Consider the following 144,179-nt stretch of genomic DNA (forward strand, 5'->3'; position numbering starts at 1 on the left):
ATTGCAAGTTTCAATGTCTGTGTGGAGGTCCATTGCTGTAGTAATGGGTGCTAATCGCTCTTTCTATCAGAGGTGTTGGCTCGATCCAGACACTACGGCGGGCAGTATTCGTTACTCATGTGTATTCTCTCCCCCACCCGCCTTAAACTAATCAGCTGGGTTGTTATTGCATTGTGCTGGCATTTTGGTGCCCCCAGGCAGTGTCTGTATCTGCTCTGCTGATACATATTGTGATCCGGTGACCATCTTGTGTGTCAAGTTGGCCAACTGATGACTCGGCGGCCATCTTGTGTGTCCATGTGCCTAGTGTCACCCTGCCTCGTGCTATCTTCCTCTTCAATCCCCATTTTGTGGTCAAGGACGCAACTTCGGAGATCTCCTGCAGACCACCCAATTTACGTGTAGAGGTAGGTTATCTCCAGGAACTCCCCCTCCCAAGAGACATCATGGAGTGCCAATTTCATTGTGAGATCTTCTGTGGTGACACTCGCAGCTTGTAAAGTTCTCATCAGTAGTGCCTTACAGCAGAGCTTTAAACACCCGAGGCTCACGTAGAATACCGGCATGAGTGCAATGAGGAGACCTATCCCATGTGCCAAATGGGGTCCCCAAGATTTACCTAGTAACCAATTTAGCCAGCTGTCTGAAATTTTGGGTCCCTTTCAAAAACTGTCCAGCTGGTCTCGGATATTCTTGATGGTTTCTGTAATATTATAAGAGGCATCAATAACATGGGTGATACAACTGTCACCAATAATTGAACAAAGTCCCCCTTGCTGTGCTAATTGATAATCGCTGAGCAACGTGTCTGCTGTGCGTAGAGTCTGAGTTCAGCCAGCTCTGTGTTAATTGTTTCCGGAGCTTTCGAGGTACTGTTGTCTCAGATAGTCTGGCCATATACAAGATCAGTTCGGTTTTTAGCGCTGACGACTCCTGCTGCGCAACATATCCCAGCAGTGACCCTAAAGTGGTGGGGGCCTGCCAGTCAGCACAGAACTCCTGACTGATGGGGCGGGTCACTATCTTTCTCCGAATATGTCCCTCGCTGGGGCATGGTACAGTAAGGGATGCGATCGTCCCTACCGCAAACAGTTTTGGGATATCTGGGATATCTGTTGTGTAAGTCCCATTAAATAGGAAAACAAATTCCATCGCTGCTCGGTAACAGACATTGCCTTGTCCTTCTGTTTATCTGTCCACCATGTCATCCCCGGTCCCCCCTTGCTGGTGAGTATCAAAAGGGTATGTCCATGTGGGCATAGCTGATATGGGTGCCATTGCACTGACCACATATGAACTGTCTGCCCGCGGTCACACTCAAGCATGCCTGCTCACTGTAGGTGCAGGTAAACTGTCCCCAGGTGACTGTACAGTGCTGAGTCTGGACGCATGAGTTGTTTTTGGGAACCTAGACATAAACACACCCCATTCCTACCCTGTGAAACAGAGTGAGTAGTTACCGGGTTTTAAATGGTCTTCCCTTCCCTAGGCTGGGGGGCCCAGCCCCATGGGCCGGTGGTCCTGCCCCGCTGCACACATCTATCCTGGAGTCCCCACTTGTATTTCCCTATCTGCCCTTTACATGGCTCTCCCGAGGTGTCTACAATATACAGGTCGCCAGGGGTCCACACTGGGGTAGCCACAAATAGGCATTCCACTGATTGCGCCAGTGGGGAGCAGACAGGTTCGTCTCTCATTGCAAGCTGAGGTGGGTTTTATACAAGAGGTTATCCTTAAAACCTGGCATGCTCCCAACAGTTGTGACACTTAAATACAATGAAATACAGATAGATACCTACATGTTGCTGTTAAAATAGAGTTAACAGTTAAAGTCTTTGTTCCCAGTTAGGAGGTGCAGTCATGCTTTGTTCTGTTGTGGTTTCAGTACTCTCCCCAGGAGGACTGTCTTGTCCACCTTTGCTGCTTGCACCTGGGGAATGGTCAATGACATTAGTTTGCTCGCAGGAGTCTTTAAGTAGTTTTAGTTGGGTCCAGTACTTCCATGTGCCTTTCCCTTTAAGGTCCAGGCAGGCACAGGGTGCCCCCACTTATTGCTTCCTGCTACTGGGACCTCAGGGAAGATTCTGAGTTCCCCTGCCCTGTTTATCAAGTACAGATTTCCGCCTCCCTTTCAACTGGGCTCTTAATTCTATGACATATCGTCAAATTTTGTCTTTTCGCAGACCCACATCGGTGCCACCTGTGATTGTCATCTCTGGCAATTGCGTTGCTTGCCCGATCATTAATATGGTGTTGGCCTGGTTGCCTGATTCATGGTGGCTGCTAATCTCATTAGTATGGATGGTAGCACTTCAGCCCATGTTCTGCCTGAGGTTTGTATAGCCTTAGCGAAAGCATTTTTGAGCATTCTATTCATTCTCTCTACCATCCCTGACTTCTGAGGGTGATAGGGGATGTGGAATTTTTGTCTAATGCCAAGCAATTGGCATACAGTCTTCATGGCTTTTCCTGTAAAATGTGACCCTTGGTCGGAGTTGATCTGGAGGGGCATCCCCACCTCCCCCCCCCCAACTCGGGATTACCTGCTCTGCTAATATTCTGGCCACAGTGGTTGCAGTGCAGGTTTTGGTTAGAAATGCTTCTACCCATCACGTGAATTGGTCTATAATGACGAGGCTGCACATTTTCCCACGGGAAGGTGGTAATGGCCCCGTAAAATCTATCTGAAGGTGTTCCCAGGGTCTCCTAGGGCTGGACTGGTGTCCCATCCTAACCTTTATGGGTCTCCCTGGGTTATGTTGTACACAAATCATGCATCTGTGGCAGTACTTGGCCACGTCTCTTCCCATTCCCTTCCACCACCACTCTCTCCCTGGGCTTGCTGTCATGGCCTCTCTACCTCTGCATGGGAGAGCACGTGGGATGTGTTCTGTATACACGCTGGTGCTACCACCTTGTCTGCTCACCTCCAGACACTATCCTCCCCTTTGAACACCCCCTGCAGTTTCCATTGTTCTCTCTCTCTTCCTGCAGGGTGTCCACCTGTAGCTATTGAATTTAGATAATTTGCTAATTCAGTAGTGGCTATTGCAGTCTCTTTAATGGCTTCTTGTTCTTGCTTGGTCTGCTGCTTGGTTTCCTTTGAATTATAGCCAATTTGGGCTCTCTTTTGTTGGCTCTTTTTGATGGGCTTTTATTTTTATTACTGCAGCGTCTTTTGGCTGTTCACTGGCAGGCAATAATGCCTGGGTTCTTAATTGGTGCCTGATAGGAGATCCCCTGCAGTGATGAACCCTCTTCTGCCCCATGCCACCATGTAGTCATGGACTTACCAAAGGCATATTGACTGTCCGAATATGTGGGCGGCACGGTGGCACAGTGGTTAGCACTGCTGTCTCACAACCCGGGTTCAATTCCCGACTCAGGCGACTGACTGTCTGGAGTTTGCACATTCTCCCCGTGTCTGCGTGGGTTTCCTCCGGGTGCTCTGGTTTTCTCCACAGTCCAAAGATGTGCGGGTCAGGTGAATTGGCTATGCTAAATTGCCTGTAGTGTTAGGTAAGGGGTAAATGTAGGGGTATGGGTGGGTTGCGCTTCGGCGGGTCGGTGTGGACTTGTTGGGCCGAAGGGCCTGTTTCCACACTGTAAGTAATCTAATCTTATATATATATATATATATATATATATATATACACACACACAGAGTTTTCCTTTTGCTAGATCCTTTTCCTTTTGCTAGATCCAGTGCTTTATTGAGTGCTACCAGTTCTGTTACCTGTGCGGACTGACTTCTGTCAATCCTTCCGAACATAACTGTTTCTAACTTATCATTTACCACAGCCCATCCTGTTCGGGGTGACCCTGCTATGTATTTTCATGACTCATCCATGAAGAGGGCCTCCTGTGCTGTGTCTAGGGGGGTATTCTTTACTTGCCCCCACCCCCATCCTCATCCTCATCTATTTTCCCACAGTTGTGCAGTTCCCCTGCGTATAGAATTCCCTCAGCTGGGTTTTCTCCCGCATCTCTGAGTATTACCACAGGCTGACTTGGGGGTGAAAGAACTGTCTCCCATGTTGCCCTTCTCATATTGGAAATGCCCCTCAGTTTCCGTGTGTTTAGCATTTCTACTAGGGTGTGTTTAGTGTGGAGGATGACATTCCCCATCATTACTATGGGCTTGCTGACCTGAATGGCCCAAGTAGCACAGTCTAAGGCTGCTAAGCACCTGGGCAACCCGGTGACTACTGTCCCTTCTGCAGTGGAGTAGTACCCTACGGGCCTTCTCCTGCTACTGTGGTCTTGGTACCACTGTGGAGTAAAATCCTCCCTCTTTATTATAGTGGATGTAAAAATCCTTGTTGGGATCTGGCAGCCCTAGCCCGGGGGGCAAAATTCATAAAGCCAAAGTACAAAGGGATCTGGGAAAACGAGTCCAAGATTCTCTAAAGGTTGACTCACAGGTTGAGTCCGTGGTTAAGAAAGCAAATGTAATGTTGTCATTTATCTCAAGGGTTGTAGTGTAAAAGCACTGATGTGCTACTAAGACTTTATAAAGCTCTGGTTAGGCCCCATTTCGAATACTGTGTCTAATTTTGAGCCCCACACCTCAGGAAGGACATACTGTCACTGGAGCATGTTCAGCGGAGCTTCACACGGATGATCCCTGGAATGGGAGGCCTAACATACAATGAATGGCTGAGGATCCTGGGATTGTATTCATTAGAGTTTAGAAGGTTGAGGAGAGATCTAATAGAAACTTACAAGATAATCTTAGAAATTGTTGGGAAATTGTTTCCATCAGGTGGGGATACTAGGACTCATGAGCACAGCTTTAGAATTAGAGAGGGTCAATTTAAAACGGAAATGAGGAATTATTTCTTCAGTCAGAGAGTGGTGGGTCTGTGGAATGCATTGTCATGGAGCGCAGTGGAGGCTGGGATGTTGGATGTCTTCAAGGCAGAGATCGATAAATTCTTAATCTCACAAGGAATTAAGGGCAACAAGGAGAGTGCGGGTAAGTGGTGTTGAAATGCCCATCAGCCATGATTGAGTGGTGGAGTGGACTCCATGGGCCAAATGGTCTAACATCCAGTTTATTTCTTATGGTCCTCATGTCTTATGAGCTGAGTTTCAAGCTGACTGTATGCCTCCTCCTATTCTGGCCTCCAGGTTACAGGTTCCAAGTTGGGCTTGCCTCCTTTAGTTAATCTCTGGATCGGTTCAGCCAATTTTGTGAATTCGAGTATAAAGCTCCGACTGTAGTTGAATAGCCCCAAGACCTTTCTGACTCCCCTGACAGTGACAGGTCATGGCATCGGTTGGATTGCCTTCTTGTAGTAATTGGGCATTCCTATGGGTCCCTGGGATATAAGGTGTCCCAGATATAAGACTTATGTTTTGCCAATCTGTGCCTTTGTTGGGCTGACTTTTAACCCTGTGGTTACCAATCCCTGCAATATTAGCCCTAAAGCTTCCTGGTGTCCTAACTCGGACTCTGAGGCAATTTGGATATCGTCTACATATTGGAGGGCAGTGCTAACCTCTGGTAAATCTACTCTCTTAGGATATCGCTCATCACCCTGTTAAAAATAGTGGGGCTGTTGTTGAACCCTTGCGGCAGGTGAGTCCATGTGTACTGTCTGCCCCTTACTGTAAAAGCAAATCTGTTCTGAACACTTTGGCTATGTCTAAAGCAGTAAAAATCTTGTGCTCGGGAGCCAAGCCGTTTAAATTGGTGGAGGGCTCTGCTACAATGGGGTGCAATTTGGGGGTGACCTTATTTAGTCCTGTATAATCAATGGTGAGCCTGTAGCTCCAGTCAGGCTTTATTCCTTGCCATGTCAGGGAATTAGTTATATTTGTGGTTTCTTTCAGGATTCCCTGCCTCACGAGTCCTTGCACTCTCTCGACAGCTGCTTGTTCTGCTTTGGGTTTTATTGGGTATTGCCGGTGGGGCTTAAGCTCTGGTCCGGGAACCCTTATCGGGTCTATGTTAACGTGACCTGTGTCTAACTTTGTTTCTGCCCAGGCTCCGAGGACTAAGGCTCAGATGGCTCCAAATCGCCCCCTCCGTCCCCCAACTTTGCAAGGTTGAAGTCCCGACTGGTGACTGTAGCCACTTTAATAGTTTCAACGTGACTTGTAAGTTTCCCAACCTCAGTCCGACCGTCCTGTCTGGGCCAAATCAATTTCTCTTTTACACAATTGATTAGAACATTATATTCTTTCATGAGACCATTGCCCATTATGGTCCCCTTGTTATTTTGGCATACATGGAATCTCATAGGGATATATATATTGTTTATTTCTATGAAGGTAGTTTCATTTAGGTAAGCTGATGTTTTATCCCATTCTACCCCAATTAAGTGAATCGTTTTTTCTGTGGGGGGTAAGGGTAGGCCTGTGATGGATACAGCGGCTCCTGTGTCCACTAGCATTTCACTATTACTCCCTCCTATTACTATGGGTTCGTAAATTCTCTGCTCTCTCTTACCCTCACCAATGGGAGCAGCTAGTTGACAGCTCTGTTGACCTCAGGACTCCCACGGTTCTGAGATGTTCCTGGTGGTATTTGGTGGTGCCCCATGCTTTTCCCAGCACACTGCTTCTGTATGTCCTGTTCTTTTGCAGTGGCTGCAGTATTTTACATGTTCCCTGGTCTACCTCCTCCTCGTGGGACCCTACATTCTCTAGCAACGTGTCCCTGTCGTCCACAGTAAAAACAGGATCGTTTTACTCTATTCACGCTTCCATTCTGGTCGGCTGCTTTGTCAAGTCTTGCCTTTGCTGCAGGAGCTTCTGCCTCCTGCACCCTGCTAGCCCACTTGACTGGGTCATCATAATCCTGGGACATAATTACTCTCATTTTCAGGATGGCTGGTGAGTGTAAGAGAGCACATCTTTAAAAGCTCGGATGGATGCCTGGTCCCCCCGGATCTGGGCTTGCTTGCCCTGAGCATTCCTGATAGACCCTCAATAATCATTCCCCATACACAGAGGCTTCTTCTCCTTTAAATTGCTTCGGGTTCATGATCCTGCTCCAGTTTGTGGGAGCATTTCTTCTTTAAAGTCGGTGAAGGGGGCATGATGGGCATCTACCTCAGCTGTGAGGGCAATGGCATGTGTGCAGCATCCTCCCCTAAAGTCTCGGGCTACTGTGGCATCAGGTCGGCCAGCTACCTGCCCACACTTACCTGCTGGGCAATCTGCCCAGACCTGTGTATGTTCCTCAGGTGTAGTTGCTGCCCTACCCATACACTATCCAGCTCTCCCCAGAATCTGGTGTTTGCACTCCAGGGCTGTCATTTGCCCAGGGAGACCATAGTCTGCTGCCTCTCCCCTGGGGTGAGGGGTTTATCATTCGCTTTAGCTGCCTCCTCTGGTCGTGGGTGCTAAGTTGTACTCCTGCACAGTTTGTCCAACAGAGGGAGCAGCTGGCTCCTTCTGGACAGTTTTGTAGGAGGGGAGACAGTCTATTTCTCTCTCCTCTCACATTTTTTCTAAGGTGAATTCTATTTATTCTGCCCTTAAGTTCTCTAACTTGCTCCTGGTCCTTTCTCCACCTACTCATGGAGGCGCTCACTTGTTCAATTAGGCTTGCTAATTGGTGAACTAACATTACCCGTATCTTTTTAGTTTTATTCTGAAGCTGCTTATCTATCCACTCTCTCTGTTGTGCTAATGTCTGGGATGCATCCCAACCACTTTTCTTCATTTGCTCTGTCAGCCCTTGTCTATCTGCCTGGTATTTCTCAATAAGGGAACCTGCAGAATCTCCCTTCGAACTCTGATCTGCCGTTTCGCAGATTGTGTACCCCCAGATATCACCAACAGTAAAGAGTTCCTAATTTAGTGGGGACTTCTCTACTCCTGGCCAATAATACTGTCCCAGCACTGTATGATCGTAATAGGCTCCTAGTAAGGTGTGCTCTCTACCAGTAGAACTTCTCTACCCTCCTGGCCACCTCTACTATTCGGTACTTACCAGTGGGATGGGAATGCTGGTTCAATAGGGTGTGCTCTCTACCGTTGGGACTTCTGTACGCTCTCGACCACCTCTACTGAGCCAATCCCTCCCAATAGGCCCAAAAACCGACCTATACCTCCAGGCCACCATCATTATTCCAGCTCTATCGTTCTACTACGGACTGACAGGGTATGACAGTTACTCACAGTATCCGCGCTCTCCACCTTGGTAACGTGCTCCACTGAGGTTTGGCTATTGGTCAGAGTGATTAGCTCCTCTTCCTCACCACAGCAGCACCCAACCTTTAACTTAAACTCTAACTGGACTCTGCATTGTTCACCCCGATAGAGTCCAATGTTACCTGACTATGCCACTTGTGCTTCACAGGTCCAGGTGCCTTTGGCGCCTCAATTCCCACTTCAAATCCCAACCTCTGTGTGGGCGAGCTACCCCGCTTAACAACTGGGCTTTTAAGACAAGCACTGCCTTGTCCTCTGGCTGTTTCAGCACAAGCAGCAGGTTCTTACAACAATTAATACAGCTAAACATTTATTCTCCACAGACTTTAAAAAATTTACCTCAGTACTGTAGCGAGTTAGACATTACAATCGGTATACCTTTTAAACTATGTCTTTGGCCTGGTCTGACTCGTCCTGTTTACAGGCATAAGTTGGTTCTTACCCCAACCCCCAATTGTGGCCTTCGACCAGGGCACCAGTAACAAGCACCCTGCTCGCAGCGCCAGTTGTTGTGGGGAGAAACACCAGTCTCAGAGTCAGAGTCAGGTACAACAACAGAGTTTATTATACAAGGAAATACCGGAGCTCTGGGGAGAGAGAGAGAGAGAACCAACAGCACAGTGATCAGCTGTGGGTCTTCTCTTAACCAGAGCACATGTCAAGAAACTTTTGTACGTCTTGTGATGTAATAGGTCAGTGATGAGGTTCTTGTCTCTGTAACATAATTTGTTTGTTGTAAACATTGCAGAATCATTGATAGTTTTGACACAGTCATTGTCAGTTCCAGCGCAGCCTTTGTTAATTTCAGCATGGTCATTGTCAGTTTCAGCACAGACTTTGTCAGTTTCAATGTCTGTGTGGAAGTCCATTGCTGTAGTAATGGGTGCTAATCACTCTTCCTGAGAAGGACGATTACTGCAGCCATGGCTATTAGCATTTTGTATTGAGTCTATATCAAGCTTTTAACATTTCTATAAGAGGTATTGGCTGGACAATGTTCATTACTCATGTGCATTCTCTCCCCCACCTGCCTTAAACTGATCAACTAGGTTGTGAGTGCATTGTATTGGCATTCTGGTGGCCCCAGGCAGTGCCTGTATCTGCTCTGCTGTCTCTCTCCATATTGTGATCTAGTGGCCATCTTGTGTGACAAGTTGGCCAATTGATGGCTCAGCGACCATCTTGTGTGTCCATGTGCCTAGTCTCACCCTGCCTCATGCCATCTCACTCTTCGCCTGAAACGTCGATTTTCCTGGTCCTTGAATGCAGCCTGACCTGCTGTACTTTTCCAGCACCACTCTAATCTTGACCATCTTCTCAAGGCCATCTAGAGACAGGCAATAAATGTTGACACAGCCAGCAACAGTCACATAGCACAAGACAATAAAAACCCTATTCACCAAAGTCTGTTACAAATCTATTAATGAATCATATAATAGAGGAAGTATCTTGAAAGATGCTTCATTACAAATTGGAACTGAGTGAGAATACAGACCAATAGTATTGAATTAGTTTTTATTAAAGCAAATAGCAATAATGCAATCTCATTTCACGGTTGGTGTGAATGGATTAAATTGAGCTGTGGGAACAGTCTACAAAACAAGTTTGAAATTAAGAATGAGCAAGGAAGATGAAAAGCAATTTGATTAGAAGACAATTAAGGGATTTTCTTTGGTAAAGCATCCCGCGGAAAATAGCTCAAGAACTACTGGAACCGTTCAATATCTTATAGAGTCATATAAGTATACAGCATGGAAACAAACCCATCAGTCCAATTCATCCGCACCAACCATACATCCAAATCTGACCTAATCCCATTTCTCAGCACTTGGCCCATATCCCTCTAAACCCTTCCTATCCATGTATCCATCCAGATGCCTTTTAAATTTCTACCAGCCTCCACCACTTCCTCTGACAGCCCATTCCATACATACACTACCCTCTGTGTGAAAAAGTTATCCCTTAGGTCCTCTTTAGATCCTTCTCCTCTCATCTTAAACCTATGCCCTCAACCTATGGTCTTCCCTACCCTGGGGGAAAATGATCTTGGTTATTCACCATACATATCCGCGCCCCTCATGATTTTATAAACCTCTATGAGGTCACCTGTCAGCCTCCGATGCTCCAGGGAAAATTGCCCTAGCCTATTCAACATGCTGAGGAGTAGAGTTAATCAAGGATGACCAATGTGCAATGGATTAGTCAGAATAATATAATGTGATGTTTGAGACTACTTCTCTATTGTAAAGTGCATTCTCACTGTTACAACACTGCGGTAGCAAATCAAACTAAAATGATCCATCTAATAGATGATTTGCACCACAGTGAAATTACAACATAAAACATGACCCACAAAATTGCCAAATTATTTCTATTCAGATTTTGAAAGTAACATATATGACTCACAACTTGACAGAAATTAACAATTTATTTTTAATGCTGTAACATTATGTGTATTTAACCATTGAGATTGGTTCTTGTTAGTCAGGGGATCAAGGGTTCCAGGGATAAGGGAGGAGAATAGGATTGAGAAACATATCTGCCATAGATTTAGACATTGGATCAGATGCAATGGGACGAATGGCCTAACTCAGTTCTTATACCTGCCAGACTTATGGTCTAAACAATGAGTATTTCTATGATATAACTCCTTTTTTTTAATCAAAACTCTCACTCACATAGATAGACAGTCGCAGTTAAGGGATAAATTGAAAAGAAAACAAAGGGCTGTAATTTACCAAGTCGTTATGAAATTCTTGAATAATTCATTGTATCACAGGCACGTGGGATGTATCTCACTTGAATTCCTAAGGCGATGGTCAGTACAAGCAGCTTCCAGCGAGCTCTAAGGAATATCACATCAGCTTTTAAGGAATATTCACTTTTTTTTTATAAACAGAGATTCCGTTCTTAGAACTTTCAGTAATTCTTTAACTGGATATAAAACTAGAGAGAATAATAGTCAAATGCTACAGTTTCCCAGTCCACAGCTTCTGAACACATCACTTCTACCTAAAAATAGTCCAAACCAGTTGAGTTTAATTGTCTTTATTTTTAAGATTCTCTGTGGTTGGCTGGCCAGCGCCCAGTCTCAAATGTAGCACACCCAGGCGCTGAAGCAACTATAATGTTCTCCGGACAATAATTAGCCTGTGATTATCTTTCCAGGCCAATTCCCGTAAACAAACATCAATTTGTTGCTCTCTCTCTCATTCAAACACAAGCTGTGCTGCTTAATGTTTGATTCTCTTCAGTTCACAGTCCCAAATCTAAAGTGAGAAATAGAACGAGAAACAGTTTGGGTTTCAACACTGGTCACAACACTGTCATATGAATGATCATGGTCTCATAATCAATTGCGCATCAGGAATTGATAAACAATAAACACAGAGTTCTTAAAGGTGAACTCTCCTAAATGCAGTAACATTCACCATAGACACAGCAGCTTGCCACTATCTTTGCTCTTGGTCAGGTCAATGGGATTCTGCTTCACTGTGTGGAAGAATTAAAAAAACACCTGGTAGTCCAATGAGAAGAAGTTTTTGTCTTAAAGTAGTCATAACTTATTCTATAACAGCAACTAAGCACAAGTCATATTGACATGATGGGCATGGTGACTGAAACTATAAGAGAGATCTCAAAGTTAATCCTTAGATCATCAAACCCAAGTCGATATAACATTATCATTTTGAATGGCGATTAATGCACCCTCAGCATTAACCCTTTTTACCACATTTCCCCTGAGCCTTTTTCTCGTTATTAGCATTATTTTATATTTGGGAACATAATTACATTTACTATTATCCCATCTCCTCCAAAGGGTCAACTTCACAAATTCACGTTGATCTGGAAGTTCCACTCTTTTCCCAAAATACATCTCCTCGAATCTGGAAGAACGGTAGGTCTCTAGTTTGAGGAGTGTTGATGCTGATTCTCTTCTTGACAGTGTGAGGTCTATAAGCACCTTTAATCTGGAGCACCATTTCCCTTGTGGATGTCCTTCACTGAGAATATCTTCCTTGCTGGGACAAGTAGAACACTTAACATAGCTAATCAGGCAACATAATCTGCCAGGGAGGATTTACTTCCACCACACACTTTTGTGGTCAGGACTTACATGGCGCTGTTTTGAAAAATGCTACAGTATGGAAATTGGCCAATCGGCCCATTGAGTCTGCAGCGACCCTCGAAAGGATACCTTACCCAGACCCAGCCTCCTACCCTTGTAACTTCATATTCACCATGGCCAATCTACCTAACTTGCACATCCTTAGATGTGAGAGCAAGCCAGAGCAACCGGATGAAACCCACACCAACCCAGGCAGAGCATGCAAGCTCTACACAGACAGTCACCCAAGGCTGGAATCGAACCTGGGTCCCGAGGGCCATGAGGCAGCAGTGCTAATCGCTGAGCTGCTGTGTCACCTCCACAGGGAAGACACCTGAATGATACAAGGCCCTTGCCGTAAACAAGGTGTAGTTTATTACATTACAGCAACTAGGTACAAACTACAGTAACATGACAAACATTAGCCCAGATTTTCTATTAGTCAGCCTGTGATTTCCGTGGTATAGATTGGGCCTGTTCATTAGAAATCAGGGTCAGTGCAGACTCGATGGGCCGAATGGCTGCTTTCCACATTGTAGTAACATCTGAGACCCGCCCAGGAGATGGGCAAATCTCCTGTTGCCAGAAACTACAGAGAATGTCTCTTCAAATAGAAGCCAGAAGATTTGGAAGGTGACAACTCCTTTAAGCTTATTAACTCAGGAGATGTTACTGGGTCATTCCTAAATTAAAACCCTGACTCACTACCAACTTTACCCTTCCAGCTTTACCCTTACCCTTTGTCACCCCTGCCCACCCCTGACAGATGACATCTCACAGACAAACTGACGCCCCTCAGAAGTCACACCCTCCCTGCCAGGATTAACACTCTCCCCTCACTGAGCTTTCAATGTACCCAAATTACTTATCCACAAACTTGGCACCCTACCCACTCAGTCACCAGGCCCCCCACTCGCCTTCCACTCTAACCCTCTTACCCTTCTGCCAATATACTCTTCATTCCATCCCTCTGACCAACTCCCATCTTATGCCCACAGTTACCTTACATAATTACCCTTTCCCAGTTCAAACAAAAAAACCTAAAAACTGCAGATGTCAGAAACCATAAACTAAACCAGAACTTGCTGGAAAAATTCAGTGGGTCTGGCAGCATCAGTGGAGAGAAAGCAGAGTTAATGTTCAGGTCAAGTGAAGCTAAGGGTCACTGAACTCGAAATGTTAACTCTGCTTTCTCTCCAAAGATGCTGCCAGACCCGCTGAGTTTTTCCAGCAACTCCTGAATTTGTTACCCTTTTACAGTAGCTAAGTGGGCAGCACGGTGGCACAGTGGTTAGCACTGCTGCCTCATAGCGCCTGAGACCCGGGTTCAATTCCCGACTCAGGCGACTGACTGTGTGGAGTTTGCACGTTCTCCCCGTGTCTGCGTGGGTTTCCTCCGGGTGCTCCGGTTTCCTCCCACAGTCCAAAGATGTGCGGGTCAGGTGAATTGGCCATGCTAAATTGCCCGTAGTGTTAGGTAAGGGGTAAATGTAGGGGTATGGGTGGGTTGCGCTTCGGCGGGTCGGTGTGGACTTGTTGGGCCGAAGGGCCTGTTTCCACACTGTAAATCTAATCTAAAATAAAAAAAAAGTGGCTGGCTGAACATTTAAACTTCAGAGCACTGGGACAGAATGGTTTTGATGACGATTTTCTCCTCTGCTCGTTCCAATATTTCCTGGACAGATCTGTGCAAAGGCTCCTGTCCAGAAATCTGCAGAGCAAAACAAATCTAAAATGCCTTGGATACTTTTTTAGCCCATGCAGGTTAGGAAATAAGGTTTCCCAATCTGATGGGAATATTTGGACCAATGTTACTGAGATGATGAGGGAGAACGCAGGGGAAGTGTGGTCTTACTCCCTTGAGATCCAAAGTTGCTCTCCTACCATGTGACAACACCATATTGATATTTAATGCATTCCTCAGCATTAACCCTTGCAAATCCTTACACTCTATGACAATTTTCCCTTCAGAAGATTAATAATGGTAGGAGAGCATTCCATTCAAAGAGTGGGAGAATTACCATCAAGAAAATATCCTTTTCATCAAAACATTCTTAACCAGCAGATGGGAATATTCTTCAAATGGAAACATTCCAGCAATAATACGTTATTCTCCATGACTAGAACCTATGTGCTGTACTCCAAATTTCCAAGCTAAATTTGAAGCATAACTCTTGCAATGAAGCTCAGCGCAAATTAAAACATATTTATTATAAATGAATGACCACATTACCAATCTGTTGTCTTTATGCAAATGATTTCCCAGAAATACATCCAGGGACGTTATTTTGATGGAACTGAGAAATATGAAAGGGATGATCACTTTATTGGGATTGTATTATAGACCCCCTAATAGTCAGAGGGAAACTGAGAAACAAATTTGTAAGGAGATCTCAGTTATCTGTAAGAATAATATGATGGTTCTGGGAGGGGATTTTAACTTTCCAAACATAGACTGGGACTACCATAGTGTTGAAGGTTTAGATAGAGAGGAATTTGTTAAGTGTACACAAGAAAATTTTATGAATCAGTATGTGGATGTACCTACTAGAGAAGGTGCAAAACTTGACCTACTCTTGAGAAATAAGGCAGGGCAGGTGACTGAGGTGTCAGTGGGGGAGCACTTTGGGACCAGCAACCATAATTCTATTAGTTTTAAAATAGTGATGGAAAAGAATAGACCAGATCAAAAAGTTGAAATTCTAAATTGGAGGAAGGGTAATTTTATGGGATTAGGCAAGAACTTTCAAAAGCTGATTGGGGGCAGATGTTCACAGGTAAAGGGACGGCTGGAAAATAGGAAGCCTTCAGAAATGAGTCCAGAGACAATATATTCCTGTCAGGGTGAAAGGAAAGGCTGGTAGGTGTAAGGAATGCTGGATGATGAGAGAAATTGAGGGTTTGGTTAAGTATATGTCAGGTATAGACAGGATAGATCAAGTGAATCTTTAGAAGAGTATAAAGGCAGTAGGAGTATACTTAACAGGGAAATCAGGAGGCAAAAAGGGGACATGGGATAGCTTTTGCAAATAGGGTTAAGGAGAATCCAAAGGGTGTTTACAAATAAATTAAGGAGAAAAGGTTAAGTAGGGAGAGTATAGGGCCCCTCAAAGATCAGCACGGTGGCCTTTTTTGGAGTGTCAGGAGATGGGGGAGATACTAAATGAGTATTTTGCATCAGTATTTACTGTGGAGAAGGATATAGAATGTAGGGAAATAGATGGTGACATCTTGAAAAATGTCCATATTACAGAAGAGGAAGTGCTGAATGTGTTGAAATGCATAAACGTGGATAAGTCCCCAGGACATGATTAGGTATACCCTGGAATACTGTGGGAAGCTAAGAAAGTGATTGCTGGGCCCCTTGCTGAGATATGTATATTGTCGATAGTCACAGGTGAGGCTCCGTAAGACTGGAGGTTGGAAAACATGGTGCCACTCTTTAAGAAAGGTAGTAAGGTAGTAAGGTGGTGGGCAAGTTGCTGGAAGGAATCCTGAGGATGTCCATGCATTTGGAAAGGCAAGGATAGATTAGGGATAGTCAACATGGCTTAGTGCATGGGAAATCATGTCTCACAAATTTGTTTGAGGTTTTTGAAGAAGTAACAAAGAGGATTGATGAGGGCAGAGCAGTAGACGTGATCCTTGTAGACTTCAGTAAGGTATTTGAGAAGATTCCCCGTGGGAGACTGGTTAGCAAGGTTAGATCTCAAGAAATACAGGGAGAACTAGCCATTTGGATACAGAACTGGCTCAAAGGTAGAAGAGAGACGGTGGTGGTGGAGGGTTACTTTTCAGACTGGAGGCCTGTGATCAGTGGAGTGCCACAAGGATCAGTACTTTTCATCATTTCTATAAATGATTTGGATGTGAGCATAAGAGGTATAGTAAGTAAGTTTGCAGATGACACCAAAATTGGAGGTGTAGTGGACAGTGAAGAAGGTTACTTCAGATTACAACAGGATCTTGATCAGATTGGCCAATGGGCTGAGGAATGGCAGATGGAGCCCAATTTAGATAAATGTGAGGTGCTGCATTTTGGAAAAGCAAATCTTAGCAGGACCTATACACTTAATGTCAAAATCCAAGCATGTGTTGCTGAACATAGAGACCTTGGAGTGCAGGGTCATAGCTCCTTGAAAGTAGAGGCGCAGGTACATAGGATAGTGAAGGCGGCATTTGGTATGTTTTCCTTTATTGGTCAGAGTATTCAGTACAGTTGGGGATCAAGAGTGTGATGCTGGAAAAGCACAGCAGGTCAGACAGCATCCAAGGAGCAGGTGAATCAAGGTTTTGGGCATTATCCCTTCATTCTGATGAAGGGCTTATGCCCAGAACGTCAATTCACCTGCTCCTCAGATGCTGCCTGACCTGCTGTGCTTTTACATCACCACACCCTTGACTCTGATCTCCAGCATCTGCAGTCCTCACTTTCTCCTATAGGAATTGGGAGGTCATGTTGCGGCTGTACAGGAGATTGGTTAGGCCACTTTTGGAATATTTTGTGCAATTCTGGTTTCCTTCCTATCGGAAAGATGTTGTGAAACTTGAAAGGGTTCCGAAAAGATTTACAAGGATGTTGCCAGGATTGGAGGATTTGAGCTATAGGGAGAGGCTGAACAGGCTGGGGCTGTTTTCCCTGAAGCGTTGGAGGCTGAGGGGTGACGGTATAGAGGTTTACAAAATTATGAGAGGCATGGATAGGGTAAATGGACAAGGTCTTTTCCTTGGGATTGGGGAGTCCAGAACTAGTGGGGAATAGGTTTAGGGTGAAAGGGGAAAGATATATAAGAGACCTAAAGGCAACTTTTTCACTCAGAGTGTGGTATGTGGTATGGAATGAGCTACCAGAGGAAGTGGTGGAGGCTGGTACAATTGCAACATTTAAAAGGCATCTGGATGGGTATATGAATATGAAGGGTTTAGAGGGATATGGGCCGGGTGCAGGCAGGTGGAACTAGATTGGGTTGGGATATCTGGACGACTTGGACCGAAGGATCTGTTTCCGTGCTGTACATCTCTATGGCTCTATGACTATATGACACTGTGCAAGAATCACCATGCAGGGGTGTTCCCTCCCAGTCAGGGAACACTTCAGCGATCAGGGACATTCGGCTTTGGACCTTCGGGTGATTGTCTACAAGGTGGACTTCGGGATACGCAACAACACAGAGTTGCTGAGCAGAGACTGATAGCCAAGTTCGGTACACACAGGAATGGCGTCAATCGGGACCTTGGGTCCATGTCACATTACAGGTAACCCCACTACACTATACTCTATACTCTCCCTCTCTCTCACACACACACACAGTCGCGCACATATATAAGTCTACGTGGTGAATTTGCAGAATTGTGTTTGTAGATACATTCTATTTTATTCAAAAAGCACACAATTTGTGGGCAGTCAGTCCATGTAACATTTTATAAATTCCTACTTTGGAATAGAATTAGTCTGCCTCAAGGTTAGGATACAGACAGACTCTAACCTCACACTTTTCATGCATTGACTGGGCTGAGATGTCACTTTTTTAAATATAAAACCTTAAGTTATCTCGGGACCGTGACTTGAAAGAAGTTCTGGAATTTACATATTAATGAATTGAAACCTGCAACCCATTCTAAAAGATTAAAGACTTAACAATCTAGGTTTGTTCAATACGTCGCATCAGTTGTATGACAGTATGATCCTTCACTATAAATCCTGTGTCCCACGATCCTGTCCCACTAGCTACCTGATGAAGGAGCAGCACTCTGAAAGCTTGTACTTCCAAATAAACCTGTTGGACTCTAACCTGGGTTTTGTGTGATCTTTAACTTTGTCCATCCCAGTCCAACACCAGCACCTCCGCATCATTGATCACAATAAACATCTTGTAAGTGATTGGAAAAACATCTAGAAAATGTGTGCGGAATAATCAAGTTGTTGTCTGAGCCAATAGCATACAAAATTTAAAAAAAACAAAAAAACAGAAGTTGCTGATCAGGAAGGGTCACCTGACCCAAAACGTTAACTTTGATTTCTCTTCACAGACGCTGCCAGGCCTGCTGAGCTTTTCCAGCAACTTCTGTTTTTGTTTCTGATCTACAGCATTGACAGCTCTTTCAGTTTTTAACATAGAAAATTACATTTCTAAATATTTTATACAAAAATTAGGGAAGATCTTTATTAATTGGACTTAAACAGATTCAGGTTATTGAACTAAAAGATCTATTTTCCAATTTAGCATTGCTTTATTCCTTGCCTTAACTACAGTAAACAGAATTACTTAAGAAATTAAATACATAATTCGGAGGCATATCTCCCATTTTCGATATTAGTGGATTTAAAGTTGAATGAAATTCACAGACAATAAAACATGACACCTATGGGGAGTGTTGCTGTAGTTGTGTCCCTATCTCTGAGCCAGGAGAGACATTTACCCGATTGTGTGGAATAACAATTCTGAATATGTTGATTAGGAAATATCTACACTGGCCAGCATTGCTAATATTACTTTAAATCAGTTTTAGCACTTGGAAAGGAATGGCAATGTGAGGTTATCTGAATTAACTCTGCACTAGTTACATAATGACTCACACTGCTCTACCCTTCTATCTTATGTTAGAAAGCCCTTGCCATTCTAACCTGTGGAATTATTTGGCTTCAGGGAAAATCCCACACTCTCTGGAATTGTTTTCTCCATGTGAGGAGTGTTCTTTTGGATGACATTGTAAACGTCTTTTGACTCCAATTTTCACACCTTGAAGGGTATCCAAACCTACACTGTAATCTGGATAGCATTCTCAGATCTACACTGCTCTTACACCAGCTACGCTGTACCTGTACCTCAGCAACTGATGTAACATCAATACACACAGAGATCCTGAAGTTGTAAAATCGCCAACTAGATATCCATATCAAAGAAGTATAAATTTGTAACATCAGAATTACCTTCATCACTGTCAAACAAACAAGCTGAACCCTACAAATGATTCCATCAAAATTGAATCATTGAGTCAGAGAGATGTACAGTATGGAAACAGACCCTTTGTTCTAACTCATTCAGGCCAACCAGCTGTCCTTAATAAATATAGTCTTATTTGCATGTTTTTGGTGCATATCCCTCTAAACCCTTTCTATTTATTATTTTCAATGTTGTAGTTGTACCAGCCTCCGCCAGTTCATCTTGGAGCTCATTCCATACATGCACCACGGTCTGTGTAAAACACTTGTCCCTTAGGTCACTTTTAAATCTTTCCCCTCTCACCTTACACCTATGCTCTTTAGTATTAGATGCTCCCACCCTGGGGAAAAGACCTTGTCGATTTACCCTATTCAGGATGTGGAGATATTGGACTGAGTGGACAAGGTTAAAAGTCCAACAGGTTTATTTGAAAGTACTAGTTTTTGGAGTGCAGCTCCTTCATGCAGTGCTCCGAACGCTTGTACTTTCAAATAAACCTGTTGGACTATAACCTGATGTTGTGTGATTTTTAACTATCCCTTACCCATGTCCCTCATGATTTTATAAACCACTTTGTTAGATAATTTTAATAAAATTACATTTCATTTCTACCTTTTAACTTTTTCAATTCCAATGTTTTCCCTTTCTATTATGTGAGCTGTACATTATTTCATATTGAATTAAATCTTGAAATTCAGGTTTCCACCTTTTGACTTTGTATGTCTCAGTGAAAATTGATCAGTTCTGATAGCATGAAGAGATTTACTGTTGTATTGTCTGCTGACGCTCTATAGGGGGCAGTACACTGACAAGGTTCTCCAAGAACTGTAAGGCCTCATGTTAATCAGGTGCAGATCCTTCATTATTGTCTACAAAGTGCATGTCAAATGTAAGCTCAAAACACCCCAAGAACAAACCCCCAATTCCCCCAATACTTGTTAAAATTTGGCCTACTTGCTTAGTAATTTCATTTCTCTCCATTTTGTTTCTGTTTTTACCATTGGAGATAATGAAATTTGTCATCAAAGACCATACGATCGAGTTCTGATTATTAAGCTTTCATTCACAGGATTTCATCAGCATTGAATGGCTTTATCATTCAATAATGATTAAGGAGATTAAGGTTTGCAGCATTTGTACATCGCATTTTCCTAAATGTGCTACAAAAATAGCTTGATAAATCTGGTGGCAATTATAATGAAAATGCCCCAAAGCATACTTGCTTTCTATCATTGTATAACCCTACGTGACCAAATAGAAATGACATGGGCACATGCCACTTTATTCTGCAGTTCACAAGAGCCCCAGGCAAATGTTCTGGTAATAAGAATGAAGTTATTAACACAGTGAATGTATCTATGCCTAAGGCTGAAACATTACCAAATAAAAATTCCACACCTTACAGCAATCGTTTGACAGTAAACATTGTCCATCCTCAATCTATAATAAAATGCAATTCAGGAACTAAAATAAGTCATTATGTAATTTGATCATTTGGTCATGGGAAGGTAAGCTTGCTTTTGAAAACACTTTATAGCTTGGTTTATTGTTAATGGAAAATTATAGATGTTACTTAGTTTTTGTTATGGAGAAACCTCATTTGAAAACGTGATACTTTGCTTGTGCATTATTTTATGGGCATTATCATCTGTACCCATCCAAAAGTACCTTCCTGAAACAGTTCCTGCTTTTTTAATGTGATTGCAGCTCCTTCTCTGGAGATGGTTTTGAATGCCTGTTAAAACAAAACAAGAACAGTCAACTCAGTAATTCAAGTCCTGTTTGGCTGACCTTCATTAAACCTTTCAGTTAGCACAATGGTTCCACGTTCTGCATTCATCAAACGCCATTTTGAAAGCTCTTATCATTATCTTTTGTGAATAGTGTCCCTACGTTTTACTTGATTACTTCGAATCATCGCCTATAATGTGCTCATGTCGCACAGTCCCTCAGGCAATGGTTTGAACAGCAACACAAGCCTTTCTAGCAAAGCACTTTCTAATCAATGCTATTTAACTCTTTCTTTCCAATTCAGAGTTTCTACCAAAGCAAAATAGAGCCATATAGTCATACAGCATGGAAACAGACCCATCAGTCCAACTTGTCCATGCTAACCAAATCTCCCAAACTAAACTGCTCCCATTTGCCTGTGTTTGTCCCATATTCCTCTAAACCTTGGAGAAAAATCAGAGTTAACATTTCAGGTCGAATGACTCTTCCTCAGAGCCCACTGTCAGACCTGCTGAGCTTCTCTAGCAATTTCTATTTTTCTCTTTGATTTACAGCATTCATGGTGCTTTCAATTTTTATTTAGTATTTCCCTTTAATTCTTTCCTGTTTGTTTACCTGTCCAAATGTCCTTAAATGTTGTAACTGAACCTGCATCTACTGCTTTCTCTTGCAGTTCATTTCGCACACAAACTACTCTTTGTGTAAAAATGTTGTCCCTCATGTCCTTTTAAACCTTTTTTTCCTCACCTTAAAATTATGCCCCTGAGTTTTGAACTCCCCAACTCTACAGAAAAAAAGCCTTTGCTGTTTACTTTATCTATGACCATCATGATTTTATAAATCTCCTTTAGGTCACCCCTTAACCTCTTATGCTACAGTGAAAAAAATCCTCTCCCTATTACTCAAACCTTCCAGTCCCAGTAACATACTGATAATTTTTTTCTGAACCCTCTCCAATTTAATAATATCCTTATTATAGCAGGGCAGCCAGAACTGTACACAGTACTCCAAAAATGGCCTCACCATCACCCTGTACAACCCATGATGTCCCAACTCTTATATTCAAAGATATGAGCCACGAAGGCAAGCATGCCAAATGACTTCTTTACTCTGTCTACCTGTGACGCAACATTCAATAAACTGTGTACCTCAACCCTTAGGTCTCTCTGTTCTACAACACTCCCCAGGGCCATGCTATTAACTATCCTCGCAAGGTTTGTGAAGGTTTGTAGCTCAGATTGAGGTTTAGGGTGTAGGTTTGCTCGCTGAGCTGTAGGTTTGATATCCAGACATTTCATTACCTGGCTAGGTAACATCATCAGTGGCGACCTCCAAGTGAAGCGAAGCTGTTGTCTCCTGCTTTCTATATATATCTTTCTCCTGGATGGGGTTCCTGGGGTTTGTGGTGATGTCATTTCCTGTTCGTTTTCTGAGGGGTTGATAGATGGCATCTAGATCTATGTGCTTGTTTATGGTGTTGTGGTTGAAGTGCCAGGCCTCTAGGAATTCTCTGGCATGTTTTTGCTTAGCCTGTCCCAGGATAGATGTGCTGTCCCAATCGAAATGGTGCTTTTTTTCATCTGTGTGTAGGGCTATGAGGGGGAGGGGGTCGTGTCTTTTTGTGGCTAGCTGGTGTTCATGTATCCTGGTGGCTAACTTTCTTCCTGTTTGTCCTACGTAGTGTTTGTGGCAGTCCTTGCATGGAATTTTATAGATGACGTTGGTTTTGTCCATGGGTTGTACTGGAAGATTCCAGGAAGAAATTGCTGTAAAGAATTTGCAGTCTTAGCAGGTCTTTTGAACAGTAATAAAAAATTGCAAAAACGCAGAAACCCTCTTAAGAAAGAATGAAGAATGACTTTTCTCATTAGCAAGGGGATTAAGGGTTATGAGGAGAAGGCAGGGGAATGGTGTTGAGAAACATATGAGACATGATTGAATGGTGGAGCAGAAACCAGGAGGTAAATGGCTTAATCCTGCTCCTATACCTTATAGAGTCATAGAGATGTACAGCATGGAAACAGACCCTTCTGTCCAAGCTGTCCATGCTGACCAGATATCCCAACCCAATCTAGTCCCACCTGCCAGCACCCGGTCCATATCCCTCCAAACCCTTCCTATTCATATACCCATTCAAATGCCTCTTAAATGTTGCAATTGTACCAGCCTCCATCACATCCTCTGGCAGCTCATTCCAGACACGTGAAAAAGTTGCCCCTTAGGTCTCTTTAAATACCTTTCCCCTCTCACCCTAAATCTATGCCCTCTAGTTCTGGACTCCCTGACCCCAGGGAAAAGACTTTGTCCATTTATCCTGTCCATGCCCCTCATAATTTTGTAAACCTCTATAAGGTCACCTCTCAGTCTCCAACGCTTCAGGGAAAACAGCCCCAACAACATCCTTATAAATCCTTTCTGAACCTTTTCAAGTTTCGCAACATCTTTCCGATAGGAAGGAGACCAGAATTGCACACAATATTCCAACAGTGGCCTAATCAATGTCCTGTATAGCCGTAACATGATCTCCCAACTCCTGTACTCATTACTCTGACCAATAAAGGTACGCATACCAAACGCCGCCTTCACTATCCTATCTACCTGCGACTCCACTTTCAAGGAGCTATGAACCTGCACTCCAAGGTCCCTTTGTTCTGCAACACTCCCTAGGACCTTACCATTAAGTGTATAAGTCCAGCTAAGATTTGCTTTCCCCAAAATGCAGCACCACGCACTTATCTGAATTAAACTCCATCTGCCACTTCTCAGCCCATTGGCCCATCTGGTCCAGATCCTGTTGTAATCTGAGGTAACCCTCTTCGCTGTCCACTACACCTCCAATTTTGGTGTCATCTGCAAACTTACTAACTGCACCTCTTATGCTCGATCCAAATCATTTATGTAAATGACAAAAAGTAGAGGGCCCAGCACCGATCCTTGTGGCACTCCACTGGTCACAGGCCTCCAGTCTGAAAAACAACCCTCCACCACCACCCTTTGTCTTCTACCTTTCAGCCAGTTCTGTATCCAAATGGCTACTTCTCCCTGTATTCCATGAGATCTAACCTTGCTAATCAGTCTCCCATGGGGAACCTTGTCGAACGCCTTACTGAAGTCCATATAGAACACATCTACTGCTCTGACCTCATCAATCTTCTTTGTAACTTCTTCAAAAAACTCAATCAACTGGTTACACAACCAACTGGTATTACTCACATGTGGTAGGAGTGGTAGGCCATTGTTCAAATTAATTCTTAGCCATTGAAAGTTTTGTTTATGCACTTATGCAGATTTTGCTCGTTCGGACAACATTTTGTGTCTATTCCTAACTGCCCAGGAGGAGGTGGTGGTGAGCTTCTTTGGTGAGCTGCTGTTGTCACTGCAGTGTGGGGACACACATCGTGCTGGATAGAAATGAGTGTCAGGATTCTGACTGAGCAACGGTGAATGAACTGGAATACACCTCAAGTCAGAATGGTGAATGTTTCAGAGAAGAACTTGCAGGTAATGGTGTTCCCAAGCATCTGCTGCTCTCATCCTTGTTTGTGATAGAGATTTTGGGTTTGAAAGTTGCTGGATGAGGAACATTGGTGCAGTGTGCAGTGAAGCTTGTTATTGGGATGTAGACTGCTGTTATTGAGTTACCAATGGTGAAGGCAATAAATGTTGAAGGTGGTAGATACAGTGTCAATCAAGTGGGCTGCTTTGGCCTGTTAAGCTTCTTGAGTGTTGTTGGAACTGCACCCATCCAGACAATTGGGGAGTTTCTATCACACTCTTGACTTGTGCCTTGGTGATGGTGGACAGGCACTGGGGAGACAGAAAACAGTTTACTTGCACAGAACTCCCTGACTGGCTCTTGTACGCTCAGAATTATATGGATGATCCAGTTCAGTCTCAGGTCAATGGCAACTCTTAGAATGTTGAAAAGGCTAATTGTTTCCTCAACTCCAACCTAAGCTGAATGCAATGTCTCCGGCCTATGCAGAGGGGCGGGAAAGAAGAACTTTCATTTTGGGCTAACAGTTTAGTAGATAAAACATAGAACAGAATAGCACAGGACCAGGCCCTTCAGCCCATCACGTCCGTGCCAGCCATGATGTCATTCAAAATTAATTCTATCTGCGCAAGATCCATATCCCTCTATACCCTGCCTGTTCATGTATCGGTCTTAAATATTGTCGTTGGATCTGATGGTTACTAAGTCAATGTGTTGAGCTCAATAACACCTTTATTACAATGTAGTTCATTAAGTGGTGCTTCTATCCATTGACATCCCACATGGTCAAGAAAGCACTCAACTTGCAAAAGGAGATGGAGGGGTCTTCTGGCCGCTGTTTGGAGGAGTTATCTTATTCGGCCCCTCAGCTTTTTACTTTGGGAATCACAGGCTTGACCAACATTTAGATTAGATTCTCTATAGTATGGAAACAGGTCATTTGGCCCAACAAGTCCACACTGACCATCCAAAGAGGTACCCACCCAGACCCACTCCCTATATTTACCCCTGACTAATGCACCTAACATTATGGGCAAAATGTCATGGCCAATTCACTTGACCTGCACATTTTTGGACAATGGGAAGAAACCAGAGCACCCAGAGGAAACCTACGCAGACACGGGGAGAATGTGCAAACTCCACACAGAGAGTCGCTCAAGGCTGGAATCAAACCTGAGTGCCTGGCACTGTGAGGCAACATTGCTAACCACTGAGCCACGATGCCACCCGCCCCTAACTGCCTAGATGGCACTTTAGAGTCAACCACATTGCTGTGTGCCTGGAGTCACATGTGGGCCAGACCAGGTGAGGATGGCAGTTTCCTTCCCGAAAGGGCATCAGTGAATCAGATGAGTTTCTTGTTTCGACAATCGACAATGGTGTCATGACCATCGCTAGATTATTAAATCCAGATTTTAAAAAAAAAATTACATTCAAATTCCACTATCTGCCAGAACGAGATTTCAATCTGGGTCCTCAGAACGTTTCCCGGGCCTCTGGATTAATAGTCTAGCGCTAATACCCATCATCCCCCCTAAAGCTAAATCAGTTCATTATAAGCCCCATTCCTGATGAGGAGCTTATGCTCAAAACGTCGTCTCTCCAGCTGCCTGACCGGCTGTCCTTTTCCACCACCGGCACTTTTTAACTCATAATGAGTATCCACTTCCTCTGTCAGGAGAGCTAAAGGACATTAGCTGACAAATATAAGCAGTTTAAAACTCCATGGGGAAATTGTGCTTTAGAACTGACAAAGGAATTTGCAACTGGATAGCATTTCCTCTTGAACAGGCTTGTAATCAAATTGGATGAAGCCAAAATGGTTTACACTGATTCTATACAGAAACGGTCAATGTGCTTCAAGAACAGACGCTAGATAGGTTAGGTAAAGGACGATAGACAGGTATAAACCCCAAATAAAAAGAAATAAAAGCTAATTCAGGAATTTGTAATAAATAGAAGAATAAGACAGATGTGTGAAATGCATTTATTTCAATTGTATTTACATACTCAATTGCACCCAGTTTGTGTTATTCTACCTCCAGTGCTATAGTATTTCAAATCTATCTAAACTATCTTAATTTGCCTTCAGAATTGAATTGTTGGTCAGAATTTGCTGCTGCTGCTATTTGTAGCTGCTGCCCTCCGCTTTGCCTTTCTAGAAGAGATCTGTCAAACCTTTAGCTCCATCCAAACATATTGACATTTTCTTGGCTGAATATCAATTCTTAAGAGTTCTTTCTTATAAACACATAGTTGCAAAATATGGAGTTTTAAGCGCCATAATGATAATTTCCACACTGTAGGGACTCTATTCTATAATCAGTCAAAACATCTTTGAAGAGACCAGAGTGAAGACTGATGTGAATGTTGTCACTGTGAAGTAAGTAATTAGGTTTGTCTACTTAGGAAAAAATGATAAAAAAGAAAGGTGATGTGATGTCAAAATCAGAAGGATAGATAGAGCCAGAAATAGTTTTGCCAAGTGGAAGGATGTGTTAACAATATTAAAACCCAAATGTAATGACAAAAACGCAGGAGATGCTGGATTTTATCCACTTCCTTATATGCCTTGGAAGTTTAAATGACATACAACGACCTGTGGAGACAGGCTGCCTGCCCTTATGCTCACATCAAGTGGTCAACTATGGTCCATCATTTTCGCATAACTTAAAATTCGATGCAAACTCAGGGGTTGTCAGACAAATGGTTTTTTCTAACAAAGTCAGCATTGCAAAACAGGGCTAAATTCCCAGGGATGTGTTACTTCAGCACAAATTGAGCACTGCTATTTCAAGAAGAGATCATGTTGGCTAATGCAGGGGATAAAAGAATAAACTACAAGCTATTCATCTGAAATTAAAGAACATTATTGGACTTGGGTTTGATCCCAACCTTGGTTAACTGTCTGTGTGGAGTTTGCACATTCTCCCTGTGTCTTTGTGGGTTTCTACAAGCTTTTATCATCTCTCTAGCATCAGCAAAACCTTTCAGTTTTCACACAGGCAGCTCATTCAAGTGTCTAGCTGCTTAGGTAGAAGGTCAGGGTATTGGTATTGACTAACAGGACAAAGAGTTGAGTGTGTGGTGCTGGAAAAGCACAACAGGTCAGGCAGCATGCGAGGAGCAGGAAAATCGACGTTTCGGGCAGGAGCCCTTCATCAGGAAACAGGGCAAAGACACCAGCAAAACTCCCCCTTCCCTTTCTACACCCAGTTGAGATTAGATTTGATTAGATTCCCCACAGTATGGAAACAGGCCCTTCGGCCACCAAGTCCACACCACTCCTCTGAAGAGTAACCCACCCAGACCCATTCCCCCACCTTATATTTACCCTTGACAAATGCACCCAACACTATGCACTTAGCTAATGCGCCTAATACAGCATGGCAAATTCACCTGACCTGCACATTTTTGGATTGTGGGAGGAAACCAGAGCACCCAGAGGAAACCCACACAGACACGTGCAAACTCTGTACAGACAGGTCCGAGGCTGGAATCGAACCCGGGTCCCTGGCGATATGAGGCAGCTGTGCAAACCACTGAGCCACCATGCTGCCCCGTGCACAAATGATTGTGATGTTGCCACTCTGGCCTGAAACGATGGCCTCGTTCTGGCAGGGGGAAACCACTGGAGAATAGTGCGTGGGAGAGGGCAGAAGAGAAGGTGAGTGCCCTATTGTGTGTCAGCTAGACACAGCACAGACTCTACCCACTTGGTTTGATTTTTGCTTTGGTTGCATTTGGGTGTCAATTTCTTCCAGTTTCTGTTGTAAGCGACATGCCAAGTCATCCTCTGAATCCATGATGTTTAGGTTCTCGTTATCTTGGCGATCACCTTCATCTTCATCCTCCTCACTGCTGCTGCAGTTGTCCTTGAAGATCTCGCGCAGTTCATCTTTCTCCACTGCTGAGGCACGGCTGGTAAATTGTGTAGTCTGCAATAGGCAAAATGACTGACCATACTCAACCAGCTTGCACTTGCAAAACTTAGAATGCAATGCTGAATTTTAGATGCCATGCCATGATTACATACTTGCCGAATAATTCAGTTGGTGCAAAGAATTATTCCAACTGCTAAGATGATCATTTTGAGTTTGAATGTGGGCCACATATGCTTGTTAGAACTACATCTATTCATACTTAAAAACCTGCCTCTGTTAGGGTACAGAAGTTGCAAGCATTGGACCTTTCATTGAATTAATCAAAGGTAGGGACACCGATTCCCTGGTGTATTCTTCATGGTAATGCCTCGACAAATCAGTCAACTTGCTAACAAATTAGCATCCCTTTTCCATGTGGCACGAATTGGCATTGAAATTTGGCAACCTTGTAGCTGTCACTTGAGAACAACCCAGAATTACAAACTAGCAAGTCCAAGGACAGTTAAGAATTCAGATTCACTTTCAACTTAGAGTGTACCTTTGCTAACTAAGTTCATGCAAATACTTAAACTGAGTACCAATGACCAGGTTAAGTTCTGCCATGGCCACTTAGCTCCTGACCTCATTACAGTCTTGGCTCAAACTAGACAAAGGATCTAAATGCCAGAGGTGTGAGGACAAAGTCACCACCCTGAATACAGTGATGCATTGATGGAATGTGATATCAAGGAGCCCAATCAAAACTACAGTCAATGTGAATGCTCAAACGCAGCAAGGTGTAGACAATATTCAGATAAGTGCTAAGAAATGGCAAATAATGTTTGTGCTGCAGACATGCAAAGCAATGGCTAACTCCATTACCAGCAAATCTAACCATCTAATATTGATACTTAATAGCACTACTATCGCAGATACTTGGTAGCATCAACATGTAATATCTCAAAGATGCATCACAGAAATTATCAAGGCTCCTTAGACAGTCCTTTTCAAAGCATGAGCACTACCATCTTCAATGCTAGGTGAGGCCTTGAGTCTATATCATTTTGACAGCAGCATGGCAGTTATTACTGACCCAAGCCTGACACTCAAGACCATCTCCAACAAGAGCAAATCTAACACTGCCCCTTGACATCACTGAATCCCCTAATGCTGACATGTAGGGAGTTACCATTGACCAGGAACTCAACTGATCTCACCATGTAAATGCAAAGGCTACAAGAGCAGGACAGAAGCAAGGAATAATTCAATGAATAACTCATCTGCTGACTCCAAAATCTACAAGGCACAAATCAGCAGTGTGATGGCATACTGCTCAACTGCCAGGATTGGTGCAGCTCCAACACCACTCATGAAGCATGATAATATCCAGAACAAAGCAGCCTGCACTGCATCGAAACATCCACTCCCTCCACCAAATACACTCAGTAGCAGCAGTGTGTACCACCTACAGGATGTACTGCAGAAATTCACCAAAGGTTATGAGACAGCACCTTCCAAATCCAAAATTACTACCATCTAGAAGTATAAGGGCAGCAGATGCATGGAAATACCACCATCAGCAAGTTCCCTTAAGAGCCACTCACCATCCTGACTTGGAAGCATATTGCCATTTCACCATGTTGCTGGGTCTAAATCTTAGAATTCCCTCCCTAATGGCATTATGGATCTACCTACAGCACGTGGGTCAAGAATGCAGCTTAGTACATCCTTTGACGGGCAACTAGGAACATTAAATGCTGGCTAGCTAGCCATTCCCATGTCCAACAAGACAATAAAAGAAATGGCAAAAACCTGTCAGTCAGCAGGTAGCACAGAACTTGAATACTGCCGAAAAGGGAGACTTACTGGTGAGGATTTTCATCTTGCACTGATCAGGGTAATTCAAGAATGCCAAATTTCAAACAATCGGAACAATTTATAATAAAGAGAAAAGAATTCTGACTGACAAGTCTCAGCTACAGCCTTTGCAACTGTCCGAGTTGGAGCTTTCATTTTTATTGGTGTAAAATAATTGTCAGGACACCTGATAATATCAGACAAAAACTCTTTGAGACAAGTTTATTTGCAATTATTTTGACTAGTATCTCAAAAACAGTGAAAATAACTGAAGATCTCACACAAATCTGTACATGGAAAAAAAAACAAAGAAACAGAAAAAAAAATCAAAATTGTACTTTATTTGCCAAGGAAAACTTAATTAAAATAAAATTCCTTACACCAAAAAAAGTGTGACTCAGTAACTCAAGCTAATATCTGACCCTCAAATAAATGCCATCAAGGCTCTCTCTCCAAGACAAGTTCCACAATCTTAGCTGCATTTGAGATCGAAGACAAACGTTGTAATGTAACGTCAAAAACAACTCTCCCAAACTGTATTATTAACAGCAATAAAAAACTATAAAGCACTGATGACATATGCAAAATAGCCAAGAAGGGAAACTGCTCAAGAGAGATATTGTAAATACATGGTACAACTTTACATTAAAATAATTATATTTGAGGAAAATACTATACAAGAGAGGTTTAGGCTAATTATATAAACTGGAATACAATTTTTCCCCTTTACTATACTTATGTCCAGGCCAAAGCATGTTTCAAACACTGTATCTGCTCTTCAATGCTTGAAGTGAATCTTCTTCAACATCAGATTTCAATAGATGATCAAATAAGTCCTTTACAACTGGAAAAGGGAATCAGACATAGAAGAACAACATTAATCTTATATTTTATGTTGATAATCATTAAGCAATGACAAAGCTTAAGCATTTCAGCAGTTCCACAAGGTATCAAATATTTTACTACTAATGACCTGGTGGCAACTGATAAAATGAGGCTGTAATTAAATTCTTGATCATGTAAAACAAAGCACTCCTACAAAGCTTTCAAATGCAGATAGTTGCCCTGTACCACATTAAAAAAAATTCTCAGATTATTGGCACCACTGGCAAGACCAATATTTACTACCTGTTCCTGCTCATTATGCAGTATGACTAATACTGGAAGATATTCATGACACAGCTCGATTTTACTCAATCAGGTGAGTTTTGCCACAATCATGCTCATTACCAATAATGTCAGTCTTTCAGTTTGAAATGGAATGCAAATTCTAAAACTGCTGCAGTGCGCTTTGATTATGTACTTTCAACAACTAGTAATAAAAGCTCCTGAATTTTTGTACGATTTACAATGGAACAAAAATGAACTTGATACGGAGACAAAAATAAGAGATAGTCGAAGCTGGCAAATGATGCTACAGAATTTCTACAATGCTTTTGATATCTCTATCAACCAATGGCTAATGCTGATCTGCAAAACAGAAATGTCTTCAAATGATGTGCTACATAAAGGCAAAACCCAGAAAATAATCACAGCATAATACAAGACCATGTTGACTAGAATCTTCAGCTTTATTCCCAGTTCTGTTACTAAAATTATTTCTATTGTACAGAAAACAAATGAGTGAAGTTAGGGTAATAAGTACTATCAATCTGAGGTCTGCTATATAGAGCACAGGCTATAGTTTGCTGCTACTTTTCCTCTGTAACAATTAAAGAGTTTTACATGCAGGTACCAATCCTCCATCAACACCCACTTTTTATTTAGACACAACACAGGTGAGGGCACCTGCTTCTTTGCAACATTCGCAAAGTTTTCAAGGAGTCCAATGGTCCCATATATTCCTTCATGACAATGAGGCACTGTGTCTCATTGTAGCTATGCTTCAAATTGCTTGATTATAGTGCATACAAGTTATAATCCAGAGGGTGCCATTTTCAGTTCAAGTGAAGTGGTCTAAATAAAAACAAAACTGCTACCTAGTGGACAAAAGTAATTGGCTCGCCCTAAAGAGTCTTCTCACATTTTCTAAGTGTGTGGAATTGATTTCTGTCCCCTCACATTGAAAGCCTCTTCTGTAATAATGCATTTGAGGGTGATAAAGGTCAGATGGCTATGGGAAAAGCCTAAGACTTGTGACCAAATAATTAAAGAAGATTCCAGGATTAAAAGCACAGAGTTGAAAGAATTATAGTTTAATCCAATCATCATAAAAGAATACAAGTGAATCATAATAAGGACTGTACCTGCTAAATATAGCTTACCTTTTCTTTCTGATTCCGACATAAACATTACCGCCATATCAAACCTTTTCACATTTGCTAAGTTCCTTAGGACATTTAGAATGAGGGACGGCTCCTCGAACCTACATAATCCAATGGAAGAAAAACAAGGTTTTCTCAAGTTGATTTATCATTGTGATTAGTTTCAACTTCGGGAGCATAAAGTTACACTTCATTATTGAAATAATATTCAGCGAATTTAAAAGACGTTCCATGATTACATTAGAATGGTGTTAGGAATCAAAGTTGAGTATTATTTTTGACAGTTGAAAAATTTATTCAGTTCATCACGCCTTCTGGATATTGGAGCATCTCACTTCATTAATATATTGACTTTATGCAGCACTTAATATAAACTTTATTTTCCCTTGCTGAAGAAATAGAGCCCGCAAGGCCAACTACGGTATCTTGTGGAGCAAAGGCTTATATAATGGTTTTATGGCCACAGTATACAGTACCTTTTAAATTTAAAACTAATTTGTTCTCCCAAATTTTCTGAAAGGCCTAAGGATAGTTGCCCGGGTCATGTGGAAATGAAAGGTGTAAAGATTCTATTAAAACATGCACAAAGCCTGGGTAAAACAGTGAAAGAACTGTACATCAGCATGCAATGTGTGTGGTATGTATACATTATTCAGAAAAAAAACTGCAAAAAATTCAAAATTGCACATTTCATCAGAATTTTCTTTTGATAAAACCAAAGAGTGAGTGAGCAAGTAGGGCTGAAGGAGGAGGGTGGTGGATGATAGAGTGAAGGCATTTGGATCTGATTATTTTGATTGATAGGTTCAGTTTGCATTTTGTCTTGTACTCATCAGGACAATTAACAAGAGATACCTCTATTAAGAGATAAACCTTTTATACTGAGTGAGAAGATAGTGTTAATTGATATTATACCAAAACCTCTGTAACATGCTTTCAGTTAATTAACAGAATTTGTGTAAAATAAAGTTGAATTTGAACACAATTTCTGTAGAACAAAACATTTCAGGAACAACTGCGATACCAACTTTATCCAATGCTTTCCACTATATTTCCACACTTCACAACAATTGTTTTTGTTGTTTCTTTAGAATGAAATCGCCAATCTAATGCTACCTTACAGGTGTGTCATGTGAATTTGTGCTCTTTTCAGGATGGGCAAATAAAATGTAATTTTATGTAATTACAATGTAATTTTTAGATTAGATTAGACTTACAGTGTGGAAACAGGCCCTTCGGCCCAACAAGTCCACACCGACCCGCCGAAGCGCAACCCACCCATACCCCTAACCTAACACTACGGGCAATTTAGTTTATAAAGTAAAATCATAATAACACTAGAATAAATCAATAATAATGCTTAAATGCATAACTTAAATAAAGGCAGAGAGGGAGAACACTAAGAATTACACATCAGTTTGCCCAATTTCAGTAACAGGGAAAATAAACATGAGCAAGGAAGACACATTACAGCTGTACAAGGCCTTTGAGAGACCACAATTGGTTTTCTGTGTGCCTTTTTGGTGTCCTTACCCAAAAGATAATAGGCTTGGATCTTCTGATGGCCAGTCAGTTATTATTCTAGTGTAGATAGCAGCTGGGCCTGGGGTCTCCCCATCGTAGCACTCTCCAGAATAACTGCCTGGGAAACTGAATTTTCCACTGAACAATTCTACTGTGCCCCACTCCTTTGAAAATTTCCATTTAAATCAGTGACTTTGGATGGTTTTGATGAAATGGAGTAAAATAGTTACTCAGAAAAATTACGACTATTAAATACATGATCTGTCTATTCAACTGATTCTCACCTACCCCTGACCTTTCAGAGTCCCTGCCAGGAATTTATACTCCCAGTGTGGACCTGCCAACCACCACCCCCAATCAGATAACCCTGCCTCTCCAACCTCAGTTATTGCTCCACCCACCATAAACATTGTATCCTTGTCACTGGCCCTCTATCCTCCACCAATCTGGTTTTGCTTATAATTAGCGCATATTGGACCTTTTCCCCTTTGTACTTTGCTGATAATATTTTCATTGTCATTAAACCACTGACTTGCAATTAGCCGGAGTAAAACCAGGGAGATCTGATCATAAGCATCAAATTAACAGCCAACTGAAATTACAGTTGATCAAGTGAAAGGAATTCCAGTAGCTGGAATTGTACACAGGAACTATCCGAGGATTTATTGTGATGTTCAAGAAAGCAACTACCAACTCAGAGCAATTGGTTATGAGGATTTCTGCAAGTCTTCCCTTTGATGCAGCTGCTGATTTAGCAAGTGGTTATTAACTGTAAACAAAATTTCACATTAAAGCATACAACCATTTAACTACAGAAGTGACGTACATATCATCTTCTAGAATGATGCAATATCTTTTCATAGCACAGTGCAAGAAATCAGCCCCAAATTACGATACTGCGTTATATTAATATACTGCTACATCTCAATCTGACAAAGTTTCATGTTTTGGCAATAAAATCTAATACCAGATTATAAAAATAGGTTCTCAAAAAAAACAATTCTCATTATTGTAGACTAAATGCAATGACTTATTGAAACAGGAAATGTTTGGCTGCACACACCCAACAATGTGTAAGAACAAACTGCAACAGTTTACATTCATGCAGAGACTGTAACACAGAAGTTGTCCCAAGAGATGCTGAAACTAAGCATAACAAATCAAAAACTAGATGCCAAACCCATGAAGGATATATCAGGGTGATTAATAGTTTGGTCAAAGACTGGGATTTTCTTTAAGAAAGGCGGCAACAATACTACATTAAGTGGAAAAGTAGTATTCAGATGTATCGTAGAATATCAGCACTTTTCCAAACAATCCAAGTGCATTTATCAAGCAACATGGTTTCTTAGTTACCACCATTCATAGCATGACAGCCAACTGGTCGGAATGGTAAACTGCAAACTTAAATATTGCTTACCTGATGTATGAATCATGAACGATTCTTAAAATGTGATTTAGAATGTCAGGTTCCAAAGACTTTTGAAACAGTTGTGGATAGAGAGAGGGCTCAATTTGCTATTTGTAGGAGCAATAAAAACAAGGAAAAAAAAATCAGAATATTACTCTGTATCAGAACTAAAACCTTTTACTTTAGCTCTAAAACCAAATCTTCGATCCGAAGTTTAATTTTTAGAACAAAAGTTCAAATCATGCTCACAGAAAGAAATGTTCACCAGTTGAAACCATAAACACTTGGCAATTTGAATGGTCATCAATTTCTCATATGAACAGCTCAGTCCCACAGAGGGGCTCAAGATCTAATCTGTAGTTCTTCGGTTAGAGGTGGAAGTTATGAATCTCTGCTCTCAGTGGATGGCATGACTGCCTAACAGTGCCAGGGACCCAGGTTTGATTCCAGCCTTGCGTGACTGTGTGGGGTTTGCACATTCTCCCTGGGTATGTGCAAGTTTCCGCTGTGTGCTCCAGTTTCCTCCAGAGCCCAAACTTGTGCACGTTAGATGGATTGGCCATAACAAAATTGCCCCATCATGTCCAGGGATGCTCAGATTAACCATGATAAAAATGAACTGCATGGGGTTACAGAGATAGGGTGGGTTGGGATGGGATGCTCTTCAGATGGTTGGCAAATTCTCAATGGGGCAAATGGCTACGCTCTGTTCTATAGGGATTTTACAATTCCATGATTCTGATAGCCATTCAGATAACCACTCCAGAAGGTGTTTACATTGGATATAAAATGAGGTTTGAACTGTGTTCTGCTGTGACCTAACACTTCTTGCCTTCCATAATACCCTGTAATTCACAACTAAGGCTCACATACAAATTTTGTTGTGGGTATGGACAGGTCTGAAACTCAATGTGGAAAAATCCTTCACAGAGATAATAGATTAGTTGGCATACTGCTAATGAGCAATTATTGTCCATGGGAAAATTCCTGCAGTGGTCAATAGGTTGTCAAGAGAAAATTTGTTGAAGGGGAAAAATAAATCCTAATGATCATTCAGGAAACAAGTTCTTCATATTGGAATACAATGTTGAAGTCCTTCAACCCACCCAGCCAAAGCAAAAGTTATTGTTCAAAACAGAAGTTACAATTGCAAAATTAATTCATAACAAAACATTAACTATAATGATTAAGTACACATAATTATCAAATAAACTAAATCATCCTTAACATCTAAACAAAATACTCAGCAGAAGAAGAAATCCAAAAAAGTCAATTGAATTGGATGGTGGGGATGGAGGGAGGTTAAGGAACAGTTAAAAGAAGAGGGTGACTTTTAAAGTCAGGGAGGGAAGTGGTGAGTGACAACATGAATATGTTGAAGGAAAGATCTCCAGACAACTGAGTTCTTGCAGATACAGTGGCAGCCACTGACTTGCAAAGCATGAAACCTGCAAGCCGGCTTGTCAGAGGAGCACAGAATGTGCACAGGAAGCAATAAGAGATTGATGAGATCTGCCAGGGAAAGCCAATGGAGGCATTTGACAGTGAGAACAAACATTTCACAAGTCTGGGGCATTGGGAGCTTCTCAAACTCCATGAAAACAATCTTAGGGTGGCTATGAACACAAACATAATCATTAACTGTTATTATTCCTCAAAGTAACTTGCTTCCCAGAAGTCCTTCATTAAAACTGTCAAGCTCTGAACAGAACTGCAGATTTGCAGTATTCATCAACGTGCTTTGGTGTTGGCTGATCTACATTACCTTAGGAATTATCACACGAATCTAAAAACAGTAATTTCCCCAATAGTGAAATCAATTTAAGACAAGGATATATGAGCATAGGCATATTAAGCAGGTCAGTATTCATTTTTGCTACAAGTGGCAGTGTCACCTGGCAGCCTGATATTTTCACGCAACTCACATGTCATCTGACAGGCACGCCACAAAGCAACCTTTCTAATCTATATACTTCTGTGTTCTCTTTATATTCGCTCACATGGGTGTTGCTGGTTGCCCAGCATTTATCATTGGTCCTTAGTTGCCCCTTGAGTAAGTGGTGGTGAGTTGCCTTCATGAACGTTTTCATGCACAATCACAGTTCATGTGCGACAGGTTGACCCACAATGAAGGAGGGAATTCCAGGATTTTAACCCAGCAACAATCACATCTGATAACACATACTAAAATTCTCTGAATTAGAAAAATATCCTCTTTGAGTGCCAATCCTACCGAGTGAATGCAACTGTTTACTGTTCATTTTCACAAACCTCTTTATAATGTTGATAGCCTTCTGTTAAATGGCCTTAGTCTCTTCCAAAACAAATACTTTTTAAAATAAGACATATGCAGACATTTCTTGAATAATTACTGCAGAATGATTTTCAAGTTAAAATGAATACCACACCAGGGTCAGGTAGGGTGGCACAGTGGCTCAGTGGTTAGCACTGTTGCCTTACAGCACCAGGGTCCCAGGTTCAATTCCAGCCTTGGGTCACTGTCTGTGCAGAGTTTGCACTTTCTTCCCGTGTCTGCGTGGGTTTCCTCTGGGTTCTCCGGTTTCCTCTCATCGTGTTAGGTGCATTAGCCAGATGGAAATGGGTCTGGGTGGGTTGCTGTTCAGAGGGGCGGTGTGGACTTGATAGGCTGAAGGGCCTGTTTCCACATTGTGATTAGATTAGATTCCCTACAATCTAAACACTTCGAGATTTACCTTTATGTATTTATATAACATCTCTGGATAGTTTTTCAGTTTGCGGAGGTCTGCTTCAAGTTGAAAGGAATTGGCAGGAGCTTGAGGGACAATCACAGAATTGGAAAAAAGAGATGCCGCAGCTTTCTTCCTTTCTGCTGATTTCTCTACAGTAGCAGCTGTAACGGATTGCTTGTCTGACATGACATGATGTTCCCTAAAAAAGATACAGTTTTATTGAGCAAAGCTGTTTAAAAGTCAATACAATCCATTAATGTACTGCAGATGCTGGAGGTCTAAAATGAAAACAAGCAATTGTGTTACTCTTAAGCAGGTGGTGAATACCAATATCTAAAAACAGCTCACTTGATTGGAAATCCATTAATCACCCTCATACACTCAGTTCCTTTATCATCATCCCACAGCAGCAGCCCACACCATCTACCTCAAAAACACACCAAAACAAAAACAACACTCTAAGTCACAAAGTATCCTGACTTGAGAATAGATCACTAGTCTTTTACAGTTACTGTTTCAAAATCCTGGAACTCCAATCAAACAGCACTTTGACCACACTGTTACCACACTGACTGCAGTGGTTCAATAACGAAACACACTGTTACCATATAGGACAATTCAGGATTGGCAATAAAAGCTAACTATGCCAAACACTCATATCTAATGATTACAATGAATATAAAATTGTAGTAGCTCTTCGTTGTCATGAAGGACCTCAAGATCACCAATTGTTATTGTAAATGTGAAAATCTAATCAGACTTCTTCAGTAAAGCAAATACCATAAACTTTGAAAGTTTCTGGTAGAACAGGACACTTACTGCCCAAAGCATGCATTGGATATTTTTATGTCATATGGTTCCTACATTTTCTTTGGTGGGGGGAGATATAAGGAGAGATAGGCAGCAAGAAGAAAGAGTACTGCTAATGTGTGCAAAGCTGAATGGGCATGAGAAGGCTTTTGTAGTCAGAAAGTTGAGATTTCTTGTCTGGAACTAGGTTTGTGCATACTGCAATGGAAGGGACCGCCTGGGTGACTTTAGGCTCTTTCAATGATGTGGTAAAGCATACAAGATGTATTCAGAAGCGCAGACGATTCTTTTTATTTATTATATACACTTCACTGAAAGACCATTGCTCAGAATCCATTTTTAAAGAAAAAAAGGATTAATTAATGATTGTTGGAAATGTATGACAAATCAGACTGAATGAATTCTCAAATATAGCTGATGGTGTATCCAAATAAAAAAAGACATTTTTCAGAAAACTTTCATGATATTAATTTCCCATAGGGTAGAACTCTCATGTAGTTGGAAGACTACATTAAATTTTAAATGTTACCAATGGGGCCTCTAAATACAATGTTCAAAAGGCAGCTTCTGATCAAAGAATGCAACCATGTGCTTAACATTTATTTAAAATAGCATTTTAGATTCTGAAACAATTACCCATTACAGAAATTTCAAAAAGGAAACTACTGTGTAATAGACCTGTTGAAATGAATTTAATTAAAACAGCTGAGATAATTTGTGTAAGTAATACCAGTATGTGGTATTTCCAAGGAAGCTTAACACATTATCGACCCTTGCAAATCGAGAAATAATTCAATTTTAAGACCATGAGGCCCTGCAGTAAATCCATCAATAGCGGGAAAAATATTGATAAATCATAATGAAAGGTCATTGATCTAAAATATTAACTATTTTTCCTCCTGCCACCGATACTGCTTCTGAATATCTCCAGCTTTTCCAGTTTTATTTCAGATTGCCAGGATCAGCAATGCTCTGCTTTTAATTTATTAATAGATCTGAGCCACCATTTTCAAAAGAGGCTTTATAATACATTGGATAGTATCCCTGCCTCTAAGCTAGAGCCTCTAAGAAAAAGCAAGGGCAGTGTTATGGACTAGGCCAGACCACTCAAAACATTCTTAAGCAGGCAGCCCAGACCGTAACTTTGCTATTTGTTTCGGTAAGTGTACAGTGAAAATTACCCAGAGTACGTTAGCTAGGTTGACAGCCAGGTTTTAAAACAGACAAAAATTTATTCACAAAATTACGGAATGAAACACAACGAACAGAATATAGAATACCCACAGAGCTCAGTCTATCCAAACTAGGCTTAATTATGCTCTTCCAAAAATATACAACAGTCCCAATAAGCAAACCCTTTAAACACAGTAAAAATGAAACAGAGGCTTACAGGTCGAGATTAAAAGGGCAGGAGGAGAGACAGAAGTTCTACTCTCAAATAACTGATCTCAGCAGCCTTTCCTCCATACACCACTGCTGAACTGAACTAAAAACAAGAATTCAGCTTTCAGGACTGACCACTCCCCTTTCATTATACAGGTTACTTCTAAAACATAAAAGCTTTGGCCTGAAGACCCATTTATTTATGTATAAACAAAAAGGTCTCCCAAAACCCTTTCCATCTCTTTACCACTTCAGCCGATTCAGAGTCTGGGTTGTTATACGACCCCTCTGAGAAAATATCATGGAGACAGTATCCTTGAGAAAAGGGACAGCTTTTTAAAAAAAATATGGACCAACTTTGCGACTCCTCCCCCCTTAAAAAAACCCATCAATATCCAAAGATGGCTTCGTTTTTAAAATCCCTCAAAAACAAAACTGGTTAGTACTCTAAAACACACATATACACCACACTGGCTATACACATGCAAGCATGCATAACCACATTCAAATTCAGGCCATGGTACACCCACTATCAAATGCCTCAGTATTTCATTAGAGACTCGACAACGCATCAACCACCACCTTTTCGTGACCTGCCACATGCACAGTTGTCAAATTGAATGGCTACAACAACAAGCTCCATCGAAACAGTCTGGCATTTTTTACCTTAAATTTCACTACAAATGTCAATGGGTTGTGATCAGTGTATACGATTGTCTCAGATGCATTGCTGGCAATATAAACACTGAAATGTTGTAATGCCAACACCAAGCTCAAAGTCATTTTCTCAACTGTTGAATGTTTCTGTTGATGAATGCTCAACTTCCTGGAAAAGTACCCGATGGGTCTTTCTATCCCCTTGTCCTCCTCCTGCAGGAGAACTGCACCGACACCCACATCACTGACATCAGTAGACACTTTGAAAGGTTTTGCATAATCCATTGTGGTTGATACTGGGGCAGTGATAAAAACAAACAGTCTTCAGGCTGTCAAACACCTTCTGACTGTCCGCTGTCCACTGAAACTTCTTGCTCTTTTTTAACAATTCGGTAAGTGGAGCAGCCACACTGCTAAAATTCGGCACAAACTTTCGGTAAAATCCACTCTATCCCAGGAACTGCAGTACTGTTCTTTTCGTCGATGGTGTGGGAAATTCCCTAATTACTTTCATTTTCACATCCCGTGAGGCCATTTGTCGGTGTCCAATAACATGGCCCAGGAAGGTGACTTGGACTTTGGCAAATTCACTTTTAGCTAGGTTTACCACCAAGATTGCCTTCCGAAATCAATCGATCAAGTCCTATAAATGCTGTAAATATTCCTTCCATGAGTGACTAAAAATCACCAGGTCATCAATATACACAACACAGTTGGGTAATCCAGCAATTACCTTATTAGTCAGTCTCTGAAATGTGGCTGGAGTGCTTTTCATACAAAATGGCATGACTTTAAACTGATATAGTCCATTCAGTGGTACGAAAGCCAAAACTGCCTTTGTGCGTTCTGACAAAGGTACCTGTTAGTAGCCTCTGAGCAATTCCAACTTAGAAATATAAGATGCAGGTCTCACCTTTTTGACATAGTCCTCCAACTGCAGAATTGGATATGCATCAGTCTTTGTAATGGCATTGACTTTGCAATAGTCCAACTGGGTACCATCTGGCTTTGGCACCTTTTTCATGGGTGAGCTCCAGTCACTGTAATATACTTCGATAATGCCATCTTGGAGCATGTGTTCTATTTCCTTTTGAACGTGTGTCAACTTTAGAGGTTTATGTCTATAAAGATGTTACTTAATCGGAACAGCATCTCCTATATCTACATCATGCCTAGTTAAGATTAGTACCTCCCAGTATATTTCTGCAAATCTCCCCATGTGATAGTAATAACTTTTTCAAGTTATTTCGATTTTCTTGTGGAAGGTAACTCAATAAAGTATCTCAATTTTTTGAGAACTTCCTTACTGTCCAATTTAATTTGAGGAATGTCCAACTCAGAATCTTCTGAACTTGGTTCTTCTTTCTGTGTTGTAACCATTAAACACCCTCTCTTCTTCCTATTCTTCCCTAACAAAATAACTTTTGAGCATATTCACATGACACATTCTGTGAGATTTCTTCCTGTCTGGAGTCCTTATCAAGTTGTTCACTTCATTCAATTTCTTTTCGATTTGATAGGGTCCACTTAACCTTGCTTTTAAAGGTTCGCCTATTACTGGAACGAACATCAATACTTTATCCCCAATGGCAAAATTGTGAATTTTTGATTTCTTGCCTGCTTCCTGTTTCATTGTATACTGCGATATTTTTAAATGCTGTCTAGCCAAATGGGTGGTCTCTGAATTCTGATTTATTAATTTCTTCTTAATCAATTTTAACAGTCTTCTTAGATCATGCCCAAAAATTAATTCAAAAGGATTGGTTGATTAATTTGATGCTTCTCTGATTGCAAAAAGTACAAACAGAACTCCCTTATCCCAATCATCTGGATAGTCCTGACCATAAGCCCTCAACATGGTCTTTTGTGTTTGATGCCATTTTTCCAGTGCTCCCTGCGATGGTACGCAGTAGATTTGAATTGCTTTATTCCCAAGCTATCCATAACCTCCTTGAATAGTTTGGATGTGAAATTTGACCCTTGATCTGACTGGATCTCTCTTGGTAGTCTGTATCTTGTAAAAAAATTTGTGTAATTCTTCAACAATCCTTTTAGCTGTGATGTTGCGTAATGGGATTGCCTCTAGAAATCTAGTCGACACTTATTATTGTTAATAAATACTTATTCCCACTTTTTATTTGAGGTAGGGAACTCTTGTGAAAGGTTCCTCAAATGCTGAAATAGGTATTAAAGGTGCAGATTTTATTGTTGCCTGCGGTTTTCCAGTTAGTTGACATGTATGACAAGTTTGTCAAAATTCAACTACATCCTTGTGTAGTCCAGCCCAGTAAAAATGTTTCTGTATTTTCGTTGTGCTTTCCTCATTCCTAAATTACCTCCAAGTAGTAGCTCATGCACCACTTGCAGACCTCCTCTCTATACCCTACTGGCAAAACAATTTGATGAATGTCTGCCCATTTCTTATCTGCTTCAATGTGTGATGATCTCCATTTCCTCATCAAGACATCATTTGTTAAGTAACAACGCAAGGATGCTTTCACTCTCCTTCCATGTATATGCCTTTTGATGCAACTGCTTCAAGTTCTCATCTGTTTGCTGTAACTCAATAAGCTTAGCAGAGTTAAATATACTTGCATTTTTAACATTTGGCTCCTACGCTGTCTCACTTAACATTATCAAAAACTTTTTTTTGATATGGTATTTCAACATCCTGATCTGTGCCTTTCGATCTCTCCTGCTTCAGCTTGTGACTCTGTGTCTTAACAAGATTGCAATCTGGGAAGATTCCTGGATAAACATCGTGTCTTGCCTCAGCTGCCTACATCTCCACTGACTTTTCAACCAGGGTAGGCAGCACGCCTACTGGTGAATCAGCTGTATCATTTGCAAGGACAAATTGTATTCCTGAAACTGAGAGTTTGCCCAGTACTCCTACCACAAATTCTCCACTCATTTCTGGACACTCTTGTCTCACTTTACATAATCGAGCGCTTTTTGTCTAACCACTAATTCCTGTTATTCATACTTTTTCCGGCAATAGTCCTTCAGGAATACATAATTCCTCATCCTTCAGCATCATAGACTGACAGGATCCTGTGTCCCTTAATATTGTAATGTTTTTACCTACCACTCTTGGCCTATGTGAATAAACTTTACCTTTGCAGGTATATTTTGTGAGCAGATCTGCACTTCTTCCTTAATCAACCTCTGATCAACTTGTGCACTCTGATACAGCTTTCTAGCTTCAACTGTGCTTTCTGTTACCATGCCAACAAAACTTCCAGGCTTGTCCTGTTTTCCTACATTTGGCTTTCTCCTAGCCCACCAAAGCTGATTTCATGTGGCCCGTTTTATTATAATGAAAACACAAGAGCTTTTCGTCTTCTTTGCCCCATTGAAGGGTTTCCTTTTTACCCTGTTGTAAGTTCACCTTCCGATCTTCACTGAGATCTACCTTTCTCTTTCCATGTGAGGATTTCGCTTTGCCCCAATTTCTATCCCGCATGGATTGAAATTGATTCTGGAAGCCAAACTGGGTTTGGCTCTTCAGCTTTCTTCAGCTGCTAACCTTGCCGTTTTAACTCTCTGCTTTTCCACATGCGTGTGTGCTGCTTCAGGCAGTAAATTTTTGAATTCCTCCAAAATAATTACCTCTCTAAGGTAATTGCTCTATTTTTAAAGTTTTTATCCATCTATCAAAATTACTTTCTTTGATCCTTTCAAACTCAATGTGGGTTTGACCAGGGTCCCTCCTTAGATTCCTGAAACATTGTCTATAGACGTCTGGCACAAGTTCATATGCCCTTTCAATGACTTTTTTCACATCCTCACTCCCCCAGATATGTCCTCTGATGGTGATGTGAAGACCTCACCAGCCCTACCTACAAACTTTGTTTGGATCAACAAAACCCACATGGTCACTGGCCACTGTATTTGTGAATCCACTTTTTCAAATGAGATGAAAAAGGCTTCCACATCCTTCTCATCAAATCTCAGCAATGCTTGAACATACTTAAATAGTTTCTCATCAGGCGTTCGCCCACCATGGGTTTGCTTATCCCCATTCTCTTTCTCATTAGACTTGCCTTCAGCCTTCATCGCCACACTTTTAAGCTGGCTTTCCTCTCTAAGTGTCAGTTTTTGAAGTTCAAACTCTCTCTCTCTCTTTTTCTTTCTCTTCTGCTAAAGCCCTTCATTCTTTTTTCTTTCTCTTCTGCCAAGGCCACTTGTTCTTTTTCTTTTTCTTCTGCTTTTAACAGTAACTCAAACTGTTTAAGTTCTGCTGCCCTTTCCTTATCTCAAGCTGCTTCAATTGCAGTTGAATTTTTGCCATCCCTACAGATTCTGATGGTTTTTCCAGCAAGTTTAAATGCTGAGCTATTGCTGTAATTATCTCTCCTTTCTTCACTGAAGGAGGCAGCTCCAACCTCTGCTTGTCTGCTAATTCCCGCAGCCTGGCCTTAACCACCTTTTGTAAAACTACCAATTTCACCTCGTCCACTGCCAGAAACCTTTTGGCGATTGAAAGAGCCATTGCTATCCCAAGCTTTGTCTGCCCAATCAAACCAACAGCTGAAATAAAGACATTAGCACTTACCACTCGCTGTTTAAATCCTGCAAAGAGCCCCCAATCTGCTATGGACTCAGCCAGACCACTCAAAACATTCTGAAGTAGGCAGCCCCAGATCGTAACTTTGCTATTTGTTTTGATAAGTGTACAGTGAAAATTTCCCGCAGTACGTTAGCTAGGTTGACAACCAGGTTTTACAACAGACAAAAATTTATTCACAAAATTATGGAATGAAACACAAAGAACAGAATATAGAATACCCACAGAACTCAATCTATCCAAACTACACTTAATGATACTGTTCTGAAAATATACAACAGTCCTAAAAAACAAACCCCTTAAACACAGAGTAAAAGTGAAACAGAGGCTTACAGGTCAAGATTAAAAGGGCAGAAGGAGAGAGAGAAGTTCTACTCTCAACTGACTGACCTCAGCAGCCTTTCCTCCATACACCACTGCTGAACTGAACTAAAAACAAGAATTCAGGACTGACCACTCCCCTTTCATTACACAGGTTACTTCTAAAACATATAAGCTTTGGCCTGAAGACCCATTTTTTAATGTATAAACAATATAAGACTTCCCAACACCCTTTCCATCTCTGTACCATTCCAGCTGATTTGGAGCCTGGGCTGTTTTATGATCCCTCTGAAAAAAAATCAAGGACACAGTATCCTTGAGAAAAGGAACAGCTTTTTAAAAAAGTATGGACCAGCTTTGTGACAACATACCAAAATAAGTTAGCAATCAATCCGAAAATCCATCCAACACCGTGCCAAGGGCAAAAACTGGAGAGAGCTGGGTCAGTCAGGTGGTGGAAAGAATTTAGCAGCCTCTACATTACTATCCTTTTCAAAATGCAAAGAGAAGACTGGCAAAGGTAGTGCTTCTATTTGGTTATGTTTTAGAGATACTAATAAGCAAACCATTCAGATTACTCAATGCTGCATTTTAAAAAAAAAGAATAATCATCAATGAAAAGAACCTCTACTGAAAATTATATGTACCCCTATTTTAAAGACAAATTATATGCAAATATACACAACAATATTTACATTCATTATGCTCTGAATCCTTATCATCATTTGCTTAAATCTGCATCTTGTAGCACTGTACTAAAATATATTAATACTCATTTGTGAATTTAATTCAAATTTTTAAGGTGAATGTGTTACTTTAAAAGAACAGAAAACTAAAGGAATTCACACTAAAAGTTGCGTTAATACCCTCTATTGGAAAACTGCATTCTATACAAGGAATTTCAAAATCTGTTTCTTTTCCCTCTCACGAGGGGCCACCCTTGCCTGAACACCACTTATTTATTGTTCTTGACAAACATCAGGAAGTCAGCTGAATGATAAACTGGAGACAGAGGGTGATGATTACCTGTTTACTCAATTCTAGTAAGAGCTGAAGACTTCAAAAAGTTATAAACTGTATCAAAGTTTCTTTTTTATAAATGCCAACATACCTCTCTTCAACTTTAAGTATTTTGGCATTGGGTGCTTCAACAGTTGGCACAGAGCAGTCACCAGGTGTGTTTTCCTCCTGAATTCTATTAGTTTCTTCGACTGCTGGTACCATAGTTGGTGTTTTCGCTGCAAGATCAAAAGGGAAACTGACTGCTGCTGCTTCCTTCTTAGTACTAATCATTGTATCTTCAACTTCTTCAATAGCAACTCTTATAAGAGGTTTCTTGAAAAGAACATACACAAAACATATTAAAAGAAGTTAACCTGAACTTGCAATGAAAAGCATTTTTCCTGCAATAATAAGACAGAAGATTACTTCCTCTCTATTGATACAAGATACTCAGGTTTCTGGAAGATATTCCCTTGTTATCTTAATGGTAAAAGGCCTTTAACATTGGAAAAAATCACATAACACTGGTTTAGTTGGAATCACACTAGCTTTCAGAGCGCTGCTCCTCTATCAGGTGGTTCAGAAGGAGCAGCGCTCTGAAAGCTAGTGCTTCCAACTAAACCTATTGGACTCTAACCTGGTGTTGTGTGATTTTTAACTTTGTTACACCCCAGTCCAACACCAGCATCTCCAAATCATGTTTAACATTGGAGTTCTTGTGGTTTAGGGGAAGTGACCTGACCTGTGGGTTAGAAGTTCCAGGTTCCCAGTCTTCTGTGCATCACCAAAAGTCAGACTCAATCACTATCTTTACAATGTAAAGCTGAAGCCTCTTTCAATTTTTAAAAAAATCGAAGTCCAGATTCCTTGGGACTGGATGCTGTGCTCTGCACCCTCCCCAATGCATATACATGTTCATTTTCCAGTTCTCAAATGTATGGTACCAGGTTCAAACACCCTTACTAATGCAGAAAGAAGGAACCTTGTGATATTGTCTACAAGGTAATTCAACTTCACACAACACTCAAGCTGCTTTTTCATGAACTTACAGGAAAATAAACTCTAAAACATATTAGCCTCAGTTTGAGTCATGGTTGATTCACATTTAAAGGCAGCGTGTCATTTCAAATTTCTCTGATGAAACTTGCAATAATCATATATCTTTTTCATTTTCTCCACTTACTCTTCATATTAGATTTTGCTTTCACAAATGCCAATTCCCCTGCAGTGTATCACTCAACAAACAGGAGGCAGGAGACACACATCCTCATCCTCAACAACAGAGCACAGCACAGCATTGCAAAAGACAAGGCTGAAGCATCTGCAACAATCTTAAGCCAGAAGTGCTGAGTGGATGACATATTTTGGCCTCATTCCACCATTACAGATGCTAGTTTTCAGCTAACAAGACTCATTCCTTGTGATATCAAGCACAGGTTGAAGATGCTGAATACGAGGCTCTGATTCTGGTGGTAGAAATGAAGACTTACACCCCAGAACCAGCTGTGAATGTAGGCAAACTGTTCCATGAGTGGGGTCAACACTGGCATCAACCCAGCAACGTAGAAAAGGTAAACAGGTATGTCACATTTTTTTGGACAAGACAAATTCAACCCAGTTAATTACAGTCTATTCTGGATCATCACAGTAAATAGAGGGTTTGTAAACAGAGGGTTTGTCCATAGGTCAGCTCCTCGTAAATAATGTGTTTACTATGGTTCAGTTTGGGTTCCTCAGAGCCACTCAGTCTTATAGCCATACAATCATACAGCACAGAGACAGACCCATTGGTCGAACCAGTTCATGCCAAACATAGTCCCAAACTAAACTAGTCCCACCTGCCTATACAGTCATGGGGTCATCTCCAGATCTTATAACAGCATTGGACCAAACACAGACAAAGTAACTAAATTCCCAAGGTGATGCTAGAGTAGAGTAACGTGAGTAGTTGAGTTAGGCATCAAGGAGTTCTAGCAAAACTGGACTGAATAGGAATTGTGAGGAAAAACCAGCTACTGGTTAGAGTCATACCTAGCACAAAAAAAAGGTAGGGGTGGCTGTTGTAGGTCAACCAACTAAATCTCAGGGCATTACTGCAGCGGTTCCTCAGGCTAGTGCCCAAGGTCCTAATATCTTCAGCAACTTCAATGACCTTCATTCTATCATCCTGTCATGAACATCCACACTTCAGACAAGTGCACATAATCGGCAGCATTCACAACTCCTCAGACACTAGAACAGTCCGTTACATATGCAGCAAGACATGGACAACGTCTAAGCTAGTAAGTGGCAAATAACACTGACACTAGAGGTGGCAGACCAGTGTAAACAAGACGGAATCTAACCATGTGCTCTTAACATTCAATGGTGTCACCATTGCTAAATCTTCCAGCCATATAAACACAATCGCCATCAACAGCTGGTCAGGCTAGGAATTTTCTAACAAGAAACTCACCTACTGGTTCCCCAGTGCCTGTCCACCATTTATAAGGCACAAATCAAGACTGCAATGGATTATTTGAGTGCAGCTCCAATGACATTCATAAATCAACACTATCCAATGTGAAACAACCCACCTTATAGGCACCCCATTCATCACTTTCAATATTCATCACCTTCAACACGGACACACAATGACAGCTGTGTGTTTCATATTCAAAATGCGCTTCAGCAACTCACTCTGGCTCTTTTGACAGCACCTTCCAAACCTGCAGCTTTTACTATTTAGAAGGACAAGGACAGCAGATACATGGCAACACCATTACCTGCAAGTTCACCTCTGAGCCACAGTCTCTCTGACTTGGACCAATATCACTAGTCCATCACAGTCTCTAGCCCAAATCGATGGAACTTCCATCCTAACAGAATTGTGGGTGTCCCAACACCCAAAGGACAACAACAGTCAAGAAGGAAGCTTACCTTCAGCTTCTTCAGCCTGATTAGAATATGCAATAAATTCTGGTCCAGTCAGGGACACCCACATCCCATTAACAATTTAAAAAGAAAACTCAACTATTCCTCAAGAAGGGCCTAGTTAGCAATTATTAGTTGATCACATAATCGGTCAACAATTGGCTAGGACATACATAACCTTGTCCTTGCCAGCTGTTTGGTTACATTTTTCAACAAACAGCAGTATCCTAGATAGTAATCTCAAGTCAAGAGATGACCCTACTCCTCAGCAGTAATGTTGTTCAGATTTGTAAGGTTCAGTTCACCTGCTGCTGCTTGGTGTTTGTAAATGTCAACTGAATTCCTGCATTCACACACAGTAAAGGTTGAAAGCAAATAAAAATCAACTCTTTCCTACCATTCCCAAGTTGTTATGATAGCAGTATTACAACAAAGACAAGAAAATTACAATGTGTAGAACTATCGATATAGCTGTGTGAACACATACAGCAAAGCTGCAGTTTCAAGCAGAGGCACACACTTTTCACATTCATTTCAACAAAAGACCATGTGATATTTGTTCAGATTGCCACCAGCAACACGTCATTGTATCAGCCACCTCTGCTACTATATGACAAGTGGTAAGAGTTGTTTTAAAGACTGCCACCAATCCCTGTTTGTCTGTATTGGGTCGAGGACTGCTTTACAATCAATGGCTGAGCTCCAAACAGAAAAGGTATTACACCTCAGTTAATAAATTGATTTATTGCATGATAGAAAAATAACTTACATCAGGCATAATTACACAACGCATCCGATTTCTATGAATGATAATATGCAACTTAACTGGCTGCACCCAAAGGATAGAAGTAATGCAACTTCTCCATTAACTCGTTTCAGACTATTATTTTATAATAACAAATAAGCTCTGCAGGTTTTCACAGTAAGTGTCTTTCTTTGTTGTAACTTGGGATACAAGATCATTCAACAATAAATTTGGGCTGCTTAAGGTGGCACGATGGCTCAGTGGTTAGCACTGCAGCCTCACAGCACCAGGGACTTGGGTTCGATTCCGGTCTCGGGCGACTGTCTGTGTGGAGTTTGCACATTCTCCCAGTGTCTGAGTGGGTTTCCTCTAGGTGCACCGGCTTCCCCTGACAGTCCAAAGATGCGCAGGTTAGGTGGACTGGCCATGCTAAATTGACTATAGTGTTCAGGGATATGTAGATTAAGTGCATGAGTCAGGGGTAAATGTACAGCAATAGGGCAAGGGAACAGGGCTGGGTGGGATACTTTTCAGAGAGTCGGTGTGGATTTGTTGGGCCAAATGGTCTGTTTCCACACTGTAGGGATTCTATGAAAGGGAAAGCAGATTGCCATTGTTGCGAGAGATCTTTCAAAATTCAAGTTATAGAAGAATATCAATAAAACACGTGACATTAGACCATAAGACACAGGGATGAAAGTAAGGCCATTCGGTCCATTGAGTCCACTCCACCATTCAGTCGTGGCTGACGGGCATTTCAATGTTACTTACCCATACTTTCCTCGTAGCCCTTAATGCCTTGCGAGATTAAGAATTTATCAATCTCTGCCTTGAAGACATTTAACGTCCCGGCCTCCACTGCGCTCTGTGGCAATGAATTCCACAGGCCCACCACTCTCTGACTGAAGAAATGCCTCTTCATTTCCATTCTAAATTGACTCCCTCTAATTCTAAGGCTGTGTCCACGGGTCCTACTATCCCCGCCTGCCGGAAATAAATTTCCAGCATCCATCCTTTCTAAACCATGTATTATCTTGTAAGTTTCTAATAGATATCCCCTCAACCTTCTGAACTCTAATGAATACAATCCCAGGATCCTCAGTCGTTCATCGTATGTTAAGCCTACCATTCCAGAGATCATTTGTGTGAATCTCTGCTGGACACGCTCCAGTGCCATTAAGTCCTTCCTGAGGTGTGGGACCCAAAACTGGATACAGTATTCTAAATGGGGCCTAACCAGAGCTTTATAAAATTTCAGTAGCACATCGCTGCTTTTACATTCCAACCCTCTTGAAATAAATGACAACATTACATTTGCTTTCTTAACTACGGACTCGACCTGCTAGTCAACCTTTAGAGAATTCTAGACTAGCATTCCCAGATCCCTTTGTACTTTGGCTTTAGAAATTTTCTCACCGTTTAGAAAATAGTCCATCCCTGTATTCTTTTTTCCAAAGTGCAAGACTTTGCAATTGCTCACATGTTAACCTTTTAGATATGCCAAGGCATTGATTGAGTTTACCAAGGAACTTTAAAGTATGTAAGCATTTACAGACAAATATCAGGAGTAAAAATGCACAATATTCATTTAACTGTATAAACTCTACAGCAATGAAAATAATTTTGTTTTAACTGTCATATGAAACAGGCCACATAGCAAAGTGAATGTAACTCTCTCAAGCTCTGATAATTCCAGCGGTGGTGATACTGGATAAGTTAGATTCCAGAGTGAAGCCTGCTTTATTTTTCATTTTGTTTACTGTGGAGATCAGTCAGTCAATAAATATATTCATGAGAGGCTGCCAATGTACTTTTAACAAAATAACTAACATTTAGTACACTGAAGACAAAACACAAATGATGTTATACTATACAAAACTATCAAGATGATTTTATTACAGACATTAGAAAGGAAGATTCATCATTTTTACCCCAGCAAAACCCTTAGACATGCAATCCTACCACCAAGCCAAAACATTCGGATCAGGAGCAAATTTGGTAATTGGCTATTTTTGGACAGATATTTGTGAATTAAAACAATACTATTTTCAAGTCATTCTCTCCCCCAGAGTACCTTGAAACAAATTGCTGACTCTGCTCTCTCATGAATTAACATAGGTTCTTTCACATCATGACTTCAACAGTTTTGTAAATGCCTTCCTCTCTGATGCCCCACAACTTCTGCTTGTAGAGATTGCTTCCATCCTCATTCTAATTCTCAGAACTGCTTAGAGACTGCTACTAGCAGCATTTCTGCTCTTAGAAACCTCTCTGCATGAATCGATTTCTGACTCCCACTCTCCCAGTTGCAAAACTAAGTCAGCAAACATCTCTGCAATTATCACCCCAGCCATGTTGCTGGTCATTTAACTAAAATCACACAACTTCTTGATCATGCTGTTTTGAACTTATTGTTCTAAATTACCTTCTGCCTTTTAAAAAAGTCAGACCTTTACAGAACTCTACTTTGCTTCCTCTACCTAATAACACAAGTTCCCAAACAACATTGCAAACTTCCATCACACATTTCACCATGATAGGCACAATTCCGATCTCTCGTCTCTGCGAAACTTCTTAACTACGTAGTAACAGTAGCGCAGACAGTATACCAAATGGGTTCAGAAAAGATTCACAAGGATGTTGCCACGGGTGGAGGATTTGACCTATAGGGAGAGGTTGAATAGGTTAGGGCTATTTTCCCTGGAGCGTCAGAGGTTGAGAGGTGACTTTATAGAGGTTTATAAAATCATGAGAAGCATGGATAGGATAAACAGGCAAAGTATTTTCCCTAGGATGGTGGAGTCCAGTACTAGACGGCATAGGTTTAGGATGAGAGGGGAAAGATATGAAAGAGACCTAAGGGGGAATGTTTTCATGCAGAGGGTGGTATGTGTATGGAATGAGTTGCCAGAGGAAGTGGTGGAGACTAATACAAATGTAACATTTAAAAGGCATCTGAATGGGTATATGAATAGGAAGGATTTGGAAGGATATGGGCCAGGTGCTAGCAGGTGGGACTAGATTGGGTTGGGATATGTTGTCAGCGTGGATGAGTTGGACCAAAGGGTCTGTTTCCATGCTGTACATCTCTATGATTCTATGACTCTATATTTCTTGTTAAACTTATGAAGTGATAAATTCACTGTTGTTGCTCAATTTCCTTTGGGAGCATTGAATCGGCTCGCCCCAGAGGACATGGTCGAGAAATCCCTGGGCTCTATTCAGTGGTGGAACAGCTGTCACACTTGGCTACAATACAAATTGGTCAGTGTTGCTCTGTTCTGGAACTAAATTCTACATTCCAAATGGGAATCTCTAGTCTTGTGATAAATGTGGAATTATCACTTGCAGAAGAGAATCAAGGGTGCAAGATCAGAAGGTGCTGCAATCCAAAAATGTCATTAGGTCACCAGAGAGGTATCTGTTGAACAGATATTGAAAATAATGGAAAGCTAATGGAACACTGGCCTTTAAAACTAGACGGCTGAAGTACAAGGATGTTGTAGTTAGGCAATATCCTGGTTAGACCTCACTTGGACACCGACACTTGCTCACAGCTTAGGAAAGAATAACTGGCCTGAGGGGGGAGTACAATGATTCCTGTACTTCAAGGGTTAAGTTATGAAGACAGATTGTATAAATTAGGCCTGCATTCTCAAGAATTGGGAAGGCTCAGGGATGATCAAAGTTGTCAAGATACTAAATAGAAAAAAGCAGGGTAGATAAACTATTTTCACTGGTTCTAGAATTAGGGGACATAGTTGAGAATTAGGGCCAGTTCATTCAGGAGGGACATTAGGATGCAATGGGTATTTTCACAGGGTAGGAGAGGTTTGGAAATCTCTTCCACAAGCAGCAGTTGAATCAACCTCAGTTTATTCAGAGATTTTTTTTTTTGTTTAGCAAAGGTATTAAATGATATATGCAGTTAAGCCACAATTTCGCTGAACAGTGGAATGGGCTTGAGGGACTGAACTGCCTACTCCCATTTCTATGTTCCTAATTTTGTGCAATGAGTAACCTGGAGGGAGAGTACACTGTTGAAGTAATTACACAAAGAGTGAAACAAACAGTGAGCGTGATCTGGAAACTAAATCTGACGGAACCTTACATTAGAGATTGGAATAAAAGAGATTATTTATGAACTGAATGAGAAAAATGCTTTTATAGAAGAATGTCCATTGGTTAGCTTCTGTTGCAAGTTGGACCAGGAGGGAATTGTTGAGAAAGATTTGGAGTCAATGGTAGTCTAATGAATGCAGAAAGTCCCAAATATTTTACATTCGTAATGTCACATGACAAATATCAATTCTGAAATTAGAAAACTTTTTTAAAGGAAAGACACATTCTGTAAAAATATATCATTAATTGGCATTATGGGGTTTGCAGTGCAATCAGTGTTTCTGACTATGTGTGCAATTCTGTAATACTGCATGCACAATCAGACAAGTACAATGCTATCCACCTACGTATACTTCCCATGAACAAATAATACTAGGAATTTCAATGGTAGACCTTGGGTTAAAGACAAGAATTCAAGTGTACCAAAGTTAGCTGTTGCTGATTTTGGAATAGCAGCGGAGGAAGGAAAACACTCCTTAATTAGCAATCAAAAGAAATTAATTAAATACAAACTATTGTGCATTTTTCTATTGCTAACGTGCATTGCAACATAATTAAAACTATTTATATATCTCAACTCTTTTTCTGCTTGCATAAACAAAACCTAATCTTACATTTCAAGAGCAGAACAAAACTGCTAGGAAAAGGAAGGAAATTAATTTGTGCTTCGAAGGGTTTAAAAATGATGCACTATTTCAATGTTAGCCTTCTATAATTATGAGTAATTTTACTTAGATTTTCTCTGAAAATTGTGTCAGAATGCTTTATACTTCTTACTAACTAAACTAGAAATGAAACATTAAATGCAATTTAAAGGAAGTTGAATAAACACTAAACGCTAGCCCACATACATGCAATATGTGCATATATAAACTATAATTGACTAGTAACAATGAACACTGCTGATAATAAACTTAGATGGTTCAAAACTTACAGTAGATCTCAAATGAGGTGGCTTATCGATTGGTTTGATTATTCGTTGACCTTTGTTGCTTTTTGAAGATGTCTGTTGTGTTGAAACTCCTTGCAAAGCCAATTCCTTCAATATAGAAGGTAAATATTTGAAATTCACCTTACACCTCAGTTTGATTTTTACTACAATCCCAACAATTCTCTCAGCCGTTTTTGGCATTGGTCCACTATTTATCAGATTTATCACATTCAACTTGACAATATGCTAAAATGGATTTAAATTCAAATTTCTGCATTGCTAATCCAGTACTGTTATCATTCGGCTTTCACACAATTCTTAATCTATTACATTTAAATCTTTAGTTTTCTATTGGGAGTTTTGTTTTCCTTAACCTGACTTACACGAGTCTACACAATACCAAAAACCAAAATAATCATGAAAGACAATCAATGAACACCAACCTCTCACAACCTGTCAACTTGGGTGATCCAGGAAAATTAACATAAGTTCACTGAAAAAAGTTAATCTTCTCATGTTCCTAATGAATTTAATGGATCATTATCATCATTTTCATTTGGATGGGTATATGAACAGGAAGGGTTTGGAGGGATATGGGCCAGGTGCTGGCAGGTGGGACTAGATTGGGTTGGGATATCTGGTCAGCATGGACAGATTGGACCGAAGGGTCTGTTTCCATGCTGTACATCTCTATGACTCTTTTTTCACCAATTAACATCTCACATTTATGTAACATTATTAAATATCCTGGAGTACATAAAGTAGAGCATAATAGAACAAAATATGACATTGATCCACATGAGATATTAGGTCGGAGGAATTCTGAAGAGTTTCTATCTGTTCACTGTGTTTAATCTTCTTTCCTCTTTGTCTGTATTAATTTTAATTGAGCATCCTATTTCTAATCTGATGAAACAGTTTTAACTTTATATCACTGTCTGTATATAAGAAGTATGCATTCCCCAGACAACTACCTTAACATACAGTGAAGGAATGGACAAGAGTGATGCTTTTCCTTCAAGTGGTACTTTACATCAGGCCAGTGGGTGCTGTGGACAGAAACAAAACAGCTTTTTCTCCCACTCGGTCCCTGCTGTGGTTTAATGTGTACTGGGCTATAAGTATCTCAAGGCAAGACTTCTGCTCCCATATGAGGAAGTGCCACCTTCAAGAACTGCTGGCCATATTGGGTCCAGATTGTGCCACTGACAAATTGGAGGAATGGTGATCTCACCAAGGGCAGTCTGCAAGCCTTCAGTGATGATGGGCAGGATGGAGAAAGCAACTTAGCAGAATTAATAGGTCGATTTCCAATACATCAGCCTCAGGTGATGAAATAGTGGCAGAAGCAGGGAACGGCTATGAACCAAACACTTCAGGGTCACAATTAGCACAACAGTGGGCAGGTAGTCGGAAACCTTCACTACTGTACGTAAATGTGCAGAGGAGTGGGGTGGCTGGACAGGGTACCAGGAAAGGTGCTCATGACAATTTATAACGCCCCATGTCCCACCCTACCCACAGACTTACTTGGGAATGTAAAATTCTGTTTTACTGAATTCCCAATGTATTCAATAGATTCATATCGCTCATTATTTTACAGTAATAGGTATAGGTTTGCAAACTGCTCTCCTGAAGTGATTTTATTCTCCGATGTAATCTTTATCCAACGATACACCCATACTTACTTTGTTTATTTTTGCAAGTTCAGTTAAAGCTTGTTTGTTTCCTGGTTCCAGCAATAGGACCATTTCAAAATCTACCATGAGGGAAAAGACAATGCAAGAATAAACTGTCAATATTATTGATATACAAAAAATGTAAAGGGCATAAATGTTTTGTTCATTTAATAAGATGCCAACACATGCTAGTAAGGTGTCCCAGTGCAGATATGATGGACTGAATAATCAACGTCTGTGCATAAGTATCTCTCTCCAAGTTATAATAACTCGAGGGCACCACTCTCTAAACTTGGACCAAAGTGAGGAGGACAGGCCTCCAGAAATGACTGCAGCTGATTCAGGGACCGAGCTCATAACAATGGTGTTATCTCGAGCCAACTCAGCTAACTGACTCCCACCCTTCACAAAGAAATACTTCATCAATTATTAATGAACTAAATATTAATGAATAAACTGAAACAAAACTCGCAAAGCAAAATAACAACAAAATGCTACTAACATCTGAGAAAGTGATCAAGAAAAAAATAAGAAAATCATTAGGAACTTGAGATTTAGAGGTGTTAACAGTGAACACAACAGAAGATTATAGTTGCAACCAGGCTGAGAATATTATCATGTTTATAAAATACGGGGCAGACTTTAAGCTAGTTGTATGAAAGGTGCAAAATAATCATCCTCTGAATGACTTATCATGATTTACAATTATAAATTGATGGTCTTAGGTTATTTCATTGAGAGCTCAGACACGTTAAAAGAAGCATATTAACAGCAAAAAAAGTATGACTGCTAACAGATATGCAGGAGGATATTCAGCTCAAAAATATCAGCATTTAAGCTTTGGCAAGATGTACACTGTGCATGTGTCATTCTGTAGACATCAGTCCACGCTTGACAGCTGAGAGAGCAAGGAAGCAGAAAGTCAGTTTCAATTAGTCTCAAAATAATACCAAATGAGAACTGGTGCAGTGTAACAGCATTTACTTCAAAGCATCTATCTTCTTCTGATTATTATCTCCTATCCCCATTGCACCAGCCTTAGATACAACGTAAGATAGGCCCCTTGACAACTTCCTTATCCAAGAAAATAAATAAAGTTACAAACGCCACACACTTTTCTCCAACAAATAAAACAAGATTCTGCCCTGCAAGCTTTTTAGTAATCTCACCTTCTTTTGCTTCCTTCATCTTCCCTAGGCACATTTTAGCAGTTCCCCTTCTTGCAAATGCCTTGGAGTAAGTATTATCCAGTGAGATAGCCCGGCTGCAGTCAGCTTCTGCCTCTGCAAATCTAAAATATTTATAACTGCATCAGAACTGTCATCAACAACTATGTTTTAAAACATACTGCTTTCATTAACTTTACATTAGGGATATGCTGCATTTGCAAAGGCAGGCCATTTCAGTATTTATCAGGTTTTGTTCGCTCTGTGATGTTCTAGGTGCTTACTGCCCTTTTAAGACCTAAACGTAACTTTGTTCATTACTGAAAGGAGGGACAATTAGCCTTCCTCAGAAGTTTAATCATATCATACCAAAGTGTTTATGTGATCTGTGGTTGCTTTGGGGGTGACTGGCAACAAGCAAATGGGAAAGAGACAGTTAACTGTGAGACTGAAATATCCCTGATCTCAAGAAGCTGTTCAGAGAAGGCCTGGTGAAAAGCAGAAAGTAAACTTTGAAAATGGCACAAGGACTTTGTTGGAAAGGAAAGAGCCAAAGGCATGAACAACAGGAAGTGGGATGGGACAGTGTTGCGGTTATAATTTGGCTGAAGCCAACCAAATCATTTAAAGAGATAAGAGAAGGAGTCTCTGAGGATTCCGGTCATCATGGAATCATAAAATCTCTGCAGCACAGAAAGAAGTCATTCGCCCCATTAAGCGTACACTGACCTTCTGAAGCTCATTCCACCCAGACCCAGATCCCCACTCTATCCCCATAACCCGACATTTCCCATGGCTAATCCACCCAACCTACACATCCAGGACACTGCAGACAATTTACAATGGCCAATCCACCTAACCTGCACATCTTTGGATTATGCGAAAACCCAGAACACCTGGTGAAACCCAGGTGGTCACAGGGAGAATGTGCAAACTCCACACAGACAGTTGCCCGAGGGTAGAATCGAACATGGGTCCCTGGCGTTGTGAGGCAGCAGTACTAACCACTGAACCGCCATGCCACTCAATCATGACTGTTGTGAACCTAGCTAAGTAAGGTCTGCAGGGCTGTACTGTTTGGGCGAGGTAAAAACAATGTATTCCTGATGAAGGGCTTTTGCCCGAAACGTCAATTTCGCTGCTCGTTGGATGCTGCCTGAACTGCTGTGCTCTTCCAGCACCACTGATCCTGTACTGTTTGGGCATCAACTGGAGCCATCAGGCTGAGTGGAGGAAAAGGATTCAGCCTCAAAGACAGGCGTTGGCTTTCAGTGGATCTCTCAATCAGGCAAAGTGCCTGCTAAGTAATGCAGACCTCCTCCTGAGTCCTTCCGATCTCCTCTTCTTTTTTCCATGTACTTTCAGTTCTTTACTGCAGACACAGGGGAGTTGGCACACTAGTGGTTCAACCTCAGTCACCAGTTGAAATGCAAAATGGTGACTGAGTGTAGAGAGGCTGTCTTTTCAGATTCTGAAGGCTTTCTGACCCTGTATTCTTCACTGAAAGGCTGCCCATCTGCTCAGAAACCTGTCATGTTGATGACTCCTGACCTACACATGGTTCTGATTGAAAAATCATTCAAAAAGTTGTCTCTGAGCAAAACTGTCCTGAATACATACACATGCTCACAGCAGATGAGTCCTGTAACCAGCCCCCTACAACTGCTGGAACATGACAAAAGTTAAATTACAACACAAATAATTTCAGTAACTAGTTTTAAAACTGCAATATTTCTTTACAGAGTTTTTTTGGCCTAAATAGTATCCTTTTCCCATTTGGTTCATGGTGCAAAAATGAGGAAAAGTACAAAGACGTTGTCCTCACACAAGGTTTTCCTTTGCAAATTCATCAGCTGGGGAGTATCCCATCCATTACTAATTAAATATCAGTGGCTGCAGGAGGAGGCTCTTAAAGAGACATTTACTATCTTCCACAATTTCTCGTCCCAGACCTAGTCAGTGCCAAGACAGGAAGGCAACAAGGTCTCACCTTATAGAACCCATCTGATTAAATGTCTTTCCACTTCCAAAGCCATCTCAGAGGAGGGTATTAAAATCTGCCTTTGGCTTACAATATCAACAATTGTTTTATGATTAAAATCTATCTTGCTTGAAATAATGATTATTATTTGAATTCAAAATCAAAACATGAGCAAGTTGGGCCCATTTGAGGGAGTAGAACTCATTTAAGTTCTAATTTAAACACAGAACATGCTTTCCATTCTGTATCTTCTCCCAGTTAAAAATCACACAACACCAGGTTATAGTTTACCTGACTATACCTGACTAAGCAGCAGTGCTCCAAAAGCTTGTAGTTCCAAATAAGCCTGTTGGACTATAACTTGGTGTTGTGTAATTTTTAACTTTGTCTACTCCAGTCCAACACCTACACCCAAACTATTTTCTCCCAAACTACCAACTCCAATTGCAACTTATACAAAGAAATTAAACTGGCTCAGAGATGTGTGTGCTGATTTATGCATATGCTTAAAACATACTTAAAGAAATATCTATTAATAATCATTCAAGACTTGACTGGAATATAATGTAAAGACCACTTTCTTTTCAGACTACGGACAAAAAGTGAAAAAAAATACTGTTTTAAACTAATAGAACAAGAGAAAGTTTACTGTATTAAAGACAGGTTACTGGAACACATTGTTTTCATGACCTCAGCTACATAAATGCTATTGCTGTTAATAAAATGATACATAATTAAAATTCAGCAATATTGTGCACCTTCAAAAAAACTTACTTCTCAAGCTTAAGGTAAGCCATGGCCCTGTTGGCAGGTAAAAGTGCATTGGTGCCATCTGCTGCCATCCCTCTAGTATAGCATTCAATTGCTTCCAAATACTTTCCTTCTTTAAAGAACTCATTGCCCTGTCAATGAAAGGATTCAAAAACTATAAAACAAAACTGAAAACTACCAAAACTTCAAAGATCAATTTTTACCAATGGGAATGAACAGAATGTACATCAGGCCAAATCAATATCATACAATAGAACATAGAACATTAGAACGCAGTACAGGCCCTTCAGCCCTCGATGTTGTGCCGACCTGTGAAGATAATCTGATGCCCATCTAACCTACACAGTTCCATTATTATCCAAATGTTCGTCCAACGCCTATTCAAATGCCCTTAACATCAGCGAGTCCACTACTGTCACATACAGGCCAATTCACATCCCTACTACTTTGAGTAAAGAAACTACCCATAATATCTGTCCTAAATCTATCACCCCTCAATTTAAAGCTACGTCCCTTCGTGTTAGCCTTCACCATCCGAGAAAAAAGGCTCTCACTGTCCACCCTATCTAACCCTCTGATTATCTTATACGTCTCGATTAAGTCACCTCTCAGCCTTCTTTTCTAACAAAAACAGCCTCAGTTCCCTCAGCCTTTCCTCATAAGATCTTCCTTCCATTCCAGGCAACATCCTAGTAAATCCCCTCTGAACCCTTTCCAAAGCTTCCACATTCTTCCTATAATGCGGTGACCAGAACTGCATGCAACATTCCAGGTCTGTGGCCTTACCAGTGTCTTGTACAGCTGAGGCATGAATTCATGGCTCCAAAACTCAATCCCCCTACCAATAAACGCTAACACACCATATGTCTTCTTACAACCCTATCAACCTGGGTGGTAACTTTCAGGGATTTATGCACTAGTTGACACTTCCTAAGGATGCTATTAATTGTTTTAACTGTCCAGGCTTTGCTACAACTACAATTATAACGCGAGTCATAGTAGATCAAGACTCATTCAAATTTGATAGGGTCCATGCACACATTAAGGGTAGTCTAGTGGAACTAAGTACCATGTAATTTGATGCCTGAAGTTAACATGAACCTTGCTTCAAAGCTAGCTACCTCTGGGAAAGCATCACGAACAGTCCACAGCACTGTCTTCCCCATGACTGAGATCAAATCCAATCTTCTTCTCTTGAGCCTAGAACTGGTCCACAGTGGACATTAGATGAAGCTATAGCCAAGTGTGGTCTAGCTGAAGTGTCATCAACTTGAACATTAACTGTTCTCTCCATAGATGCTCCATGACATGCTAGGTATTTTCAGCATTTTGTTTCATTTCTGAGCTAGGTAGTCCACAACAAAATGCAGCAAAATCCATGCTTCACAAGTTAACATAATTTTTTTTAATCAGTTTCTGACTAACATTTTGAATGTCTTGATTACTTATCACAGACATACCAAGTCTTTCTCAAAAATTGCCTCCTGTTTTGCTTGGGCCTCAGTCAGTTTCTTTTCATCACTGGTATCCATTTGTTCCTCTTTGCTTGACTGATTCTGATCTTTCTGATCTGGTGCAAGAGCCTGACAAGACAAGCAAATACTTCATCAATTTGCATAAAAAGGCTAACTTTAAAAAAACACATGCAAACATTATAAATGCACACTTAACACATGAGGGAAAGAAAGGATGATTCAAGCAAGGACTGAGGGTTGCTAAGTCTATTTAAAGCTACCACAATGAAAGGAAAATAGTTGACACAAACTCATTTGGTCTGTGCGCATGGTTATCACCCATCCATTATTGGAGGTCAATGATTTCAGTTTGCTGACTGCTGGTTTGCGATGTACAGTGATGCCAAAAATGTGGGTTCAATTCCTGCACTGGCTGAGGTTACCATAAAAGACTCTCGTTCTCAACCTCTCCCCTCACCCACAGATTAAACTACTACCAGCCATCTCTCTTTGATGAGAGAGCAGCCCAATGATCCTGCTTCATTACAGCAATTTTGTCTTTTTTCAGTATTTACATATGGATAAGCTAGTAGGGAACTATTTTGGATATTGCAAAAAGTGATTATTGGTGACCTTTACAACTTAAGTTTTTCACTGCAGCTTTGGCGTTACTAGCTTACCAATTACTTTGTCAGAATTTACTTGTATTTCTTAAAGTGGAATCTCAACAACACTACGGGCAACTATTAAAACATTTTGTAAGTTCCAGATATCCTTCAGCGGATATAAGCAGTATCCAGTCAAGAGTGTTGCGTAGGAAAAGCACAACAGGTCAGGCAGCATTCGAGGAGCAGAAAAATCGACGTATCAGGCAAAAGCTCATTAGTCCTTTGGCCCAAAACTTTGATTTTCCTGCTCCTTGGTTGCTGCCTGAGCTGGTGTGCTTTTCCAACAATACACTCTCGATGCTAATCTCCAGCATTACTCACTGTCGCCCATAAACAGTATCCAGAAGAGCCCTAGGTAGAACAGCCCAAATCCTCAATTTTCTGGCTGTGCCAGATGAGTTAATGTCATCCCAGAAAACAGGAGGAGTGCTGCAGAATTACTTCTTAGATATCTTATATTAGGGAGAAAAACATGGAGAATGATATTTGCCCTCCTTCCTAAGCATCATTCAGTTTTCAATTACAAACTGTACATGCAGGTGCCAAGTAATGTTTAGGATTGGAACGAAGTTGAAACTCTTCATGGTAAAATCGTAAGTGTAAAAATGGAAAAAGCAAAGTAATGTGCCTCATAAAAAGAAGGTGGGAGGGTGAGTTGAAAAAAATTTTCAATCAGAAATTTATCGTCCAATTTGCATTTCCAGCTGAAGATGGTTAAAAACGTTTCAGTGTCCCTATTGCCACTGATGTACCAGTATCTTCCAACAATGAAGATGGGGATATTTGTGGAGCTTCCTCCTTCAGCGATTTGTTTAATCATCCATGACTATTCATGACTGGACACAGCAGGACTGCAGAGCTTAGATCCAATTTGATGGCTACGGAATTGCTTTGATTTGTTTATCGCATTCTGCTGAATGGCATGCAAGTAATCCTTCGATTTTAGCTTCGCTGAGTTGGCAATTCACTGTTCGATATGTCTGACCCTGCTCCTAGCATGCGGTCCTGCATGCTTTACTGAATCAATGTTGATCATAGAATCATAAAGCTTGGAAACAGACCCTTCAGTCCAACTAATCCATATTGACCATGTTCCCAAACTAAACTAGTTGCAACTGCCTACACATGGCCCATTTGCCTCCATTTGGATCATGTACTTATCCAAATATCTTTCAAATGTCTTGTAACTGTACCTGCATCCATCACTTTCTCTGGTAGTTTATTCCACACACTAACTACACAGTGAGAAAAAGTTGCCCCTCATGTCCTTTTTAAATCTTTCTCCTCTCATTTTAAAAATATGCCCCCTACTTTTGAACTCCCCCCCCATCTAAGAGAAAAGATCTTTGCAACTCACCTTATCTATGCACCTCATAATTTTATAAACTTCTATAATGGCTCCCATCAAATCCCTGAAATCCAGTGAAAAAAGTCTCATCCTTTCCAGCTTGTTTTTATAACTCAAATGCTTCATTCCAGGCAGCATCCTGGTAAATCTTTTCTGAATCCTCTATAGTTTAATACTACCCTGTACAGGGCAATCAGAACGGCACACAATACTTCACAACAGACCTCATCAGTGTCCTGTACAGCCTCAACATGACTTCTCAACTCCTGTACTCAAAGGTCTGAGCAATGAAGGCAAGCGTGGTAAACACCTTAACCACCCTGGCTACCCGTGACACAAATTTCGAAGAATTATGTACTTGACCCCTTGGTCTCTGTCCTACATCAATACCTAGGGCCCTACCATTAATTGTATAAGTCCTACCCTTGTTTGCTTCACCAAAATGCAATACCTCATACTTATCCAAATTAATCACCATCTGCCTCAGCCCATTGACCTAATTGATCAATATTTATTTGCAATCTTAGATAACCTTCTTCATTGCCACTATACCACTAATTTAGGTGTCATACATAAACTTACTAGGCATGCCTCCTATATTCTCATCCAAATCATTTATATAAATGACAAACAGAAGTGGATCCAGTACCGATCCCTGAGGAATATGCAAGTCATAGACCTCCAATCCAAAGGACAATCCTCCACCACCACTCTCCGTCTCCTACCATCAAGCCAATTTTGTATCCAACTAACAAACTCACCCTGAATTCCATGTGATCTAACGTTACTAATTAATCTATCATGCGGAATCTTATCAAAGGCTTTACTGAAGTCCAAGTAAACAATGCCAATGGCACATCAATCGTTTTGGTTGCTTCCTCAAAAAAATCAATCAAGTTTGTGAGACATGATTTCCCGTGCACAAAACCATGCTGATTATCCCTAAGTCATTCTTTGTCTCTCCGAATGCATCTTCTGGCTTGGTGGTAATTCTGGATTGGAGAACATGCCAAGCCATGAACACAATGGTACTGCTGATGAAGGGCTTATGCTCGAAACGTCGAATTCTCTATTCCTGAGATGCTGCCTAACCTGCTGTGCTTTGACCAGCAACACATTTGCAGCTGTGATCTCCAGCATCTGCAGACCTCATTTTTTACTGCTAATGTCCCACAAAGCCTCTTGGGTCTGAAGTTGCAACATTTGTTCACAATCGAGACTATTCATCTCTGTGGGGGAGTTGCGCAATAAGTGAATGGTCTCAATCTGAAGCAGTACTTCATCTCCACGAGTGGTCATTTCTAACAGTAGTCTCCAATAGATGCATCTGCTGCAGGTACACTGGTAAGAACAAAACTGTATACTTTTTTTCCACTTATTGGTTCGTTCCCCATCTCGCATATGCCCAGTCTAGACACTATGCCCTTTAGGACTCAGCTGGCTTGGTTAACAGTGGTGCTACTGAGCCAAACTTGGTGATGAAGACTGAAGTCTCCCACTTCAAGTATATTCTGTACTTTAGCACCCTCAGTGTGTCTTCCAGGTAGTGTTCAACTTAGTGAACTGATTCTTCTAAAGGGGAGGAAGGGAGTTAGGTGGTAATCAGCAAGCTAACTTATTTATGTTTGACCTGGCTCCACCAGACTTCATGGGGTCCAGAACTAATGTTGAGAATTCCCACAGCAATTCCATCTGAAGTGTTCACTAGTGTGCTGAGACCTCTGATGGGTAGTCCTGTCAATGGATGGTGATGGTGTTGTCTGGAAAATTCTCTGTATGTTACGATTCTATAAACCTGACTACATTAGGCTGTTGCTCGACTAGTTTGTGGAACAGCTCTCCTAATTTTGGCATAAACAACCTAATGTTAGCAAGGAAAACTCTGCAGGATTGACATTTCTGCAGTGATGCATTCAGCCCATTTCTATCACTCAACTAAAATTCCTTTACCTAATTACAGCTTTTCCAACTTTCAAGCTATTACTTATCCATTTCCGGTTGTTCTTTCAAATACTGACACTTACCAACAAGTGGCGATAGACCCAATCCCACAACTAGGAGGACTGAATCACAGCCTGAAAAAACTTAAGAAATCTGGAGAATTAAAAAAGACAGACTTCCAAAAAACAAAATCAGGTGGATCCAACACACCACCCTTCTACGGATTACCCAAAATTTACCTTTAATGAAACAGTCCTGTTGACATCCATGAACATCAACACAGCCAAAGAAACACTGACTATACTATGAGAAGACACATACACTAAACACCACCAACTTCATCAGCAAGGACAACATGGTCAAGCTAATGGACCTATGCATTACCACTCACTTCACTTTCAATAACAAGACCTACAGACAAACCAACTGAACACCCTCGGGATCTCCGATATCAGGGTACTTAGCAGAAGCAGTAATGCAGAGACTCGAACAAGCAGCTCTGCCCAACATCCAACCCAAACTTTGGTTCTGCTATGTAGTTGACACATTTGTCATCACTAAATGAAACAACTTAGAGGAAACCACCAAGACCATTAATAATATCCTTACAGGCATAAAATTCCCAAAAGAGGAGAAAAACCACAACAAACTGCCATTCCTAGACGGCACAGTAGAGCGAACAGTCAATGGGGACCTTCAAACCAGCGTCTTCAAAACAACAGGTACGGATCAAATACTGTACTACAGAAGCGATCACCCCACAAATGAAGCTGCATTAGAACATTATTTCAACAAGCCACCACACACTGCAGCACACAGGAACTTTGAAGAGCAGAGGAGAATAATTTATACAGCATATTCAAAAAGAACGGGTACCCAATGAATACAATTTGCTGAGTTTTTTTTTAGATTAGACTTACAGTGTGGAAACAGGCCCTTCGGCCCAACAAGTCCACACCGACCCGCCGAAGCGCAACCCACCCATACCCCTACATTTACCCCTTACCTAACACTACGGGCAATTTAGCTTGGCCAATTCACCTGACCCGCACATCTTTGGACTGTGGGAGGAAACCGGAGCACCCGGAGGAAACCCACGCAGACACGGGGAGAACGTGCAAACTCCACACAGTCAGTCGCCTGAGTCGGGAATTGAACCCGGGTCTACAGGCGCTGTGAGGCAGCAGTGCTAACCACTGTGCCACCGTGCCGCCTTCTCAGCAACAAACCCAAACAAGCAGTCAAAAAGGCACCCAGAAACCCTATCTACTCTCCCCTACATCTAAGACATCTCAGAAACAACCACCAGACTACTCAGACCTCTTGGCAACATGGTAGCCCACAAACCCACTAACAGACTAAAACAGCAGCTAATGAACTTAAGAATACCCAATATAGACAACAAGCAAAAAGAATGTCATTTACAAAATACCTTGCGAGAACTGTAACAAACACTACATTGGACAAATAGGGAGAAAACTAGCCACCAGAATACATGAACATCAACTAGCCACAAAAAGAAATGACCCACTCACACTAGTATCCTTACATACAGATAAGGAAGGACACCACTTTGACTGGGACAACGCATCCATCCTAGCCAAACAGAGACATACATGAGAATTCCTAAAAGCATGGCATTCCAATCGGAACTCTATCAACAAACACATTGATTTGGATCCCATCTACCACCATCTGAGAAAAAGAACAGGAAATGACCTCAACATAGGAAATGACATCATCAACCCAAGGAAACCTAAACACATAAATAGAAAGTGGACCATAACACCAATGTTTTACCGGAGGCTCACTGATGATGTTATCTAGTATAGTGACGAAACGTCTGAAAATAAACCTTCCAGCTCAACGAGGAAATTTACATCCAGTTCTCTCAAATCCCTACATGTTCAAGCGCAATATCAGAATTTCACTCTATGTTTGAAAAATATCACAAATCCTCATGGGGGCAAAAGATGCATGTTCACAAATGTACCAATTTTCATTTGATAAGTTTAACATTCCTCTGTGTTCAATAGAAAAACATACAACCTTTTTAAGAATTAATTTTTTAAAAAAATGTACATAATAGTAGGCCTTTGAAATGTGGATGGAAAGTCTGAATGAATTAAACTTTTACCTCATTTACTTTTCTGAGTTCATTCTGTGCTTCAAAGTTTTGTGCATCCAGGTTTAGCACCATTTCAAAGTCTGAAGTATTAGAAGTAAACAAATAAACTTACAAGTAGAAAAAGCATGTAAATGTTTAAGGACTGTGCAGCTTTTTAATAAATATGATGAACTGAAAATTAAAATCTGAATGGTGGTTTTAAAGAGGAAGCAAATAATACTTCAGGTCTCATAGAATTAAAGCTTTTCCTGTTCTATTCACTATTTAAGACACTTCCAATGTTTATCAAATTTGTTCAAAATCACAAACCGTCTTTTGCACCCTGAAAGTTTTTCAGTTTCATACGAGCAGCACCTCGTCGAAGGTATGCTTTCAAGAAGGATTTATCCAGCGCAATAGCCAAATTGCAATCTGATTCTGCAACAGCATACCTGTGGAAAGGAAAAGCAGGTACTGTCCACAAGTTGTTTATTAAAAAAAATTTAAAAGCTCATAAAGCAAGTGAGGCCACACAGTCATACTGCTCCCAAATGTCACCACACTGTAATGTACTCAATTCCCTGTGCAGCATGTTGTTAATCAGATGCACAGCATTAAGGGAGGACAATATAGAAGAGTATTTAAAAAGCAAAATAAAAGCATCTTATCACATGTACAAGTAGCCTGTAAGTCAACAATATTGGCAGAGATCTTGAAGCAGGTTAATGGAATGTAATGATGGGGGGGGGTATAAGAAATGGTGAAGAAAAACAAAAACACAAAAAACAAGTAATATGGATAAAATTCAATAATTAGCAAAATGATGAAAGGGGAAATTCAATTAGCTCAAGAGGAAAAAGCTTACTTGTAATGATCTGTTCCAATAATTAAAATTGATTATACACATTTCTGCATTGCTTTTAGCACAGTGCAAATATTGAAGATGTTTCCAGAGCTGAAAATAATACAAAGCAATTATGGAAGTCTGTATTAACTGAAAAGAATGGTTTTAAAACTTGGGAAGATTTTTAAATGAGCAAATCTTTATTTTATCTACTTTTCTGAGTTAATTAGTCTTTGATCCAAAAGGAGAAATAAAAATTAGTAATCGTTTTAAAATATCTGTGGAAGGTGCAATTTTTAAAAATGCTTGAAAATGACTTTGAAGAGTTTTGCATCAATTGTCAAGGGACAATTATATCTCTCCTGAATAATAGGAAATACTGGTCAATATGACCTGGCAACCCTTCACTGGAAACAGTACAAACAGGGAGGAGGATAACATATAAAGAAGTCACATTACCAAGGCACAAAGGAAAATTACAAACCAAGGGACTGGAGAGCGAAGAGACAGATGCAGACTATAAAATCATGAGGGCATGGATAGGATAAACAGACAAAGCCATTTCCTTGGAGTGGGTGAGTCCAGAACTAGAGGGCATAGATTTAGGGTGAGAGGGGAAAGATATAAAAGAGACCTACATGGCAACGTTTTCACACAGAGGCTGGTGCATATATTGAATGTGCTACCAGAGGAAGTGGTGGAGACTGGTACAATTGCAACATTTAAAAGGCATCTGGATGGGTATATGAATAGGAAGGGTTTGGAGGAAAATGGGCCAGGTGCTGCCAGGTGGGCCTAGATTGAATTGGGATATCTGGTTGGCATGGATGAGTTGGATCGAAGGGTCTGTTTCCGTGCTGTATATCGCTATGACTCTAATTGAGAGAGTAAGTAAATCATTCTGAGGAAGAAGCCTGTTTTAAAGGATAGGCTGGGACCTTTTCTTTTAACTGCACCATAGGAGGTTGAGAGGTAACCTTATAAGAAATTTATAAAATCACAAAGGACATAGATAAGCTGAATAACAAAGGTATTTTCCCTAGGTTAGAGGAGTTCAAAACTAGAAGGCATATTTTAAAGGTGAGAGTAGAAAGACTTAAAAGGATCTGATGGTTAAACTTTTTCGCACAGAGGATGGTTCATGTTTGAAATAACTGCCAGAGGGAGTGGTAGATGTGGATACAAATACAACATTTTAAAGACATTTGGACAGGTACATGAATAGGAAAGGTTCAGAGGAATATGGTCCAAATGTAGACAAATGGCACTAGTTTAGTTTGGGAAACTTGATTGGCATAGCCTACTGGGACCAAAAGGTTTGGTTCCATGCTGTGTGGCAGTAAGGGAGGCAGGTGCTCTTTGAGACAATGTGCTAACTGACTAAAAAAGCTTGGAAAGCTAAATAGTTCAGAAATATGAATGAGGTAGATGTTGTTCCCAAACTGTGAACCGGGTGTTATTAATTGGTCATTTAAGCTGGTCAGGAAATCTACACCATCAGGTCTGTCATGACCCAAGAGGCTTAGGGCTTATGCAAGTGTAACTTACTGAGGATAATCGTACCTGTTAAACATAAATGTGCAACTTGTCATCTGATCGGATTCTTGCCCTAACTCACATGAATAAAGGGCAGGATATTGTGGAACTGTGTCGTGCACAGTGCCATATTTGTGCAGGGGGTGATGTAAACATTTGCTGTTGCCCGAAATTGTATCAATTATTTAAAGTGAAATTTACCTTTTCTTTAGAAACTTAATTTTTGTTAATTCTTCTGTAGTTTACTGTGGTTATATATAAACATACAAATGAGAAACAGTCAGTCATTCAACTCCTTGAACCTGTTCTGACATCCAACAAGAACTTGGAATTTCTAACTGCAACCTTAAGTCTGCATTCCAGCTGACCCAACAACTCTTCACCCCATTGCTTAACAAGATTTGGTGGTGCCAGTGTTGGATGGGGTGTACAAAGTTAAAAATCACACAACACCAGGCTATAGTCCAACAGGTTTATTTGGAAGCACTAGTTTTCGGAGCGCGGCTCTTTCATCAGATGGTCCACAATCACCAGTGCTTCCAAATAAACTGTTGGACTATAACCTGGTGTTGTGTGATCTTTAACTCTGCTTAACAAGAAACTACTTGTGCTTTGAAAATATTCAAGGACTCAACTTGCACCATCTTTTCAGGTAGCATTCCAAAGACTCTCAGAGAAAACATTTTGCCACATAAGTTATTTTAAGTGGGCAATCCCTGATTTTTAAAACAACCGAGTTCTAGATTCTCCCATAACAGGAAACATTTTCTCTACACCCAACGTATCAACATCTAATATCTTACATGATTCAATCAAGTAATTTCTTACAATTCTTAACTGCAGCAGATACAAGCCTAACCTATTGTATCATTCCTTGTAAGACAACCACCTCCACTTCATTCCAGGTATTAGCCAAGCAAACTTACATCTTTTCGTAAATAAGATGATCAATACTGTGCACAGTATACCAGATTTAGTGTCACCAGCATCCTGTGCAACTGATACTAGGTTATAATCCAACAGGTTTATTTGAAATCACATGCTTTCAATGTGGTGACCCTCAGGTGAAACCACCACCAGTCTTTTCTCTCTAATGAGAGTGTAGCCCTATGGCAACTTTATCTTACCTTAATGCATTTACTACATCTCTGTCAACTCATTTAACCAATCTTTTCTTTTGTAGTTTTGCATCCTCTTCATAACTTACTTTATCTATCTGTGTCATCAGCAAATTTGGCAATCATGCATTCCATTCACTCAGCCAAGTCACTGACATGAATTATAAACTGTTAAGGCATATCCCTGTGGCACACTAATCATTACATCTTGCAAACCTGAAAAAAACCATTTATGCACACTGTCTGTTTTCTGTTAGATGACTAATCTTCTATCCACATCAATATACCATTCTTTACATCATAAACTTTCATTTTCTGCAATAACCTTTAATGATCGCCTAATAAGATACCTTCTGAAAATCTAAGTACAGAAATTCACTGGTTCCCCTGTATTTTCAGCACATTACCTCTTTAAAGAACTCCAAAGGTTTGGTCAAACATGATTGCCATTTCACAAAAGCATGTTCTCTGTGCCTGATTACCATGACCATATTCAAGTGACCTGCAATAACCTCTTCAATAGTGGCTAGCATTGTCCCTGTAACAAACATTAAGGTAACTATCCTGTAGTTCTGATTAGTGTTGAGGTAAAATCTACTAAAGGTGGAATGTCATTGGTAACTTCACGAGAGGCATCATTAAGCAAATTTGATTATTTTGGTTTAATTTCCCTACAGGGATCCTAACAATTACTTACTTCTAAAGGAGATAAGCAAAAATATGGCAGAATGGATGAGTTTTCAATGTGTATTAAAAGATTAGTGACAAGACTCAGAAAGTGTCTCCTGCCATTAATAACTGACAAAGACAGAAATAAGTGAGGGATAAAAAGACAAAAATGACAATAATGTCAGAGCCAAAACCACACAATTGCATATAGGGATACAGAGGTGAGTACGGTGAGACTATAGCTTTTTTTTAACTAGGTCAGCAACTTGAAATCAAACATATCTAGAGACACACATCAGGTACCTCAATAACGGCAAAAGTAATGGAAGGTGAAATTGTTCCCAGATAGAATGCAGGTTTTGAACAATATAGAATGCTTATGGCAGACAAGGGACAATCAGGAATGACAAACACTGAATAAGTAAAGAAAAAGACCAAGATGGAGATTTCACCCAAGTAAGTCTAGTGCAAGCAGGAAATATTGCAAGATCTTTATGCTTTATTCTAGCAAGGTCTCTCAGAAGGCAAGGATTTCTACACTGGGGTTCAGTTTACACAGACTTAAACAACAAAGAACATGCACACTGGAACGTTTTTTTGACAAAATTTAATTATGTCAGTCTTTATTGAAAAATAACTAAACTCATTTAAGAAAATGTTATTTAAGCTTACAGCAGGTCACTTGAACATTGTTAACGTAATCAGGCAGTGAAGATGTTTATTTCATTGGTTTTTTAACTGTTAAAGAGAAAGCATGTTACTGCAAAGACTCCTGAGGTCTTAATGGAAATTTGTTTATTGTGCAAAGGCTTATGACAAGAGAGAGAAAACATGCAGCCATTAGCTTTAGCAAAATCTAGGATGAGCAAGGTTTAAGAAAGCTCGGTTCAAACTCTGATTAATCAAAGCTGAGAAAGAAGCCTCTTGCAGTGCAGTAATACATAGAAACATAGAATTACATAATGCCCCTATCAGTGTCCCTACTGGTACAGTGGCTCAGTGGTTAGCACTGCTGCCTCACGGGACCTGAGTTCAATTCCGATCTCGAGCGACTATCTGTGTGGAGCTTCCACATTCTCCCCGTGTCTGCTTTGGTTTCTGCTGGGTGCTCTAGTTTCCTCCCACAGTCCAAAGATGTGCAAGTTAGGTGGGTTGGCCACGCTAAATTGCCCATACTGTTCAGGGATGTGTAGCCAGGGAAAGTGTAGGGTTGCAGGGACAGGCTAGGGGAATGGGTCAGGTGTGATGCTCTTCAGAGATTGGTGTGGACTTGTTAGGCCAAATGGCCTGTTTTCACAATGTGTGGATTCTATATATGATTCTAGCCCTGGACCGGGAAGCCTGGGTTCAAGTCCCATTTATTCTGGAGATGTGTAACAACATTTCTGAACAGGGTGATGAGAAAAAATAGTTTCAAAGCAGAGAAGGCTCAGTTGAGAGAGCATTTAGTAAAAAAGTTTCACAGCACTCAGTACAGGCACCGAAAAGAACTAGTTAGGCAAACCTACAGACTGAAAAACGTGGTGCTGGAAAAACACAGCAGGCCAGGCGGCATTCGAGGATCTGGAGAATCGAGAATGAGGCTGGTGTGCCAAGCGGGCTGAGATAAAAGGTAGGGGGGAGGGAATTTGGGGGAGGGGCGATGGAGATGTGATAGGTGGAAGGTGGTGAGGGTGAGGGTGATAGGCCGGAGAGGGGGTGGGGGCAGAGAGGTTGGGAAGAAGATTGCAGGTCAAGAGGGCGGTGCTGAACCAAGGGTTGGGACTGAGATAAGGTGGGGTGGAGGGGAAATGAGGAAGCTGGAGAAATTTCCATTCATTCCATGTAGTTGGAGGGTTCCTAGGCGGAAGATGAGGCGCTCTTCCTCCAGGCATTGTGTGATCAGGGTCTGGCGATGGAGGAGGCCAAGGACCTGCATGTCCTTGGTGGAGTGGGAGGGGGAGTTAAAGTGTTCAGCCACGGGGCAGTTGGGTTGGTTGGTGCAGGTGTCCCAGAGGTGTTCCCTGAAACGTTCTGCAAGTAGGCGGCCTGTCTCCCCAATGTAGAGGAGACCACATCGGGTGCAGCGGATACAGTAAATGATGTGTGTGGAGGTGCAGGTGAATTTGCGACGGATATAGAAGAATCCACTGGGGCCTTGGAGGGAGGTGAGGGGGGAGGTGTGGGCGCAAGTTTTGCACTTCTTGCGGTTGCAGGGGAAGGTGCTGGGAGTGGAGGTTGGGTTGGTGGGATCTAAACCTACAGACTGGACAATGAAGGAGATCTCTCTGGATTTTGATTAACTGTAAAATAATGGTGTTAGAGAGCAGATGGGATTGTGTTTTGGATTCTTTTAAAGAGTTCTATTTTCAAAAGGTTTTATTTTGATTAATAAACTTCTGTTTCATTATTAAAACCAAATTTGCAGCCTAACATATTTATGGTTCAATGAAAGATTGCCACATTAAAATGAGAAAGAAAAATATAATCTATCAAGCTAGATTTCATTCTGGGATCAGACTTGTCCAGTAGTAAGGAAAGCTGGGTTCATAACAATACTTTTATAACTATACTTACTTTTTTAATTTTAAGAAAGTTGATGCACGATTTGTAGGAAAGGCTGGGTTATATGGATCCATAGTCATGGCTCTGGTATAACATTCTATTGCTTCATCATATTGCCCTTGTTTGAAGTAATTATTACCCTGTCATGAACAAAATCAAATAAAACTTATCACCAGACCCCATTTGATCAACTCATGGGAAGATAACAATGATACTATCTCTCCTTTTGAAGTGATGACTAAACTGATCTCTTCACATCCAGGTGCTAACTGCAATTTAGAATCAATGCTTTTTCTTCTGACGCGGCAGAAATTAGTTTAGATTTTTCAAGCATCAAGAAATAGAAAACAGACCACAGTAGAAAAGATTTTGGGCAATTTCAGAGCCATCATAACTTCAAACAAAACGTAGTGCCTGATACTATTATTCAAGAACAATTCTAATATCATATTCCATATCAAAACATGCATTGGGAAATCAGATTCTGTTAAAAATAATCAACACAATCTTTGATATCTTTTAGACAGTGAGTTGGCTCAATAATCTAAAGGGTTTCCAGTTTAGTGGTTTCTGATGATGTGGATGCTTAAAAAATCACTTCCAATAAAACAAGAAAAAAAAGTCAAGAGTTTCTTACTTTCTTTGTCCTCCTTCTCTTCGGGTGACCCGAAATGACAATCATTTAAATCTATAGGAACGCTCAGTGATAACAGGAAAACCTTCAGGAGGGCAATGGTTTAATGGCCCAATAAAATCTGAAGTTCAATCTATTGACAGGGATGCTAACTCAAGAACTTGGTTTTTGTTTAGCTGATAAATTGGTGTCCTTTTTGCAAACAATTGAGATGCCTGAGTAAAAGACAGTGATGCACAGCTGCCACAGAGAGTTGAAGTGCCTTAACTAGCTGGGCAGTGCATCAAAATACATGGTTAAAAATCACACAACACTAGGTTATAGTCCAACAGGTTTAATTTGAAGCACACTAGCTTTTGGAGCGACGCTCATTCATCAGGTGATGAAGAAGCATCGTCCAAAAGCTTGTGTGCTTCCAATTAAATCTGTTGGACTATAACTTAGTGTTGTGTGATTTTTAACTTTGTACACCCCAGTCCAACACCGGCATCTCCAAACAAAATACATGAGCCTCCATCTTACCATATACAGTGAAATGAGTAATTGAAAGATCTAGGGTGCTACTAGAGTTAAAGGAGAGATTACGGGTTAGCCATAAACCAAAGACCTATAAGATGTCAATACACCGTATAGAAATGGCATGTAACAAGAGTTTAAGCTACACGAGGTTATACGTATAATAACGAATATACATGATTGTTGATTCTTGCCCCTCACCTAGCATCAATTCTGATAAAATAGTTTATACTTGAAGAAATTTGCTGTTTTCGAAGCAAAGAGAGTGCAATATCTCAAACAGAATACTTCAGTTAACAGATTGTCACCACCCTTTCAATGTGCAAACTGCACGCTTGCCTTGCAGATCACTAAATTGCAATCCATTTCTTTTGAAATCCATTTCCTGACAGTCTTAATTGATGGTTTGAAACTCCAAATTCGCTTTAAAAGATTTTGTTTACTTTAACTGGTATCACAGATGTTTGGCTTCAGGTGAGAAACAAGGCTCCTTGAATGTCCAAGTTGTTTGAGCATTGAAATCCTGCTGGACATTTCTGGATTATAAAACGTCTATAGTTGAAGACAGAAGTATAATGACTGCTTGTGTTTTGGGACCTCCTAACATGACAGGGCACAAGATAAAACACAAGTACATATTTAGTATTTATTTACAAAACAGTATCTTAATTATCACTTTATCTTTAATGGCCCAATAAAATCTGAAGTTCAATCTATTGACAGCGATGCTAACTCAAGAACTTGGTTTTTGTTTAGCTGATAAATTGGTGTTTTTTTTGCAAACAATTGAGATGCCTGAGTAAAAGACAGTGATGCACAGCTGCCACGGAGAGTTGAAGTGCCTTAACTAGCTGGGCAGATGAAATTATCTTTAGGGAAGGTCACCTCTCCACTCTAATGCATAACAATCCTAGCAGGGAAATTGCAGGGAATAAATTTGGACGAAACAACATTAGTCTTCCCTGTCACATTCAGAAAATCTTACATTGTAAAGTTCTCCAACTCTCAGAACACTGTTTAGCTGTGGCAGATCACCTGCCAGAAATTTGTCAGCAAAACTTTCTCTAACTTTGGCTTAGTATAAGTAACACACTCATCTTGCAAAAGTATGTGGACTCAAACCTTATTCTTCAATTCGCAATCTAGACTGGCACTTTAATATTATGGGGAGGCTTTGGGCATTCAGATGAGATATTAGACCATGCCATGCCTGCCCTCTGAAGTGATATGTAAAACCAATATACGTGTTTAAGAAAAGCAGAATCGTTCTGCTGGATTTCTTTGCCAATATTTAGCCCTCAAACAAACCCAGTACTGTGAATGACAGATTATAACCTTATTGCTGACAGTAGTGCACATGGCCTTTGAGTATAATACAATAGTGATGACACTTCATTGTCCACAATTGTGTAATGAGACCACCCAGTAATGCAAAACGTTATGTATAAATGCAGTTTCCTGTTTATTTCTAACTTATGAATTATTTGCAGAAGCAACTAGCTTATGCCCTATATGTCAATTCTCCTGCTCCTCGAATGCTACCTGACCTGCTGTGCTTTTCCAGAACCACATTCTCGACTCTGACCTCCAGCATCTGCTGTCCTCACTTTCTCCTAAGCTTTGTTAAAATCACTTCCTACTAAGTTTATTAAAGTCTATTTATTACATCACCCATAGTAAATAAAGCATGAGCATTTTATGGGACTTTTTGTTATTGTTCCCTTCCCAAAAGGACTTGATTTGAGTCAAACAGCAAGTGTAGATTATATTCATTTCATTTTAAATTTTAAAAGAGTAAGCTAAATTAATTTATAATCCTAATCGATCAAATTATTCCTAACAAATATTTTACAGAACATAAAGCAGACCTGGAGGAGACAATGGTCTAGTGGTATTATTGCTGGACTGTTAATCTAGAGACACAGATAATATTCTGGGTACCCAGAATCTTGCCATGGCAGATGGTGGAATTTGAACTCAATTTTTAAAAAAATCTGAATGCCAAAAGACTAATGATGACCATTGTCGATTGGCAGAACCATCAATGTACTTTTAGAAAGGAAACTGCCATCCTTACCTGATCTGGCTTACATATAACTCCAGAACCAGAGCAATGTGGTTGACTCTTTAAGGGGCAATAAATGCTGGCCCAGCTAGCAATGTCCTCCTCCCATGAATGAATAAGGAAATGTGTGACATTACAGATGAAATTCATTCGACAAAATCGCATTTGCCCTCATCTGACTGTTGGGAGATCTTTGTTACATACCTTTTCTTTTTCTGAAAGAGCTTTCTCTATGTCTATTTCCTCATCTTCTGTGTCAGGCTCTGGAGAACTGTCATTTTTGTCCAGTTCTTCCAATACTTTTTCCTAACATGAAAGGAGAAATGCAAGATGAATTTAATCAGTATTTACTTCTTACACTTTATTCCAGCTATTTATCTTTTTATTCACAATAACTGAAAACTACAACAATGTTTAAAAACAAAACTCATTACAAATGTCAGTATATTTGACATTTTATATTTTAAATTCCTTGATGTTTAAATACATTTTGTAACATAGTGCTGACAAAATGGGCCAGGACAATTTCAGGTTTTGATCCTTGACACAGGTGGAGCTAGCTCCTGCCAAGAAAGCAGGAGAAGCAGCACTGCTGGGCTCAGCCTTCCAGTGTTGTTGGATATGGAGAATGGGGGAAGATAAAATGAAATCATAAAGTTTGCTTCCTGTCTATGGAACAGTATTTTCAAAAAGGCACCCGCATCGGTGACAGTCAGAGGTTTTTCCTCAATATGATTCACCTATCATTCAGTCCCTGGACTCAGGACAAAGACAATTCCAATTCCAAAGTTCCTGTTCACGAAACATACTGCAGAAGATATAAAGGTGCTCACACGGAGCTCCCACGGACCGTGTCTTGTATCAGGAGTTACAGCATGAATGATAAGTCTAGCTTTAGTCTCAGAAAATGTACAAAAATAATAAGTATTTGCTATCAAAAACAGAAGTTATTTTAAAATTCTGTAAACAAAAGATCCAAACTATAATATTTACAGTCATGGAGTCATAGAGTTGTACAACACAGAAACAGACTCTCCGGTTCAACCCGTCCATGTCGACCAGATATCCCAGCCCAATCTAGTCCCACCTGCCAGCACTCGCCCCATATCCCTCCAAACCCTTCATATTCATATACCCATCCAGATGTCTTTTTAATGTTGCAGTTGTACTAGCCTCCTTCACTTCCTCTGACAGCTCATTCCATATAAGTACCACCCTCTGCGTAAAGACGTTGCCCCTCTCACTCTAAACCTATGCCTTCTAGTTCTGCATTCCTCCACCCAGGGAAGAGAGTTTGTCTATTTATTGTGGTTCTGTTCACCGAGCTGGGAATTTGTGTTGCAGACGTTTCGTCCCGTCTAGGTGACATCCTCAGTGCTTGGGAGCCTCCTGTGAAGCGCTTCTGTGATCTTTCCTCCGGCTTTTACAGTAGTTTGTCTCTGCCGCTTCCGGTTGTCAGTTCCAGCTGTCCGTTTCAGTGGTCGGTATATTGGGTCCAAGTCGATGTGCTTATTGATTGAATCTGTGGGTGAGTGCCATGTCTTCCTGTTTGTCCTATGTAGTGTTTTGTGCAGTCCTTGCATGGGATTTTGTACACTACATTGGTTTTGCTCATGCTGGGTATCGGGTCCTTTGTTCTGGTGAGTTGTTGTCTGAGAGTGGCTGTTGGTTTGTGTGCTGTTATGAGTCCTAGTGGTCGCAGTAGTCTGGCTGTCAGTTTGGAAATGCTCTTGATGTATGGTAGTGTGGCTAGTCCTTTGGGTTGCGGCATGTCCTCATTCCGTTGTCTTTCCCTTAGGCATCTGTTGATGAAATTGCGGGGGTATCCGTTTTTGGCGAATACATTGTATAGGTGTTCTTCTTCCTCTTTTTGCAGTTCTGGTGTACTGCAGTGTGTTGTGGCCCTTTTGAAAAGTGTCTTGTTGCAACTTCTTTTGTGTGTGTTGGGGTGGTTGCTTTCGTAGTTCATTGGACTTGGTCTGTGTGTGTGGCTTTCCAGTATACCTTTGTGGTGAATTCTCCGTTCGGTGTTCTCTGTACCATCACGTCTAGGAATGGGAGCTGGTTGTCCTTTTCTTCCTCTCTCGTGAATCGGATTCCTGTGAGCGTGGCGTTGATGATCTGGTATGTGTTCTCTATTTCTATGCCAAAAAACGGATACCCCCGCAATTTCATCAACAGATGCCTAAGGGAAAGACAACGGAATGAGGACATGCCGCAATCCAAAGGACTAGCCACACTACCATACATCAAGAGCACTTCTGAACTGACAGCCAGACTACTGTGACCACTAGGACTCATAACAGCACACAAACCAACAGCCACTCTCAGACAACTCACCAGGACAAAGGAGCCGATACCCAGCACAAGCAAAACCAACGTAATGTACAAAATCCCATGCAAGGACTGCATAAAACACTACATAGGACAAACAGGAAGACAGCTAACAATCCGCATCCATGAACACCAACTAGCCATGAAACGACACGACCAGCTATCCTTAGTAGCCACACACGCAGATGACAAGCAACATGAGTTAGACTGGGACAACACTATTATAGGACAAGCCAAACAGAGAACAGCCAGGGAATTCCTAGAGGCATGGCACTCATCCATAGATTCAATCAATAAGCAAATCGATCTGGACCCAATATACTGACCACTGCAACGGACAGCTGGAACTGACAACCCGAAGCGGCAGAGACAAACTACTGTAAAAGCCGGAGGAAAGATCACAGAAGCGCTTCACAGGAGGGTCCCAAGCACTGAGGATGTCACCTAGACAGGTACGAAACATCTGCAACACAAATTCCCAGCTCGGCGAACAGAACCACAACAACGAGCACCTGAGCTACAAATCTTCACACAAACTTTGTCTATTTATCTTATCCATGCCCCTCATGATTTTATAAACCTCTATAAGATCACCCCTCAGCCTTCGACGCTCCAGGGAAAACAGCCCCAGTCTGTTCAGCCTCCCCTGGTAGCTCAAATCCTCCAACCCTGGCAACATCCTTGTAAATCTTCTCTGAACCCTTTCAAGCTCCTTAACATCCTTCTGTTTATAATACAATATTTATTCTATAGTTTAAACAAATACAATAAAATGTAATCAGGGTTTTTTGCTCCATAATCTATCCCACTGCACATTAAAGGGGACCGTTTCCATGAAAGACGAATGCAAAACAAATTTCGACACAACATGAAAGAATAAAACTGACAAATGTATACTGAAAACTTACCACATCAAACTTTTCCCAAGACTTATAGTCATAAGATTTTATCCGTGTTGGTTTATTTTCTTTGTTCTTTTTATTGTTCTGAGAAACAGTCTTTTTATTTGTTCTTTTCTTGTAATTCCTATTTCTTACAGGTGGCAAAGTCTGTAAATTTGAAACAGGCAATCAGCCATATTGAACCAAATATACAAACAACTTACTTTTACATCTTTAAATGGATGTATTTCTGTTTTGGTTTTGCATCGATATACAATGACCGTAGTGTCAAAGAAATGTACAGCACAGAAACAGACCTTTCAGTCCAACTCATCCATGCCAATCAGATATCCCAGCCCAATCTACTCCCACCTGCCTGCACCCGGCCCATACCCTTCCAAACGCTTCCTATTCATATACCCGTTTTAAATGTTGCAATTGTACTAGCCTCCACCACTTCCTCTGGCAGCTCATTCCATACATGTTCCACACTCTGCGTGAAAACGTTGCCCCTGAGGTCTTTTTTATATCTTTCCTTTTTCACCCTAAATCTATGCTCTCTAGTTCTGGACTCCCCCAACCCAGGGAAAAGACATTGTCTATTTCTCCTATCCATGCCCTCATGATTTTATAAACCTCTGTAAGGTCACCCCTCAGCCTCCGACGCTCCTGGGAAAACAGCCCTAGCCTGTTCAGCCTCTCCCTATAGTTCAAATCCTTCAACCCTGGCAATATCCTTGTTACTCTTTTCTGAACCTTTTCAAGTTTCATAACATCTTTCCGATAGGAAGACGACCAGAACTGCACGCAATATTCCAACAGTGGCCTAACCAATGTCCTGTACAGCGGCAACATGACCTCCCAGCTTCTATACTCAATACTCTGACCAATAAAGGAAAGCATACCAAACGCCTTCTTCACTATCCTATCTACCTACGACTCCACTTTCAAGGAACTATGAACCTGCACTCCAAGGTCTCTTTGTTCAGCAACACTCCCATTACCATTAAATGTATAAGTCCTGCTAAGATTTGCTTTCCCAAAATACAACACCTCGCATTTATCTGAATTAAACTCCATCTGCCCTTTCTCTGCCCATTGGCCCATCTGATCAAGATCCCATTGTCACCTGAGGTAACCTTCTTCACTGTCCACTACACCTCCAATTTTAGTGTCATCTGCAAACTTACTAACTATACCTCTTATGCTCACATCCAAATTATTTACATAAATGATGAAAAGTAGTGGACCCAACACTGATCCTTGTGGCACTCCACTGGTCACAGGCCTCCAGTCTGAAAAACAACCCTCCACCACCACCCTCTGCCTTCGACCATTGAGTCAGTTCTGTATCCAAATAGCGAGTTCTCCCTGTATTCCATGAGATCTAACTTTGCTTAGCAGTCTCCCAAGGGAAACCTTGTTGAATGCCTGACTGAAGTCCACATAAATCACATCTACCGCTCTGCCCTCATCAATCCTCTGTTACTTCTTCAAAAAACTCAATCAAGTTTGTAAGACATGATTTCCCATGCATAAAGCCATGTTGACTATCCCTAATCAGTCCTTGCCTTTTGAAATACGTATGCATCCTGTTCCTCAGGATTCCCTCTGACAACGTGCCCACCATCAACATCACCATGTCACTCATTGATTCCCAAAGATTTTAAGGAACAAATCATCCTTATAATTATTGACTTATCTGTTAAATACAATTTAGATACCAGTGTGCAAACTAAAATTCATTGGAACCAGACACAGATACTCTCTCTGTGTCTCTCATGAACGGGCATTTCTGGTGGGGGGGATGTGGAGAGGAGAGTGTTCTCAAGCAAGGTTATGTTGATGTAGAGGGGGTTTGATTGAAGGTGACAGTGAAGAGGAGTGTTCCCGTGAAGGAGTTGAAAATGGAGAGAGTGTTGCTGAGAACAGAACAGTTAATGGGATAGGGTGGGTTCCAAGGAATGGGATGGAAGGATACAATCCTGGAGAAAAGGATCAGGGGGTGGAATTGTGGACAGAGAGATCAGGGGGTGGGACCATGGAGAGAGTGATCAAGACTGGGAACAGGAGTGGGATCCTGGAGTGAGGAATCAGGGGATGAGTTCCAGGAGACAGGGATCAAAACAGGGATCGGGGGTGGGATCCTGGAGTGAGGGATCAGGGGGTGGGATCCTGGAGTGAGGGATCAAGGGGTGGGATCCTGGAGACAGGGATTAGGGGGTGGGATCCTGCAGAGAGGAATCAAGGGGTGGGATCCTGGAGACAGGGATTAGGGGGTGGGATCCTGGAGACAGGGATCAGGGGGTGGGATCCTGGAGAGAGGGATCAGGGGGTGGGATCCTGGAGACAGGGATCAGGGGGTGGGATCCTGGAGTGGGGAATCAGGGGGTGGGATCCTGGAGTGAGGAATCAGGGAGTGGGATCCTGGAGACAGGGATCAGGGGGTGGGATCCTGGAGTGAGGAATCAGGGGGTGGGATCCTGGAGACAGGGATCAGGGGGTGGGATCCTGGAGACAGGGATCAGGGGGTGGGATCCTGGAGTGAGGAATCAGGGGGTGGGATCCTGGAGTGAGGAATCAGGGAGTGGGATCCTGGAGACAGGGATCAGGGGGTGGGATCCTGGAGACAGGGATCAGGGGGTGGGATCCTGGAGTGAGGAATCAGGGGGTGGGATCCTGGAGTGAGGAATCAGGGGGTGGGATCCTGGAGGGTGGAGCCGGGCTGTCCGCCCCCCCCCCCCGGTTACCCACCGGGTCCAGGGCCGGGGCCTGGCCGCTCTGCCTCCGGAGCTCGTCATCCTTCTTCTTGATGTCCTTCTCCCAGCCGTCCAGCTCCCTCATGAAATCCTGCAGCTCCTCCGTCTGGTGCCGCACCTGCAGCTGCAGTTCCACCGACTTGTTGGCAGCCGACATGGCGGCGGCGCCTGGAACCTTCTCCCGGCTCCCGGCCCAGCTGCCAGCGCTACCGGATACACTTCACCCAGCGGAAGTTGTGTCCGCCATCTTGGTGAAGGTTGTTGTTGATTTCCCGCCATCTTGGTGAAGGTTGTTGTTGACTTCCCGCCATCTTGGTAAAGGCCAGGCGTTGCAGTTAACAGAAAGTTGTCAAGGAAACCAGCCACCAACACAAAAAAGAAATCGCTGGCTAAATTCTGCAGGTCTGGTGGCATCTGTGGACAGAGAAAACAGAATTAACCTTGCAAATCTAGTCACACTTCAGGGTTACTGGATTTGAAACATTACCTCTTGTTTTCTCTGACAAATGCTACCAGACCTGTTGAGTCTCTCCAGCAAATTATGTGTTTGCTTGTTGAATTAAACATGAAAAAGATTCGAACTGAAACTTTTCTATCCACTTGAGATATTGATAACTGTTTCTGGAAGGATCTACTTAAAGAGTCATATTTAATTGAGAACACTTCTTTTCCATAGGTATCACAAGACCCCATGAACTTCTCCAGTAATACTTGTCTTTATTTCTAATTCTTTACTTGTAGCCTTATCTCTATTGTTAACTATTATGTAACTTATGTTAGCATAGAATTTCTTACGAGATAGCAATGTCACAGAGACTGGTTAGAATCCGGAATGAACTGCCTGAGTTGTGGTGGTGGCATTTTCAATCACGATTGAGGGATACTATTCAATATCTGTAAACAAAAGTGTCAAGCAACAGCAATAAAGCAGTTGTGCCATTAGCGTTCTGAAGGGTCACTGAAACTGAAGCGTTTACTCTGATTTCTCTCCACAAATGCTGAGCGATTGTGTACCTTCAATGAACCAGCGTGACACAATGGGGCAATTTCCATGATTCCTTGATTCTAACAGGCTTAATACACTTAATTGTGTACATCTTTTCATTAATTCCTTTGAGATTGCAGATTTCTTAAATTACTAGGCTGTCACCAATTTACCTAAATGACGATTTAGAGTCATATAGTCATAGAGATGTACAGCACGGAAAGAGATCCTTCAGTCCAACTTGTTCATGCTGACCAGATATCCCAACCCAATCTAGTCCCTCCTGCCAGCATCCGGCCCATATCCCTCCAAAACCTTCCTATTCATGTAACCATCCAGGTGTCTTTTAAATGTTGCAGTTGTACTAGCCTCCACCACTTCCTCTGGCAGCTCATTCAATACACATACCACCCTCTGCATGAAAAAGTTGCCCCTTAGGTCTCTCATACCTTTCCCCACTCACTCTAAACCTATGCCCTCTAGTTCTGGACAACCTCCACTGGGAAAAAAACATTGTCTTTTTATCCTAACTATGCCTCTCATGATTTTATTAACCTCTGTAAGGTCATCCCTCAGTCTCTGGTGCTTCAGGGATAAAAGCCTCAGCCTATTCAACCTCTCCTTATTGCTAAAATCCTCCAACCCTGGCAACAACCTTGTAAATCTTTTCTGAGCCCTTTCAAGTTTCACAACATCTTTCCGATAGGAAGGAGACCAGAATTGCATGCAATATTCCAACAGTGGCCTAACCAATATCCTGTACAGCCGCAACATGACCTCTCAACTGCTGTACTCAATAATTTGACCAATAAAGGAACGCATACTAAACATCTTTTTCACTATCCTATCTAGCTGAGACTCCACTTTCAAGGAGCTATGAACCTGCACTCCAAGGACCTTACCATTAAGTGTATAAGTCCTGCTAAGATTTGCTTTCCCAAAATGCAGCACCTTGCATTTATCTGAATTAAACTCCGTCTGCCACCTCTCGGTCCATTGGCCCATCTGATCCAGATCCCGTTGTAATCTGAGGTAACCTTCTTCACTGTCCACTACACCTCCAATTTTGGTGTCATCTGCAAACTTACTAACTATACGTCTTATGTTCACATCCAAATCATTTATATAAATGATGAAAAGTAGTGAACCCAGCACCAATCCTTGTGGCACTCCACTGGTCACAGGCCTCCAGTCTGAAAAACAACCCTCTACCACAGCCCTCAGTCTTCTCCCTTTGAGCCAGTTCTGTATCCAAATGGCTAGTTCTCCCTTTATTCCATGAGATCTAACCTTGCTTAGCAGTCTCCCATGTGAAACCTTGTCGAATGCCTTACTGAAGTCCATATCGATCACGTCTATCGCTCTGCCTTCATCAATCCTCTTTGTTACTTCTTCAAAAAACTCAATCAGGTTTGTGAGATATGATTTCCCACGCACAAAGTCCAGATTCCCTTCAAGAATTTGCCCACAACCAATGTCAGGCTCACTGGTCTATAGTTCCCTGGCTTGTCCTTACCACCTTTCTTAAACAGTGGCACCACGTTAGCCAACCTTCAGTCTTCTGGTATCTCACCTGTGACTATCCATGATACAAATATCTCAGCAAGAGGCCCAGTAATAACTTCCCTAGCTTCCCACAGAGTTCTAGGGTACACCTGATCAGGTCCTGGGGATTTATCCACTTTCATGTGTTTCAAGACATCCAGCACTTCCTCCTCTGTAATATGGACATTTTTCAAGATGTCACCATCTATTTTCCTACATTTTTTTTCATTTCCTTTTTCACACTAAATACTGATGCAAAATATTCCTTTAGTATCTCTCCCATTTTCTGTGGCTCCACACAAAAGCCGCCTTGCTGATCTTTGAGGGGTCCTATTCTCTCCCTAGTTACCCGTTTGTCCTTAATATAATTGTAAAAACCCTTTGGATTCTCCTTAATTCTATTTGCCAAAGCTATCTCATGTCCCCTTTGTGCCCTCCTGATTTCCCTCTTAAGTATACTTCTACTGCCTTTTTATTCTTCTAAGGTGTCACTCGATCTATCCTGTCTGTACTTGACATATGCTTCCTTCTTCCTCTTAACCAAACCCTCAATTTATTTACTAATCCACCATTCTTTATACCTACGAGCCTTTCCTTTCACCCTAACAGGAATTCACTTTCTCTGGCTTCTCGGTATCTCATTTCTGAAGGCTTCCCATTTTCCAGCTGTCCCTTTACCTGTGAACATCTGCCTCCAATCAGCTCTTGAAAGTTTTTGCCTAATACTGTCAAAATTGGCCTTTCTCTCATTTAGAACTTCAACTTTTAGATCTGATCTATCCTTTCCCATGACTATTCTAAAATTAATAGAATTATGGTTGCTCATCTCAAAGTGCTCCCCCATTGATGTCACCTGCCCTGCTTTAATTCCCAAGAATAGGTCAGGTTTTGCACCTTCTCTAGTAGGTACATCCATATACTGAATCAGAAAACTTTCTTGTACACACTTAACAAATTCCTCTCCACCTGAACTCTTAACACTATGGCAATCCCAGTCTATGTTTGGAAAGTTAAAATCCCCTACCATAACCACCCTATTATTCTTACAGATAACGGAGATCTCCTTACAAATTTGTTTCTCAATTTCCCTCTGACTATTAAGGGGTCTACCATATAATCCCAATAAGTTGACCACCCCTTTCTTATTTCTCAGTTCCACGCAAGCAACTTTCTTTTTCTTTGCATGGCTATCTTGAATGTTAACATTTGTCACATTTCTGAAAGGCACAATTTATCAATCAGCTGAAATGAGTCATTTTATCTTAAAGAATCAATCAAATATCTAAGTCACGCAACTGTGGATATAAAGGATATAAAACTCCTGAAGAAGATGCACAGAACGTGTATTTCCTCCAGTAAGGCAATACTCATAAATTCACCTTTAGGAACATGAGCAATTTCAAATATCGTTATATTTAGCTGAGTGTGAAGTAGATACTCAAGACTTTGAAAGACCCTTAGGGCAAGAATTTTATGCATAGTGTACAAAATTTACATTTTTAAGAATTTGTACCATGCAACTGCTGATTGACAGATAAAGGATCATCAGTTTGTAATGAGTGATATGTTGGAATTGGAAGCAATCAGACTTGTTACAATGTGGAGAGGTGGTAATGGTTTGGTTGTATATCTCTTAAGAAGGCATCAAGAGATCAGTGATGCAGAACTAAGATTTCATTAGATTATCCATAGCTCAACACTGCCACTAGTGGGATATCAGTCTTATTGCATCTGTTCATTGAACGGAGAATGAATGATTAAACACCCAAGAGGCAAATATTGTGGATGCTGGAAACCTGATTTTGTTTTTAGGTATCTCAGATTGGAAATATTCAGCAGGTTAGACATTATTTTTCAAGAAGAACAGTGTTAATATTTCAGCTCTGAGGAATGTCATCAAGCAGAAACGTAGAGCTATCAAGATCTACAGCACAGAAAAAGTCAAAAACAACCAGCTAACTAGTCTAATCCCCTCTTAAAAAATCTAGCCCTTAACCTTGCATGCCCTGGCATCATAAATGCTAACTTCTTCTTGTTTGTTACCAGGGTCTCAGACTCTACCACCCTTACAGGCAGTGAGTTCCTGATTCCCACCACGCTCTGAGGTGAAAATGTTTTTCCTTATATCTCCTCAAAACTTTCTGTCCTTTACTTTCAATGTATGGCCCTAGTTGTTGATCCCTTTGTCAAGGTTAAAAATTTCTTTCTATCTATCTCTCCTACTCTGCTCTATAGCCTCAGTAAGATGAGCTGAATTTCTCCTTTCTGCTGTGGGAAGGTGATGGTCGAGGAGTATGATTGCTGGACTGTTAATCCAGAGACCAAAGTAATATTCTGGGGGGTCAGTGTTTGAATCCGGTCATATCAGACGGTGGAATTTGAAATCGATAAAATAAATTCTGGAATACGGGGGTCTAATGAAGCCATTGTCAATTGTTGGAAAAACTCACCCAATTCACAAATGCCATTTAGGGAAGGAAACTGCTATCCTTACCTGGCCTGATCTACATGTGACTCCTGACCCACAGCAATGGACAGAATAAATAGAGAAAGTCTTTTCCCTGGGAAGTGGGACTCCAGAACTAGACAATATAGGTTTAGGGTGAGAGGGGAAAGATTTGAAAGGAACCTAAAGGGCAATCTTTTCACAAAAAGGGTGGTAGGTGTATGGAATGAATTGCCAGAAGCAATGGTGGAAGCTGGTACAATTACAACATTTAAAATGGATGTGGACGGAAGTATGAATAAGAGGGGCTTAGAGGATATGGATCAAGAGTGTGATGCTGGAAGAGTCCAGCAAGTCAGGCAGCATCCAAGGTAAAGGAGAATCGACATTTCAGGCAGAAGCTTTCATCAGGAATGAGGCTTGTGGGCCGGGTGGGTGCTGAGAGATAAATGGGAGACGTTTGGAGCTGGGTGCAAGGTAGCTGGGAATGTGATAGGTAGCTAGGTTAATTGTGACCACCTGATGAAGGGGCAGCACTCTAAAAGCCAGTGCTTCCAATTAAACCTGTTGGACTATAATCTGGTGTTGTGTGATTTTTAAATTTGTACATCCCAGTCCAACACCGGCATCTCCAAATCATATCTCTACTGGTGGGATATGTCTCCTCACCCCTATCTATATTTTGTGGAGACTATTCTGAAACATCAATTCTCCTGCTCCTTGGATGCTGCCTTTTCCAACATCACATCCTCGACTCTGATCTGCAGCATCTGCAGTCCTCACTTTCCATTTTGAGGGATATTGGCCAAGAGCTGGTAAATGGGATTGGATTAATTTAAGATATTCGGTCAGCATGGTTAAGTTAGACTGAAGGATCGGTTTCCATGTTGTATATCTCTATGACTCTGGGCACTTAAGGGTCATAGAATCATAGAATCCCTACAGTGTGGAAACAGGCCATTTGGCCAAACAAGTTTACACTGACCTTCCGAAGAGTAACCCACTCAGACCCATTCCCTTACTCTATTACTCTACATTTCCCATGACTAATGCACCTAACCAAAACATCCATGGCCACAATGAGCAATTTAGTATAGCCAGTTCACCTAATCTACACATCTATACTTGGAGGAAACCCACACAGACCCGCAGACTCCACACAGACAATTACCCGAGGCAGGAATCAAACCTGGTCATTCCTGGTGCCATGGGGCAACAGTGCTAATTACTGATCCCCTGTGGCACTCTATCTTACTTTATTAGTAATTTTAGTTGAGGTTGATATGTTCACTGAAACAACAGATGAGTTGTCTTCTCAATCATCAGCACACACAAATATACTATACCACAAATGCTGCAGTGAAGACATTTCCTTTTGTCATTAGTCATTCTTCAAATTCGATTTTATTTGGAATACATTGTAATTGAATAAATGTATTTGTAAACTAGTGATCTGTTACTTCTTATAGTCATGTAGTTAGACAATCACTGTTACCTTTTTAGTAAATAAACTACACAAGGATGGGCATTAATTGAGATAATTTAAAAAAAAAGATCCACAGATGCAGTGGTAGCAAGTATGAGTTCTCAAAAAAGCCAAAAAAAACAGATATGAACTGACCAGTCAGGGTGTAAACTGGAAATTGGCTTTCTTGGATAGTATCCTTACCCGGCATGCTCAGCGGGAGATGTCATCCTGAAACCGCTCTATGCAGGGAACGGTAAGTGACGTCACTAGACCACGTGCCAACCCGCGCTTGTCCCGAAATACCACACACGCATGCGCATCAACAAAACGGCTTTTTAGAAAATACATAATATCAAAGTAAATGTATATATATTTTCAAATACACACTTTTGGATCAGAGGGAAGGATAATAACTCAATGAATCGATAATGTGTATGTTTTGTTCCAGAAATACAGATGACCTTTCACCCTTCAGTTCAATGGCGCGAGGTGGGGGAGGCTTGAGAATTGGTCAATAAAAAAAAACTAGTTATCAGGCGATGGGCAACACCGAGCCCGATAGGGACCATCAGCAGGGGCAGGGGCAGGGGCAGGGGCAGGGGCAGGGGCAGGGGCAGGGGGATTATGGTTACGGTCTGTTCCCTGAGCATCAGAGCGGGAAGGCCAGGAAAGGCCTGTTGGCGGAAAGTCTCTTCACCTTCAACCACAAATGTCGCCTGATGCTGCAGGTGACTCTGGACACGAGTGAGTGTGGGGGATGGTGGTGGGGAGAGAGGGGATTGGGTGGTGGGGAGAGAGGGGGATGGGGGGGTGGGGGGAGAGAGGGGGATGGGGGGGTGGGGGGAGAGAGGGGGATGGGGGGGTGGGGGGAGAGAGGGGGATTGGGTGGTGGGGAGAGAGGGGGATGGGGGGGTGGGGGAGAGAGGGGATTGGGTGGTGGGGAGAGAGAGGGGGATGGGGGGGTGGGGGGAGAGAGGGGATTGGGTGGTGGGGAGAGAGAGGGGGATGGGGGGGTGGGGGGAGAGAGGGGATTGGGTGGTGGGGAGAGAGAGGGGGATGGGGGGGTGGGGGGAGAGAGGGGATTGGGTGGTGGGGAGAGAGAGGGGGATGGGGGGGTGGGGGGAGAGAGGGGATTGGGTGGTGGGGAGAGAGAGGGGGATGGGGGGGTGGGGGGAGAGAGGGGATTGGGTGGTGGGGAGAGAGGGGGATGGGGGGGGAGAGAGGGGCGGTGGGATTGGGGAGAGTGTTGGGGTAAAAAATGAGGTCTGCAGATGCTGGAGATCACAGCTGCAAATGTGTTGCTGGTCAAAGCACAGCAGGCCAGGCAGCATCTCAGGAATAGAGAATTCGACGTTTCGAGCATGAGCCCTTCATCAGGAATGAGAGTGGCATGGTGGCACAGTGGTTAGCACTGCTGCCTCACAGCGCCAGAGACCTGGGTTCAATTCCCACCTCAGGTGACTGACTGTGTAACGTTGAGAGTGTTGGGGGTGAGTGTCGGGGGAGAGAGGGGCGGTGGGATTGGGGTGAGTGTCGGGGGAGAGAGGGGCGGTGGGATTGGGGTGAGTGTCGGGGGGAGAGAGGGGCGGTGGGATTGGGGTGAGTGTCGGGGGGAGAGAGGGGCGGTGGGATTGGGGTGAGTGTCGGGGGGAGAGAGGGGCGGTGGGATTGGGGTGAGTGTCGGGGGGAGAGAGGGGCGGTGGGATTGGGGTGAGTGTCGGGGGGAGAGAGGGGCGGTGGGATTGGGGTGAGTGTCGGGGGGAGAGAGGGGCGGTGGGATTGGGGTGAGTGTCGGGGGGAGAGAGGGGCGGTGGGATTGGGGTGAGTGTCGGGGGGAGAGAGGGGCGGTGGGATTGGGGTGAGTGTCGGGGGGAGAGAGGGGCGGTGGGATTGGGGTGAGTGTCGGGGGGAGAGAGGGGCGGTGGGAGGAGGGAATTAACAAATCATACTTTGTCATTTCTGCCACCTCCAAACAAATCTTCCCTTACATCTGTCATAGCCTGCTTAACCTTCCATCACTTGGAGATGGAGAGGACTGCAGATGCTGGAAACTCGAAGTTGATAAAGTGTAGAGGGGGAAAAAAACACAGCCAGTCAAGCAGCATCAGAGGAGCAGGAGAGTTGTTTCATGTCAGAACCTTTCTAAATGAAGGGTCCTGACCTGAAACATTGGCCCTGTATTGACTCTTAACCCTTAATTACCCCTAAGCAACCTACATGCTCCTATTTATGCAGGCATTGCAATAGATTCTCTCACTGTGACACTATAACACATGGGACGTGGGCATCACTGCCTACGCTAGCATTTGTTGCTCATCCCATTTTCCTGGAAGTTGGTGATGATGACCTGCTGCCACGAAGTGTGAATGCACCCACTATTCCCTGAGGAAGGGAGTATCAGGATTTTGACCCAGCAGCAGTAAAGGAATAATAAGATAGTTCCATGTCAAGATGGTGTGAACTTTGGAGAGGAGCTTGCAGGTGGTGGCACTCCCACATATCTTTTACCCCTTGTCCTTCTGAATGGGAGTTGTTGTAGGTTTGGAACATGCTGACTGAGGAGCTGTTGTATCTTATCAATGGTACACAGTTGTATACTATTGCTTCGGTACATGGTGGTGTATACTGAATTTGGTAAATGGAGTGCCTATCAGGTAAAAAATGAGGTCTGCAGATGCTGGAGATCACAGTTGAAAATGCGTTGCTGGTTAAAGCACAGCAGGTCAGGCAGCATCCTATTCCTTGGATGCTGCCTATCAGGTACACTACTTTATCCTAGATGACGCTGAACTTTTATTTTATTCACTCGTGAGATGATTGCGTCACTGTAATTGCCTGTCCTTAGTTGCCATTGAGAAGTTGGTGATTAGATGCAGTTCGCACTGCATCTGTATAGAACTTTAAGCCAGATCAGGAATATTATGCACAGCTCTGGTTGCCCCATCATATCACCAGAAGGCTGTGGAGGCTTTGGAGAGGGTACAAAAATGATTTACTATGATGCTACCTGGTTTGGAGGGTATTGTGAGGAGAGATTGGACAAACTTGATTTGTTTTCACTTGAACTTCGAAATATGAGGAGCGACCCTGATGGAAATTTACAAAATAATGAGAGGTGTGGATAGTCAAAGTCTTTTTCCCAGGGTAGGAATGTCGATTACTAGGGCACATAGGTTTAAGGTAAAAAGAAGAAAGTTTAAAGGAGATGTGAGAGGCAACTTTTTTTAAGAGCAGGTGGTAAGTGTCTGTAATACACTGCTAGAGGAGGTGGTGGAGATGGATACAATAACAGCATTTAAGAAGTGTTTTGACACATATATGAATAGGTAGGGAATAGAGTAATACAGACAGCATAGATGCAAAAGACTTTTAGTTCAGAGTGGCATTATGTGCCAGTGAAGTCTTGGTGTACTGAAAGGCTTGTTCCTGTGCTGTACTGTTCTTCGTGCTGTAAGTAGACTCAGTGCTGTTAAGAAGGGAATTCTGGGACTTTGATCCAGCAACAGTGAAGGAACAGCAATATATTTCCAAATCAGGATGGCAGGTGGCTTGGTGGGGAACTTGCATATGATTGTATTCCTACTTATCTGTTGACTTTATCCTCCTTTTGAAAATGGTCATGAATTTGGAAGGTGCTCTCTGAGGAGCCCTGATGAATTGCTGCAATGCATTTTGTATTCACTGAGCAACTATGGTGGAGGACGTGAATGTTTGTGGATACGGTGAATGTTGTTGGAGCTGCACTTATCCAGACAAGTGTTGATTGTTCCATCATATTCTTGACTTGAGCCTTGTGGACAGTTCTCAGGCTTTGGAAAGCCAGTAAGTGAGTTATTCCCTGCAGTACTCCTCGCCTCTGACCTGCTCTTGCAGCCACTGTATTATACAGTCATAGAATTATAGAGTCATACAACATGAAAACAGAGCATTCGGTCCAATTCATTCATATTGACCTATGTTCCCAAGGTAAGCTAGTCCCATTTGCCTGCTTTTGGCCCATTTCCCTATAAACCTCTCCTGTTCATGTACCTATCCAAATATCTATTAAATAGTGTAACTGTACCTGCATCTAGCACTTACTCTGGCAGTTAATTTCGCATATGAACCACTCTGTGTAAAAAGGTTACTCCTTGAATCCCTTTTATGCCTTTCTCCTCTCAACTTAAAATTGTGCCCTCTAGTTTCAAACTCCCCACACCTAAGGGAAAGACCTTTGCTATTCATGTTATCTGTGAGCCTCAAGATTTCATCAACCTCTGTAAGATTGTGGAGGGGGGGCACGGGGGTTAATGATGGTAACATTATTGAATTATCAAATGTTAGATTGTGTCTTATTAGAAATGTTCATTGTTTGATATTTGTGTGGCCCAAATCTAACTTGTCACTTGTCAGTCCAAGTAAAAAGTGAGGTCTGCTGATGCTGGAGATCACAGCTGAAAATGTGTTGCTGGTTAAAGCACAGCAGGTTAGGCAGCATCCAAGGAACAGGAAATTCGACGTTTCGGGCCAGAGCCCTTCATCAGGAATCCACTTGTCAGTCCAAGCCTAGATATTGTCTAGATCGTTTGCATCTGAACATGGATTGCTTAAGTACTTGAATGTTGTTGGTGCTGTTTACCCTTCTCACCATTGTGGTGAAGCAACAATTTACTTTGACTTATTTCCATTTAGATTACCATCGTTGTTGCAAACATTGCTGTCTTTTGTACATTAGGAAGCACAGTTAGTGTGACTGGCTTTCCGAGCATTTCTATTCTTTGAGAAAAAGTGATCCTGGGTTTCAGATCATCTTTAATTTCTGTCCACTCTATTCTAACCTCTCATGACCTTCTGAATTTTTCCAGTGAAGCTCAACATCAATTCCCACTGAATTTACTAATGCCTCTCTCTTATGTTCATGGTCCCTAGTTTCCTGTTAGCTGTATGTTACCTACTAATCCTAATCCTGATCTAAACCCAATGATTTTTACTTTAACCTGAACTCCAAATCACACATCAGCAGTAGTAGCCTCTTGTCGTTGTACAAGCCCATGTTTTTTAATATCAATCCTACTCTCATCCACGAACTACTGAAACACAGGTCATAATGTTTACTATCAGTCACTTCTATTCATAAAGACAAAGAACTGGGAATGTTGGAGATGTGAAACAAACTAACAACAGAAATTAAGCAGATCTGGCAGCATCTGTGGAAAGAAAACAATTAACCATTTTCAAGTTGAGTGACCCTTCTTCAGAATTTCGGTAGCAGGTTGATTGCATGAGTATTAGTCAACTGTTTTGTTTGAGAATGTTTCAGGGTTTATAATTTGTTGTTAGGTTGTGGGCGGCACGGTGGCACAGTGGTTAGCACTGCTGTCTCACAGCGCCTGAGACCCGGGTTCATTTCCCGACTCAGGCGACTGACTGTGTGGGGTTTGCACGTTCTCCCCGTGTCTGTGTGGGTTTCCTCCGGGTGCTCCGGTTTCCTCCCACAGTCCAAAGATGTGTGGGTCAGGTGAATTGGCCATGCTAAATTGCCCGTAGTGTTAGGTAAGGGGTAAATGTAGGGGTATGGGTGGGTTGCGCTTCGGCGGGTCGGTGTGGACTTGTTGGGCCGAAAGGCCTGTTTCCACACTAAGTAATCTAATCTAATCTAATAATTGTCCTGAACTCAGTTCATAGAATGGGATTGTATCAGCTATGGCTTAAAGACCCTATAATGGTACCTTGGGAGAAATAGAAATGTGCAAGCTACTGAGCAAAAGAAGCTCAAACTAGAATAAATGCTTATAGTTCAGGTCAGGTTAGTGATTATTTGTATATGGTCAATAAGGCAGAGTAGTGAATAGTTAAAAATCACTTGCAATTCTGTTAGCTTCGTAGTTCTAAAACTTGTGTAAGACTATTTTGAAGTTTAGAAATTCACTGCTTTCTTTAAAATTCTGTGCAACTAAATGGATTCCTTAATGTTCTTCCTGAACTACTGGAACAGGGAGAATGGGACATGAACTTAACATCCCAGTATGCTGTTCAAAAGACCTCCACTTGTCCCCTCCAAAGTCTTTGCAGTTTAAACCGCCACATTCTGGCTAAGTCATGCATGAACCAGGGCTGCTTTGAGATGCTTTCAATATTATGCTAGCAGTCAATAGCAAAGTATAGACTGTCTGGATGTTCCTATCCACTCCAAAGAGCTGGAAATAGTTGTGAATCTCTACATACCAACAATTTATTTCCCCTGTACAGTCAATCTTGGTTTGATGGGCTGAGGGGAAGGAGAGTTTTGGCAGTGGAATCTGAATGGATGATTTCTGGCTTTACTGATTTGGTGGTTTTGGCATTGACATACAAAACTTTCCCAAAACATTTACGACTGGACCTACTTGACTTTACTCCTCCATTCACCACAACACTACTGATCCACTCTGTCAGGCCTTGAATTTCCACCTTTAACGCGCTTGTCCTTTTATTCTCTCCAGCAATGGTCATTCCTATAAATTATAACTTCCACCTTCATTTCCTTAAGTCCTGAAGTCTAAGCAATGCAGATTTCAATGTTTACTGACATGAGGTCCTCATGTTTATAGGAGGTGAGGGGGTTGCAGAGAGGGAATTAAGATGGTGTTTGGCTGTTGGGAACAAATCTGCAGACCTCATTTTTTACTGTTGGGAACAAAGGCTAGCAGGCCATTCAATCCTTTGAGATAATAGTTCCATTCATGGCTGATCAACATGTTAGTTGTAGCTTCACCTTGGTTAACCAAAAAAAAATCAATCTTTGCTTTAAATTTTGATCTCCAGCTTCCGCAGTATTTTGGGGGAAATTTCCATTTCCTTTGTATGAGGCAATTTCTGACACCATTTCTAAAAGGCTTATCTCTAATCTTAAGATTATGCTTTCCTGTTCTGGAACAAGCAAATAAAAGTGTCACTCATAAAAGTTGTCCTCAAAATTTAACCTTTTGTGGATTCTCTGTAATTTTGGTCAAACAGAAGTCAGGGTTACCTTTGCATGAAGTAAGAATGATCTATAATTTGTGAACTGTAAATGTTGAAATCTGCATTGCCTAGGCTTGAAGTCTTCTTTCAAATTCATCCTTCGTACTCTAAATGCCATCCAAAGTATATTTGGGCTACCCAATTTTTCTTCGGAGCTCAAACACTTTGCACGGCATTAAGTTGTGTCTGCTATTGTTCTGTTTTGTCCAACTAATTTTGTAGTTTTTTAATATAAAGAATCAGTTACCAGTTTGATCAATTTTGCATAAATATTCTAATTCTGAATTAGTGGTCAGTATGAAATTTGTAATCTGATTTCTGCAGATCCATATGCAAAACTTCTAATAGATGCCATGAAAAGTTCAGGATGGTAAGTTTAATCCTCCCATTTAAACTGTTGTTATTAACTATCCAGCTATTGTATACCTACTTTATCTAAGCGTGTACTGAAATTTGTCTTTTAACCATTTGAATAGACTTTTAAAATTCATTCCTGGGATCGTTGGCTAGACCAGATTTATTGTCCATCCTAATTGCCCAGGGGTTAGTGAGAGCCAGTCACATTAGTGGGCGGCACGGTGGCACAGTGATTAGCACTGCTGCCTCACAGCGCCTGTAGACCCGGGTTCAATTCCCGACTCAGGCGACTGACTGTGTGGAGTTTGCACGTTCTCCCCGTGTCTGCGTGGGTTTCCTCCGGGTGCTCCGGTTTCCTCCCACAGTCCAAAGATGTGCGGGTCAGGTGAATTGGCCAAGCTAAATTGCCCATAGTGTTAGGTGAGGGGTAAATGTAGGGGTATGGGTGGGTTGCGCTTCGGCGGGTCGGTGTGGACTTGTTGGGCCGAAGGGCCTGTTTCCACACTGTAAGTCTAATCTAAATTACTGTGGGGACAGGAGTCACATGTAGGCCAGACCAGTTAAGGATGAAGGTTTCTTTCCTTAAAGGACATTAGTGAACCAGATGAGTTTTGTTTTCAATAATTGGCAGTAGAGTCATGGCCATTTTTAAATCTTAATTCCAGAATTTATTTTTCATTGAGTTCAAATTTCACCATCCTCTATGGTAGAAATTGATCCCTGGGCTAATAGTCTAATGATTATACCAATAGGCCGTCACCTCCCCATACTCACTAATATGTCATAACGGTAAGTATATACTGTGGAGAAGCACAGAATTGTGAAGACAGGGGAGGGCAGGTTAACTTTAAGTTATGGATCACCAATGAACGGTACTGATATTAGATTTGTTATGACAAAAGTGCTCCAATAATAATTTTGAGTTTCTGGATTACACTGGATGATTCCTTAGCCAGTTGGGAGAGAAACTGGTGTAAATTAATTGTTTTAAAGATGTTGAACAATTGCGAACCTTGAGAGGCAGGTATAAACAATGGCAATTTAGAAGAGCATTGGGAGGCCATATTCTCAACAACATATGATTGATACTACCTTAATTCCCCTCTGTGTATATGTTACACTGTAGTCATAGTCCAGTTAAACAGCTGTTAATGACTTTATTATTCAGACTGCACGTGTATACCCACTTTTATTCCTTTTAATTAATGAAAATCCTCTTATAGAGTCATAGAGATGTACAGTATGGAACAATCACTTTGGTCTAACTCGTCCATGACGACCGTATATCCTAAACTGATCTAGTCCTATTTGCAAGCATTTGGCCCATATCCCATTTAAACCCTTTCTATTCATATACCCATCCATATGCCTTTTAAGTGTGGTAATTGTACCAGCCTCTACCACTAAATTTGGCAGCTCGTTGCACACACACACCACCCTCTGCATGAAAAAGGTGCCCATTAGTTCCCTTTTCTTAAAATCTTTCTCCTCTTGCCTTAAACCTTTGGCCTCTAGCTTTGGACTCCCCTACCCTGGGAAAAAGACCTTGGTTATTCACCCAATCCATGTCCGTCAAAATATATCTCTATAAGGTCACCTTTCAGCCTCCGATGCTCCAGGGAAAGTAGCCCGAGCCTATTCAGCCTTTCCCTATAGCTCAAGCCCTCCAATCCCAGCCCCATCTTTGTACATCTTTTCTGAACTCTTTCAAGTTTTAACAACATTTTTCCTATAGCAGGGAGATGAGAATGGAATGCAGTATTTCAGAAGTGGCCTCTGCAATGTCTTATTTGGAAAAGAAAACATAGATTAGATTCCCTACAGTGTGGAAACAGGCCCTTCAGCCCAACAAGTCCACACCGACCCTGCAAAGAATAACTCACCCAGACTCATTTCCCTCTGAATGATGCACCTAACACTATGGGTAATTTAGCATGGCCAATTCACCTGACCTGCACATCTTTGGATTGTGGGAGGAAACCCACGCAGACACGGGGAGAATGTGCAAACTCCACGCAGACAGTTGCCCAAGGCCGGAATCGAACCTGGGACCCTGGTGCTGTGAGGCAACAGTGCTAAGCACTGAGCCAATAATCTAGTAATACAATATAGTATTGACCAGGAGAGTCTGTTTAGATTGTAACTTTGTACAGGAGTTCTTTGAGCTGAAGAAAACCTGCAGAGTATAATAAACAAATACCTCCAGAATGTTGTCATTATTTATCCCCAGGTATACAATGAGTTAAGAGGAACTTTAAATAGTTATTTGAAATAGTCACCCCACACCAGTAACTTTCCTCTGAGTCTGAACTTGCTTAAAATTTTATTCATCTCTAACACTGTCCAGATCTGATGAAAGGCCAGTGAACTGAGTATTGGGTCAGATATAACTCTGCAAATGGATGGATTTGAATAAGTTAAAATCTCTCCCATTAATTCTGTTTCTTCATCTGTGCTGTTGAGATTCTCCAGTATTTCTGATTTTATTTGAAATTTCCAGCATGTACAATATTTTGCTGCTGCTTTTAAAATGCTCATTTAATACATTCTATTAAATGACTATGGCAGAATAAGTAACTAATATTGTGTTTCAGTGCCATTGATAAGGATCGTCATTTTTCCTGTGAAGATTGTGATGGAACAGTCAGTGGAGGTTTTGATGCTGAAATATCACAGGTGGGAAAGTACTTGATATAGTTTAGTCCAACATGGTAAGTGGCCTTTTGGGCCAGCATACTTTAGGTGCATCTTGGAAAGAGCAATCCAATAATGAGTTCACTCCCCCAGGTCTTTGCCCCACATGTTATAAATCAACCCCCTCAAGCATTTATCCAATTCACTTTTGATTGTTACCATTGAATCTGCTTTCACCACCCAGTCAGGCAATGCGTTTAGATCACAACATCATGTGCCAATCAGGTAATTGATAGATCAGCACCAGGCTTTCCCCACAAAGGGTGGCATGGTGGCTCAGCGCCTAGCACTGCTGCCTCAGCGCCATGGACTCGGGTTCAATTCCCACCTTGGGCAACTATCTGTGTGGAGTTTGCATATTCTCCCCGTGTCTGCATAGGTTTCCTCCAGGTGCTCCGGTTACCTCCCACAGTCCGAAAATGTGCAGGTCAGGTGAATTGGCCATGCTAAATTGCCTGTAGTGTTAGGTGCATTAGTCAGGGGTAAAATGTAGGGGAACGGGTCTGGGTGGGTTGCTGCTCAGAGGGTCGGTGTGGACTTTTTGGGCTGAAGGGATTGTTTCCAACTGTAGGGAATCTAATCTAATCACAATCAGAGGCTATGCTGGCAGAATTGAATGATACTACCACATGGGAGGTAGTAGCCGATGCTGGTATAGCAAGTACTAATGTTGCAGGCTAAAGGTGAATGATAGGAGAATTGGGGTTACTAGAGAGACTGTCGGCAGCAAGGGCTGAGGGTTGGTGCTCAGCAGGACCCTCCTTCCCTGGTATCATCTTCCTCCCCTAGATGTGAACTGCCCTTGAATGATGATACTCTTCCCCTCCTGCCAAAGAACCCAGAAGCTGGATTTGTTTGTCATGCTTCCACATGGACAGGCCCCTGCTTGCTGCAGGGTTAATGTCAGTGGTGGCAGGATATGGCCCCTAAGTGGATATGCATTCAATTGTTAAGGATCTCTTTTGGCAGTGGGGCAGGAAGGTTGTCCATTTGTCCATCCACTGCAAGTGTAATCAGGGTGGAGTACCTTATTAAATGTTTCCCTACCACCAAATTCACTGCAGCAGAGGGCATAAGATTCCATCCATAGTTTACTGTGATTGCAGCATAATTAATAAAATCTGGAAATCTATTGATATGCAAACTATTAGAACAGAAATTGAGTTTATGTTAGGTGAGGCAAGAAGTTCAGGATTCACATTGCAGTTGGGTGAAAGTCGATCGGTGGTGAATTTCAGCAAAATAGCCTCCCTCGTCCCCAGAACTGGTTCTTTTCTGTGGACTGAGACTGCATTGTTTTATTAGCACTGCTCTACAATGTTTCCCTTTAACCAACATAATGCTGATGATCACTTACTAAAAACACTTGAAGTTAGGTATTTTTCAGTACATAAGCTTTAATGAACTGGTCAAAGGTTTTGAGAGAAGTTCCTCAGGTACTTTAGCAATGTCAATAATCTGTTTTCTTTAACTTGATTCTGGGTTTAATGGTCTCAAGCATTTAAAACATAGGGTACCAGATCAGTATAACTGTAAGAAAAAGTTTTGTTTTATTTACATAAAATTGCAAAATCAAAGTGGTAATTCACAACACTCTGATTCAAAGAATTTTTAACACTGCCCAAATTTGTTTTCCAAGTTTTTAATATCCTTTAATTTTGAACCTGGTGAGATTTAGTGGACAGAAAATTTGACAAAAACTAATTAGAGTTTGTAGCAAACATACCTCATAGTTATGGGAACTCTCAACTTCATATAGATTGGACAAGTTAGTGACTTATCAGTTCCTGACTGCCTTCAGGATCATAGAATCCCTACATTGTGGGGTGGCATGGTGGCACAGTGGTTAGCACTGCTGCCTCACAGCGCCAGAGACCCGGGTTCAATTCCCGACTCAGGCGACAGACTGTGTGGAGTTTGCACGTTCTCCCCGTGTCTGCGTGGGTTTCCTCTGGGTGCTCCGGTTTCCTCCCACAGTCCAAAGATGTGCGTGTCAGGTGAATTGGCCATGCTAAATTGCCCGTAGTGTTAGGTAAGGCGTAAATGTAGGGGTATGGGTGGGTTGCACTTCGGCGGGTCGGTGTGGACTTGTTTCCACACTGTAAGTAATCTAATCTAATGTGGAAACAGGCCATTTGGCTCAACAGGTCCACAACGACTCCCTGAAGAGCATCCTTTGAAGGGCTTTTCCTTAATTCTACCCACCAAGGCTTTTTAATGCCTCCTCCTTACTCTCCCAAGTCAATTCTTCAATTCCTTCCTGGCTAGCTTAACCCTCTAGAGCATTGTCTGATCCTTCCTTCCTCAACCTTAAGTAAGCTTCCTTCTTCTTCTTGATGAGATATTCCACATCACTTGTCTTCCAAGATTCCTTCACCCTGGCATCCCTTCCTCAGTGGGACAAACCTGTCCAGCACTCATAGCAAGTGCTTCCTAAACAACTTCCACATTTCTGTTCTGCATTTCCCTGAGAATATCTGTTCCCAATTTATGCTTCACAGTTCCTGCCTAAGAGCATTATGATTCCCCTTTCTCCAGTTCAATACTTTATCTTACAATCTGCTCCTATCCCTCTCCATGACTTTGTAAAAGTCAGAATGTTATGATCACTATCACCAAAATGATCTCTGAGAGATCTGACAGCTGACCTGGTTCATTGCTAAGCACCAAATCCAGTATGGCGTCCCCTCTAGTTGGCCTATCTACATACTGGGTCAGGAATCCTTCCTGGTCACATCTGACAAAATCTGCTTCATCCAAAGTATTTGCACTACGGAGGTTCCAATCAATATTAGGGAAGTTATAGTCACTCATGACAACTTCCCCCACCCCCCACACCCCACCCACGTAACTTTCTAAAATCTGCCTCCTAATCTGTTCTGTGTTGCTATTGGGGGTTCTGTAGAAAATTCCCAATAAAAGACTGGTCCTTTTGTGTTTCTGTCTAACCCTCCCCCCACCATCCCCCCCATATTGACTCAGTAGACAGACCCTCTTTGATGACCTTCTTTTCTGCAGCTGTGATACAATCCCTGATTAGCAATGTCACTCCTCCACCTCTTTTACCTCCATCCCTATTCCTTTTGAACATTCGACAACCATTCCTGCTCCTGTGATATCCAAGTCTCCACAATGGCCACAACAATGCAGCTCCAAATACTGATCCAAGCTCTAAGTTCAAAGCCCTTATTTCTGATACTTCTTGCATTAAAATAGACACACTTCAACCCATCACACTGACTGCAACGTTGCCCTATCAACTGTCTATCCTTCCTCACAGATTCTCTGCACACTGTATTTGCCTGTTCAGCAGCTACTCCATCCTCTGATTTGTAGCTTCGATTTGCTTCCTGTTGCCAAACTAGTTGAAGCTCTCTTGAAGAGATCTAGCAATTTAGGATACCTGGTCAGCTTGGACGAGTTGGACCGAGGGTCTGTTTCCACGCTGTTCATCTCTATGACAGTAAATTAATGGCTTTACTTTTTCCTGATCTGATGAACAAGAGCTAAAGGATGTTTGTTACTAGCCAGTTTGTTGAATTGATTATTAAAATGTGTCTGAGAGTACTTGACCATTGTTGTAATAAGTTGATTGCATCTAAAATGGACTTTGTAACTTCTGCCACGTTTTCTTAGCTTTTCCAAACCTTTTCACACTTGGAAGCACAGTAATGTTGTCATGGGTTAGACTTTAAAAGAATGCCATTTAACAACAGACAAGTTTATAACTAATAACAGAGAATATTCACACCTTTTTGCAGTACACCTGTTCACTCTGTATCATATATGTCTTGTCTTTGCATTCAAGATTGTTTTATGCCAGAATAACATCCATCAACAAAAACACATGAATCGGGTTGTTACCCATGAATTAATACACACGTTTGACCACTGCCGTGCACATGTCGATTGGTTCCATAATATCAAACACCTGGCTTGCTCAGAGGTAAGGAATCTCAATGGATTAAAGTTTTAGGTTATGCCAGCTATTATGAATGGTATACTTGCATTTGTCATGGTGCTGAATCCTTACCTGAGTGGCAGGGAGCTGGTCCATTAGTTAGGTGGGATTTCCCCCAAGGAGGTCCGTGGTGGAACTAAACTGCTGTCTGCCCAAAGGCCAGTCTGATTGACAGGCTTGCCCTTCCATTGGGTATGGAGAGGCTTCAGATGGTGATGGTCACTAGGACACCAGAAGAGGAGGATGTTTGTGGAAGGATAGTGGATCATTCGGGGTGTGTAATTAACATTAGGTTAGAGATGGCTGTAAGAGAGGAGGCATAATGGGTAGACTGCCTTGAAGCTGGAATTTTTGGGGACGAAGTAGTCAGTGGGGGAGATCAAAACCTTTTTGGGATTTGGGGGTGTGAATGGGAATGGGGGATTTGGAGGCCGATAGTTGATGGTGGGGTGGTAGGGATACAACAGCAATCGCTGTCCAGCGTGTTGTGGAATCGAAGCCTGCTCTGGTTTATTCAGAGTACACCAACATCTTTGGAAATGTCACCCTCCAATTTTTTTTGTAGCTTTTTTGTAAAACATTATCATAGAATATAATAATTAATGGTGATCACTTCAAGACAAACATTTTCTTCTAATTGACAAACCCATAGTTGAAAGGCTGTTCTCCCTGACCTTATAGAGGTTTATAAAATCATGACGGGCATGGTTAGAATGAATAGTCAAGGTCTTTTCCCAGAGTAGGAGAGTCCAAAACTAAAGGGTATAGGTTTAAGGTGAGAGGGGAAAGATTTAAACAGGACTGAAGGGGCAACATTTTCATGCAGAGAGTCGTGTGTGTATGGAATGAGCTGCCAGTGGAAGTGATGGAGACTGGTACAATTAAACTTTGTAAAGTAATCTGGATGGGTATATAAATAGGAAGGGTTTAGAGGGGTATGGACCAAATTACTACAGATGGAACCAGATTAATTTAGGCTATCTGGTCAGCATGGCTGAGCTTGACCAAAGTGTCCGTTTCCGAGCTGCATATCTCTCTGACTCTATAAGACACAAATTGGAACTAATGGAGAGCAGGTAGCAATGGAATAGAGGCTATTCCATAAGTAGGCACATCTTCAGGTGAATTAGAGTCTAATTACTGTTGGTCAGGAAATTTGTCTTAAGCAATATGTGACAAATCAAAGCCACCCTTCCTGCAGATAATGAAGAGAATGAAATGATTTGGTTTCCTGATGCACTCGATTAGTTCCTGAACTCTATTTTTGGCAAAGAGCAGATTACTTTTTTAAAATTCATTCTTGGAATAAGGATGTTGCTGGCTGGCCAGCATTTATTGCCCATCCATGGTTGCCGTTAAGAAGGTGGTGGTATGGTGCCGCCTTGAACTGCTGTTGTGGGCTAACCCACAATGCCTTAGGGAGAAAATTCAAGTGACACTGAAGGAACAGCAATATATTTTCAAGTCAAGTTGGTACGTGGCTTGGAGAGTGTCTTGCAGCTGATGGTGATTCCATGTATCTGCTGCCCTTATCCTTCTAGATGATGATGGTGCAGGTTTGGAAAGTACCGTTGAAGGAGCCTTGGTGAATTTCTGCAGTGCATCTTGGAAATGGCTCAGACTGCTGCTACTGACCAATGGTGGAGGGATGTTTGTGGATATGGAGCTACTCATGTGGACTGCTTTGTCTGTTTGATGAAGTTTCTTGTGTTGGAGCTGCCCTAACCCATGCAAATGGGAAGTATTCCATCACACTCCTGACTTGTGCCTTGTAGATGCTGGACAGGCTTTGGAGTCAGGAGGTGAGTTACTCATTGCAGGATTCCGAGCCTCAGATATGCTCTTGTAGCCATTTTGTTTCTTGGGCTAGTCTAGTTAACAAAGTTTTTTTTGACACTAAGCATTTTTATCTAGTGTTTTGAATAATTATGCACTGGGCAGTTATGAAATATACTTTGCATAAGTTATACTGATACAAGTGATAGTCTTGCCAGGTGTGAAACCTCTATGGTCTGAATATTCATATGAATTATTCTATAAACTTTCAACAGATCCGAGCCGCTAATCTCAGTGGTGAATGTACCTTTGGGAATGAATTGCTTCGATTCAACTTTGGTCTAAAGGAACATCATCAAGTGAGTGTTACATGAGCTAGGTTTTCCTGATTGATCATTGTAACTATGGCAGAAATCCAGTTGCACGTCTGTCTGGGGCTTTATTGGATTGTTATGTTGGCCAAAAGGAGGGAACAATGGAGGAAATTTCTGCCTATGATATTTAAACATAATCCTTGTGTCCAGCTTTTCAGGATATTTGTGTTCAACACCTTCATTTAGAATGCTCTATCTATTGTGCCATATGCATTTAGTGTTGACAAGATGAAAGATAAGTACTCATTTCCACTTTTGTCTCTTTAATGGTTTGTCCATGCTTAACAAGTTAAGTGTCTGTTAGTCTTTGAATCATGGTATTGTCTTGGGGAGGAGAAATGTATTGCATTGCACATAAAGTTTTTAAAAAGATTGCACAACATTGGGACCATTTAATTGCCTAATTAGAAACGGGTCATCAAATAGTCTGGCTGCTTGCTGTCTGGAGAAAAGGATGTCAATCAGTTACCTATGGCCACTTTATTCATAGCTCCTGTGTATTGGTTAGACAAGCAGCATGGATGCTGGTGAGATCCTCCTGGTCAAGTAACATTTTGTACTGTAGAGGGGTGAGCATGAACGTTCGAGCATTATTATGCAAATTCATAGAATTATAGACACCCTACAGTGTGGAAACAGGCCCTTTGGCCCAACGAGCCCACACCAACCCTCTGAAGGATAACCCATCCAGACCCATTTTCCCCTTATGTTTGTTCTGATTAATGCACCTAACCTACACGTCCCTGAACACTATGGGCAATTTAGCGTAGCCAATTCACCTCACCTGCACATAATCATAGAGATGTGCAGCATGGAAACCAACCTTCGGTCCAACTCGTCATGCTGACCAGATATCCCAATCCTGCCAGCACCCAGCCCATATCCCTCCAAATTCTTCCTTTTTATATACCCATCCAAATGCCTCTTAAATGCTGCAATTGTACCGGCCTCCACCACTTCCTCTGGCAGCTCATCCTATACATGTACCACCCTCTGTGTGAAAACGTTGCTCTGTAGGTCTCTTTTATATCTTTCCCCTCTCACCCTAAACCTATGCCCTGTAGTTCTGGACTCTCTCACCCCAGGGAAAAGACTGTGTATTTATCCTATCCATGCCCCTCATAATTTTGTAAACCTCTATAATGTCACCCCTCAGCCTCCGACGCTCCAGGGAAAACAGCCCCAGCTTGCTCAACTCTCCCTAAAGCTTAAATCCTCCAACCCTGGCAACATCTTTGTAATTCTTTTCTGAACCCTTTCAAGTTTAGCAACATCTTTTCGATAGGAAGGAGACCAGAATTGCACGCAATATTCCAACAGTGGCTTAACCAATGTCCTGTACAGCCGCAACATGACCTCCCAATTCCTGTACTCAATACTCTGACCAATAAAGGAAAGCATACCAAACACCTTCTTCACTATCCTATCTATCTGCGACTCCACTTGCAAGGAGCTATGAACCTGCACTCCAAGGTCTCTTTGTTCAGCAACACTCCCTAGGACCTTACCATTAAGTGTATAAGTCCTGTTAAGATTTGCTTTCCCAAATGAAGCACTTCGCATTTATCTGAATTAAACTCCATCTGCCACTTCTCTGCCCATTGGCCCATCTGGTCCAGATCATTTTGTATTCTGAGGTAACCTTCTTTGCTGTCCACTACACCTCCAATTTTGGTGCCATCTGCAAACTTACTAACTGTACCTCTTATGCTCACACCTTTGGACTGTGGGAGAAAACCAGACCACCCGGAGGAAACCTCACACAGGCGTGGGGAGAATCTGCACAGGCATTTGCCTGAGATTAGAATTGAACCCGGATCCCTGGCACTGTGAGGCAGCATTGCTAACCACTGAGCCACCGTGCTGCCCTTATCTTATGATTGGGGAAGAAGAAACATGAATCTGCATATTGCTGTATTCCCTTCTAAAATAATGCAAAAGATTCCATTTAATCTCCACGAAAGTGGATTAATTTCACCTATTTTATGTGTTTAAATTATGCTGCTATGAGTTCTCTCCGATTTGATTTTAGATTCGATTGCTAACATTAACCTTTTGCTTTTCCCATGCAGAAGTGTGTGCGGGAGCGAGCCCTCCGTTCCATCCTAGCCGTTCGTGAAGTCAGTAAAGAAGCTGCAACAAAAGCTGTCGATGAGGTTTTTGATACCTGTTTTAATGACCTTGAACCTTTTGGAAGAATTCCACATAATAAAAAAGATGCAAAATATGCCTATAGGGAGTTTCAAAACCGGAGTCGATATTACGCAAATATTTGAGAAAATGTCAGGCCTCCGAGTAATTGTGATAATTAATTTGTAATATTTTTAATGAGGCATAGATGCTAAAAAATCAATTATTAGCGTGTTTTAAAAATGGGAGATTTTCCATGAGTACCTTTTTCAGTTAACGGAAAAGTGCCGATCCTTTTGCAATTTGTTTTGACCTTGTCAGACTTTTGTCACTTTGTTAGTTTTATTAATGTTGTTCCACGTTCAGTGTTTGTGACCATTTTGCGTATAGTTATTATAATTACCATAAAATAATCTAATTTATATTTGATAAATTAGTATAATTTAATTGAAAGTGACTACAGAGGACTTTCGTTGTTTAAACTGCCAATCCAAACAAAGGGATATTTGTTTATTCATGTTAGCTAAAAGCTTAAACATTCATTATGTTGCCCTTTTCCAAAGACAAACCATAGTGTTGAGACAGCTCAAGGAATAACAAAGCGAGGTATTGAGCTAGACCTAGGGAAAGTCCATGTTATATTACCCTGCGCTGGCTGCATTACCTGCATTAATTTGAAGATGCAATGAGTCCAAGTTTGGCTCGGGTATTTAGTCTAGTTTGCTTCTATACTCGGGTTTGGGTTGAAGAGAAAAATAAATCTTCCTTGGATTTGGAGCTGCGCAAAGTGAAATGGCCTGCCAATAGTGTGTTCACACTCAGCAAGGAAGAATGACTGTTCCTCAAGATACTAGAGGATTGCTCATAAAACATGAGAAATGCTCCAGGATAACAGCTATCCGAAGTGAGGACTCAGCCAAGAAAGAGCAATCTAAAACCAATGGAACAACTTGCATTAATTGATATTTTATAGACAAAGTAAAGACATATCTGAAGGTCTTTTGGATAGATACAGCTGTTTTACCCAGTTGCCAGTTTATGATTTATTTTGTCCATGTCTTGTTAAATTTTGACATTCTATGTTATGCAGAACCAGCAAAGAATAAATAATTTAACTGCACACATGGCAGAAAGACTAAATTATGTATCTGTGTATGTGAACAAGCAGGTTACCAAATACCTAACAATGTCTGCTGTATGAGACATTGCAAGGATAGATAATGTTATTTATAACTGAGCAAATGTACAATTCTAAGAAATACAACAATATTAAAACATATTCTCTTCCCAATCAGCGAGCTTTGATTGAATACTATGTCAAGCAACTATGCTACTTCTATACATCCCATTACATTGTAATCAATAGCTACTTGACACATTAGACATTCCAAAAATGTAACTTTATGTACATCTCAAGAAAAACTAATTATGGAGTTGCACACATAATATGTGGAGTAGTAGGGCTGAGTCTGGGGCTCATCCAATCCTGTCAGCTTGTTTTCTCTCTTCTTCCTTTTTCCTTTAGCTCTTTCTTGTTTCCTTTTTTTTTCTTTTTCATTTAAGTCTGGAGAGTGCGAGGTGAAGGAGGAGGTGTCCAACACCAGGATATGTTGGACACAGTTCTGTCCCAGCCTGGGCAGGTCCCGGGCTGACTTCCCCCAGAGGAGACCTGCGACTAGGCTTGGACTCGTGAAAGCGGAGAAGTGCCGGTCTCCCAGTGTGTCGGGCTTGTCCCGGAATGGAGGTCTCATTCCAGTGTGGAATACTTCTTCAGCTTCCGGGTATTCCATTGTCATGTCCAGAAGTGGTGGTCTTGGCTGGCATGGTGGTCTTCTGCAGCCCAGTATTTCAGCAACCCGGAATGTTGGTCTCATCCTGGCTGCTTCTTCAAGGTATTCCATTGTTCCTTAACCACTTCCCCTGAGCCAAGATCTGTTAACTCAACTGTGATGAACTTTGTCTTAATTTTACTCTTTTCTTATTATGCATGACTTCTGTTATTGATTTGTATCTATCATGTTGGGCTAACTTTTCACTGTTTTTCATGTAAAAGTACATGTGACAATACATTTTTATATTCTGTATAATATTTTTCTAGTAATGTCCCCTTGCTTTTGGATGGGAACATGACCACGCATTCTATCCAATTCTGTATGTTCTCTTCTATTTTATTCTTGTTTGTTATGTGTCTCAGGTTTTTTTTAATAGGTATTTGAGTAGAGGTTTTTTTTCCCAAATACCAAAATGACAGCATAACAATGCAGTGTAATATTAGCAGTGGTATATGTGCAAAATGAACAACTTTGTAGTTGCCCACAGGACTGGGATAAGGTCCTTGTTCGTACATTGAGGAATTACTCGTTTTTATGAAGAAACATTAGTGAAAAATGGTGAATTTTATACACCCGGTCCTGCTTGGTACTAATTTCACACAGAATTGTTGGAAAGCGAGAATCTTTTCTCTTGCGTTCATCAGGACAAATGGAAAAAATGTCAAGTTTCAAACAGCAATTACAAAATACAAAGGAACCTCGATTATCTGGCATTCGGTTATCCGAATTTCAGATTGTCTGGACAAGATCGCAAGGTCCTGATGCTTGGCTAAACTGGGTTATCCGAACAAAATATTCCCCGACCGTGTCATGTGGTTTATCGAGGTTCCTCTACAAGATAGTTATTGTCCTGCCGGATAACTTTATTGGATTAGATTACTTAGTGTGGAAACAGGCCCCTCGGCCCAACAAGTCCACACCGACCCGCCGAAGTTAAACCCACCAAGACCCATTCCCCTACATTTACCCCTTCCCCTAACACTACGGGCAATTTAACATGGCCAATTCACCTAACCTGCACATGTTTGGATTGTGGGAGGAAACCGGAGCACCCGGAGGAAGCCCACACAGACACGGGGAGAACGTGCAAACTCCATACAGTCAGTCGCTTGAGGTGGGAATTGAACCCAGGTCTCTGGCGCTGTGTGGCAGCAGTGCTAACCACTGTGCCACCGTGCCGCCTTTGCACGGTATCAAACATTTAAAATGAGTAAATAGGTTGTTGTTCACTATCAGGTTTGCTGATAGTGAACAACAACCAACACCATCCTACACCCCACCAATCCTTGGCCACTAATTGGTCGCTAATCCCTTCCTACCAACAATTAATCTTTGCTCCATCAAAATCAGAACTTATGAATAAGGAGCAGATGTGAGCCATTTGGCTCCTCAAGCTCTTCAGTAAAATCATGGCTCATCTGATGTTAGTTTTGAATTCCATGTTCCCATCTACCGTTTATAACCTTGGATTCCTGTGCCTCACTGGAGTGAATCTACCTCAACTTTAAAATATATTCAAAGACCCAGGCTGTGACTTCCACATCATTTGCAACAAAATAACCCCTAACTTTTAAATGTGTTGACACAACTAGGAGGAGAAAATTCTGGTACGCAAATGCCTAGGAATAGTTGTTCATGAGTATTTCTAATCAAAATTGGCATTTGGCAAAATCTAGTGAGTTTGAAAAAAAGCAATTAAGAAGATAGCCCAAAAAATACCATCATCTTGGATTCTCAACAACGTAAGGGACCGTACTGGAAATAAATTTCTAAAGACATTCCTAAAACAATAAAATCTTAAATATATTTAACAAGAGAATTCTACTTGTGACTATAAAGAAGTATAATCTTCAGTGTTCTATGTGCATTCAATATTTTCCAGTGGAAACCATTTTATTTAATGCGTCCCAAATTCATGATCTTTGAAAAGCTATAAATCCTCAGTTGTCAAGATACCTTTGCAACCATAACTTCCAATTTTTATAAATATTTATTGAAAGCAAAGCTGTGATTATGTAATTTATGTTAGTCATATAATGATTCATATTTAGAAATAAAACACATTTTGCTTATAACTTGAGTATGCTGTATAACTAATAGTTATACTTAGTAAGTGAAATTGGCATTATCTCACTACACCGCAGGGGTGCTGTCTCTTTAAGGGGGGAAGTTGCAAAGAAGAATCCTTCATAATAACCTTAGCCAGCACAAGAATTGAACCCAGATCTTTGATATCACCCTAAATCACAACCTGCTGTACAAGCAGCTAACGAACCAACCCCATAAATTCTAATTCAAAGGCTAGGTTCAGTCTGCAATATTTGAAGCAAAGCTGCAGAGGGCGCTTTAATGCCATTTTGCTTGAGACATGATATATTGCTGATTAACACTCGAGCTTCTGTATCGGCTGAAATTACTTCGCTTGTCTGTCCAAACTGTGTAGTCAGTGTTTATGGAAATTTAGGAGCGAATAAACATTTGGCACCTGATGCCTTGCATAATAAGAGCAGTGTGGTTTTGCATGAAGCTGAATCTTAGAACTGTAGAAAAGTCCTGACACCGAAGAAGGCCAGTCAGCCCATCATATCTGTGCCAACTGGGAGAAAATAAAAAGTGCAGTCCATTGTCATCCCACCTTTGAGCATTTGGTCTGCAGCAGGTTCCAGTTGTTCTGGTACAATTTTGAAATGAGGTGAGTGTTTCTATCTGCACCGTCAAAGCAGACAGCAAATTCCAGACCTCTGTGTGAAAGATTTCTTTCCTAATGACCTCTCTAGTCTTCCTAAGAATCATCTTAAATCAGTCGAATCATATAATTATATAAATATATAAAATTAAGTAAAGTCACTCAACTCATCCTCCCAATACTGGCTCTTTGAAAAAGCAGATCTATATTCCATCTGTTTCTCTGTAATATCAAAGCACTTGGCAACCAGGCATTCCAGCTTAACTAATGTTATAACAGCTACATAATAATCTTGCTTCTGTATTCAATGCCTTGACTAATGACAGTAAATATCCCATATGGGAGAAAGGGAGGACTGCAGATGCTGGAGATCAGTGTTGAGTGTGTGGTGCTGGAAAAGCACAGCCGGTCAGGCAGCATCCGAAGAGCTGGATAATCGACATTTCAGGCATAAGCCCTTCATCAGGAATCTTTCGGGCATAAGCCCCTCCCGTTAAAGACATTTGGATACGCACACCAAGGAGCATCTGATCCTCTGTACTTCCTACAGTGTTGCCATTCAACATGTTAGTGCTCCTGAAATGAATCACCTCACACTTTGTCGGATTAAATTCCATTTGGAACTGTTCAGCCCATCTGACTAGCCTGACTGTATTGTTCTTTAGACTAAGGCTTTCCTCCTTGCTGTTTATCACGCCACCTATCTTGGCATCATCTGTGAATTTAATGATCATACCTCCTGTGTACTTCCTCCTGCTCACCATTCTCTGCTTATGTACTTGTTTAAATTTACCACACTTTTGTTGTTTTTGATTCCATTAAGATCATTGATCTACATTGCTAATTGTCTCTCCACAGATGCTAGCTGACCTGCTGAGTATTTGCAGCAACTTATGTTTTTATCTCCTTCACTTCCCTAACTCAAAGTAGGCATCAACTTAAGGCTGCAAATTTCCATTTGCTTAATTCATAGAGTCATAGAAATGTACAGCATGGAAACAGACCCTTTGATTCAACATGTCCATACCGACCAGATATCCTAACTTAATCTAATCCCATTTCTCAGCATTTGCCCCATATCCCTCTAAACCCTTCCTAATCATATATCCATCCAGATGCCTTTTTAAATGTTGTAATTGTCCTAACCTCCATCACTTCCTCTGACAGCTCGTCCCCTACACACCACCCTATACATGAAAACATTGCTCATTAAATCCCTTTTAAATTTTTCCCCTCTTTCCCTAAACTAATGCTCTCTAGTTCTGGACTCCCCAACCCATTTGATAATTTTTCATAACTTGCCTCCAAAAAGCTTCCTCCTGTGAAACAGGTTTTTTTTACTTTAAATGGAGATTTGTTCATGAGAAACAATTTTTCGATTTTAAAAGATTTACATTTGGCTTATTTTCCTTCCAGTTGGATATATGTTCTAAATTTCATTATGTTTGAAAATTGTACTTATTTCTTTTGCATGGGAATAGACATAATTTAAGTGCCTCAAAATTTGTGTGTGTATGTGCTGTGAAGCAGAAAAGGTGTTCCTGCAACATCAGTGTGAGTCTGTACTTACTAATTCACATCTGACCTTGGTTTAGTTAACATAGGACATCTTTACATCTTCAGCTGCCAAAGCCTGTGGTGTCTGTAACTGTAATGTCAGGCCTCTCAGCCAGGGAGCCCCCACCAGTCAGCAATTAGTACATTAAAATCATGTTAATCACTGACATGGGCACTGGAGTTTACATGAAAATCCAACAGTCATATTCCTTCTGGGTCTTGCAACCAGCTGGTTTATACTGATTTGACAAGCTGATATTAGAAAAAAACAAATGCTTACAAATACGCTCTCCTACCCTGCAACTTCTGATATTGAATGGAATCTCTCCAGTGTGGAAGCAGGCCATTTGACCCAACAAGTCCACACCAACCCTCCAAAGAGTAACCCACCCAGACGCATTCCCCTAACGTATATTTTCACCTGACTAATGCACCTAACATTACAGGCAATTTAGCATGGCCAATTCACTGACCTGCACATTTTGGATTGCAGGAGGAAACCGGAGCACCCGGAGAAAACCCATGCAGTCACAGGGAGAATGTGCAAATTCCACACAGTGCCTTGAAGGGCTTATGCCCGAAACGTCGATTCTCCTGCTCCTTGGATGTTGCCTGACCTGCTGCGCTTTTCCAGCAACACATTTTTCAGCTCTGATCTGCAGTCCTCACTTTCTCCTAGTTCTTTCCTCCTGGAATTGCATGTGAGGCAATCTATTTACTGAATTTGTCTTTGCCAAGGGTATGTTATGGGATGCCACTATATTGGAACAGTTGCGGTTCAGTAGTTAAATAATCTATTATTCTGTTAAGTTTTCCAATAGAGTTAAGTTATTCTAATTCTTCTTTCTTCTGTTTATATTTTCATTTCAGAGTAAAACTGAGTAGTGTGACCAATCGAATTACATCTGGAACACAGCACCTTACACTTGCCTTTCAATAAGTAAAGGTTAGGGTCTAGGCTATCATCTTGATATATTTTCAGGAGGGTTTGATCTGGTCCATAACATACCACACAGAAGATTTATAAGCAAAATGAGTGCATGTGAAATCAGAGATGGGCTGTCATAGTCGAAAAATGTGGTGCTGGAAAAGCACAGCAGGTCAGACAGCATCTGAGGAGCATAAAAACCTTCCTAATGTAGGGCTAATGCCTGAAATGTTGACTCTCTGACTCCTTGGATGCTGCTTGACTTAGGAACCACACTTTTCGACTCTGATCTCCAGCATCTGCAGTCCTCACTTTCTCTCATGGGTAGCATATCCTAGCAAGGATTGATGATTGGTTAATGGAAAGAAAGAGTAGGAGCAACTGGGTCATTCTCAGGTTGTCAGGCTGTGAGTAGTGGGTTAGCACACAGATCAGTGAGCTATTTACAATCCATATCAAGGTTTCTGATTTTGGATTGAATGTAAAACTAGATTCCCTACAGTGTGGAAGCAGTTCCTTCTGCCCAACCAGTCCATACCGACCCTCCGAAGAGTAACGCACCCAGACCCATTTCCCTCTGACTAAAGCACCTAGCACTATGGGCAATTTAGCATGGCCAATTCACCTAACCTGCACATCTTCGGACTGTTGGAGGAAACTAGGGGACCCAGAGGAAACCCATGCAGACATAGAGAATGTGCAAACTCCACACAGACAGTCATCCGAGGCTGGAATTGAACCTGGGACCCTGTGAGGCTGTAGTGCTAACCACTGTGCTGCCCCAAATAAAAATTCTAAATTTGTGGATAACACAGAAAAGAGTTGAGAATGTCTGTCATGATGATTATGCAAAGAGACTGCAAGGGATGTTTAGTTAGACTGACTTAGTGGGTAAGAACATAGCAGATAGAATATAATGTGGTTCAGTGTGAAGCTATTCATTATTGAAGAGGAATGGATGTGCAGGTGATTTCTTGAATGGCAATAGATTGGGATGCGTTGATGCACAAAAGGCGCTAAATGATTTCATTAAGTCACTGAAAGCTAACATGAAGGTGTTGAAACAATTAGGAAGTCAAATGATATGTTACCCTTTATTGCAAGAGTTGTTTCAATGAGATAGAACCTTCGTGAGACTGCACCAGAGTATTGTTTATATATATTTATGGATATATAGGGAGTTCAACAAAGGTTCCCCAGATTAATTCCTACAGTGGGAGAACTATGCTATGAGAAAAGATTGAGGAAGCACAGCCTCTGAAGAAGAGTCATCCAGACTGACAACGTTAACGTGTGCTCCCTCCGTGATGCTGTCTGACCCACTGTAATCTCCAGCATTTGTTGCTTTCAGAACAGATTCCAGCATCTGCAGTAAGTTGCTCCTATAGCCTGTATTCTCTCGGGTTTAGAGTAATGAGAGGTGAGGAGATCACATTGCAACTGACACGTTTCCTAAAGGGCTAGATATGGTTGATACTGAATAAATGTTTCCAGTGACTCAGGGCTCCAGAATCATGGGATACAAGTCTCACAATCTCTCGAAGCAAGCCCTTTAGGACCCAGATGATAAAGAATTTCTTCACTCAGAGTAGTGAATTTTTGAAAGAAGGCTGTGGATGCTCAGCCTTTAAGTATGTTGAAGACAAAGATAAACTGACTTCTACAAACTGATCACATCAAAGAATATGGCAATGTTGTGGGAAAGTAGCTTTCGGTTAGATGATCAGCTGCTGATCTAGAACAAAATTTAAAGGGGCTGAAAGACCTAGTCCAGCTCCTTTGTTCCAAATTTCCCACCAAATCACCTTATAAAGCAGAAGCTCTAGAGTTCAAGTGAAGTACCCTTTTGTAAACAAGTCTCTGCACTTAAAGGTGTTCAGCAATAGTATAAACTCAGCATTGCATGGTTGTATGTGTATTGGAGCACATAATGATGTTGAATCACTGAAGTAGAAATTGACAATTAACAACTGGGAATATTACACAAACTGCAAGACCCAATACTTGTTACCATCCCAATTGTTAGGATATATGCACTTTCTAAAATATTGCAGTAAACCCAGAAATACCTCATTAAATGTGACATGGCTTATGTTCGACATAATTATGGATCATTTTCAACTCCTTGAAAATTTTCTCTTTTGAGCTCAAACAGAGGATGATATTCAATTCTAGAAGCTAAGCAATGCTAGGCAAATATCAGTACGGGGGGAAACAATCTAGAAATGGCAGGTCTATTTCTATTTTCTACGAGTATAGAGAAGCAGAGAAGAACTGAGGATTGTTTTAGCCTGTCGTAGGATATAGTTCTTTTTTGGAAAGAAAGCAATTGGGAATAGGGGCTGCTTTTGTGCTGAAAAATACTTGAGATTTTCAGTTTTCAGTCATAAACAAGATTGATATTTCCCATGGGTTTGTGAATTTTGATACGTGGGCCTGCATGAGTTTGAGTATTAAAAGATAATTGGAAATATACTAGTCGTAATTGGAAATAGGAAGTTTGATTGAGTGCTGAAATTTCAATTATAAATTCAGCACCAACTGATATTTGATCACACCACGAATGTGATTACATCTCTAGAGCTATTTATTTATATCTTCTTCCAAAATGCTGTGGCATTTACATAGTCTCCTTTACTGTGTTTAAGTTTAATAAAGGACCTAAATATTGTTTCAATTTCATCATACCCTTGGTCAAGCTGTTCTATTAGTAATCAGCAATTACTACTCAGTATTCAAGGTTAGCTGATTTAAACCAATAGGGAACGTAATTGATGGCAGCCAAATTTTGACTCCTTCAAAAAATCTGCCTCATTCTAATTGCAATTTAATGCCCATCTGCACACATCCTTAAGATTTAATTCAATAAGTGTATACATTATTATTGTAGAAAAGCTCAAAGCAGCTGCAAGATTTTTCATCATCTTTAGTTGACATCGTTTTGGCACCTGAAATTTGATGCATTGGGATCATTACATATTCATCAGTTGGACCCTGATAACCCAACCATAGTTTTGTAAAACCTCATTCCTTATCATTTATTGTATCTGGCAACAAAACCTGACTGATCTCAGCATAAAGCTAGCAACATCCAATCAAAAGAATGCATCCTTCAGGATATTGATGCCCAGGCAAGACCGATCATCAAGTTATAATCCCTCATTTTTAACGCTGAACATGTGTTGCTGGTTAAAGCACAGCAGGTCAGGCAGCATCCAAGGAACAGGAAATTCGACGTTTCGGGTCTGGCCCGAAACGTCGAATTTCCTGTTCCTTGGATGCTGCCTGACCTGCTGCGCTTTAACCAACAACACATTTTCAGCTCTGATTTCCAGCATCTGCAGACCTCACTTTTTACTCCCTCATTTTTAACCCAACACTGTACAAGGGTCAATGTAGGATAGGTAATGAAATTAGTTTACAACAAATTTGGCAACAATTTTTCTTATTCTTTCCATGATAATTACCTTTTGTTCATCCTCATTCCTTGCTACCTTGTTTACTCAGTCTGGAAAGCTTGTATTGAACTTGAATATCAGTTTAACATTTGTACAGGTCAAATCTAATATACAGCTGAGAAACCTACATATGCACAGCACATAATATTTAGTTTTCTGTAGTGGGATGTGAGCATTGCTGACAAGGTTAGCATTTACAGCTGAATCCTAATCACCTTAGAACTGACTGGATGGGGTTGTTGCGGTGTAGTGGTAGTGTCCCTACCTCTGAGTCGGGTGGTGTGGTTTTAAGTCTCACCTCCTCCAGTCATCTGTCATGGCACCTGTAAAAAGGTTGATTATGACACAGCTACTTAGAAAAAAAACTGATTGGATGGCAGAGTCATTTCCAAGGATTGTTGAAGGAGCTGTAGGTTTGGAGTCGCACGTTGGCCAGATCTGATCTGAATGGCAATGCACCAGGTAAGGGAGGCAGTGGTGTTGTGGTAATGTCACTGGGCTGGTTAACCAAGGTGCTGAGGATAGCGGTTCAAGCCTCACCATAACATGTAGTGAAAATTGAATTTGATTTAAACAAAAATCTAGACTTGTAAGGGAGAGAAAGGATGGCTTAATCATAACCCAGTTCTGAAGAAGACTTGAACAGTTAAATCTGATTCTCTCTCCACAGATGCTGCCAGACCTCCCTAGCTTCTCTGGAACTTTCTGTATTTGTTTCCCACATGGTAACCGTGACAATTTGTAAATATAATTAATTAGCTGCAAAGTTCATTGGAACATTCCTTGCTTGTGACTGTCTTTATATGAATGTGACTCATTTTATTTATGACAATCCACACAATCTTTGATTCTCAAAAGTGATCATTCATGTCAGGGTACAATTGCATGAATGGCAAAGACCTCCAACATATTGAAGTGTCATTCTTGAAATGTGTACAAAGATGGGGAATGGCGTATTAATCCAAATCCTGTCATCACCAGACATCCACACCTCAATAGATATCAAGAGAAGGAGCTCTGATGTCCTGTGCTATCTATTCCTCTGCCTAGCAATAAGCAGCTTAATTATAATAGCCAAAGGGTCATCCAGACTACCACGGTAGAGTTTGGAATGAGGTCAGCTCGGTGGACTTCATAGAATAAGAGTTCCCTGATTGGCTGATTGACAGCCTCAATCAGGGACCCCTGGCTGGCAGATATAAACAGCAGTGTCAGAGGTTCTACTCACTGAGGGAGTGAGATCAGTATCAAGTACTATACTCATGTAAACAAAAGGTGATTGGCTGATGGGATATTGGCCTCTGTGGAGTAATTTCAACCTTTCTAATCCTGAGCAGATGATAAAACGAAAACAGAATCACTGAATTTTACAGTGCACAGCGAGGCCATTTGGCCCATCATGTCTGTGCTGCACCATTTTATTTTTGAACAGCACCTGGTCTTTCTCTGGTTCCTACATTATAACAATAGAAATAAAATATTATAGTTGATGGTATATGAAAATGGCAAAATGCTTTCAGCTTTAAATGTTTCTCACATTGCTCCAGCTATCTTGGTTCCCTTGCATGTTACTTTGCAGATGATAATAAACCTGAAAGAATTGTAAAAACTGTAAGGGAAATAGTGTGGAATTCCAACAGGACGTTGCCGAGTTAGTGGAGGGGGTGGATAGGGGTACAGAAAAGGGTCAATACAGAGAAGTGTGAGATGATACATTTTGGTAGGAAGAACACTGGAAGTCAATACACAATAGGGGATACAGTTCCAAACAGAGTACAGGAGCAGAGGAATCTTGGTACATGTGGGTGACTCGGTGGCACAGTGGTTAGCACTGCTGTCTCACAGCACCTGAGACCTGGGTTCAATTCCCGACTCAGGCGTCTGACTGTGTGGAGTTTGCATGTTCTCCCTGTGTCTGCGTGGGTTTCCTCCGGGTGCTCCGGTTCCTCCCACAGTCCAAAGATTTGCGGGTCAGGTGAATTGGCCATACTAAATTGCCCGTAGTGTTAGGTAAGGGGTAAATGTAGGGGTATGGGTGGGTTGCGCTTCGATGGGTCGGTGTGGACTTGTTGGGCCGAAGGGCCTGTTTCCACACTGTAAGTAATCTAATCTAATGTGTGCACACATCATGAAAGGTGGCAGGCCAGATGGATATAGTAATTAATACAGCATACAGTGTCCTCAGCTTTATTAATAGGGTCATAGAGTAGAAGAATGATGAGTTGATGTTGAACTTGACACAGATTATACCTCAGCTGGAGTATTGTGTACAATTGTGGGTGCCACGTTATAGGAAAGATGTGAATGCCTTGGATAGAGTGCAGGATTATACAAGACTGGTTCGAGGAATGAGAAGCTTCAGCTGTGAGGACAGATTGAACATGCTGGGACTGTTCTTCTTGAAGAGAAGAAGGCTGAGAGGAAATTTCATCAAGGCTTTCAAAATGGTGAGCGTGCTGGACAGAGTGGATGGGGAGAAGCTTTTCTCACTTATAAAAGAGAAAAGAACGAGAGCGCATGGGCTTAAAGTGATGTGCAAAATAAGCAAGTGCGAAGTGAGAAAATCCTTTTCACTGAGTGAGTAGTTCGGGTCTGGAACACATTGGAAATGTAGTGGAGGCAGGTTCATTTAAAGCATTCAAGAGGGCATTGGTTGATTATTGGGATAGAAATATTGTGCAGTGATATGGGGAAAAGGCAGCAGATTGGCACCAGGTGCTGCCATAATAGGCCAAATGGCCTCTTTCTGCCCTGTACCAATTCTACGAGACTTCAGATGTTTGAAGTGAAAATCCATTACTTTTTGTGTTGGCCAGAAGGCAATCATAAAGGAAAAGTAACTTATTCCAGAAAGCACAAATAAAATGTTAAATTAAGTTCCGAGATGCCTCAGGAGAAAATTATGAATGATTTACCAGCCAGTTCTCATATCTTAGAATGCTTCAGAAGAAACTTTCTAGTGAAAGTTACAGGTGACACTTTCAGATCAAAAGGATAAAATTCTGAGGAGGGAATATAGAGAGTTTGGCAGGAATTTAAAAAGGAGGCCCTCAAGAATAGTAATATCTGGATTACTTCTGTTGTCATGAGCCCGTGAGGGTAGGAATAGGAAGGTAGAGCAGATGAATGCATGGCTGAGGAGCTGGTGGAGGGGAGAAGGGTTCACATTTTTGGATCATTGGAATCTATTCTGGGGTAGAAGTGACCTGTATAAGAAGGACGGATTGCACCTGGATTGGAAGGGGACTAATTGGAAGGGAGATTTGATAGAGGTGCTTGGGAGGATTTAAACTAGTACGGTTAAATGGGACCCATAGTGAGGAAAGAGATCAGTCTGAGACTGGTACCTTTGGGAAAAGGAAAAAGTTCAAGTCAGGGCAGGCAGGAACAAAGCAGAGAATAAGGTAGAACTCATAAATAAAACTGCATTTATTTCAGTGCAAGAGACCTAACACGCATGGAATTGAGTATAGATTTGGGATGTCATGTTGCGGTTGTATAAGACATTGGTTAGACCACTTTTGGAATGCAGGCAATTCTGGTCTTCCTCCTATAGGAAGGATGTTGCTAAACTTGAAAGAGTTCAGAAAAGATTTACAAGGATTTTGCTGGGGTGGAGGTTTTGAGCTATAGGGAGAGGCTGAATAGGCTGAGGCTGTTTCCCTGGAGCGTTGGAGGCTGAGAGGTGACCTTATAGAGGTTTATAAAATCATGAGGGGCATGGATAGAGTGAATAGTCAAGGTCTTTTCCCCAGGGTGGGGGAGTCCAGAACTAGAGGGCATAGGTGACAGGGGAATAGTTTAAAGGGGATCTAAGGGGCAACTTTTTCATGCAGAGGGTGGTACGGAATGAGCTGCCAGAGGAAGTGGTGGAGGCTAGTACAATTACAGCATTTAAAAGGCATCTGGATGGGTATATGAATAGGAAGGGTTTCGAGGGCGATGGGCTGGGTGCTGGCAAATGGGGCTAGATTAATTGAGGATATCTGGTCAGCATGTACAAGTTGGGCCAAAGGGTCTGTTTCCGTGCTGTATCTCTCTATGAATCTATGTGGTAATTTAGATTTCTCTTTTTTAAAAGTCATTCCTGTTTGAGTTCAAGACAGAAGTCGGCAACTCCCTCCTGAGATTCTACCGAACCTTGGGCCAACACCTGATGGCTGATGGTAGTAATTTGCCTGGGAAAAAAGGAGAAACTTTCTGTTTCTTTTTTGTTGTGAAATTTGGCCCTTGCTGGCAAACTCAGCATTTATTATCCATCCCTGAGGTCCTTGGAGAAGTGGCAGGGAGCTGCTGTCTGTAGTCCTTGTGTTATAAGTACATCCACAATCCTATGAAGGAAGAGCATCCAGGATTTTGTCCAGTGACTGGGAAGAAGCTACAAGTCAAGATGATCTAGGACTTGGACAACGAAAGTAATGCTGTTGAGTGACATTGGTTGGTGACCAGATCCTCTCTTGTTAGAGTTCTTGTCCCTGGAATACATGTAGCATGAATGTTACTCACAGCCCAACACTGAAGATTGTACGGGATTTGGCAGACATTAACTCGATATTTGATGAGTTGCCAATGGTACTGAGCATTACAAACATCAGAAAATATCCTCCCTTTGGAACAGATATTGGTGAGAAGGTCATTGATGAAGCGTTGGGGGTTGTTGAGTCCAGGACACTGTCCTGAAAAACTGCGATGAATTGCAAAGTGCTACGCTTCCATTTTCACCCAGATAGTGATAAGTCTATGGAACCGTCTGCCACAGAAAATGGTTGAGGTCAAAGCATTGAATGTTTTCATGGATTTAGTTATAGTGTATAGTTAGATATAAATGACTTGGATGAAAAAGTGGAAGGCTTGTTTAGTAAGTTTGCCGATGACACGATGGTCAGTGGTGTTCTAGATAGTGTCAAGGGCTGTTGCAGGTTACAACAAGACATTGACAGGATGCAGAGCTGGGCTGAGAAGTGGCAGGTGAAGTTCAACCTGGATAAATGTGAAGTGATTCATTTTGGAAGTTCGAATTTGACTGCTGAATACAGGGTTAAACAGGATTCTTGGCAGTATGGAAGAACAGCAGTATCTTGGGATCCACGTATGTAGATCCCTCAAAGTTGCACTCATTTTGTTAGGGTTGTTAAGAAGGCATATGGTATTTTCCCTTTCAATTACAGGGGATTGAGTCTATAAAACTTTGGTTAGACCACACTTGGAATATTGTGTTCAGTTCTGGTCGCCTCATGGGAAGGATGTAGATGCATTAGAGAGGGTGCAGAGGAGATTTACCAGGATGCTGCCTGGATTGGAGGGCTTGTCTTATGAAGAGGGGTTGAGTGAGCTAGGGCCTTTCACACTGGAGAGGATGAGGAAGAGAGGTGACTTGATAGAGGTGTACAAGGTAATGAGAGACATAGATAGAGTAGATAGCCAGAGACTTTTCCCCAGGGCAGAAATGGCTGTCATGAGGGGTCATAATTTTAAGGTGATTGGAGGAAGGTATAGTGGAGATAGGTTCTTTACGCAGAGAGTGGTGGGTGTGTTGAATGCACTGCCAGCGATGGTAGTAGAGTCAGAGACGTAAGGAACATTTAAACGACTGCTGGACAAGCATATGGATAGCAGTAAATTTTGGGGGGGGGGGAGGTGTGTAGATTACATTGATCTTAGATTAAGGTAAGTGCTTGGCAAACATTGTGGGCTGAAAGGGCTGTACTGTGCTATACTATTCTATGTTCTGTAAAGAGATCAATAAGTACGTGGTGAGCGGTGTTCTGGATTGGATGATCAGCCACACTCATATTGAATGGCAAAATAAGCTTGAAGGGCCGAATGGCCAATCCTGATCCTCTGTTCTCACTCAACAGTGATGGCAAAAAACAATCTTTGTCGTAAGTCATGTGACCCATTAATGCCTTTTAAGAAAGGAAATCTGTTGTTGGTATTACTTATTGTCCCTTGATTGTTTACACAAGTTGTTCCTGGGCTCATTGTTTTCCAGGGGGTTGCCAATTTTGTCCAATTCTGCCAAGGAAATTCAGGTCAACACAAGTGTGTAGGCTCAAAAGTGAGGATATTCAACCAGGAACAACATATCCCCTTATATGAGTCGCCCTGCAGTGTAACATTCCTATTATTTGGTAGAATTTTATAGAATCCCTAGCATTTAATAACATCATTTGCAAGTAGACTGATTGGATATTGTAGTATATTAACTTGCTCAGCTTCAGACTGAGTGCTTAATTTGGGGTGATGTATCTTACAACTGTTGCTTTCACAATGTCCAATCTTGAGTGCTGAGTACTTCTTCTTCGATCTTGTGTTTCTGTAAAAATGTATCTTCTTCCTTTTTTTTAAATTTATGTGTTTATTCTTGTCAATGTAAAGATATTTTAAATCTGTATCATTTCAATACTGCTTGTAATCTGCTGTTCTTTAAGCGTGTATACCTGCATTCATCGATTCTACATTAAATTCAATTACTGTGGAGCCTGCTAGACTGTACAATACTTTCTTTGCTTGACAATGCTTTAAAACAATACTTTTTGCTGAAATACTGTATGAAATTCTTCAATAAGGCTTTATATTTTATTAACTGGTCTGTAGTGATTTCCTTTCAAGTTCTTTGAACTTTTTTCCCTCTACTGCTGCAAGTTTGCACTGCTGTTTGAGATATCACACCTCTTCAGAGTTATCTCATTCAGAATGTAGCAGGACATAGAACATTACAACACAGGAACAAGCTCTTTGACCCACCATGTCTGTGCCGACCATGATGTCATTCTGAACTAATCCCATCTGCCTCCACATGGTCCATATCCCCGAAAACAATTCAAGTTTGTCCAGTCTCTCCTAGTAGCTGCAAATCTTTCTGCTAGCTTCCTGTCTGTATTAGGATCTTCCCATCACCTGCAGCCACGTTTTCTGCTTCTTCTCAAACAAGATTGACAATTTCCTACTTTTCATGGTGTAAAAGCCGAGCACTTCCTTCTACACAAGTTTTTAAATGAAATTCTCTGGCTGCGGCCTTCAAAAGGAAATTACAGTTTAATTCCTGATTACCGGTCAACTTAAATCCTTACTTTCTCCTGATTTTTCATTTTCAGCGAGAATCTTTCAATAAATTTCTTCAAATTTGCTCATGTTCAGCTTAAATAAGCTCACAGGCAATTCTGCAGAACCAATTGAAATATCTTCTCTGGTTCGTTTATTGTCCTTTATAGCTGTGACTCTATTTTTAATCATGATGATGATCATTGTGAGATGTGCGAACATACTTTTACACTGTCTTGCCTTCCCTTTCCTTTCTATACACTATGTTTTGTAAAGTTATCCCCTTTTTGCTTAGGAGCCTTCTATTGTTCTTAGCAGAACTCCCTTCTCTAAGTTCTACGTCTTATTTTACATGTAACTGGAGTTCCCTATTTCCCTGTCCCATACGCCTATTCCAAACCGCATCATGATGCAGCTTTGTCTTGGGAGTGTTAGGCTTGCTGTGGTACGGCTGTCATAGCTGCTGCAGGCTTTTTATGATGCCATTTACATTTGAATTGTTGGCCCACTTCTTAAATGGGTAATGCCGTCAAAGTGGGAAATGCACTTTTTCTCCAAAACGTTCTTTCTTCAAGAATTTTCTCCTGGTGGTGGGGGTCTCTGCACGTAATTTTGTCACCAGGTGGTACTTTCTTCATTTGCTGATGGAATCCCATGGTATCTTCCGCCTATGCCAGGGTTGTTCGAGGTAATTTGTCTCCACCAATCTTCCTTTATCCATCGTGTATCTGAGAACTGTCTAATTATGAGTGATGGAGGGTGGACAACAGTTCAGTCTAAATAGGTTAGATTAAATTACTTACAGTGTGGAAACAGGCCCTTCGGCCCAACAAGTCCACACCGACCCGCCGAAGCACAACCCACCCAGACCCATTCCCCAACATTTATCCCTGCCCCTAACACTACAGGCAATTTAGCATGGCCAATTCACCTAACCTGCACATTTTTGGACTGTGGGAGGAAACTGGAGCACCCGGAGGAAACTCTCGCAGACGCGGGGAGAATGTGCAAACTCCACACAGTCAGTCGCCTGAGGCGGGAATTGAACCCGGGTCTCTGGCACTGTGAGGCACTTGCCTTAACTAAGAGAAAGTGAGGACTGCAGATGCTGGAGATCAGAGTCTGGTGATCTGAGAAGAGTGTGGTGCTGGAAATTTTGTGGTGCTGGGAAAACACAGCCGGTCAGGCAGCAACTGCGAAGCAGGAGAGTCGACATTTCGAGCATTAGGTCTTCATCAGAAATTCCTGATGTAGAGCTTATGCTCGAAACATTGATTGTCCTGCTCTTCAGATGCTGCCTGACCAGCTGTGCTTTTCCAGCACCACACTCTTCGACACTTGCCTGAATTAACCGAATGTTTCACTGCAAGATAACAATAAGTACAGTTTACTTTACTTGTCAGGCATATCTACGAAGGACTTTCAGGAGATGTATAAAATACACTGGCTCCCTACAAATAATAGGATAGAACCCAGCTGCCTCCATGCAAAGACAGTGTGATATTATCTGATTGGGTAGAGCCAATTGAAGTTCAACATTAACTCTTTGTGAACCATCATGTTATTTAGCAGCCTTGTGTGTGGCTTGATGGCTACCTTGATAATGTGGTCATGGGTCAGTGGAGACATTATAACGTATGATCATTATTATAACAAGCACAGACATGGATGGAATGCTGATTTACAACAGCGTAAAGGGTTAGGAGATACCGTGAGTGAAAAGACATTGAAGTGTTTGATGAGCCATGATCATATTGAATAGTGGAGCAGGTTTGATGATGAATGGCCGACTCCTGTTCCTCTGTTCTCACTCCTCAGTGATGTCATAAGTCACTCATGCCTTTTAAGGAAGGAAATCTGTTGTCAATTTCTGGTTTGATTTATAAGTGACTCCAGATGCACAGTAAACCCCAAAATAGTTAACTCCCCTCTGAAATGGTCCTGGCAAGTCACATGGTTCAAGGACAGTTAAAGATGGGCAACATTTGCAGATTTCACTGATGATGTCCACATCCCATGATAGAATAAAATATAAGAAAGCAAAACTCCTGTCCCACTTCCCCAAGATTCAAGACGAATCAGAGGTTATTATTCCTGTCTGCATGTGATTGTTGGGGGTTAACATTAAGATGTGTTAATGCAATGCTGATGCATGTCAACTCTCCTTATTTTCAGGTGTACAAATCTGAGTCTCTCACATTCAAAATTCCCAGTGTTCAACTGGTAACAGCAGCAGCACTGACAGCCTTTGTGCAAAGTATGCTCAAGGCTCATTAAAGGCATATTTAAACCCTGGCCTTGCCTGAAGCAAGGCTCTAGTCTCTCAACAGTCATTCTAAAAAAGTGCTGACTGTAGAAAGGAAACATTTCTGACTGGTCCTGACCTTGCGTTATGGCCTATTATATTCATTGTGAGACTCCAGAATAATTTTCGAAGATCAAAAAGCTGTCTTACAAACTTAGTGAACTCCAAAGATGTCACACGCTGCTACATGCTTGGACCAGCATTTTATGAATAAGGTCGCCATATATAACATGTTAGCCTGTCATGTAATTCATGGGTTACCAGACCTCCATGAGTTAGATTAATTCCCAAAGTACAGCCACAAAAAAACAGCAAAACATCGATGGACCAATACAAAGGGCAGTTTTTAAAAAAAGTTTACCATCTGACTGATAGTTAAGAACCAACTAATCAGGTACTGAGGAGTCATTAAGACGTAAAAGCAGAAGTAGCTCATTTAGCTTGTCAAGTCTGCTCCACATTCAACATGATTGTGGCTGATCTAAAAATCCTTATTTCCATTTGCATTTCAGTTGAATGGAAAAGATTAGCTCTGTGAGGATTGATGATTCAATTGTGAGAATATTTCAAACAAATATGTTCTCTTGTAGTATTAATCTCTATAAAATAAAAAAAATCTAAACTTTTGTTTAAGACACGAATTCATAACCTTTTTTAGATATTTAATGGAAAATGACAGAAATCTATGATACTTATACAGACATTTCTTCGATGGTACGATAGTCGTGTTCCTGTATGACTCCTCAGTTACAAGAATCGCGCAATACAGATAACACTTAAAGTGTTTGTGATGCAATTGTGCTGTAGCAAATAAAGTGTCCTCTATTCATCAATCCTGTAACTGCGAATTTGATGAAATGCGCTTTACACAGAGAGTGGTGGGTGCATGGAATGAACAGTGGTAGTAGATATATTAGGGACATTTAAGCGACTCTTGGATAGGCACATGGAAGATAGTACAATGAAGAGTATATAGATTAGTCTGACCTCATAATAGGATAGAAGGCTGGCACAACATCTAGGGCCGAAGGGCTTGGACTGTTCTGTACTGTTCTATGTTCTATGTAATCTATAGTTTTGCAAATGTAACATTCCTTTGAGATGGCTAGTCATTCTCCATCCATCTGAGGCCTTGTTGTCACATAGTGCTAAAGTTCGTTCTCACCATTAAGTATTTGGCTTGTTCTCTGCATTGGCTTGTCATGTGCCACCTTAGAGTGTCCATATCTTATAATAACTTTGGGTTTTTCTTATCCTCACGGCATCCATCTGTGAATCTTGTTGATTTCTGCTTCCAGCACAATTTCTCAAAAGTTAAATCTTTCTTTGACTCCCAGAAATCTACAAAGTTTCATTGCGAATTCCAACAATAATTCTGTCTCTTATGAATTCTAGTTTCCATTTATTCTCCTGGAAGATGAACTCTTCTCTTAAATATTGCCAGTTCAATAACTTTACTTGTTCTTAAATTGGAATAATTATTGAATGTTTCTAGAATATCTTAAAAGATGTCCATATACACTTTGATGTTTTGCTTCTTATTGACGTCATCTACAAATGGATCCACTGAACAAAACACAATAATAGTTTGCTCAGAGTCAGCCTTAGTGTTTAATTTTAAGGCAATGTTGTATCTTAAGCACTGTCACCTCCACAAAATTCAATGCTGTGCTCTGATTTCGCCTTTTCTGACCTTAAATTTATTAAGAAATACTGCATTTCTTCTCTATGCACTGATTTAATCTTATTATTGTAAAGGTATTTTAAAATTGTATCATTTCATATTGCTATAGCAGAACGACCTGTACTAAAAAAGTCAGTGAATATTTGCAGTTTCCATATGTTCCTGTTAATTCTGGTGTTTTATAGTGATTAGTGAAAGCCACCGCAAGAGGGCTGGTAGATACAGGGTCTTCTAAAATGCCTTATTTGGCCATGGATAAAAATGTTTGTACATTTGTGAAATTCAAACAATGCTCGAGAATGGTCAGACTATTCGGTTACTGGTGGAGAATATGTTCCTGGAAGCCAATGAATACCTCAGGCTTGATAGACCTGCTTATGGTCATTATTGTCTTGTTTTACATCTCCTTTTGTCCATTCCCAGAGATGGCCCTGAAACGTACAGGATCAAAACTGCAAATGTCGATATTTCTGAACCAGGATGATGAGCAGATTGGCCGACTGTGGTTTGACGGATTTCCAGGATATTTATCAATGTTCCAACAGCCTTACCCAATCAAGCAGCCCTTTTCCCCACCTTCAAACCTTTTACAATGAGGGAAGATGTTCACCTCATGACTATGTAGTTTTATTAAAACAATTATAATTTGACTCTGGGTTGCTAACTTCATTGTCTGGCGGATTAATTTTTAAAAGTCGGAGACTCCAGGGCAATTCTGGAAGATTGAGGATTTTGGACTGGCGACCTTCACTCTTTCAGGGTGAAAGTAAGGACTCTAGATGCTGGAGATTCGACCTGAGAATGGAGGGCTTCATTCCTGATGAAGGGCTTTTGCCTAACATGTTGATTTGCCTGCTCCTCGGATGCTGCCTGACCTGCCGCGTTTTTCCAGCACCACACTCTCGACCTTCACTCTTTCAGCCCAGTTCTCTTTTCCATCTAGAAAGTTGGTTCTGTGGCTTATTTATCCATTTGCCATCACTCATGCTCCTTTACACTTAACTGATATTTAACTAACAATCATTAGTATTTATTTAGCACTTTACAAACCTTCTTTAATAATGAATGATTGATTAAAACAAGGAAGCATTAACACAGGCTATGCTGGAGCTGCTGGCTAGTGGGAATGTCAGAGGACTAGTAATCCAGAATCCTAGATTAATGTTCCAGGGAGGTGAGTTTGAATCCAATCCTCTTAGATGGTGAAATTTGAATTCAGTAAAACCTGAGCCAATGATGACTGTGTATTCATTCTCAATTGTCATAAAAAAACATCTGGTTCACTAATGTCCTTTAGAAAAAGAGATCTCCTCATGACTCCACATGATCCCAGGCGCACAGCACTGTGCTTGGCTCTTAACTGCCCTCTGGGCAATTAGAGATGGGCAGTAACCATTGGTCCAGTTAGTGGTACTCAGATAAGTAAATAAAAAGATTAAGTATTGCATTTTCCATGTGCTGGCCCCAATGAGGCCTTCCATCCTCTGCCTTCACAGTAATCCATCAGAGGTTACGTGACCATGGCGAGTCACAGGGTACAAGCCACAGTGTGGAAATATATTCCTCCAAGCATTGAACAAGAATTAAAATTTCTCTGACAACAGCAGCCACGGTGAAAATAAATAATTCTTGAATTTTGTTGCTATGTAGCCATTCTAACTGTAAATGGTGCTTCTGACATTATACACCAATTACCTTCTTGAAAATTTATTATTAACTTGTCAGCACTTTTCCCATAATAATACATTTTCTTATTAGTTAGAGAAGGGATTTTTCTCCTCTAAAGAGCAATATTGACACTATCACATTGGGTTCAGAATGATTAGGTGGTTGTTACTACATGGCATCGTCTCAATGGGCTGAAAAACCTTTTTTGTGAAGTAGATCTCTATGAATCTATGACTTCATGGTTCTATTCAATGGCCAAAAACAAAAAGGAAATACTTTTCCACTGATGTGATGCAGTTTTAGTTTTCTGTACTGTGTCTTACAGACCCTTACAGTCTGGCTGTCACCCACTAGAAACTTATTCCACTAAAGAAAAGTGCACACAGAAGTCAAAGTGTCACATCTGTGCCGAGTATTGTGAACAGCCCTGCTTTAACGAAACACTGGGTGAAGAGATCTATGAACTTGGGCCATTACACAAGGCTGTGTGTAATTACCAAACCATCACCATATTATTGTTGAGTCTTCTCTTACTAACTTGATATCAGACAGAAGCTCATTCACACAGCCCACCAGCTTTTTGATTTGCTTTGATTTATTATTCTCACATGTACCGGGATACGGTTTTGCCATGCTTTACAGGCAGATCGTACTATACAAAGTGTGTCAGGGTCGCAGAACAGAGTGCAGAATACAGTTCTGTAGAGGAGTTTGCACAGTTAATTGCTTGCCAGGGTTTCACATCCAAGACAACTATGGGCAGAATTTCCCCATTTTCAGATAAAATGTTGTGGCAAGTAAGATTCATGACCTCGCTGTTTTTCCAAGTGATCTTCAGTTCATCATCTCCTTAATTATGTAATCAGGATCTTGGGTTCCCCCCCCTAGATTGATAGCATGGCTGGAGAGGTGGAGCTGCTCATGCTGCTGGGACATTCCAACTTTGACGCACCATTTTCAGAGTCATAGAGTCATACAGTACAAAACAGTCCCTTCATCCCATCGAGCCTGTGCTGATGTGTCTACACTCGTCACTTTTCAGCACGGAGCAGATAGCCCTGAAAGTTATGACACTGAGTGCTCATATAAGTACTTTTTCAAGGTTGTGAGATTTCCCACCTCTACCACCCTCCCAGTCAGTGCAGCCTAGACACCCACCACCCTCTGGGTGAAAAACAAGTTTCTCAAATCTGCTTTTCACCTCCTGGCTTTCACTTTAGCATTTTGCCCATTCATTACTGACCTTTTGACTAAGGGGATCAGCTGCTTTCTATTCCCTCTGTCCATGTCCCTCATAGTCTTACACACCTCGTCAGGTCCCTCTCTCAACCTTCTCTGCTCCAAAGAAAACAAACCCAGCCTCTCAGGTAAGACCTTGGTAAATCCCATCAGCACTTCCTCCAGTGTAATCATATCCTTTCTAAAGTGTGGAGAATGGAACTGCACACAGTACTCTATGTGTGGTCTAAACAAATTTCTGTGCATTTTGAACATAACCTCCGTGCTCTTATAATCTATGCCACAACTGATGAAGGCAAGTTGTTGTGTTTCTGTTCGCTGAACCGGGAATTTGTGTTGCAGACGTTTCGTCCCCTGTCTAGGTGACATCCTCAGTGCTTGGGAGCCTCCTGTGAAGTGCTTCTGTGATCTTTCCTCCGGCATTTGTAGTGGTTTGAATCTGCCGCTTCCAGTTGTCAGTTCCAGCTGTCCGCTGCAGTGGCCGGTATATTGGGATTCAAACCACTACAAATGCCGGAGGAAAGATCACAGAAGCACTTCACAGGAGGCTCCCAAGCACTGAGGATGTCACCTAGACAGGGGACGAAACGTCTGCAACACAAATTCCCAGCTCGGCGAACAGAACCACAACAATGAGCACCCGAACTACAAATCTTTTCACAAACTTTGATGAAGACAAGTGTCCCACACGCCTTCTTAATTACCGTATTAATCTGACCTGCCACCTTCAGGGATCTCTAGGCAAGCACTCCAAAATTCCTCCCTTCCTCAGTTCTGCCTCAGTCATTGGGTATTACTTTGTCTTGTTATTTCTTTAAAATGTGGTTACAAACCACCATCTGATGTTGCAAGGTGCTCTGGTGCTTGGCTGTTATGACTGAGCGCAATATCCAAAGGAATGGAAAGCTTATTCCCAGCTTTGTCAGGGGGCTGGAAGTCTTGGTGGTCAGGGTAGTGGAGATGAGGACAGCCTAATACTCTGCGGTCTGCTACTGCAGACCACAACCACCAGAGCCAGGCACCCTGCATGCAAGTTGTGTTTCAGGTCAGCACTGGCTCCTAGGTGATGCCCACTATTACACAAAGAGCATCAATGATCTTCTGTGATCTGCAATGCTACACACCACCATCTTCTTTCTGCCACCACTCACTCTAACTCTGGCACTGCACACAATCATGCTGCCCTTTGTGATCCTTACTCACTGGGGTCACCACACCACCCTTCCTGTGTGTGTATGACCACTAACAGAGTGTGTGGAGTATCAGAAGCATTTGCTGAAAACCTCTTTGGACCCACATGGTGGAACACACATCAAACCATCCAGTCCTGCAGTTGCCTTTGAGGTCTGGCATTCATGCTTGATCTACTTTGCCACTTGACCCTCAACAGAATGAAGCCAAAGCAAATCTTTTAATTACCATCTTTACTTTGTGAAAGTGATGTCTGCCACCACTGCTGACTCTCAACATGTGACTCCGTGAGATTGAGCTTTATTCCAAACATTGACATCTGCCTGGATGAGCTTTCTCAACTGTCAGAGCCCCTGGTGCTACTACAAGGCAGGTATTTTTTTCCATTTTCTATCTCATTGCTCCACTGGTGCACCTGTCATCTGATGATTTATTGGGATTGAGGACATGTTTCCTGCTTGCAGATTTGTTAAACTATGGTTTTGAAACCATCACAATTTCACAGACTGAACATGTATACAACGTGCTCATAAATTGCAGACCGAATTCATGTGTTGCAAAAGTATACAAGGAAAAGTTCATTAAAACCATGGCTGACCTTAATAAACTTTGACTTAATAGAACACCATAAGATTTCAGATTTTCAATGGAATACCTGATCAAAAGAAACCTTCATTTCAATACCACTACATTCTAATCATGCATGTAGCTCTACTTATATCGAAAAATAAATGAAATGGTAAATCTTTGCTGAATTTACACTTTTGACTATAAGCTATATCCCATCTCTGACTCTCAGTAGTAATAGATGCCGTGTATTTCATGGCTGAGAAATTTGTCTGCATAGCAGTATTTTCCAGGCACGGTTGCACTCCCAATATAAGGGACAGGCTGTGTGCATACATTTCTGAATTAAATTGCACTGTTGCCTTTTTTGGATGACACAAGTGCTCTGGTAGCAAAAGTGTGTGTCAGAAGAATTTTAAGTGTGGGATTATTTAAATTTAGGTGGCCTAGAATCATTTTGAATTTGGGAGAATGTCAGTGTCAGTGGCTAATCCATCCCTACTTGCTCTTGAGCAAATATTCAAGAGCTGTCTACAGACTAATGGCTAGTTAGGTCATTTAAGATGGTACTCAAGAATTTGGGTCTGTAGAACACATGGGATAATGGCTGCAAGTTTTCTGCCCTACGGAGTGTAGTGAGGGAGTTGGATTTTTATGACAATTTTTTTTATTTTTTAGATACCAATTTATTATTTCCAGAATTGTTTGCTTAACTGAATTCAAATTTCCTAACCATACAACTAGGTTTTGTACTGAATTATTAAAAAGCAGCACAGCTACTGCATTATCATGAACAATATCATGATAATTGATCTACACTTGTCTCTACGCTACGAAATATTATTGCAAGTCCACTTTATTCTAAAATGGGTGGTGGATTAGAGCAGTCTATTGTAGTGCCTTCATACCTGAAACATGATTGTTTCTATTTAACATATTTTAGTGTCTGTCAGGAACAAGAAAACTGAAAACTGAAGGTATTGATTATAGAGAAAACAATGAAATTGCAAAAGTGAGAGGGAACAGAGCAAAATTCATGCAGTAATGTCAATCTGAGAGTAATACCTTCTGCTATTGAAAAGGCACAAAGCAAAAATCAAGTCAATATAGGCACCCTCTCCAAATTGTGATATTTGGGCCCCTTCCTAATTCCAGTTTATTGGGATCCTTTGAAAGTCTCTGTAATTGTGAGTAAGGGACAATACAAATTCCTTCATTCCATTCCAACTCAGTGTTAAGTTTATTCCCATTGCTTGCTACCAGAACCCAATCTTTCAACCCAGCCATTGATTGGTTGGCTTGGGTTCTCCCTCTCCCAATTTAATTTTCTTTGTTCCTCCCTTATCATTTTAGGTGTACACTTTCACCCTGCTTGATCCTGCAAAAGGCATCGACTCCATGTAATAGTATGTGTAAAATAAACAGGCAATTGCAAATCAACAGCAGCCGGTTTTATATCCCTCCTGATTATCCTTATGGCTGATTTAAATCAAGATAAAAATCAGGTGCAATATATAACTGGGTAGCCAAGTCAAAATCGTTATTTCATGCATTGGCAGAAAGCCAAGATCTACTCCACTTTGCTGAACATCAATTCAATACATGAATGAGTGTCACTGGCTTCTTTATAATTTTTTTTTCAGCTATGGTTCTTTCGATATAAAAATTGTGAGCTGGAACACTGTAGTGGGTATATCCTATTGTGAAAGTTGGAGGGAAGCCATTGTAAATGAACGAAGCAGAAGAGAGGAGGTTTAAAATGGACAGAGAAGAAAATCACCTTGAAATGTGAAACATGCACTTTTAAAAACATTCATAAGTGTCAGAGTGGAATGGAAACACTTTCAATCAGAATGTGCATTTCTTTGGTTTCCGAACAAAATTCTACATCCTTGCTATAAATGAGTCAAAAGCCTCACTAGGTGCCAAACAATTCTCAATCTGCACGCATTGCCAGTACAATCTAAGAAATGGTTTTATTTATTCATAGACAGACAAGAATGAGTCAAAGAGGTCGCTCAAGCATCTGCTTCAGTTAATGGAATTGCCATCAGGTAAATCCATCGTTTGTGGAGAAAGGGAATGAGGCAGTTTCCCATGTCTTTGGTATGGAAATGTCAATTTAACCTTAAGGTCCATTTAGCTGTTGTTTTCAGAGTTGCAATTTTTATAATTTTCAATGTGACACCCAGTACCACTGCTTTAAGAATTTAAACCTTTCAGGCATTGCCCTATGACAATACAGGCAAAGCTAAATCTTTACAATGCCTACATTAATTATCAGATAAGTACGATGATTGCTTGCAAAAACATGTCTTAGCTCCTGTCATAGGAAAATGCTGACCTGAAGGTTTAAAAGGTTGACTATTCAAATGACTGCAGCAGCTCAAAGCAAGCTTATGACTTCCCTCATGAGATGAATTATTGCAAAATAATAAACTTGTACCAATGACAGGAATGGAGACGAAAATAAAGGGTGTCACAAAACAAACTGAATGATCAAAGGAACATTGGGAATAAAAATTAAACAGATCCATCAGTGACCATTGAGCTCTAGATCTGACTTAGATTCATAGAGTAATAGAGATGTACAGCATGGAAACAGACTCTTTGGTCCAACCCGTCCATGCTGACCAGATATCCCAACCCAATCTAGTCCCACCTGCCAGCATCCGGCCCATATCCTTCCAAACCGTTCCTATTCATATACCCATCCAGATGCCTTTTAAATGTTGCAATTGTATCAGCCTCCACCACTTCCTCTGGCAGCTCATTCCATACACACACCACCTTCTGCGTGAAAAAGTTGCCCCTTAGGTCTCGTTTATAGCTTTCCCCCATCACCCTAAACCTATTCCCTCTAGTTCTGAACTTCCACACCCCAGGGAAAAGACTTAGTCCATTTATCCTATCCATGCCCCTCATGATTTTATAAACCTCTATAAGGTCACCCCTCAGCCTCTGACACTCCAGGGAAAACAGTCCCAGTCTATTCAGTCTCTCTCAATAGTTCAAGTACTCCAACCCTGGCAATATCCTTATAAATCTTTTCTGAACCCTTTCATGTTTCACAATATCTTTCCGATAGGAAGGAGACTAGAATTGCATGCAATAGTCCAACAGTGGCCTAACCAATGTCCTGTACAGCCACAACATGACCTCCCAACTCCTGTACTCAATACTCTGACCAATAAAGGAAAGCATACCAGACACCTTATTCACTATCCTATCCACCTGCAACTCCACTTTCAAAGAGCTGTGAGCCTGCACTCCAAGATCTCTTTGTTCAGCAACACTCCCGAGGACCTTATCATTAAGTGTATAAGTCCTGCTAAGATTTGCTTTCCCAAAATGCAGCACCTCACATTATCTAAATTAAACTCCACCTGCCACTTCTCAGCCCATTGGCCTATCTGATCAAGATCCCATTGTAATCTGAGGTAACCTTCTTCGCTGTCCACCACAACTCCGATTTTGGTGTCATCTGCAAACTTACTAACTATAGATTGTTGCTCTATAAATGTTTTCAAATTGGTTCATCTGGACAACCATTGGTTGGTTAGCATAATGTATTGAACAAGAAAACCAAAGCTGTTGAATACAGAGAGAAAAAAAACATGATTGTCTTGGACTGTGCTGGTCCAAGATGAAATTGCAAAAGTGGGAGTGAATAAAGTGAAATTAATGCAGTAAAGGAAGATACTAATATACAAACAATAAATAGCTACAACAAATATTGATTGATAAGGATGGATAAATCTAAATACAATAACCCTTTCCAGCTTGTAGTCTGATACTGACCTCAAACCTCAATGGTTTTTTAATGCTATTCAAATAAATGCCTCAGTGTCCAGATCACAAACACTATTTTGGGATTTTGTGACCATTTTTAAATACAAAAAGACACATGCATAGAAAGTGCAGCACAGAAAGGAGCTTGACATGAACTATCTTAAAATATACTTTTAACAAAACCTCATGTGGTGAAGGTGGCATCTGCAGACTGTCATATGCTCAGCTGTAAAGCCAATGCCACTAGAAATGGCATGGACTGATGGTTTGAAATAAAAACAAAGTTGCTGGAGAAACTCACCAGATCAGGCAACATCTGTGGAGTGAAAGCAGAATTAATGTTTCTAAGTCCAGTGACTTTTCTTCAGAACTCAACATTCCTCATGATAGATGCTGCCAGATCTGCTGCCTCCTGAAAAACAGTCAGGATGAGTAATGGATGTTGGTGAATGAACCCATTGTTAAAAATTTGTAATTACAATCTGAAGATTGACTATGAAGTGCTTTTCACCATCCAGCAATTACATATGATTCTATATAAATGATATTTAATTTTTTTCCATGCATTTAGTCGCAGTATACAAAGCCTCATGTTTCAACTTTGGTTATTGGGACTGTGTTAACTTGAATATTGATTTACTAGTGTTTTGCTGTACACTGATATTCTGTGTGTGGAATATCTGAACACTAAAGGAACAACCGTTGAAGATATTAAAGTGTGAATTGAACGAATAACACGCTGTTTTTCTCTATTGGCTGTATTTCACAGTATGAAAGCAATAAAGGACAACAGGAGTGGAAAAAGAAACTGTCAGCAGTGTCAGACTAGTATTGGAATAGTTATTGCTATTAAACAATAAGAACAATCGGTGACATTTATCTATGTATTGTTTCCATGTCGCTGACATTTTACATTCTCTGACCTTTCTCTTTATGACTGGAATTATAGGTAGAAAATTGTATTTCTTAATGAAGTAAAGAGAAATTCAAAACCAGATAACATTCAATCTGCATTTCCCAGCCAAGTTTATTTAATATTATATTCAGTTAACTTTAGGATTACAAAAATGTTTAAGACAATCAGTTTATTTTAATGTGCTCCTTATGAAGTATTGCATATTTATAGAATGACACTAATTTCTTTGTAATTCAATGATCCTACAGAAGCTTTTCCATCAATTCATTTATTTGAAATTTTCATTGATGTAAACATGATTAAGAACAAACCATCCACATGCATATGATTTATTCAAGTATTTTGGAACCAATTTGATAAATTCTTTCCACATGACAAAAGGGTTTCCAAGAAGATTTGACGACAGACCATAGATTGTAGATTATAGCATGGCACATATTTATGAACAGAAGCCTTGTGAAAGTACAAAAACATTCAGGAATTTACTGCCTACATAATTATAATTGTAATATATTATAGCATGTGAGCACAAAGTTATGATGCTGGTGAGTGTAGTAAAATGAGGTCTACACCCTTGTAAATAAACACTAACATCAATTGTATATTAGTTCAGTACAAGAGAGGATATCTTTTAGACCCCTAAAAAAGCAGGGTCCAGTACCATGAGATCTGACATTACTGGAAACAAATCCTTAGACACATGCTTAATAACTATTCTTAGAGTAAAGGTTTACTCCAAAATAAACTGAGAGCAATCGATATTCCAGAGGGGGCTACCAATGACCAGAAGAGTGACTAGACCAGCTGTATAAACCTTGTGCTTACAAAGGCAGATCAGAAGCTGGGAATTCTGCAGTGAGTAACTCACCTTCCTTCTTTCCATTGCCTGTTTATTATCTCAGTGCAATGATACAGTTTTTCCTGAACAGCGTGACTCCAATAATGCTCAAGGAGCTGAACACCATCCTGGAAGCAACAGCCCTTTTGATTAGCAACCCACTTGCAACTTTACCCACTCATTCCCTCCACGACTATCACTCAGTAGCAGTTGTGTGTATCATCTACAAGATGCATTATACGAGCTCACCAAGACTTCTTCGAGCGCATCTTACAAACCTGTCAACCATATCACTCAGAAAACAATGCATTGGAACTCAACAGCTCCAAGAACACTCAAGAAGCTTGACACCATTCAGGATACAGCAGCCCGCTTAATTAGCACCACATCTACAAGCAGCCATTCCCTTCATCACCACTGCACAGTAGCAGCAGTGTGTACTATTTACAAGGTGATACAGAAATTCATCAAAGATTCTTAGACAAAGAACAAAGAACAGTACAGCACAGAAACAGGTCCTTCAGTGACACATGATGCCTTTTCTCAACTAAAAACCTTTTGCCTCCACATGGACCAAATCCTACTACTCCCTGCCTATTCATGTGCCTGTAAAGATGCCTCTTAAATGTTGCTGTTGTATCTGTCTCCATAACGTCCTCTGGCAGCACATTTGAGGCATGCGGAAAAAACTTGTCTTTCACATTTCCTTTAAACTTTCCCCCTTTTTCTTTAAACCTATATCCCAGAGTATTGATTTTTCTTTACACTGGGAAAAAGACTTTGACTATCATTTTATCCATGTCTCTCATAATTTTGTATCCTCTTCAAAGCCTCCAAAAACCCTGGCAATCAGAATTGTATGCAATATTCCAAATCTGACCTAACTAAAGTTCTATACAATTGCAACAGGCTTTTATGCTCAATGTCCCAACTGATAAAGGCAAGCATGCAGTATGTCTTTTTGATCACATTATCCACTTGTGTTGCCACTTTCGGGGAATTGTGGACCTGTATACCAAGATCCCTCAGTATATTAACACCAGATTAACTGCAGCAGATCAACAAGACAGCTCAACATCACCTTTTCAAGAGATTATTCAGGATAAGCAGTAACCGCTAGCCTATGTGGTGACGCTCACATTCCATGAGTGAATAAAAAGAAATTGACCATGCTGCCATTAAACTGAATGCACCAAAGAATTCACTCATGAAGATTTGTCAGCTTCGAAATGGAGCAATATTAGGTGCCCAGGAAGTCAACCTTGCCCTTCTGCAATCTTGCAGATGCTGGAGATTTGAGACAAACAAAGACAGAAAAGCACCTAGGATAGGTGCATTAGTTAGGGGTAAATCTAGAGTCATAGGGTCTGGGTGTGTTACTCTTTGGCGGGTCAGTGTGGACTTGTTGGGCCAAATAGCCTGTTTCCATGCTGTAGGAATTAGATTAGATTAGATTACTTACAGTGTGGAAACAGGCCCTTCGGCCCAACAAGTCCACACCGACCCGCAGAAGCGCATCCCACCCATACCCCTACATTTACCCCTTACCTAACACTATGTGCAATTTAGCATGGCCAATTCACCTGACCCGCACATCTTTGGACTGTGGGAGGAAACCGGAGCACCCAGAGGAAACCTACGCAGACACGGGGAGAATGTGCAAACCCCACACAGTCAATTGCCTGAGGCAGGAATTGAACCTGGGTCTCTGGCGTTGTGAGGCAGCAGTGCTAACCACTGTGCCACCGTGCCGCCCAAAATTCTAAGTTTGAAGAAATTGCTGGAAAAGCTTAGCAGGTCTGGCAGCATCTGTAGGCACAGGTAAAATTTCAAGCCCAGTGACTCTTCTTCGGAAGCATTCTGAACTCAAAACCTTAACTCTGTTTTATCGTCACAGATACTGCCAGGCCTGCTGAATCTAACCAGCTGAATGTGGGTTGTGTGGGGACAGGATTGGCCGGGAGATGGGAAGAGCATTCCGCCAAATATTTGCCCCACAGAGATAATGTTTCACTGACCTTTGTGGGGGCCATCTTTCTTTTCCTTGCTTGGGACAAATGAATATTGTGAGCATAGTATATGCCTCACAAAAGAGAACCTGAAACTTTCAATTGGCCTGGGATAGCGGTTTACATATTTAAATAGCCTTACCCCTCCTTCAAGTGAGGGGTTACTTGCTTGAATACTGTATCTGTCAACATTTGAGCATCATTGGAGTTTCCGTGGTGTCCTAGCTCACTGCACTCCTCTCCCCTGACTATTGTTAACCAGTGGTCATTGAACATTCGAAACATCACATCTGTAGGTGAAGTTCTACCCCAGAAGTTCTGTGCAGTAGAAAATATGAGATAAAAGAGCTTGCAGAAGTGAAACAAATTAAATTACATCTGTAGAATTTCAAATGAAAATTTTTCAGATATCACAATTTAATATCTGTAGGTCACACTTTACAAAAGATTTTTTTAACCAGGCTGATGGATGTGAGTTATGTAAGTAATAATATGCAGCTTGCAACATAAGCAGCTAATATTTTATGTAGAAGTGCTGACAGCTCATTTGCCAAAATCAGTAGATATATTGGATTCTGACTTCCATTATTCTCAATAAATATTGCAAAAAGAATCAACTTGAGAATTATAGAAACATCAGTGATTCTATTATTGAAATCTGCTTGCTCCTGTCTCACCTATTCTAACCCAACTGGAGTAATCAACGTCAATAATTTACACTGCAATGAGAAATTTAAAAACACAGCTAGTTTGAAATAGAAAATTGAAATAAGAAGTTGGCCACTGCAACTGAAAATATTTCAGCAACTATTAAAGATATGAAATTTGCAGAAGATAGATATATGACAATGTCTGGATTGTCACTCATCTTTCTTTCAGTGAATGGAACATAAATCATGTACTAATACAAACTGGTGACTATTATATAGCCTGTATAAAACACTTACCAGACCTCAGCTGGAATATTGTGTCTTCATCATTGACAGTCCCACATAAATGAGGATAACTCTTTCTCACTCTCAGGCTGAGTCCAAAGATGGCTGTACAGACTATTTATCACAGAATAGAATCCCTACATTGTGGAAACAGGCCCTTCAGCCCAACAAGTCCAGACTCACCCTTCAAAGAGGAATCCGCCCAGACCCAATCCCCTACCCTATATTTACTCTAATGCACTTAACCTACACATCCCTGAACACTA

General features: G+C 41.3%; 2 protein-coding genes across 2 annotated transcripts; one reads left to right on the top strand and one right to left on the bottom strand.

Annotated features, from left to right (window-relative positions):
- Positions 1-30,489: 30,489 nt before the first annotated feature.
- Positions 30,490-84,763, bottom strand: rpap3 (RNA polymerase II associated protein 3). Its single transcript, XM_060839222.1, has 16 exons — positions 84,543-84,763; positions 81,816-81,956; positions 78,778-78,879; positions 75,371-75,498; positions 68,978-69,099; positions 68,678-68,748; positions 62,590-62,712; positions 61,133-61,260; positions 58,381-58,502; positions 57,221-57,291; positions 55,536-55,640; positions 46,931-47,154; positions 38,082-38,277; positions 35,377-35,474; positions 32,433-32,533; positions 30,490-31,012 (listed from the first exon to the last, which is right to left on the bottom strand). Exons 1-16 carry the CDS (start codon positions 84,702-84,704, stop codon positions 30,927-30,929), a joined length of 1,980 nt encoding a protein of 659 aa, XP_060695205.1. The 5' UTR covers positions 84,705-84,763; the 3' UTR covers positions 30,490-30,926.
- A 6,838-nt stretch (positions 84,764-91,601) lies between these two features.
- Positions 91,602-110,555, top strand: atp23 (ATP23 metallopeptidase and ATP synthase assembly factor homolog). The gene is made up of 6 exons (XM_060839223.1): positions 91,602-91,719; positions 98,297-98,342; positions 100,924-101,005; positions 104,832-104,969; positions 107,036-107,119; positions 109,207-110,555. Exons 1-6 carry the CDS (start codon positions 91,701-91,703, stop codon positions 109,408-109,410), a joined length of 573 nt encoding a protein of 190 aa, XP_060695206.1. The 5' UTR covers positions 91,602-91,700; the 3' UTR covers positions 109,411-110,555.
- Positions 110,556-144,179: the final 33,624 nt, after the last annotated feature.

Source organism: Hemiscyllium ocellatum, chromosome 19 (genome assembly GCF_020745735.1).
Source record: "Hemiscyllium ocellatum isolate sHemOce1 chromosome 19, sHemOce1.pat.X.cur, whole genome shotgun sequence".
Lineage (NCBI taxonomy): Eukaryota > Metazoa > Chordata > Chondrichthyes > Orectolobiformes > Hemiscylliidae > Hemiscyllium > Hemiscyllium ocellatum.

What these genes read in the sequence shown, in the direction of transcription:
- atp23 (XM_060839223.1), top strand. An exon ending in TTGATGCTGAAATATCACAG is followed by an intron (nt 101,006 to 104,831) that starts GTGGGAAAGTAC and finishes TTTGCATTCAAG; the next exon opens with ATTGTTTTATGCCAGAATAA. An exon ending in GTCTAAAGGAACATCATCAA is followed by an intron (nt 107,120 to 109,206) that starts GTGAGTGTTACA and finishes TTTCCCATGCAG; the next exon opens with AAGTGTGTGCGGGAGCGAGC.
- rpap3 (XM_060839222.1), bottom strand. Translation starts at nt 84,704, where the DNA reads ATGTCGGCTGCCAACAAGTCGGTGGAACTGCAGCTGCAGGTGCGGCAC. An exon ending in CTTGGGAAAAGTTTGATGTG is followed by an intron (nt 78,880 to 81,815) that starts GTAAGTTTTCAG and finishes CTTTCATGTTAG; the next exon opens with GAAAAAGTATTGGAAGAACT. An exon ending in CTCTTTCAGAAAAAGAAAAG is followed by an intron (nt 75,499 to 78,777) that starts GTATGTAACAAA and finishes TGTTCATGACAG; the next exon opens with GGTAATAATTACTTCAAACA.